We start from the raw sequence: 116,241 nt of genomic DNA, 5'->3' as shown, positions 1-116,241 counted from the left end.
TTTCCTACATTTAGATAGGTGGGCAAATGCATTTTTGTCTCAGTGCATGCATTGTTTTAGTTTGACAGGGTCGGCGTGAGCTTAGCTTAGCATAATGAATCCTTTGTTGCCAGCTAGCATGTCCTGAGTTAAAGTGATATAAAAAATAAAAAACTCCACCTAATTACTTCTTGTGGCCTGCGTATTCACAACGAGTACAAATAGCGATGCAGATTAACACTAGGCAATTTCCTAGGCAGATATTGACTTATATATTAAGGACTATATTAGGGGGAAGCACAGGCGAAGCACTGCTACATGGGTGTGATATCTCTGCGCCCAAGTAGCAGTGCTTCGCCTGTGCTTCCCCCTAATATAGTCCCAAGTCAATATCTGCCTAGGAAATCGCCTAGTGTTAATCTGCATCACTATTTGTACTTGTTCTCAATATGCAGGCCACAAGAAGTAATTAGGTGTTTTTTTGTTTTTTTTTATGTCACTTTTACTCAGGGCATGCTAGCTGGCAACAAAGGATTCCATTCATTATGCTAAGCTAAGCTAGCGCCGACCCTGTCAAACTAAAACAATGCATGCACTGAGACAAAAATGCATTTGCCCACCTATCTAAATGTAGGAAAGAAGGTGAATAAGCCCTATTTCAAAAAACGGTGGAGTGTTCCTTTAAATCGACCTGCAACGCAATTATATATTCACTATACACCAAAACCACCAGCAGAAAGTAACAGTTTCCTTCCCTGTAATCACAATGAACAGTTGTGGCACCTACAAATAATATATATTTATTTTAGGCTTAAAAAGGTAAAAAAAATTTGCTGGGTAAAAAGTTTCACTCTTGTAGTAATTCCTGGCATACATTTCTGAAGTGACTGTTGTGTTATTGAGAGTAAGCACTAAATTGGAGTCAAATTCAGTTACTGTACCTTGAGTATTTTGCATGCTGAACTTCCATGTGGCCAATCAAATACTCATTGGTTTACCTTGTTGCAGGATCCTTGCGTACACTATTTCACAATCTTTAGTTGAAGCATCTGTGTCACCAATGCCATTGATTATGAATGAGAGATTAGAGGTTTCCTTATTCTTTTCATGAGTCTTCTGTTTGAGTGAATCTGCAATAGCGCCAATGATCTGCGCACATGCTGTGTCGTTGCTGTGTGTAGGATAACATTTTACGCCGTTTTTTTTTAACAATTCAATTTGACCCTTGAATTTGGTGAATAGTTCCTCCTTAGCTATGAAATATGCTGTGTTAAATTTCACTGTCATTTCAGCCTCATCTGCTGACTGAATGTTAGATTCCTGCCTGTGAAATGCTGTTGGAAGTGGCAATGCAATTTAATTAATGTATCTGTCTCTGCATTTTGATGCTTCAAGCTGCTGTTGTACTTCACTAGTGTGTCATATTTAAACTGTGCAGTGCTGGTTGCCTCAGCAGACTTGTTTTCCCCACATGTTTTAGATTACATCGAGAGCGGAAGATACAGTTTTACCAGAAAGACTCGGGAGGCAAAATACCGAAAACAATTATACAGCCCAGCAAGCAAATATTATGATATAAAGTTCTTTGGCGTAGGCCCCGTCCGTAGCTCGTTATCCGAGGGTACGGAATCTGCATTTCCTGCCTGAAAACGAAGGCTGGGGCGCAGTCGACCCCCTGTGAGGTATGGAAAGGGACCATCCTGGTGGTGGTGGGGAGGATGGAGGGGAAGGGACCATCCTGGTGGTGGTGGGGAGGATGGAGGGGAAGGAACCATCCTGGTGGTGGTGGTGGGGAGGATGGAGGTGAATGAAAGCCTCAGCATCTGCGAATTCAGACATGTGTAAGTACGGATCTTTTATACTACAAGTATTAGAACACGAATGGATAGCCTAGATGAGAAGGTAATAAGTGACGTAACAATTGAGTCTTCCCGGCAGAACTTCCGCTAAAGTTTTTATTTTTTATGGTGTAAGTGTTTTTGCAATATCTAAGCCAACTCCCTCAGCCTATTCCTAAGTATCTAAGCCTAGTAATCTCTAACTATTTTCCTGTTGATAATATTGTTGTCTTGCCTTTTTTGCCACTCCTGCTTCTTCTGACTCGTCATCTGATTTTTCCTTCTCTGCAATTTGTTGCTGTAGAGGGTCTAGCTCTGGTGATAAAAATGCATCAATGGTTCGTTTCGGCATTTTTGACTGAGCTGTGATGTTAGAAGTGACAACTGCATGACACACACAACTCATGACCCACGCAGTTGACTAATCACTCCCAGAATCTCCCCCTCTCACACACATAGGCCTACAATGGTGGACTCGCTCCTTACTAATTTTTTTAACATGAAATAAAATATACTCAAATTTGCAGGTCGCATACCCATGAGTAGTTGTAAAAACAATACTTAGCCCTCGTCCCTCTAGCTTCGCCTTGGTCAGTCGTCGTTATGCCTACGCCATGAACTTCTGGGTCTCTGGCAGCGCCTTGTCCTTCGGCTCCATCAGGCTCCTCCTTCTGTCCTGCTCCAGCTTGGTCCTCGGTCTCACAGGCTCTGCCTCCGTCCTCCAGCACCCTCACTCCACCTAGGCCACTAGGCCCTAGGTAACTCCCATTCTCCTGCAGTCTTCAGCTCTCCTCCAGAGCACCTACCCTCCCTCCTCTGTTGGACTTTATTGTTTGTTGCAGCGCGAGGACGTGCCTTCCGTGAGGTGGTGTAATGTCAGGTTGTTAAGTTTAATTGTGTTTTGGTTTCGTTTTCCCTGTTTCTGTTTGCCTGAGATGTCATTCATTGTTAGTTGCAATAGTTTCTGATTTGAGTTTCGCACCTGTTCCACCTGTTTAAGGCTGGCCACACACACAAGAAGATTTTAAAGCTGATTTTGAACCCGATTAGCCCCCAACAATCTGGGGGGTGTGGCTACGTAGCAACTGAATTTTTGTCCAAAAAATCCTCAAATGGTTGGTGTCATTACTATTATTTTACTGCTCCTGATCGCATCAGAGCCTTCACGATCCAAAATCGTAAATATCAAACTTGTGAACCTGCCGTTATGATGATGACTGCATGTGTGTGCTTTTCCGGACAAGTGGAGATGAGAGCGTGGTTGCCCAAAAATTAGCCTCTAGGGACTTTCATGGAGTACGTGGAGTGGGTACTCCTCCACAACAGTCTGCGAGACCGAGGAAGAGATCAGCGTACCAGCCTCTGACAGCAGCACAGCGCAGATGTGGAGCCAGAGCCCGCCATGATACCAGCGGTGTCATAGAGTCAGCGGTGCAGGCGGCGCCGAAGAGATGTAGAGATTCAGCAGTGCAGGTGGAGCAGAAGAGATGGAGAGAGTCAGCGGTGCAGGTGGAGCTGAAGAGTTGGAGAGAGTCAGTGGTGCAGGCGGAGCAGAAGAGCTGGAGAGAGTCAGCGGTGCAGGTGGAGCAGAAGAGATGGAGAGAGTCAGCGGTGCAGGTGGAGCTGAAGAGTTGGAGAGAGTCAGCGGTGCAGGTGGAGCTGAAGAGTTGGAGAGAGTCAGTGGTGCAGGTGGAGCAGAAGAGCTGGAGAGTGTCAGTGGTGCAGGTGGAGCAGAAGAGCTGAAGAGAGTCAGTGGTGCAGGCGGAGCAGAAGAGCTGGAGAGAGTCAGCGGTGCAGGTGGAGCTGAAGAGCTGGAGAGAGTCAGTGGTGCAGGCGGAGCAGAAGAGCTGGAGAGAGTCAGCGGTGCAGGTGGAGCAGAAGAGCTGGAGAGAGTCAGCGGTGCAGGTGGAGCTGAAGAGCTGGAGAGAGTCAACGGTGCAGGTGGAGCTGGAGAGAGTCAGTGGTGCAGGTGGAGCTGAAGAGCTGGAGAGATTCAGCGGTGCAGGTGGAGCAGAAGAGATGGAGAGAGTCAGTGGTGCAGGTGGAGCTGAAGAGCTGGAGAGAGTCAGTGGTGCAGGTGGAGCTGAAGAGCTGGAGAGATTCAGCGGTGCAGGTGGAGCTGAAGAGATGGAGAGAGTCAGTGGTGCATATGGAGCTGAAGAGCTGGAGAGATTCAGCGGTGCAGGTGGAGCTGAAGAGCTGGAGAGATTCAGCGGTGCAGGTGGAGCTGAAGAGCTGGAGAGATTCAGCGGTGCAGGTGGAGCAGAAGAGCTGGAGAGAGTCAGCGGTGCATGTGGAGCTGAAGAGCTGGAGAGAGTCAGTGGTGCAGGTGGAGCTGAAGAGCTGGAGAGAGTCAGTGGTGAAGGTGGAGCCGAAGAGCTGGAGAGAGTCAGTGGTGCAGGCGGAGCAGAAGAGCTGGAGAGATTCAGTGGTGCAGGTGGAGCTGAAGAGATGGAGAGAGTCAGCAGTGCAGGTGGAGCAGAAGAGCTGGAGAGAGTCAGCGGTGCATGTGGAGCTGAAGAGAGTCAGCGGTGCAGGTGGAGCGGAAGAGATGGAGAGAGTCAGCGGTGCATGTGGAGCTGAAGAGCTGGAGAGATTCAGTGGTGCAGGTGGAGCTGAAGAGATGGAGAGAGTCAGCGGTGCAGGTGGAGCTGAAGAGATGGAGAGAGTCAGCGGTGCATGTGGAGCTGAAGAGCTGGAGAGATTCAGCGGTGCAGGTGGAGCTGAAGAGATGGAGAGAGTCAGCGGTGCAGGTGGAGCTGAAGAGATGGAGAGAGTCAGCGGTGCAGGTGGAGCAGAAGAGCTGGAGAGAGTCAGCGGTGCATGTGGAGCTGAAGAGCTGGAGAGAGTCAGCGGTGCAGGTGGAGCAGAAGAGCTGGAGAGAGTCAGCGGTGCATGTGGAGCTGAAGAGCTGGAGAGAGTCAGCGGTGCAGGTGGAGCCAAAGAGCTGGAGAGATTCAGCGGTGCATGTGGAGCTGAAGAGCTGGAGAGAGTCAGCGGTGCAGGCGGAGCAGAAGAGATGGAGAGAGTCAGCGGTGCAGGCGGAGCCGAAGAGATGGAGAGAGTCAGCGGTGCAGGCGGAGCAGAAGAGATGGAGAGAGTCAGCGGTGCAGGCGGAGCAGAAGAGATGGAGAGAGTCAGCGGTGCAGGCGGAGCCGAAGAGATGGAGAGAGTCAGCGGTGCAGGCGGAGCAGAAGAGATGGAGAGAGTCAGCGGTGCAGGTGGAGCCGAAGAGATGGAGAGAGTCAGCGGTGCAGGCGGAGCAGAAGAGATGGAGAGAGTCAGCGGTGCATGTGGAGCTGAAGAGCTGGAGAGAGTCAGCGGTACAGGCGGAGCAGAAGAGATGGAGAGAGTCAGCGGTGCAGGTGGAGCAGAAGAGATGGAGAGAGTCAGCGGTGCAGGCGGAGCAGAAGAGATGGAGAGAGTCAGCGGTGCAGGCGGAGCCGAAGAGATGGAGAGAGTCAGCGGTGCAGGCGGAGCAGAAGAGATGGAGAGAGTCAGCGGTGCAGGTGGAGCCGAAGAGATGGAGAGAGTCAGCGGTGCAGGCGGAGCAGAAGAGATGGAGAGAGTCAGCGGTGCATGTGGAGCTGAAGAGCTGGAGAGATTCAGCAGTGCAGGTGGAGCTGAAGAGATGGAGAGAGTCAGTGGTGCAGGCGGAGCAGAAGAGATGGAGAGAGTTAGTGGTGCAGGTGGAGCCGAAGAGCTGGAGAGATTCAGCGGTGCAGGTGGAGCCGAAGAGATGGAGAGAGTCAGCGGTGCAGGTGGAGCTGAAGAGCTGGAGAGAGTCAGTGGTGCAGGCGGAGCAGAAGAGCTGGAGAGAGTCAGCGGTGCAGGTGGAGCTGAAGAACTGGAGAGAGTCAGCGGTGCAGGTGGAGCCGAAGAGATGGAGAGATTCAGCGGTGCAGGTGGAGCAGAAGAGATGGAGAGAGTCAGCGGTGCAGGCGGAGCAGAAGAGCTGGAGAGAGTCAGTGGTGCAGGTGGAGCTGAAGAGCTGGAGAGAGTCAGTGGTGCAGGTGGAGCTGAAGAGCTGGAGAGAATCAGCGGTGCAGGCGGAGCAGAAGAGCTAGAGAGAGTCAGTGGTGCAGGTGGAGCCGAAGAGATGGAGATATTCAGCGGTGCATGTGGAGCTGAAGAGATGGAGAGAGTCAGCGGTGCAGGTGGAGCCGAAGAGATGGAGAGAGTCAGTGGTGCAGGTGGAGCTGAGGAGCTGGAGAGAGTCAGCGGTGCAGGTGGAGCCGAAGAGATGGAGAGATTCAGCGGTGCAGGTGGAGCTGAGGAGAGGCACCAGAGGAACAGGTGAGTCCAGGGGACTGGGTGAAGCCGGACGTGAGTGTGGAGACAATGGGGTGGGCAGGACATTGGGCGGGACAGGGTTATCAATGACATTGACTGGACCGGACTGAGAAGGGAAGAGTTTGGGGGTTTGGAGATGGACGGGAGCTGCTCCATGTTGAAGTTGATGATCCAGCACTCATTGACTGGATCATGGAGTGACTGTCCTAATTTTCTAACTGTATGGCAGATCTTGCTGAAAAATTCCTCAGCCCTTCTTTTTCATCTGGCTGCAGAATGCTGTAATTATCATAATAAGGTTTCACACTATTTCACACTAAGGTTTTGCAGCAATTATTTTGACCAGATTTTAGTAATGAGTGTTGCACTTTAAAGTGATTCGTCAAGTTACAAATTGTTATTTTTAATAAAAGAATTTGTCAAAAGATGCAGATGTCTCAAGAACAGTTTTAAGAAAAAATATTAGATTAAGCTTAAGACAAATAACGTTTTAAGAAGTATTTTCTATAAATATATGTAAAAAAATATATATATATTAAGTAAAAAATTGTAAGATTAGCAGTTAAGATTGATTTTATTCTTAAGAATGTTTTTTGGATATGGCCCCAGATTTTTGTTGTGTGTTCGGAACTTTAAAAACCAGCTACAATCATAGTGTAATAATGTGTGCAGTGTGTGTCTAAATCAGCAGTTCCTCTTTCACTGAATGGGTTTTTGTACGGCTCTGTATCACTGTGTTAATGGCCATTCAGCATGTTGCTGACAGTAATAATCTCCTGCATCTTCAGGCTGGACATTTCTAATATTGAGCATGAAGTTTGTTCCTGATCTCCCATCAGTGAATCTCTCAGAAACTCCAGACACTTTGCTACCAACACTAGAGAACAGGAGTTTGGGTGTTTGCCCGGCTCTCTGGTGATACCAGGCTAAACTGGATGTTAAACCAGTACTGCTGGACCCGCAGTTGAGAGTGACGCTGCTTCCCTCAGACACCAGATTCACGGATGGACTCTGAGTCAGAATGATCTCAGCAAAACAACCTGCCATCACAGCACATCAGTCAGTGTTACAGTCAAACACACAATACATGAGAAGAATGATACAACATTTATAAAGCACTTCTGAAAAAGCTCTGAATACTCAACACTAATCTCACCAGCAAGAGAAAGCAGTAGAGAGCAGATGATCAGAGCGTTTGCAGTCATCTTTGCTGAGAATGAGTGAGAAGAGACGAGACCTGCTGTTTACAGTCCTGACCGGCGGACAGTCCGTCTTAAACAAAGAGGTGGTGCACATATTCAAAGCGGCTTCCTTTCAGGAGAAAGTGTGTCACACTGATTTAAATAAATAAATTAAATTGTAAAATATTTAATTCACTTTCTCTACTTATTAAGAATTTGTCAGTATCATCTGATATTTCCTCAATAGTTTCCAATATGCTGATGATTTCTAATAAACATTCAGTAGTTGAACATCAGTGAATCAACTGGAGTTTAGATTGTTGCAATGTTTAAATGTAGAATCATATATTATGAAAAATTTCCTTTTTAAAAAATTAAATGTGTATTATTATTATTTTAATTGAACTGTAATCGACCACAACACTAAATCAATGAAAGATGTTGTTTTGGAGATGCAGTGAACAGTGCAGTTACTGAAGCGTTCAGGAGGTTTTTGTACATCTGCTCTATTAGTTTGTATCACTGTGAAGAACTTTCGGTAGCGGCACCAGACTGGATGTTGGCAGTAAGTGAATAATTAAATTATTTTAATTCAGTACAGTGTTATCATATTAAGTCATATATTTTATAACATTATTAATTGAATGTTTTACTTTGTCTTGTGGAACAAAAAAAATATTTGATATGCTTACAGTAAATATAGTGTAGGTTTATATGTGAGAGATGATAATAGAGACACATACTACAAAAGTCTTAACTAAAAAAAAAAGAAGTTGTGAACATTTTCACCTGTATTGCCAGGAAAAGAGATGCATTGGACAAATATTGTCATGCTATCTTATTCATGAGAAGAATATGTTTTGAAATGTGAAATACTACTTAGTATAAAAAAAGAAAAACATAAGACACATACATAAATACCCAACATACCTGTATTTAAAATGTACTATAGGCTATTAAAGATTTTCAACCTACTTTGAACAAAACTCTTGTAAAACTCATTCATGATATCAATTTGTTGTTTTGAAAAACAGATATTGTAATACTTTATATAATTTCACATTTAAACTTTAAAATTTAAAATTATTTTACACCTCCTTTGTGAAAAAAGTACAATTAATATACTTTTAAGAGTACTTATTACAAAATAATAATATGCTTTAATAAAAAGTGTGAACCAACATTTATTTTCAGACACTGAACTGCATGTTATTAAAAAGAACATTACAGCTTAAGTTAACATGAAATGCAATTTTAAACTTTAGAGTGCTTTTAAACCCACTTAAGCAGGGCTTAATTACATCTTTATATGTAAATTTCATTACTTCTATTGTCTTTGAAATATGGTTAAAATGTACTGACAACCTTTTTTTTGTAAACTAAAAGATACTTTAATGTAATTTCAATTGAAATGTGCCCATCATGTATTGAAATATACTTGTGATTACACATTTGTAAAGATGAAGCTGCAATTTAGTACATTTAAAATATAGTAACTTGTAACGTAATATCGAAGTTAAAATTATAATGAAGTTATTTACATGTTCTTTAGTACATATTTCAATACATCAAAATAACTGTACTTCTTTAAAGCGTACTTAAGAAACATAGTCATAATTGTGTCTCTCTTTAATTGCACTTAAGTGGCCTTTTATTATATTAGTTTGTCTGTTTAAACTGATGGTAATAATGTTGTCTGTCACTGTAATCTCTAATAATATTGAAGATGTTTGTTAAGCGAGTTGTCTGTCGTCCCGCTGCTCTTCTTCTCTCAGGCAACACTCCTCCTAAAGTGATCATCCTGCCCCCGTCCAGTGCAGAGATCTCCTCTTTGAACACAGCGACACTGCTGTGTGTGGCCAGCGAGGGCTTTCCGTCAGACTGGAGCCTGAGCTGGAAGGTGGACGGGAGCAGCAGGGCTCAGGAGAGCAGCGCTGGGCTCCTGCAGAAGGACGCTCTGTACAGCTGGAGCAGCAGCCTGACTCTCTCTGAGCAGGAGTGGATGAAGAGCGTCTCAGTGAGCTGTGAGGTCACACGGAGCGGCCAGCCTGCAGTCACTGCACAACTGAGGAGAGATCAGTGTTCAGATCAGTAGATGCGCTCAGTCTCTCCTCTGGCTTCTGCTTCATCTTTCTGGCTGATGTCTCTCTTCTGCTTCTCGGAGTTCATTCACACAAGAGCATGCTATAGTGTTCTGTTGTACTTGAAATAAAATAAATAATGTTGTGTCTTTCTTTGAGTCCTTTTGTATAATTTCAGAAAAAAAAATCATTTGTTTTTAACCATTTACTGTTTTATATCCTGCCATTACAAATCAGTGTTTAGAAGTACAAATATTCCAATAAATGTTCTTATAATAAAATGTAGCCTCTCAAATCTTACTGGGTTGTCTGCATCAAAAAATAAATAAATAAATATTAGATGAAGTTACATTGTAAGACATGTTGACTTCCCTATAAAGTACTTCACCTCAAAAACCCAAATAATTTTCACTCAGTGAAGCATGACAACACCTGCACAGTAAATTATGAAACAAGAAAGTCATTTTGAAACAGCATTTGCAAGTATTGCTATTGTTAACAAAAACTATAACTTCTCAGTAATTAAAATTAATCTAAAAGAAAAGAAAAAAAATATTACAAAACAAAGGTCCAAAAGTTTTTTTTTTTTTTTTTTTTTTTTTTTTCAGTGATTCCACAAAATAACTATTTTTTTGGTTTCCCAAAGAACCTGTCAGTGAACAGTTCTAGAAAGAACCATTTTTTTCTCAGTGTGAAGAACATTGTGAAAATCTAAAGAACCTTTTGTGGAATGGAAATTTGTCACGTGTGTTGTGCAGAAATTCAAACACAAATGACTCAGGGCCCTATCTTGCACCCAGCGCAATTGACTTTGTACACCGACGCATGTATCATTCCTATTTTGCACCCGCGCAAAGCGCGCTTTTCCCTCCACAGAAGCACGTCGCTAAACTAGGGAATGAACTTGCGCTCCCTGGGCGGTTCAGCGCAAAAAAGGAGGCGTGTCCCGGCGCAAACGTTCCTTCATGCTATTTTGCAGGTTTAGAAAACAATTGCGCCACTAACCAGGAAAAAATAGTTTAAAGTCAGTGGCGCGTTGCGCATGTTATTCATATGCTATTGTAAGGGTGCATGCTTGGCCATAATCAATGTAGCGTGTGCACAACGCGCATACACTTTGATTCTCTCATCTACACAGAAGCAGCAGTTTTCATTTTTGCAAATCATACATTATTACGATAGATAGATAGATAGATAGATAGATAGATAGATAGATAGATAGATAGATAGATAGATAGATAGATAGATAGATAGATAGACAATTTATTATAAAAGCATACATCTAGCTTACACATTTACCCAAATTATCATACGCCTTTTTAACCGAAGTTAATTTGGGTGGGTTTCTCCATCCCCAACGTCCCTGACGAGAGCGTCGCTCTCCTCGGCTGTGAACCGCTCCTGGCGCGCGTCTGGCAAATCCGCCGTTATGATAGGAATCCGCTTTAGATCAAGCGCGCCTGCTCTTAAAGGGAATGTGAGATGACGCTCTGATTGGTTTATTTCACGTTACGCCCAAACCACACCTATGAATAATGAAGCTCTTCAGACCAACCCATTTTAGATTTGCGCCTGGCGCAAGAGTCATTTATTCCGCCGGGAAAATAGCAACAGCGCCAAGACCCGCCCACAAAGTTACTTGCGCTTTGCGCTTTGACACTTGCGTTTCAGATCGTTAAAATAGGGCCCTCAGAGTGACAATATCAAAATATTGATCCACAAAACCAAAACACACAGGAGATTCTTCAGGAACGGCAGACTCACCTTATGTATCTGTTATTTAGCTGTCATAAGTTTCAGAGTTCATATTTTTACTGAATTACAATAGTTGATCATCACCATGTTGGAGATTTGTGTTGATCTATATGCTCTACTCAGGGCAACTTTTGCAACTTATTTGAAAAGGGTAAACTGTGTGCCTCTAGTTTTAAGAGGTGAATTATGTTCATGTTGTGTAGCTAACTTTGGAAATAAAACATGGAAATTAAAAAACAATGATTGTAGCTGCTTGCATTGCTAAATGCTTAACATTGTTTAGTAGCCTTTACAATAAGTAAAGCAATTTGCCGGGATCATCGCGCTGTGTGAAAGGGGCCATAAGTGTAATATGTGTACAGTGTGTGTCTAAATCAGCAGTTCCTCTTTCACTGAAGGGGTTTTTGTACGGCTCTGTATCACTGTGTTAATGGCCATTCAGCATGTTGCTGACAGTAATAATCTCCTGCATCTTCAGGCTGGACATTTCTAATATTGAGCATGAAGTTTGTTCCTGATCCCCCATCAGTGAATCTCTCAGAAACTCCAGACACTTTGCTACCAACACTATAAAACAGGAGTTTGTGTGTTTGTCCGGGTTTCTGGTGATACCAGGCTAAATAGGTTGATACACTAGAACTGGACCCGCAGTTGAGAGTGACGCTGCTTCCCACAGACACCAGATTCACGGATGGACTCTGAGTCAGAATGATCTCAGCAAAACAACCTGCCATCACAACACATCAGTCAGTGTTACAGTCAAACACACAATACATGAGAAGAATGATACAACATTTATAAAGCACTTCTGAAAAAGCTCTGAATACTCAACACTAATCTCACCAGCAAGAGAAAGCAGTAGAGAGCAGATGATCAGAGCGTTTGCAGTCATCTTTGCTGAGAATGAGTGAGAAGAGACGAGACCTGCTGTTTACAGTCCTGACCGGCGGACAGTCCGTCTTAAACAAAGAGGTGGTGCACATATTCAAAGTGGTTTCCTTTCAGGAGAAAGTGTGTCACACTGATTCAAATAAATACATTCAGTTTTAAAATATTTAATTCAATTTCTCTACTTATTAAGAATTTGTATCAGTATCATCTGATATTTCTCAATAGTTTCCTATATGCTGATGATTTCTAATAAACATTCAGTAGTTGAACATCAGTGAATCAGCTGGAGTTTAGATTGCAATGTTTAAATGTAGAATCATATATTATGAAAAATTTCCTTTTTAAAAAATTAAATGTGTATTATTATTATTTTAATTGAACTGTAATCGACCACAACACTAAATCAATGAAAGATGTTGTTTTGGAGATGCAGTGAACAGTGCAGTTACTGAAGCGTTCAGGAGGTTTTTGTACATCTGCTCTATTAGTTTGTATCACTGTGAAGAACTTTCGGCAGCGGCACCAGACTGGATGTTGGCAGTAAGTGAATAATTAAATCATTTTAATGCAGTACAGTGTTATCATATTTAGTCATATATTTTATAACATTATAAATTGAATGTTTTACTTTGTCTTGTGGAACAAAAAAAAATCTATTTCATATGCTTACAGTAAATACAGGTTTATATGTGAGTTGATAATACAGACAAAAACATTTTGAACATTTTCACCAAGAAAAGAGATACATTTGACAAATATTGACATGCTATAAGAGCATGAGAAGAATATATATATTTTTTTAAATGTGACATACTACTTAGAATAAATATATAAATTAATAAATCAAAACATACATAAATACATACATACATACTGTACACACAAACAAAAATACCCATAACATACCTGTATTCAAAATATACTATATTATAGATTTTCAACCTACTTTGAAATAAAATAATTGTAAAACTCATTTATGAAATATAAATTTGTTGTTTTGAAAAACAGATATTGTAATACAGTATATAGAATTTCTCATTTAAACTTTAACATTTATTTGAAATGCTTTAACATATACTTCAGTGTGAACCAAAATGTATGTTTTTAGACACTTAATTGCATGTTATTTAAAAAAAAAAAAAATCTTATGGCTTAAGTTCATATGAAATGCAATTAGCTAAACTTTAGAGTGTTTTTTAATCTACTTAAGCTAGGCTTAATTACATGTTTATATGTCAATTTCATAATTACTTCTATTGTCTTTGAAATATAGTTAAAATATACTTTAATGTCATTTCTATTGAAACATGCCCGTCATGTATTTAAATATACTTGTGATTACACATTTGTAAAGATGAATCTGCAATTTAGTACATTTATATTAACAAATATATTAACTTGTAATATAGAATAACACACTAGAGTTAAAATTATAATGAAGTTCTTTACACTTTAGTACATTTTTCAATACATCAAAATAACAGTACTTCTTTAAAGCATACTTAAGTGTGTTAAGAAACATAGTCATAAAAGTCTCTCTCTTTAAGTGCACTTAAGTGGCCTTTTATTATATTAGTTTGTCTGTTTAAACTGATGGTAAGAATGTTGTCTGTCACTTTAATCTCTAATAATATTGAAGATGTCTGTTAAGCGAGTTGTTTGTTGTCCCGCTGCTCTTCTTCTCTCAGGCAACACTCCTCCTAAAGTGATCATCCTGCCCCCGTCCAGTGCAGAGATCTCCTCTTTGAACACAGCGACACTGCTGTGTGTGGCCAGCGAGGGCTTTCCGTCAGACTGGAGCCTGAGCTGGAAGGTGGACGGGAGCAGCAGGGCTCAGGAGAGCAGCGCTGGGCTCCTGCAGAAGGACGCTCTGTACAGCTGGAGCAGCAGCCTGACTCTCTCTGAGCAGGAGTGGATGAAGAGCGTCTCAGTGAGCTGTGAGGTCACACGGAGCGGCCAGCCTGCAGTCACTGCACAACTGAGGAGAGATCAGTGTTCAGATCAGTAGATCCGCTCAGTCTCTCCTCTGGCTTCTGCTTCATCCTTCTGGCTGATGTCTCTCTTCTGCTTCTCGGAGTTCATTCACACAAGAGCATGCTATGATGTTGTGTTGTACTCGAAATAAAATTAATAATACTGTGTCTGTCTTTGAGTCCATTTGTATGATTTAAGAACAAAAATCTTTTTAATGATTTATTATATTACATAGTCCTAGTATTACAAACCAGTGTTTAGAAGTAAATATTTCATTAAATAGTCCAAATTACTATTATATTATATAGTAATATAATGTAGCCTCTCAAATCTTAAACGGTGGTCTGCATAAGAACTTGACTTCGCTTATTCGTACGAATTCATACGACCTGACTCGTACGAATTAGTACGATTTTTGCAAAATCGTACATATTTTACGAATTGGCCAATTCGTATGAATTCATACGAATGACCTACCCCTGACCCCGCCCCTAAACCTACCCATCACGTGGGTTTAGACAAATCGTACAAATTCGTACGAGTTAGGTCGTACGAATTAGTACGAATTAGCCAACTTTTTATCATTCGTACGAATTCGTACGAATTGGTCGTGAGATAGCGTTGCTATAAACTATTTCATCTCAAATACCAAAATATATTTCACTCAATGAAGCATGACAACACCTGCACAGTAAATTATGAAACAAGAAAGTCATCTTGAAACCGCATTTACAAGTGTTGCTATTGTTAACAAAAACTATAACTTCTCAGTAATTAAAATCAATCTAAAAGAAAATAATATATATATATAAAAAATAAAGGTTCCAAAAGGGTTTTTTTTCGCAGTGATTCCACAGAAGAACCATTTTTTGATTCCCTGAATAACCTTTCAGTGAACAGTTCTAAAAAGAAACAAGTTTTTTCTCAGTGTGAAGAAAATCTAAAGAACGTCTCAGATTACGAGTGTAACCCGACGATGCATCGATGACGCTTTGGGAACACCCCTGCATGATTGCGTCTGAAGCACTTGTGTCAACTAGTTCAATGGCAAGAGTGAGCGTCACGGGCGGGTGACGTCACGACCAGGATAAGAGGACATCCGGTCTGATCGGTATTAGCTTCGATTTAGCCAAAGCAAGTCGATCACAGGAATGCAGGGAGTATGGCAAAATGAAGTAGTGTCTCGTTTCCTTCTCAGGGAGCTAGGGTTACATTCGTAACCTGAGACGTTCCCTTTCGAGGGAACTCGCGCTGTGTCGATGACGGTTTGGGAACGAGAATGCTTGAACGCCATACAAACCAGAGCCTGTCTGTGTGAATACAGAGAGCACAACTAAGACAAGAGCACCTGTGAACTTGGGGCATCGCCCAAGTCGAAGTTTTAAAACCTTACGAATGTGAGTGGAGAGGACCAGCCTGCTGCATACCACATCCTGCAGGGATATTATTATATAATAAGGCTTTCTAAGCCACCATACTCCTGTCCTGGCCTACAAGCACCACAGCGGAAACGTGCACCAACGGGTTTCACCCCAGGGATACACCACCAAAAGGGACTTGGTAGGCAGCTAAGGCCGCCATGCACACGTTCAGTGTGGAAGGGGAAAACCCTGTGGAAAACAAGCCCGCAGTAACTCCAGCACCAATCGGGCAGTTAACTGGGCCCCACTGTCCGAGATCCGCACTATGAAGTGAAAACCCATCACTTCAATACATACAGTTTCCTCGTGGAGGGAGCTTTGGAGTGAAGTATGGTCCCCCCAAACATGAGCAATACCCCGTTGTAACGTGGCGGACGAGAACCAAACTGGATTATGTAGCCTTTCTCTATGATCTGCAGGACCCACTGAGATATATTTGGCAGATTCTTCCATTCTGTCAGATAGTCTACTAAGGGTACCATCCTCTCGAGATTGGCCTCTGGTGTAATTGGACCAGCCACTTCGGTGACCTGAAGCATACTGACAGGAAACAACTGACTGTTTTTGAACCCCCCTCAAAGGGTGCAAGTTTGATGCAGCATCGTGGTGACGCTGAGCCATGGACTCGCTGGAGACCGCTGCGCCCTGAGGCACCAAGGGTGGAGGGGTTGGCAGAACGGCCCCTTGAGGGCACCGAGGTGGAGTGGGCACCGTATACTGAGATGTACACTGCTCCACTCCGGTCGGGGCCTAGTGGCATCAGGACCTTTCTTTGGCCGAAGCCTTTTTCGCAGGAACAATGGTCCTCAGATCCATCTTCTGCTTCAAAGGCTTTGGTTGAAAATGCCATCCCGGTCCCCAATCTTTCTGAGGGGAGCACGGGAAACAACACTCTATCCTGTACAAGGAGTTTGTTAATGGCTGTGGCTGGTCCGCCCAGCAGCCCCCCATTTACTCCTTACTCACCAGCGCCAAAGTAGTTCTAACCAGCCTGGAGGGTAATGCTGAGCCTTAAAGGGAGCCTTAAGGCGTGACAGGACTGATAGCTCGCAAGCGTCTGTTCTGTCTTTGGCATCAGCCCATACACAAGCTCTTTCAGCCCCCTTTATAAAATATATATTTTGAAAACTGAAAAACCGAGCTGAAAGGGTTTGATCCGCAATCTCGAATTTTATTAGTGGAGATCTGGAAGACTGTAAGGCCCTGACATGGAAGTTATAGACTCCAAAAACTCCTTGTACACAGGTGATTGAGATGGCGAATTTTCAATTTCCCTTAACTCGATGCCCAGAACATCCATCTTCTCAGAGGTGGACAGCTGCAGCACCGTATTATACCATCTAATTCCTCAAAATTGTAGCCAACTTATTTAATTACTCAAAATTAAATACAGTAAAAGATCAACCAGACAAGTCAACACGGTCTGGATGAAAGGCTGAACTTATACATGAATCTAACTACTGAAAGTCAGATAAGCATTTATCATTTAATTCATCAATTAATCAATTTAATCCTCAATTTAATTCCTCAAAATTAAACATAGTAAAAGATCAACCAGACAAGTCAACATAGTCTGGATGAAAGGCTGAACTATATTAAAATAGTTTCAACATACAATAAAATAATCATAAATTCATAGCTTGCAATAAACTATGTACTCTTAATCTATGCATTGCCTCAGCCACTCGATTCTTATTGCATTTTCTTTTTTTCTTTTTTTTTTTTTGCGAGAGAGAGAGAGAGAGTAAACAACAGCAGGGGAAAACTCCCAATAGTGCACATACACCTCGGAAAATTGTATGAATGAACACAGCCCGCCCCCTTGTTTTCATTTTTATATAGAGCTACATGACCGTGCATGCTCTTCATAGATGAGGGTGGTGAGTTCTTATTCCCCTGCATCGATGCTCAGCACCTTTACCTCCTCAGAGATAGACTGCTGAAACACTGACTAGAGAGCTCAGCGAACGACGTCGTTACGTCACTGTGTACGTTGCCATATGTCTTAGCTTTCCCAGAAACGCTTGCGCCAACTTCAAGCATAACAATTACAACGGCGGACTACATCGTCTTTCTGCAAATGTTGCTCCTGGCTTTGCGATCCTATATTGGGGTCAGAAGAAGAGTTTTAGAACACATTTTTGCTGCTCGTTTGGATGACTATAGACGGAGGTTATGTTCAAGAAGAAGTTCGACAATAACCCTGCCCCCAGACGTAAGCATGACGTGGTAAAAGAACGGTTATAGTCCAGCAAAGAGTTGGTGCCGCTTTGGAACCAATTTTCCTGGCCGAGAACCGGTTCTTTGCCTGTCGAAACACAAAGAACTGTTTCGCGAGTAGGCACCAGCTCCGAACCGGCACCAGCACTGCCTTGGTGGAAAAGGGGTAAGAGAGAGAGCGCTGGATCCCTGGGTGAAGGCAGAGAAAAGGCAGAGCCTGTCTCTAACCCGTCCGCGAGATCCATTTGCGAACCCCACAATACCAGCTAACGTGCTGCCTCGGCAACAACAGGGCTGGTCCTGCAAGGAACGTGAGCCTGAACACCCTTGAGTGACAGACGGGAACGGAGCGAATAAAGCGAAAGTAACTCGCAATGCTATAGCCAGCGCCCTCGAGCGCTGACAAAGCATGCTCCGTTCCAAACAAACAACACATAAAAAGTTTTTTTTTTTTTTATTATAGAACATTTTGTTTTATAAACACGATCTAACATTTTGTTTGCTCGCTATAATATCTATGCTTGTGACTGATATTATAACGGTCACCAGCTGGAGTGCCCTTGAGAGCCACCAGAGGGCAATCCACATCAGGCTATTGTCATTCCCTCACAAACTACATTACTCACTGCCCTGACTCATCATCCCTGATTGCATCCACCTATGTCTCATTACCTTGTTTAACTCACCCTATAGTAGCCTGGTTTTCACATTCATTCACTGCATAGACTTGTTTGTGTAAGACTGCATTTCTGAGCGTTCCAATGTTTGTCCATTTCGATCATCTCCTTGTGCTGGTTTTCTCCCTGTTCGCCTGTCTCTGGGATTACCCTGTTCGTCTGTATTCCTGTGCCCTGTCATTGTTTGGACTGATTACCCTGTGCTTTTGACCACTGCTTGTTATATACGGTTTATGATCTTGGATTTTCCCAGTAAAAACTGCATTTGGATTCTCAACCTTCGTGTCTCAGAGCAGTTTGTTAAAGATATAGTGACAGACAACAATAAATAAGACAGACAGTATGAACACAGCGCGCTTGCTGAGGCACAGAAGCTAACGCCGGTCAGACTGGATGTGCTTTTATACGTTCCTGGGCTGGGTTTCCCGATAACGTTGTCTCTTAGCGCGCTACGAAGACTTTAAAGGTATAACTTAACTAAAGGTATACCATTACTAGGCATGTTCCTCGAACCATACCTTAGAAAGCTGCTTAAGATATACCTTCTTACATGCGATGTTACCGGGTGCTGTCTGTGGCGATGGTGCTGAATTGGTTGATATCAATGGCTCGAGAATCAATTATTCTCTCGTGCAGGGGCTGTTTCACTGCGTTATGTGAGAAAGCGGTGTTCTTTATAAAAGAAGTACTTTAGAAATATTGAAATTGCATTTATTAGGACTCATGGGATATTATAAAAAATAATCCAAAGCCAAAGCCTATAATAATAGCCTAGCCTACATATTTTAAAATTGTATCATATATTGCTGCCATGATAACCATTTAAAAAACTGTGTGTGCTTTCTTCTCTTTCCTATTTTTGTTTGCTGAGGTGGAGCTGCGATAAAATATTGTTCTTGTAAATACTTTCCAGCATTTCAGTAATAAAAGTGTACATCTTACATACGATGCTCGGTAGTGATCAAAAAGGATTTAAACAGTGAATTTTGAATCTCTTCTTGTAAACTCAGAGATGTGGATTCAGAAGGCAATTAAATTACCACACGACCTGTTTGTCAAAAAACAATTTGGCCAGAGATTTTTATACGGGTTGGGTGAGAAAAAACACTGACATTATGGATTTGGACGCCAATAAATTCACTTACCCCTGTAAATGTTTAAAATACCGTATGAGCCCATGATAAACAATTAACGTCTGGATAGGACTTAACTGACAGTATGCTTTCACTGGCCTTTGAAAGCGCTCCGCGGACGGCGCCGTCTTTTAGAACAACTATTCGCTGTATCGCTGCCATAGTTTGAGCAAACTCCCCACCACAATCATTACCTTTAAATAGACTCCTAAGCCTTTAATGGTTCAGCAGCTGATGTACCTTTGGATAATATATTTAAAAATCTAACAACAATCCGTATAATGACAATTTTATTCTTTGCATGAAAACACTTGAATTAGCCTAATTGAACATTGTCTGGGTATATTAAAACTTCAGAATTATATTCGTATAGACCTGCAACAGTGATAAGATAAAGCTAAGAGTGGTCCAGACCAACCTTCCGAACGTATAACTTACAGAAGGTATACTTAACTAAGAACGTTTCGGGAAACACATATTAACGATAAGGTACAGCTGAAGGTGTAACTTAAGAACGACGTAGCGTTAAGAAGGTTTCGGGAAACCCAGCCCTAGTCGTGACGTCACCCGCCCATGACGCTCACTCTCGCCATAGGACTAGTTGACACAAGTGCTTCAGACACAATCCGTCATTGACGCAGGGTGAGTTCCCTCGAAAGGGAACCTTTTTTTTTCAACCAGAAAGAACCTTTTGTGGAATGGAAAGTTGTCACGTGTGTTGTGCAGCAATTCAAACACGAATGACAATATCAATATTCTTTAAACCTTAAAACCAAAACACACAGGAGATTCTTCAGTAACAGCAAACTCACACAAAATGGGACTAATCAGTAATTAAGGTAACAAACAAGGAGGAATTGGTAACAAACAGGAACTAAACTGGAAACACAGGATGTCAGAATGCCAGCTCAATGCGTCGTGGTGCTCGTGAACGTGTGTCAGAGACTGATACGGAAGAGAAGAAAGATTGTTGAATAAAAATGATATTTTGTTTGTTTTTTTGGCGCACAAAAAGTATTCTCATCACTTCATAAAATGAAGGTTGAACCACTGTAGTCACATGGACTATTTTAACGATGTTTTCCCTGCCTTTCTGGGCCTTCAAAATGTTAATTAAATAGCTGTCAATGGAGCCCCCTGCCCGAGACATCGGATTTCATCAAAAATATCTTGATTTGTGAAGATGAACAAAGGTCTTACGCATTTGGAACAACATGAGGGTGAGTAATTAATGACTTGGGTGAACTATCCCTTTAAATTTTTAAGTTAACTCAACTAATTCGCTCCAGTTAATGTCAAATTAAAAACTTTAGCTTTTCACTGTTATTTAACCGTCATATGTTTCAGAGTTCATATTTTTACTGAATTACAATGGTTGATCATCATTGTTTGAGATTTGTGTTGAGATATGCTCTACTCATTGCAACTTTTGCTACTTATTTGCCCTGGTGAAATGGGTAAACTCTAGTTTTAAGAGGTTAGTTATGTTCATGTCGTGTAGCTAACTTTGAAAATAAAACATAAAAATGAAAAAACATGAAATTTGTAGATGCTTGCATTGCTAAATGCTAAACATTGTTTAGTAGCCTTGACAAGAAGTTTTAAGTTGAAAAGACTACATCATCAGACTGCTACTCATTAGATAAACAAAAAGTTTTTAAGTGGAGATTAGTTGAGTTAACTTAAAAAGTTGAATGCAATAGGTTGCCTTATTTATTTATTTATTTTTAAATTTAGCTCAACTACTGTTTTTTACAGTGAATGTTTTGTGAATCCGGCCCCAGATATTACTTTTGTGTGTTCAGAACTTAAAAAATTGTCTCCAGTCATAGTGTATTATGTGTGCAGTGTGTGTCTAAATCAGCAGTTCCTCTTTCACTGAAGGGGTTTTTGTATGGCTCTGTATCACTGTGTTAATGGAGATTGAGCATGTTGCTGACAGTAATAATCTCCTGCATCTTCAGGCTGGACATTTCTAATATTGAGCATGAAGTTTGTTCCTGATCCCCCATCAGTGAATCTCTCAGAAACTCCAGACACTTTGCTACCAACACTAGAGAACAGGAGTTTGTGTGTTTGTCCGGGTTTCTGGTGATACCAAGCTAAATAAGTTGATACACTAGAACTGGACCCGCAGTTGAGAGTGACGCTGCTTCCCACAGACACCAGATTCACGGATGGACTCTGAGTCAGAATGATCTCAGCAAAACAACCTGCCATCACAGCACATCAGTCAGTGATACAGTCAAACACACAATACATGAGAAGAATGATACAACATTTATAAAGCACTTCTGAAAAAGCTCTGAATACTCAACACTAATCTCACCAGCAAGAGAAAGCAGTAGAGAGCAGATGATCAGAGCGTTTGCAGTCATCTTTGCTGAGAATGAGTGAGAAGAGACGAGACCTGCTGTTTACAGTCCTGACCGGCGGACAGTCCGTCTTAAACTAAGAGGTGGTGCACATATTCAAAGCGGCTTCCTTTCAGGAGAAAGTGTGTCACACTGATTTAAATAAATTAATTAAGTTGTAAAAGATATTTAATTCAGTTTCTCTACTTATTAAGAATTTGTCAGTATCATCTGATATTTCTCATTAGTTTCCAATATGCTGATGATTTCTAATAAACATTCAGTAGTTGAACATCAGTGAATCAGCTGGAGTTTAGATTGCAATGTTTAAATGTAGAATCATATATTATGAAGAATTTCCTTTTTTAAAAATTAAATGTGTATTATTATTATTTTAATTGAACTGTAATCGATACAACACTAAATCAAATGAAAGATGTTGTTTTGGAGATGCAGTGAACAGTGCAGTTACTGAAGCGTTCAGGAGGTTTTTGTACATCTGCTCTATTAGTTTGTATCACTGTGATGGACTTTCGGCGGCGGCACCAGACTGGATGTTGGCAGTAAGTAATTCATTAAATCATTTTAATGCAGTACAGTGTTGTCATATTTAGTCATATATTTTATAACATTATAAATTGAATGTTTTACTTTGTCTTGTGGAACAAAAAAAAAAAATCTATTTCATATGCTTACAGTAAATAGGTTTATATGTGAGAGATGAGACATACTAAAAAAGTCTTACCTACAAAATAAAGTTTTGAACATTTTCACCTGTAATGACCAGGAAAAGAGATTAATTTGATAAATATTGACATGCTATAAGAGCATGAGAAGAAAATTTTTCTCATGCTCTTATAGCATGTCAATATTTATCAAATTAATCTTTTTTCCTGGTCATTACAGGTGAAAATGTTCAAAACTTTATTTTGTAGGTAAGACTTTTTTATATATATATTTAAATGTGACATACTACTTAGAATAAAATATAAATTAATAAATAAATGAATACATACACACACACATACTGTACATACACAAATACCCATAACATACCTGTATTCAAAATGTACTATATAAGATTTTATAGATTTATATAGTTCTTTAACCTACTTTGAAATAAAATAATTGTAAAATTAATTAATGAAATAATGTGTTGTTTTGAAAAACATATATTGTAATACATTATAGAATTTCTCATTTAAACTTTAAAATGTATTTTAAAATAATTTAAAATGTATAATTATAATATATTATACAATTTAAAATATATTTTACAGCTCCCTTCTGGAAAGAAATGTGCAATTTATGATACTTTAAAGAGTACTTATTACAAAATAATATTATGCTTTAACATATACTTCAGTGTGAACCAAAATGTATGTTTTCAGACACTTAATTGCATGTTATTTAAAAAGGTTCATAAAAATTTATTATGGCTTCAGTTCATATGAAATGCAATTAGCTAAACTTTAGAGTGCTTTTTAACCTACTTAAGCTAGGCTTAATTACATCTTTATATGTAATTTCATAATTACTTCTATTGCCTTTAAAATATGGTTAAAAAATACTTTAATGTAATTTCTATTGAAATGTGTCCATCATTTAAATATACTTGTGATTACACATTTGAAAAGATGAAGCTGCAATTTAGTACATTTGAAATATATTAACTTGTAATGTAATATAGAATTAAACACTAGAGTTATTATAATGAAGTACTCTACATGTGCTTTAGTACATTTTTCAATACATCAAAATAACTGTACTTCTTTAAAGCGTACTTAAGTGTGTTAAGAAACATAGTCATGAAAGTGTCTCTCTTTAATTGCACTTAAGTGGCCTTTTATTATACTAGTTTGTCTATTTAAACTGATGGTAAGAATGTTGTCTGTCACTTTAATCTCTAATAATATTGAAGATGTTTGTTAAGCGAGTTGTCTGTCGTCCCGCTGCTCTTCTTCTCTCAGGCAACACTCCTCCTAAAGTGATCATCCTGCCCCCGTCCAGTGCAGAGATCTCCTCTTTGAACACAGCGACACTGCTGTGTGTGGCCAGCGAGGGCTTTCCGTCAGACTGGAGCCTGAGCTGGAAGGTGGACGGGAGCAGCAGGGCTCAGGAGAGCAGCGCTGGGCTCCTGCAGAAGGACGCTCTGTACAGCTGGAGCAGCAGCCTGACTCTCTCTGAGCAGGAGTGGATGAAGAGCGTCTCAGTGAGCTGTGAGGTCACACGGAGCGGCCAGCCTGCAGTCACTGCACATCTGAGGAGAGATCAGTGTTCAGATCAGTAGATCCGCTCAGTCTCTCCTCTGGCTTCTGCTTCATCCTTCTGGCTGATGTCTCTCTTCTGCTTCTCGGAGTTCATTCACACAAGAGCATGCTATGATGTTCTGTTGTACTTGAAATAAAATGAATTATACTGTGTCTGTCTTTGAGTCCTTTTGTGTTATTTGAGAAAAAAATAATTTGTTTTAACTATTTACTGTTGTATATCCTGCCGTTACAAATCAGTGTTTAGAAGTACAAATATTCCAATAAATGTTCGTATAATAAAATGTAGCCTCTCAAATCTTATGGGGTTGTCTGCATCAAAAGATAAATAAATAAATATTAGATGAAGTTACATTGTAAGACATGTTGACTTCCCTATAAAGTATTTCATCTCAAAAACCCAAATAAATTTCACTCAGTGAAGCATGACAACACCTGCACAGTAAATTATGAAACAAGAAAGTCATCTTGAAACAGCATTTGCAAGTGTTGCTATTGTTAACAAAAACTATAACTTCTCAGTAATTAAAATTAATCTAAAATAAAAGAAAAAAAATATTACAAACAAAGGTCCAAAAGTTTTTTTTTTTTTTTTTTTTCAGTGATTCCACAAAATAACTATTTGTTGGTTTCCCAAAGAACCTTTCAGTGAACAGTTCTAGAAAGAACCAATTTTTTTCTCAGTGTGAAGAACATTGTGAAAATCTAAAGAACCTTTTGTGGAATGGAAAGTTGTCGTGTGTGTTGTGCAGAAATTCAAACATGAATGACTCAGAGTGACAATATCAAAATATTAATCCACAAAACTAAAACACACAGGAGATTCTTCAGGAACGGCAGACTCATATTATGTATCTGTTATTTAGCTGTCATAAGTTTCAGAGTTCATATTTTTGAATTACAATGGTTGATCATCACCATGTTGGAGATTTGTGTTGAGCTATATGCTCTACTCATTGCAACTTATTTGAAAAGAGTAAACTGTGTGCCTCTAGTTTTAAGAGGTGAATTATGTTCATGTCGTGTAGCTAACTTTGGAAATAAAACATGAAAATTAAAAAAACAATGATTGTAGATTGCTAAATGCTAAATATTGTTTAGTAGCCTTTACAATGAGTTTTACGTTTAAAAGACTACCTGCTACTCAATAGATTAACAATTATGTTAAGTAGATTTTAACTGGGTATTAGTTGAGTTAACTTAAAAAGTTGAGTGCAATTGCCTTATTTTTTTTTAAGTTAGCTCAACTTATTTATTTTTTAACAGTGAATGTTTTGTGAATCCGGCCCCAGATATTGTTTTTCTGTTCAGAACTTTAAAAACCGGCTCCAGTCATAAGCCCCTTTCACACAGAGATTCCAGTAAATACACGGATAAAGTGACCCAGGATTTGACCCAGGTTCGTTTGATTTTGGTTCATTCACACTGACATAGATTTTCCAGAATCAGAGAGTGTGTTCACACACAACCCGTAAAAATCCCGTAAAGACACGTGACATTGATGTGACTTGTAATGTCTCAGCAGCGTCTTAAGTTTGCTTATGAGCTGCGATTTCACTCTTGAGAAACCACGCTTGTGCATTTTTTTCTCTGATTCGATCATAAACTTGCGCATTACGTACCATTTCATAGCTGGCGAACGATCCCAGCTTCAGCGTCATCACTATGACACGGCATTATTACGGCTTTTGTTCACACAGCGCGCTTTCCAGGACTGAACACGGCAATGTTACTAGGTCCCCAACCCGGCATCAATCCCGGGTCGTGTTTGCGTTCACACAGAAGGCGTTCTGGCAATTTCCCAGCTATTTGCCGGGATCATTGCGCTGTGTGAAAGGGGCCTAGTGTAATGTGTGTGCAGTGTGTGTCTAAATCAGCAGTTCCTCTTTTACTGAAGAGGTTTTTGTACGGCTCTGTATCACTGTGTTAATGGCCATTCAGCATGTTGCTGACAGTAATAATCTCCTGCATCTTCAGGCTGGACATTTCTAATATTGAGCATGAAGTTTGTTCCTGATCTCCCATCAGTGAATCTCTCAGAAACTCCAGACACTTTGCTACCAACACTATAGAACAGGAGTTTGGGTGTTTGTCCGGGTTTCTGGTGATACCAAGCTAAACTGGATGTAAAACTAGAACTGCTGGACCCGCAGTTGAGAGTGACGCTGCTTCCCACAGACACCAGATTCACGGATGGACTCTGAGTCAGAATGATCTCAGCAAAACAACCTGCCATCACAACACATCAGTCAGTGTTACAGTCAAACACACAATACATGAGAAGAATGATACAACATTTATAAAGCACTTCTGAAAAAGCTCTGAATACTCAACACTAATCTCACCAGCAAGAGAAAGCAGTAGAGAGCAGATGATCAGAGCGTTTGCAGTCATCTTTGCTGAGAATGAGTGAGAAGAGACGAGACCTGCTGTTCACAGTCCTGACCGGCGGACAGTCCGTCTTAAACAAAGAGGTGGTGCACATATTCAAAGCGGCTTCCTTTCAGGAGAAAGTGTGTCACACTGATTTAAATAAATAAATTAAGTTGTAAAAGATATTTAATTCAGTTTCTCTACTTATTAAGATTTTGTCAGTATCATCTGATATTTCTCAATAGTTTCCAATATGCTGATGATTTCTAATAAACATTCAGTAGTTGAACATCAGTAAATCAGCTGGAGTTTAGATTGCAGTGTTTAAATGTAGAATCATATATTATGAAAAATTTCCTTTTCAAAAAATTAAATGTGTATTATTATTATTTTAATTGAACTGTAATCGACCACAACACTAAATCAAATGAAATATGTTGTTTTGGAGATGCAGTGAACAGTGCAGTTACTGAAGCGTTCAGGAGGTTTTTGTACATCTGCTCTATTAGTTTGTATCACTGTGAAGAACTTTCGGCGGCGGCACCAGACTGGATGTTGGCAGTAAGTAAATAATTAAATCATTTTAATGCAATGCAGTGTTGTCATATTTAGTCATATATTTTATGACATTAAGAATGTTTAACTTTTTCTTGTGGAACAAAAAAAATAATCTATTTGATATACTTACAGTAAATATAGTGTAGGTTTACATGTGTTGATACATGAGAGTTGATAATACAGACATACAAAAAAAAACTTTTAAATACAAAAAAAAAAAAAAAAAAGTTTTGAACATTTTCACCTGTATTGACCAGGAAAAGAGATACATTTGATAAATATTGACATGCTATAAGAGCATGAGAAGAAATGTTTTTGAAATGTGACATAATACTTAGAATAAATATATAAATTATTAATTAAATTAATACATACATACATACTGTACATACATACATACATAAATACCCATAACATACCTCTATACAAAATGTACTGTATTACATTTTATAGATTTTCAAACTACTTTGAAAAAAAAAAAAACAATTTTAAAACTCATTCATGTAATATAAATTTCATAAATTGTTTTGAAAAACAGATATTGTAATACATTATATAGAATTTCTCATTTAAACTTTAAATTGTATTTTAAAATAATTTAAAATGTATAATTATAATATAATATTTTGTACACCTCCCTTGTAAAAAAAAGCTTAATTACATCTTTGTATGTAATTTCATGATTATTTCTATTGTCTTTGAAAATGGTTAAAAGATAATTTAATGTAATTTCTAATGAAACGTGGCCATCAACTATTTACAAACATTTAAAATAAAGTAACTTGTAATTGTAATATCGAATAACACACTAGAGTTAAAATTATAATGAAGTTCTTTACATGTACTTTAGTACGTTTTTCAATACATGAAAATAAGTGTTCTTTTCTAAATCATCACAAACCATTGTTACAAGGTGCACTTTTTTAAAAGCATACTTACAGTAAGTGTGTTAAGAAACATAGTCATGTAAGTGTCTCTCTTTAAGTGCACTTAAGTGGCCTTTTATTATATTAGTTTGTCTGTTTAAACTGATGGTAATAATGTTGTCTGTCACTTTAATCTCTAATAATATTGAAGATGTTTGTTAAGCGAGTTGTTTGTCGCCCCGCTGCTCTTCTTCTCTCAGGCAACACTCCTCCTAAAGTGATCATCCTGCCCCCGTCCAGTGCAGAGATCTCCTCTCTGAACACAGCGACACTGCTGTGTGTGGCCAGCGAGGGCTTTCCGTCAGACTGGAGCCTGAGCTGGAAGGTGGACGGGAGCAGCAGGGCTCAGGAGAGCAGCGCTGGGCTCCTGCAGAAGGACGCTCTGTACAGCTGGAGCAGCAGCCTGACTCTCTCTGAGCAGGAATGGATGAAGAGCGTCTCAGTGAGCTGTGAGGTCACACGGAGCGGCCAGCCTGCAGTCACTGCACATCTGAGGAGAGATCAGTGTTCAGATCAGTAGATCCGCTCAGTCTCTCCTCTGGCTTCTGCTTCATCCTTCTGGCTGATGTCTCTCTTCTGCTTCTCGGAGTTCATTCACACAAGAGCATGCTATGATGTTGTGTTGTACTTGAAATAAAATAAATAATTTTGTGCCTGTCTTTGAGTCATTTTGTATGATGTGAGAATTTTTTGTATGAAAAAAAATTGTTTTTGACCATTTACTGTTTTATATCCTGCCATTACAAATCAGTGTTTAGAAGTAAAAATATTCCAATAAATGTTCTTATAATAAAATGTAGCCTCTCAAATCTTATTGGGTTGTCTGCATCAAAAAATAAATAAATAAATATTAGATGGAGTTACATTGTAAGACATGTTGACTTCCCTATAAAGTATTTCATCTCAAAAACCCAAATAAATTTCTCTCAGTGAAGCATGACAACACCTGCACAGTAAATTATGAAAAAAGAAAGTCATTTTGAAACAGCATTTGCAAGTGTTGCTATTATTAACAAAAACTATAACTTCTCAGTAATTGAAATTAATCTAAAATAAAAGAAAGAATATTAAAAAATAAAGGTTCCAAAAGGAGTTTTTCACAGTGATTCCACAGAAGAACTATTTTTTGGTTCCCTGAATAACTTTTCAGGGAACAGTTATAAAAAGAACTTAAAGCTGCAAGCAGTGATGAAAAGGACCCTCGCACCCGTGCCAGCGCTATTACTATAACTGAATATTGGCATGTTGATGTCTTCAGGACAGGACTCTTATCAAACATGTGATGTTTGGGGCATATTGGACATTGTATGCCTGAGTTACAACAACTTCCTGTTTCATGGCGTTAATTGCATAAATTAGCACTCAGCCAAGTGTTGCATGATTTAACATGTTTCTAGTATGTTTGGTACTTCATGGCATATTTAAAAATATTTCTGAGAGTGAATTGCAGTGTAAAGCATGTAATTTCCTGTTTCCAGTAGGTGGCGCTATGACTAGCTAAATATTGTCATGTAGATGCATTCAGGACAGGACTCTTATCAAACATGTGAAGTTTGGGGCAGATCGGACATCGTATGCCTGAGTTACAACAGCTTCCTCTTTCATGGCGAAACATCAGAATTTGTCAGGCCGCCGCGGACACACCCTTCAGTGAAAACTCAAGATCTTCACAATTTACCATCCCTAAGGCCTTAAGATTAGACTGGCCATATATGATGCTGAACCCGGTTAAATCTCTATAAGGAGTTAATCACAGTGTAAAACGTGTCATTTCCTGTTGTCTTCAGGCCAGGACTTTAATAAAACATGTAAAGTTTGGGGCAGATCGGACACTGTATGTCCCAGTTACAACAAATTCCTGTTTCATAGCGAAACATCAAATTTATGACGCGTGTGCAAAGTTTCGTGAGTTGGCAGTATGTAAATATAGGAGGACTATGTTAAAGTCATTTGTATTTGCCACACTTCCTGCTACCAGCAGGTGGCACTATTACTATAACCAAATATGAGCATGGTCATGTGTCCAGGACAGGACTCTTATCAAACATGTGAAGTTTGGGGCAGATTGGACATAGTATGATTGAGTTACTGCAGGCTGTTTGTGGTTGCCTAGCAACATCGGAACTGCAAGCAACATTAATGTAGAACTTATCTGATGATGCATATATCACCCAAAGGCTGAAATTGGGTTTGCACATCTCCATTTGTCAGGCCGCCAAGGGCACACCCTTTGACGGAAACTCAAGATCTTCGCAATTTAACGACACAAAGTTAAAGTACAACATCTGGAAATGGCAAAAACTGCACAAAATCTGAAAGGAAATTAAAAAATGCTGACTTCCTGTTGTGTTTAGGGCTACGCTCCAAGAGACGTTTTTGTAGGTATTGGGTCATTACATGTATGCACATGTATGTACCGAATTTCATACCTGTACGTGAAACGTAGAGCCGGGGTAATAATGAAAGGGGGCAATTGAGCCATTTTGCCCCACCCAATTCTGAAACCCATATCAGATGTAAATTTTCATCACTTCTGAAGCATGTGCAAAGTTTTCGAGCATTTTTGAGTAGGCCCTCAAAAAAGCGATTCACTTTGGAGAAGAAGAATTATAATAATAAACGGAGCAGATCCAATAGGGTCCTCTCACCATCAGTACTCGGGCCCTAACAAGTTTTTTTCTCAGTGTGAAGAACATTGTAAAAATCTAAAGAAATGTTTTGCACCAGAAAGAACCTTTTGTGGAATGGAAAGTTCAGAATGACAATATCAACATTCTTTAATCCACAAAACTGAAACACACAGGAAATTCTTCAGGAACTGCAGACTCACACAAGCTGGGACTAATCAGTAACCAAGGTAACAAATCAGGAGGAATTAGTTACTAAGGAGAAAGGAACTAGACTGAAAGGAAACAGGAAACATAGAAACATGAACGCAAACACATTGATACATAACCTGAACCTGACATTACTCCCCCTCCCACTAGACGAGTCCTTGTGCCATAAACAACAGTCCCAGAGTGGGGGGAGGAGGGACGGGGTCTTGGAGGTGGACGAGGAGCTGGTGAAGGGCAGAGAACTGGGGAGACTTGCTGAGGGGAACAGTAAGACGGAGATGACGGAGGGAGGAGCTGAGATTGAGCCCTGACAGATTTCCTGGATGAAGCCTGAGGGATGACCAACTGAGGCAGAGCCAGACGAAGTGGAGACCCCAGTGAAACCACCAGGACGACGGCCTAGGGCGACATCATAGGAGGGACCTGGTGGAGCCGAAGTGCTGGAGGGTTGAGGTGCAGCTGGAGGTTTTAAAATCTGTAGCGAAACCAGGATGATGAGAGACCAAGGCAAAGATGGAGGAACGAGGGATCCTGTGTGATGGAGGACTATGGTGTAGCTGAGGGAGCGCAGAGCCAAAGAAGAGCCAAAGTGCTGACAGGCCGAGGTGGAGAAATGGGCCTGGAGGCTGGAAAAGTAACATCACAGGTTACGCCTGGAACCTTTGAAGACACTGCGTTGATGGCGTTTTTGGGGAACACCTCCACCAGAACCGGTGTCTGAAAAGCTTTATCCAATCACGGGAATCATATTGACCGGCAACAGCCTATGATGTCACTACTAGTGCGACCCGGAAGAATATAAGGGGCGGCTAGAGAACGTCATCCACTTATCATCTGAAGGGACTGTTCAGCAGGCATTCCCGAGGCATGGCGAAAGACGCAGGGTCTCATTCCCTATTCTCAGGGAACAAAGGTTACAGTCATAACCTGAGACATTCCCTTTCGAAAGAGAACTCGCACTGCGTCGATGACAATTTTGGGGAACGATATATCAGCGCCGCCATACTGAGGGGAGTGCATGCCAATTATAGCTGTGTAAAAACATCAGAAATGGCAGTTTCACTGAAATGCCAAAACACTGTCCCTTCTGGTCACATATAGGCAGTGTCAATGTCAGTCACAGTATTTTCTACGGCCACTGCCCAAGCTATAAGCCTCAAAGAGGCATCAGAAACAATGAAGGCCTACCAATGCCACTCAAGGGCTTGAAACCAACAGCTTCCATGGAAAGGCTTCCTTTAAGGGAATATAGTCAGGGGGTCCGAAAGGAGCTCGTCTAGTCACTTTCTGAGGGGAACATGAAGTCAACACCACATGCCACCAGGGAGGCTGACTTGGTCTAATTTATTGACCTAGTCTTGCCAACAACCCGTCTGTTTCCTACACAGAGTCTCTAACATTATTTGCCTCAACTTGTAGAGGCATCCGATAGGGAGGACTGCAGATGATGGCAGTAGTCGCTCACAGACCGGTGGGCCTGGAGAGTAGAACTCAGCATAGCACTTTATAACCCTTGTGAACGAGGGGAGTAACTCGATCCTGGATCTACACAGTGCTTCAAAGCCCTGTGGAGGCTGCACACTCTACAGGGACCCTAATAAGGGGAGCGCCTCCAGCTCTAGGGCTGATCTATCAGGGAGGCCTCGTGAGAGTCCTCTGACCTTCCGATCAGACTTAGGGAGTTAAGTGTTCAAACAGAGCAATCCTCGGACACATTCTGAAACACTGTGCTCAACCTTATAAAACACCTCAGTCCATCTTTTTCAGCTGCCTGCAGATTGCTGTAATTATCATCATAAGGTTGCACACTGTTTTTGCAGCAACTGCTTTGATCAGAGTTTAATAATGAGTGTTGCATTTTTAATCTTAAAGTTACACATTTATATGTTTTAATCTAAGATCTTGTCAAAAGATGCAGATGTCGCAAGAACAGTCTTAAGAAAAAAAAAAAAGAACATTCTTAAGAAGTATCTTTGGGAATACTAAATATGAAAAAAATATTAAGTTAAAAAATTATAAGATAGCAGGTAATATTAAAGGGATAGTTCGCCCAAAAATGATATTTAAGCCATGATTTACATGATTTAGCCAGTTATTTTAGTTTATAAAGTTTTAAATATGTATATTTTTACGACAAAACCGCACGGATTACCCTCAGAAGGCCTTCGTTTATCCCCCTGGAGCCGGATGGATTATTTTTGAGAAGGATGCATGTACATTTTCGAACGTGAATCAGCTGGACCCCATTGCTTCACATTATAACCACTAAAAGATCTAAGACATTTTCTAAAATAACTGAAAATGTGTTCGTCTGAAAAAAGATTGACATATGCATCTCGAACGGCTTTAGGGTGAGTAAATCATGGCTTAAATATCATTTTTGGGCGAACTATCCCTTTAATTTTATCCTTAAGAATAATTCGTGAATCTGGCCCCAGGTTTTTTTTGTGTGCGTGTTCACAAATTTAAAAACCTGCTCCAATAGTGTAATATGTGTGCAGTGTGTGTATAAATCAGGAGTTCCTCTTTCACTGAAGGGGTTTTTGTACGGCTCTGTATCACTGTGTTAATGGCCATTCAGCATGTTGCTGACAGTAATAATCTCCTGCATCTTCAGGCTGGACATTTCTAATATTGAGCATGAAGTTTGTTCCTGATCTCCCATCAGTGAATCTCTCAGAAACTCCAGACACTTTGCTACCAACACTATAAAACAGGAGTTTGGGTGTTTGTCCAGGTTTCTGGTGATACCAGGCTAAACTGGATGTTAAACCAGTACTGCTGGACCCGCAGTTGAGAGTGACGCTGCTTCCCACAGACACCAGATTCACGGATGGACTCTGAGTCAGAATGATCTCAGCAAAACAACCTGCCATCACAGCACATCAGTCAGTGTTACAGTCAAACACACAAGTCATGAGAAGAATGATACAACATTTATAAAGCACATCTGAAAAAGCTCTGAATACTCAACACTAATCTCACCAGCAAGAGAAAGCAGTAGAGAGCAGATGATCAGAGCGTTTGCAGTCATCTTTGCTGAGAATGAGTGAGAAGAGACGAGACCTGCTGTTCACAGTCCTGACCGGCGGACAGTCCGTCTTAAACAAAGAGGTGGTGCACATATTCAAAGCGGCTTCCTTTCAGGAGAAAGTGTGTCACACTGATTTAAATAAATTAATTAAGTTTTAAAATATATTTAATTCAATTTCTCTACTTATTAAGAATTTGTCAGTATCATCTGATATTTCTCATTAGTTTCCTATATGCTGATGATTTCTAATAAACATTCAGTAGTTGAACATCAGTAAATCAGCTGGAGTTTAGATTGCAATGATTAAATGTAGAATCATATATTATGAAATATTTCCTTTTTAAAAAAATTAATTATTATTATTATTATTTTAATTGAACTGTAATCGACCACAACACTAAATCAAATGAAAGATGTTGTTTTGGAGATGCAGTGAACAGTGCAGTTACTGAAGCGTTCAGGAGGTTTTTGTACATCTGCTCTATTAGTTTGTATCACTGTGATATACTTTCGGCGGCGGCACCAGACTGGATGTTGGCAGTAAGTAATTAATTAAATCATTTTAATGCAGTACAGTGTTGTCATATTTAGTCATATATTTTGTGGCATTATGAATGTTTTACTTTTTCTTGTGGAAAAAAAATGTATTTGATATGCTTACAGTAAATATAGTGTAGGTTTACATGTGTTGATACATGAGAGTTGATAATACAGACATACTAAAAAACTCTTAAATACAAAAAAAAAAGAAAAAGGTTTTGAAAATTTTCACCTGAATTGACCAGGAAAAGAGATACATTTGATGCATATTGACATGCTATAAGAGAGCATGAGAAGAAACGCTTTTGAAATGTGACATAATACTTAGAATAAATATATAAATTAATACATACATACATACTGTACATAAATACATAAATACCCATAACATACCTGTATTCAAAATGTACTGTATTACATTTTATAGATTTTCAACCTACTTTGAAAAAAAATAAAAATAATTAAAAATAATAATATGCTTTAAATATACTTCAGTGTGAACCAAAATGTATGTTTTCAGACACTTAATTACATGTTGTTTAAAAAAGGTTTAGGTTCATATGAAATGCAATTAGCTAAAATTTAGAGTGCTTTTTTTAACTTAAACAAGGCTTAATTACATCTTTGAAAGTAATTTCATGATTATTTATATTGTCTTTGAAATATGGTTAAAAGATACTTTAATGTAATTTCTATTGAAACATGCCCATCATGTATTTAAATTGTGATTGATATCACATTTGTAAAGATGAAGCTGCAATTTAGTACATTTAAAATATAATAACTTGTAATTGTAATATTGAATAACACACTAGAGTTACAATTATAATGAGGTACTCTACATCAAAATAACTGTACTTCTTTAAAGCATACTTAAGTATGTTAAAAAAACATAGTAATAAAAGTTTCTCTCTTTAAGTGCACTTAAGTGGCCTTTTATTATATTAGTTTGTCTGTTTAAACTGATGGTAATAATGTTGTCTGTCACTGTAATCTCTAATAATATTGAAGATGTCTGTTAAGCGAGTTGTCTGTCGTCCCGCTGCTCTTCTTCTCTCAGGCAACACTCCTCCTAAAGTGATCATCCTGCCCCCGTCCAGTGCAGAGATCTCCTCTTTGAACACAGCGACACTGCTGTGTGTGGCCAGCGAGGGCTTTCCGTCAGACTGGAGCCTGAGCTGGAAGGTGGACGGGAGCAGCAGGGCTCAGGAGAGCAGCGCTGGGCTCCTGCAGAAGGACGCTCTGTACAGCTGGAGCAGCAGCCTGACTCTCTCTGAGCAGGAGTGGATGAAGAGCGTCTCAGTGAGCTGTGAGGTCACACGGAGCGGCCAGCCTGCAGTCACTGCACAACTGAGGAGAGATCAGTGTTCAGATCAGTAGATCCGCTCAGTCTCTCCTCTGGCTTCTGCTTCATCCTTCTGGCTGATGTCTCTCTTCTGCTTCTCGGAGTTCATTCACACAAGAGCATGCTATAGTGTTGTGTTGTACTTGAAATAAAAGAAATAATATTGTGCCTGTCTTTGAGTCCTTTTGTGTTATTTCAGAAAAAAATAATTTGTTTTTAACCATTTACTGTTTTATATCCTGCCGTTACAAATCAGTGTTTAGAAGTACAAATATTCCAATAAATGTTCTTGCAATAAAATGTAGCCTCTCAAATCTTATGGGGTTGTCTGCATCAAAAAATAAATAAATAAATATTAGATGGTGTTACATTGTGAGACATGTTGACTTCCCTATAAAGTATTTCATCTCAAATACCCACATAAAATTTCACTCAGTGAAGCATGACAACACCTGCACAGTAAATTATGAAACTATAAAGTTATCTTGAAACAGCATTTGCAAGTGTTGCTATTGTTGACAAAAACTAAACCTTCTCAGTAATTAAAATTAATCTAAAATAAAAAAATATATATATGTTACAAAACAAAGGTCCAAAAGTTTTTTTTTTTTTTGCAGTGATTCCACAGAATAACTATTTTTTGGTTTCCCAAAGAACCTTTAAGTGAACAGTTCTAGAAAGAACCATTTTTTTCTCAGTGTGAAGAACATTGTGAAAATCTAAAGAACCTTTTGTGGATGTGCAGGACTGAATTTATTTAGATTTTTCAGTGGATTTATCATTTTGTAAATTTGTATTCTAGTGAGGACTTTAATTTTGAAAAGCACAGACAACCTCTTAGTTCAGGAAGCAGGAAGTACTAGTAGTACTGCAATAGTTCAGCAAAATGTGGTAGCTGTGTGTCATCTCTAAACATCACCTTTCTTTTCATCTGTTAGACGCAATGTCTGTAAGTATACAGTGTTAAATTTATTGTGTGATACATTTGAGAAGGTTATTTGATATTAAGATGTATATTTTCTTAGTTTAATTATCCTTGCGTTATTGTCAATCTGTAATTTTCCAATTTCATATTTAGTGATTGTATCTTTTGTATATTTTTACAGTTTCACAGTTGAATCATAAACTTCAGAAACGACTTGAGGTGTCCAGCGAGGTTTTTGAGTCACTGTTTAACTTACTGGATAGTTAGATGCCAGAGAAATCTAATAAGGCCAGTACAGTGAAAAGACAACAATACAACAGACTGAGAAAGACGCTCAAGAACCGTAGGGAATCAAGATTTAAACATTCCAAAGTCTCCATCACATCAATGTGATTTTTCTGCATATGATTAAGTCTCATATAAGCATGGCAGAAGGTCAGACAGAGTCAGCAGATCTTAAAGGCACAGTTGAAGATGTGCACTCTGTCAGCGCACATTCCTCAAAAGCATCCAGTCGTTCTTCAAGGGCATCCAGTCGCCACTCAAGTGCCAGCATAGCGGTTTTCAAAGCAAGAGCAAAAGCGGAAGCCGCGCAAGCCAGAGCAGCATATGCTAAAAGAGAAATAGAATTGAAAGTTGAACAGGCACGACTTCAAGCAACTCTGGAGGCTTTGCAAGAGGAAAAAGAAAAGGATGCTGCTTTGGTAGAAGCTCAGGTACTGGAGGAAGCATTGTTAGAAACAGAACGTAGCGCAGCCAGCAGAGTATCAGTTCCTGTTCCCATCGAGGACAGTCGAATCAGAACAGCAGATTATGTGAAATCACAATCTAAAGTCAGTAGTGGTATACTGCCATCTAGTGGAGGACAAGAAACGCAACCACCACTTCAAGCTTCTCACTTAATAAGTCCAATTAAAAGTGAGTCAGATTTCAAAAATTTACCAATTAGTTCACAAACCTTGGACTTTGGAGCAGACATGAGTCAAAATGCCACTAAAATGCAGTACCCTCCTTATCACTACCAAATGCAGAGTAGACCTCCTGATAAAGGAGACATTACATATGACCTCGCAAAGTATCTAGCTCGTACGCAACTTGTGACAGCAGGGCTTACTTACTTTGATGACAAGCCCATTAATTACTGGGCATGGAAATCATCTTTCCAAGGAGCTATTTCTGGTCTGGGTCTTTCCCCAGCAGAAGAGCTTGATCTCTTAATCAAATACCTGGGTAGAGAATCTTCTGAACATGCACGGAGACTGAAAGCGGTTTACATCAGGAATCCATCAGGTGCGCTGATAATGACATGGCAAAGGCTTGAAGAAATATATGGTTCTCCAGAAGCAATTGAACATGCTCTTTTCGCCAAACTAGAAGACTTCCCCAGAGTGACAAACAAAGATCCACAAAAGCTTCGAGATTTAGGAGACATTCTCTCAGAACTAGAAGCTGCTAAACTTGAAGGATACTTACCAGGTCTGGCATACTTGGACACTTCTAAGGGGGTGAATCCTATTGTGGAAAAACTTCCATATAACATTCAAGAAAAGTGGATGTCATTTGGATCCAAATACAAGCAAGAACATCATGTTGCTTTTCCACCTTTCTCAGTGTTTGCAAATTTTGTTCGTTCAGAAGCAAAAGCACGTACAGATCCTAGTTTCAGTACATTTCCTCATGTGAAATACGAGAAAGGAGAAAGGTTTGAGAGACAAAGACAAATGCCAATATCTGTTCACAAGACTCAAATTAATCCATCAACTAAAATACAATCTGAACAGGAAAAGAGATCAGTTAGCCCGAACAAAAGCTGTCCAATACATGGGAAACCTCATCCTTTGAGAAGATGCAGAGGGTTCAGAGAGAAATCTCTACAAGATAGAATGCAGTTCCTGAAAGAGCGGTCTGTCTGTTTCCGTTGCTGTTCTTCTACAGACCATCTTGCCAAAAACTGCACTGTAGAAGTTCAGTGCAAAGAGTGCGGTAGTGATCGCCATCCTTCAGCCCTTCATCCAGGTCCTGCCCCCTGGAAATCTCAGTCATCTACCCCTACCTCAGAGCATGGCGGGGAGAAATACAAATCAGATAGTCATGAGGTTACATCTGAGTGCACGGAAGTCTGCGGAGAAGGTCTGAGTGCACGGTCTTGTTCGAAAATGTGTCTAGTTTCCGTCTATCCAGCTGGACACAAAGAGAAAGCAAAAAGGATGTATGCTATCTTAGATGAGCAAAGCAACCGCTCTTTGGTGAGAAAAGATTTCTTTGACATCTTTAACATCAAAACAACTCCATTGCCCTACACACTGAAAACATGTGCAGGCCTTTTAGAGACAGCGGGGAGAAGAATTTCTGATTTCATTGTGGAGTCCATTGATGGAAAGATAAGTCTACCTCTCCCTACTCTTCTAGAATGTAATCAGATTCCAAACAATCGTACAGAAATTCCAACTCCTGGTGCAGCGTTCCATCACAGCCACTTGAGACACATAGCACAAGAAATACCACCTCTCGACTCTGATGCTGAGATTCTTCTTTTACTGGGCAGAGACATCCTGCAAGTACACAAAGTACGCAAACAAATTAATGGTCCAAATAACGCCCCTTTCGCTCAAAAACTGGATTTGGGCTGGGTTGTCGTTGGGGATGTGTGTCTCAGAGGAGCTCATAGGCCATCTTCAGTTCATACTTTCAAGACTTTCATCTTGGATAATGGCCGTCACAGCTTTCTGAGTCCATGCTATAGTCAAATCAAGGTAAAAGAGAAATTGGATGTTAATCCACAATGGCAACAACCTCTAGAAACCACATCTGTGGACTCCATTCTGTTAGTGCCGGATGGTGAAAGTGTTGGCTATTCAGTTTTCTCCTACACTGCAAATGATCATAAGATTGCTCCATCTGTGGAAGACACTAGGTTTCTTCAGATCATGGACAAAGAGTTTTTTCAAGACAGCTGCAACAGTTGGGTTGCTCCGCTTCCCTTTCGTGAGCCCAGACAAAGTCTACCCAACAACAGAGACTATGCATTCAAACGTCTTCTCGCGCTGCGTCACACTCTGAACAAACGATCACAGATGAAAGCACACTTCCTGGATTTTATGGATAACTTGCTGAAAAATGAGCATGCAGAAATTGCTCCACCTCTTCAGGAAGGCCAGGAAGTGTGGTACTTGCCGCTGTTTGGGGTGTACCACCCTAAGAAACCTGACAAAATTCGAGTTGTCTTTGATTCAAGTGCGCCATATGAGGGAGTTTCACTGAACAATGTACTTCTCACAGGCCCTGATTTGAATAACAGCCTGCTAGGGGTCCTGATGAGATTCCGTAAAGAGCCTGTGGCTATTACTGCTGACATACAGCACATGTTCCATTGTTTTCTGGTTAGGGAGGATCATAGGGATTATCTTAGGTTCCTGTGGTACAGAAACAATGACCTTGACAACGAAATTGTGGATCACAGAATGCGTGTGCATGTTTTTGGGAATAGCCCATCACCAGCAGTGGCTATTTATGGCCTACGGAGAGCAGCCAAAGAACATGAAGAGAGGTTTGGCAGTGACACCAGGAAGTTGGTGGAGAAGGAGTTCTATGTTGATGACATGCTGAAATCATGTGCTACACAGGCAGAGGCGATCGACCTTCTCAAACGTACACAAGAAATGCTTGCAGTGTCTAACCTTAGACTGCACAAGATTATCTCTAACTGTCCGAATGTGATTGAAGCCTTTCCTTTGGAAGATCGTGCTGAGGGCATTAAAGATCTGCAACTTTTCTCAAATGGCCTTCCCATCTTACGTAGTCTTGGTGTGTCCTGGAATGTTGCAACAGACTCTTTCATGTTTCATGTTTCAGACGATGACAAGCCTTTCACTCGGAGAGGTGTCCTATCTACCGTGAATGGCTTGTATGACCCTCTTGGATTCCTTGCTCCTGTCACTATACAAGGAAGGTTACTGTTGAGGGAACTTACCAAACAAGGTGAAGGCTGGGATTCCCCTTTGCCTGAGAACATGGAGGCAGAGTGGAAAAAATGGAAAAAATCTCTTCAAGATTTGAAAGAGCTGCAAATACCACGTGTTTGTATACCCATTCCTCTGTACGATATTCAGAGTAAAGAACTTTGTGTTTTCGCTGATGCCTCAGTCAAAGCCATTGCTGCTGTAGGATACCTGAAGGTGACAGATCATCATGGTCACACAAATGTTAACTTCTTATTTGGGAAATCCAAATTAGCACCACAGCCAGACATAACTGTCCCAAGACTGGAGTTGTGTGCTGCTGTATTAGCAGTGGAGATTGCAGAATTGATTGTGGAAGAGATGGACATGACTTTTGATCGTATCTGGTACTATACTGACAGCAAGGTAGTACTAGGCTACATTTATAATCAAACACGGAGGTTCTATGTCTACGTGAACAACAGGATTCAACATATACATAAATCCAGTTCGCCTGCACAATGGCGATATGTTCCCACAGAGCTTAACCCAGCAGACCACGGATCCAGATCTGTACCTGCAGCATCGCTAGGTGCCAGTTCATGGCTCACAGGCCCACACTTCTTGCATAATTCTCAGCTTCGGTCTGAATCACAAAAGTCATTTGTGCTTGTGGATCCAACCTCAGATTCTGAAATACGCCCACATGTGGTTTCAAACCTTACTGAAGTTCCCAAGGTCACATGGAATTCTGAGAGATTGAGCAGATTCTCTAACTTTAACACTCTCATCAGAGCAATAGCGCATCTGATTCACATTGCCAGATCTTTCTCCAAATGCTCGCAAGATGATAGTTGCAGAGGATGGCATATCTGCTGCAAAGGTCCTTCTGAAGAAGAGCTGTACAAAGCAAAAATCCTTGTGTTGAAGAATGCTCAATATGAGAGTTATTCAACAGAGATTGAAAGCATCACTGCAACTCACAACCTTCCTCATAAGAGTGTGTTGAGGAAACTATCTCCTGTCCTTGACAGCGATGGCTTACTTCGAGTAGGGGGTCGTATTGTGAGGTCAGGTTTGGAAACTTGTGAAGTTAACCCTATTATCATCCCGGGTACTCATCATGTGGCAAAACTGATTGTACGACATTATCATGAGTCCGTGGAACATCAGGGCAGACACTTTACAGAAGGTGCTGTCAGAGCTGCCGGATTTTGGCTTGTAGGAGGTAAGAAGTGCATACGCAGTTTGCTTTTCAAGTGTGTAATCTGCAAGAAGCTGCGAGGGAAGACAGAGCATCAGCAGATGTCTGATTTGCCAGTGGAACGGTTGACAGTAGCTCCACCCTTTACCTATGTGGGTGTTGATGTTTTCGGACCATGGGAAGTGACTGCCCGTAAGACCAGAGGAGGTCAAGCTAATTCCAAGAGATGGGCAGTTATGTTTTCATGTATGTGCTCAAGAGCTGTCCACATTGAAGTAATCGAGGCAATGAGCTCTAGTAGTTTCATCAATGCCTTAAGGAGATTTTTTGCAATCAGAGGGCCAGTTAAACAACTGCATTCAGATCGAGGTACGAATTTCGTTGGAGCTTCCCGTGAACTCAAAATGGATGAATCTTGTGTCAGCTCAGAGAATGTGCAGAAATATCTGAAAGAACACAATTGCACCTGGATATTCAATCCACCTCATGCCTCTCATATGGGTGGTCACTGGGAGAGAATGATCGGGATTGCACGTCGCATTCTTGATTGCATGCTACTTAAAGAGAAGTCTTCCCGTCTCACACATGAGGTCTTGACGACGTTCATGGCGGAAGTTACTGCAGTGATGAATTCACGGCCTTTAATCCCAGTGTCCTCTGACCCAGAATTTCCCTTTATTCTCACCCCTGCAACTCTTTTGACACAAAAGACAGGTGCAACACTTCCCCCACCTGGAGACTTCGGGAATAATGAGTTGCTTAAGGAAGAATGGAAACAAGTGCAAAGGTTAGCAGATGTCTTCTGGACAAGATGGAAAAAAGAATACCTTAGTACTTTGCAACACCGACGAAAGTGGCAAGACAAAAAAACGAATTTGAAAAGAAGGGGATATTGTCTTGGTAAAGAACATTCAAGTGAACAGAAATGAGTGGCCAATGGCAATCATTGTGAAAACATCACCAAGCAAAGATGGATTGGTGAGGAAAGCTGATGTTAAAGTGACTAAGGATGGCATTCAGAAGATCCTGCCACGTCCTGTCTCTGAACTTGTCCTTCTTCTGTCACCCAATGATAAGCTATAAGTTGATTTGGGATTCTAAAAAAACCCCAGGCGGGGAGTGTGCAGGACTGAATTTATTTAGATTTTTCAGTGGATTTATCATTTTGTAAATTTGTATTCTAGTGAGGACTTTAATTTTGAAAAGCACAGACAACCTCTTAGTTCAGGAAGCAGGAAGTACTAGTAGTACTGCAATAGTTCAGCAAAATGTGGTAGCTGTGTGTCATCTCTAAACATCACCTTTCTTTTCATCTGTTAGACGCAATGTCTGTAAGTATACAGTGTTAAATTTATTGTGTGATACATTTGAGAAGGTTATTTGATATTAAGATGTATATTTTCTTAGTTTAATTATCCTTGCGTTATTGTCAATCTGTAATTTTCCAATTTCATATTTAGTGATTGTATCTTTTGTATATTTTTACAGTTTCACAGTTGAATCATAAACTTCAGAAACGACTTGAGGTGTCCAGCGAGGTTTTTGAGTCACTGTTTAACTTACTGGATAGTTAGATGCCAGAGAAATCTAATAAGGCCAGTACAGTGGAATGGAAAGTCGTCACGTGTGTTGTGCAGAAATTCAAACACAAATGACTCAGAATGACGATATCAATATTCTTTAATCAACAAAACTGAAACACACAGGAGATTCTTCAGGAACGGCAGACTCACGTTATGTATCTGTTATTTAGCTGTCATAAGTTTCAGAGTTCATATTTTTACTGAATTACAATGGTTGATCATCACCATGTTGGAGATTTGTGTTGAGCTATATGCTCTACTCATTGCAACTTTTGCAACTTATTTGAAAAGGGTAAACTGTGTGCCTCTAGTTTTAAGAGGCAGATTATGTTCATGTCATGTAGCTAACTTTTAAAATAAAACATGGAAATTAAAAAACAAGGATTGTAGCTGCTTGCATTGCTAAATGGTAAACATTGTTTTGTAGCCTTGACAATAAGTTTTACGTTAAAAAGACTACCTGCTACTCATTAGATTAACAATTATTTTAAAGCTACACCAAGTAACTTTTGCTCTCGGGGTCCCCCTACAGTTGGGAAACAGTATTGTCTTCTACTATTGTCGTAAAATCTGTCATGGTTACAACAGGGGATACACATGCATTTGTGGACAAGCTGATACCCCTGAACTCTGCAGAAGGAGTTCTCACGTCTTGGGCAGACTGCCTGTGTTGTGTGTGAAATGTCTTCATCCCAGGTACAGTGGCATATATTTCAGCATGTCATATGAATATAATTTCATGGGTTTTATTTTTTCATCGAAAACTAGCATGTTAGCGTTGACTAGCTACCAGATTGATAATTCGCTCCTCTACTAGCATTACTTGATTCATGAAGATGGAGGACCAGAGAGCTTCCGTAACATAGCCAGGCAGACAACAAATTCGAAAAACTAGAGATAGTATGCAAGCAATATACTTACTAGTCCAACAGCATGACGGCCAAGTCAGCATCGGTTGGGTACCTCCCCCTCCTCCTTTAGTTCACGCCAGCGAGCGAACGCTGGACCAATATTGATCCTCGTCCGGTGAAGCAGTCGATTCTGTTCCCTGTTGGAATTCCTATTCCCTTTACGCAATCATACTACAAATCATGCGTAGTTGCCGAGTTACCATACGTACCATCAGAACTGAATACGAACAAGAAGCACAACTGGATGTACGGGAAGCCAAAAGGTTAAAAAAGTATTGTATTTTTTCCCAAAATTTAAGCGTTTTTATTTTGATTGTTTTTTTGTTTTTGTTTTATTAGAAGCAAGTTTTTCCCCATGTCAATTCAATCCAGATTATTTATTTTAAAATTTAAAACGTTATTAACGATTTCAATGTAATGTTTATTAAGGCTTTGATTTATTAAGGTTTATTAAGGCTTTGACGCATGCGCTGTCAGCAGACACGGCTCGTTGAGGGGGAATAGGAATTCCGGTAGGGAACAGAATCGACTGCTTCATCAGCCTTTGATTTTGTCACTCTCCCTTTTTCTATTCCTAGTCTCCTCCGACAAAACCTTTGCCTTCTTCGGTTTCGTTGCTGCTTCGGCCATGACAACAACATACACACGCTATACCACACGCTATACGTCCGAATTTGAGAAAATGGGGGGTGGGGGAAGTGAGTTACAAAGCAGTCAAATTTTGTAGTTCTTTTTGTGCTCGGGTTACTACCCAAACCCCAAAGTTCCGTAGTGCCAGTAAAAGCGATACAGACACCGTCAGGCTATGGCAGACGTGTCATTCAACCTATTGTTAGTCGATGTACCATCACAAGGGTCTTGGAAATATATTATGAAGGTTGAAAAACTACATGGTGTTGCTTTAAGTAGATTTTAACTGGGTATTAGTTGAGTTAACTTAAAAAGTTGAATGCGATTGGTTGACTTATTTTTTTTTTAATAAGTTTACTCAACTTATTTATTTTTTAACAGTGAATGTTTTGTGAATCCGGCCCCAGAAATTGTTTTTCTGTTCAGAAATTTAAAAACCGGCTCCAATAGTGTATTATGTGTGCAGTGTGTGTCTAAATCAGGAGTTCCTCTTTCACTGAAGGGGTTTTTGTACGGCTCTGTATCACTGTGTTAATGGCCATTCAGCATGTTGCTGACAGTAATAATCTCCTGCATCTTCAGGCTGGACATTTCTAATATTGAGCATGAAGTTTGTTCCTGATCTCCCATCAGTGAATCTCTCAGAAACTCCAGACACTTTGCTACCAACACTATAGAACAGGAGTTTGGGTGTTTGCCCGGCTCTCTGGTGATACCAGGCTAAACTGGATGTTAAACCAGTACTGCTGGACCCGCAGTTGAGAGTGACGCTGCTTCCCTCAGACACCAGATTCACGGATGGACTCTGAGTCAGAATGATCTCAGCAAAACAACCTGCCATCACAGCACATCAGTCAGTGTTACAGTCAAACACACAATACATGAGAAGAATGATACAACATTTATAAAGCACTTCTGAAAAAGCTCTGAATACTCAACACTAATCTCACCAGCAAGAGAAAGCAGTAGAGAGCAGATGATCAGAGCGTTTGCAGTCATCTTTGCTGAGAATGAGTGAGAAGAGACGAGACCTGCTGTTCACAGTCCTGACCGGCGGACAGTCCGTCTTAAACAAAGAGGTGGTGCACATATTCAAAGCGGCTTCCTTTCAGGAGAAAGTGTGTCACGCTGATTTAAATAAATTAATTCAGTTTTAAAAGATATTTAATTTAGTTTCTCTACTTATTAAGAATTTGTCAGTATCATCTGATATTTCTCAATAGTTTCCTATATACTGATGATTTCTAATAAACATTCAGTAGTTGAACATCAGTGAATCAACTGGAGTTTAGATTGCAGTGTTTAAATGTGGAATCATAAATTATGAAAAATTTCTTTTTAAAAAATGAAATGTGTATTATTATTATTTTAATTGAACTGTAATCGACCACAACACTAAATCAATGAAAGATGTTGTTTTGGAGATGCAGTGAACAGTGCAGTTACTGAAGCGTTCAGGAGGTTTTTGTACATCTGCTCTATTAGTTTGTATCACTGTGATGGACTTTCGGCGGCGGCACCAGACTGGATGTTGGCAGTAAGTGAATAAATAAATCATTTTTAATTCAGTACAGTGTTGTCATATTTAGTCATAGATTTTATAACATTATAAATTGAATGTTTTACTTTGTCTTGTGGAACAAAAAAAAATCTATTTCATATGCAAATACAGGTTTAAATGTGAGAGTTGATAATACAGACACATACTACAAAACTCTTAACTACAAAAACGTTTTGAACATTTTCACCAAGAAAAGAGATTCATTTGATAAATATTGACATGCTATAAGAGCATGAGAAGAATGTATATATTTTTTTAATGTGACATACTAGAATAAATATATAAATTAATAAATCAATACGTACATACATACTGTACATATATACATAAATACCCATAACATACCTGTATTCAAAATGTACTATGTTATAGATTTTCAACTTTGAAATAAAATAATTGTAAAACTCATTTATGAAATATAAATTAGTTGGTTTGAAAAACATATTGTAATACATTATGTAGAATTTCTCATTTAAACTTTAAAATGTATTTTAAAATAATTTAAAATGTATAATTATAACAATACAATTTAAAATATATTTTACACCAGCTCCCTTCTGGAAAAAAAAGTGCAATTTAGGATACTTTTAAGAGTACTTATTACAAAATAATAATCTGCTTTAACATATACTTACAAAATAACAAAATTTACGTTTTCAGACACTTAATAGCATGTTATTTAAAAAAAATATTATGGCTTAAGTTCATATGAAATGCAATTAGCTAAACTTTAGAGTGCTTTTTAACCTACTTAAGCTAGGCTTAATTACATCTTTATATGTAATTTCATAATTACTTCTATTGTCTTTGAAATATGGTTAAAATATATTATAATGTAATTTCTATTGAAACATGTCCATCATATATTTAAATATACTTGTGATTACACATTTGTAAAGATGAAGCTGCAATTTAGTACATTTAAAATATATTAACTTGTAATGTAATATAGAATAACACACTAGAGTTATTATAATGAAGTACTCTAAATGTTCTTTAGTACATTATTCAATACATCAAAATAACTGTACTTCTTTAAAGCATACTTAAAGGAGAAGTTCACTTTCAAAAAAACTTTTGCTGATAATTTACTCACCCCCATGTCATCCAAGATGTCCATGTCTTTCTTTCTTTAGTCGCAAAGAAATTAAGGTTTTTGATGAAAACATTCCAGGATTTCCCCCCATGTAATGGATTCTATTGGGACCCAAACGGTAGAAGGTCCAAATGACAGTTTAAGTGCAGCTTCAAAGGGCTTTAAACGATACCAGACGATGAATAAGGGTCTTATTTAGCGAAACGATCGGTCATTTCCAAAATAAATAAAAAAGTTTAAGTTTTATAAGCACAAACGCTCGCCTTGCTCTGTTCTGTGATGCGCGTTCGTGACGTCACGTAATACGCAATTACGTTGAAAAGGTCACGCTTGACGCGTTTACAAATGTGCGGAAGGAGGACCATATACACATTTTCAAATGTATTTGTGTCAGTTTATCGTTTAAAATGCCCATTTCGTGTGCGTATCCTGGGTGTTTTAATATTAAAAAGCCAAAAAGAACATTTTCTTCAGGACAGAAATTTTTCAAGCGTGACCTTTTCAACGTAATTGCGTATTACGTGACGTCACGAACGCGCATCACAGAACAGAGCAAGGCGAGCGTTTGTGCTTATAAAACTTAAACTTTTTTATTTATTTTGGAAATGACCGATCGCTTCGCTAGATAAGACCCTTATTCATCGTCTGGTATCGTTTAAAGCCCTTTGAAGCTGCACTTAAACTGTCATTTGGACCTTCTACCGTTTGGGTCCCAATAGAATCCATTACATGGGGGGAAATCCTGGAATGTTTTCATCAAAAACCTTAATTTCTTTGCGACTGAAGAAAGAAAGACATGGACATCTTGGATGACATGGGGGTGAGTAAATTATCAGCAAAAGTTTTTTTGAAAGTGAACTTCTCCTTTAAGTGTGTTTAGAAACATAGTCATGAAAGTGTCTCTCTTTAAGTGCACTTAAGTGGCCTTTTATTATATTACTTTGTCTGTTTAAACTGATGGTAAGAATGTTGTCTGTCACTTTAATCTCTAATAATATTGAAGATGTCTGTTAAGCGAGTTGTTTGTCGTCCCGCTGCTCTTCTTCTCTCAGGCAACACTCCTCCTAAAGTGATCATCCTGCCCCCGTCCAGTGCAGAGATCTCCTCTTTGAACACAGCGACACTGCTGTGTGTGGCCAGCGAGGGCTTTCCGTCAGACTGGAGCCTGAGCTGGAAGGTGGACGGGAGCAGCAGGGCTCAGGAGAGCAGCGCTGGGCTCCTGCAGAAGGACGCTCTGTACAGCTGGAGCAGCAGCCTGACTCTCTCTGAGCAGGAGTGGATGAAGAGCGTCTCAGTGAGCTGTGAGGTCACACGGAGCGGCCAGCCTGCAGTCACTGCACAACTGAGGAGAGATCAGTGTTCAGATCAGTAGATCCGCTCAGTCTCTCCTCTGGCTTCTGCTTCATCCTTCTGGCTGATGGCTCTCTTCTGAGTTCATTCACACAAGAGCATGCTATGATGTTCTGTTGTGCTTGAAATAAAATAAATAATACTGTGTTTGTCTTTGAGTCATTTTGTGTTATTTCAGAAAAAAACAAAAACAATTGTTAGTTAAAGACACTTAATGTTAAAAGGGGGTCCAAAATAGTAATTGAAATAAATCTAAAATAAAGTCATGGTTATACAGACAGGGCTTAGAATAAGCCAGGATAAGGCCTCAGTTCAATTAGGACATTTAAATAGCTTTTTTTTTTTTTAAACGTGCCTTAGAAAAAACATTACTTATGTGCATCTTGAGACAAAACAATGGCACTGATATATTTACAAGCAAGTTGCTTTCAGTTAAAACAGCTCAAACATGCATTTTAGTCTGGGGCTTCAGCCTTGTCTGTGAAACTGGGCGAAATATAAATATTAGTTGTTCACATGACAATTAGTAATGTTGCCTTCGCTGCTAACTGAAATAAGTAGAAGTATTAAACAAGAAGTTTTAAAGAAGAAGGATTATTATTTATTAAAACTAAAACTGAAATAAAAATAAAGCTCTCTAGAAATATTTTAATAAAAAAATAGAAGATGACTAAAGCACACAATAAAAATGACTAAACCTTCAACTAAAATGTAAAAATGTATATACATTTATAATAAGAAATATGAAAATAAAAGCTAATTCAAAATATTAACAAATACTATAATAGAATATAAATGAAACTAAAGTCTTCTTGTTTTTTTCCCTTTATACTTGTGCAAAAAATGGTTTGCAAACTTATTTTAAATAAAGAGTGCTTTTTGAGCCACTTAAATCAGACTTAAGTACATCATATACATTCTCAGAAAAAAAAGGTACAAAAGCTGTCACTGGGACAGTACCCTTCAAAAGGGTTCTAATATGTACCATTTAGGTACTAATATGTACACTTTTGGAACTAATATGTACACTTTTGGTACCAGTACCTTTGAGGGACTAATATGCACTCTTTATAGGTACACCTTTTAAAAAGGTACCGCCACAGTGACAGCTTTTGTACCTTTTTTTCTGAGAGTATATGTAATTTCGTAATTCTGTTGCCTTTGAAGAGATCAAACTGCTCTTTTATTGGGTAGGTGAATGTCTAGTTTTGCTGCATGTGTGTGATGTGCGCATCTGCAGAGTCTCTCAGCTGTATCCGTTCAGTGTGACGGAGGTTTTTGTACAGCTCTTTATCACTGTGTGATTATTGCACCAGTGTGGTCGCTCTGACAGAAGTAATGTCCTGCGTCTTCAGTCCGGACTCCACTGATGGTCAGAGTGAAGTCTGCTCCGTGTCCACTCCCTGTGAATCTAGATGGAGCTCCAGGGAAGCGATTTATGGCTCTGTTTACGAGTAGCTTAGGAGCTTCTCCAAATCTCCTGAAGTACCAAGCCATGTGGTCATTAAGATGCACCGGCCTGTTGGCTTTGCAGTTTATTCTTACGTCTTGTCCTGGTTGGGCCGCTGTTATTGGCGGTGTCTGAGTGATGGTGACCTGTCCTCTGCACTCTAAAAGAGTCAGATATACCATGAGAGACCAAAGTATGACACATGCTAGTTTATGCAATAAACATCTAGACTAGTTATACAAACCCTGATAAAATACTGCAAGCATCGAGATAAAAATGATGATGAGAGTCATTGTTGTTCTGTGATGGTGAAGATATTGCTCTGTGTTAAACTCGTTTCAAAGCACTCTTTAAAAGCACTGAAGCTTGATCTGCCAATGCAAAGTGCTGCTATATATGTAAATCTACATGGCAATTAGAGCAGCATTTACTCCATTTACTTCAACCATCAACCATACTGTCATAACTAAACGTTTTCTAAGAAGTATTTCAAACTAAAGCAAGGTCCCATAGAGAGCTGCAGTGATGACGTATTTTTGTAGGCTAACCCAGAATTTAACTGGTTTCTTTGACAAAAACCCAATTTCTCATTTGGCTTTTTGGATTATTGCAGAAAATAATCTCTGTGACCAACAAAAGTTTATAATTCTTGCATGCAATAATCCGAAATCCTATTGGTTTTTTGTCGAGGGAACCATTATTTCTTTTAAAATGCGTCAGTGATGTAAAATACTTAATCAGTTAATTGTAAATACATAATTGTACATACTGATTCATATACATTGAGATCCTATGTGATAACTGTACACTGCAAAAAAATGATTAGTTGAAATTAATCAATTTTTTATCGTAAGTGGTTGCATTCAATTGATTTTTATCTACATTTAAACAAATGCATTAAGTTGAACTTAATCAATTTTAGTTCAACTTAATACATTTGTTTAAATGTAGATAAAATCAATTGAATGCAACCACTTTCGATAAAAAATTGATTAATTTCAATGAATCATTTTTTTCAGTGTATAAATGTTTATCAATGAAATTAAAAAGTGAGGCAAAACTATTTGCAAAAGTCCAAATACGCTAAAATAGAAACACAACATCTAAATGTATTAAACGAAAAGAAGCAGCTCCAATATATATAGCAATACCAACACAAAGAGCCTCTGCTAGTGCATGACAATATTGTACTCATGTGTGCTTGCTGTAACACTGAATAAAGCTGAAGAACATATTGGATTTGTCAAAAACAGCATCCAAAGGCCTTAATCCCAACAGAGGTCAAATGTTTGATAAAGTTTTGAACAGTTACAGTGGTTTCAGTTGTAAATCTTTATTTCCTGTAAACAAAGCTCTTGGGGTTTGATCATGGTCACTGGAGACACTGCTCTGAGACTCTCGCACATGCAAATGTGAGTTTCAGGACACACTTCTAGTTTCACTGAGGCTTATTTGATTCAGTGCTTATAAATAATTCAGCTTTGTGAAAAAACTTTTGAGCAAGTTATGAACTGAAGTTTTTAATATTTTGGGGTTTCATCTTTAAGAAAGTTCAGTAAGGTTCAAAAAGGTTAAATAAACATCCTTCAATGTCTTTGGGGAAATGAAAATATAAGATAATAAAAATAACTTGTTACATTTATATAGTGCTTTTCAGCACTCAAAGCACTTTACATAGAAGTGGGGAATCTCCTCGACCTCCACCAAATGTACAGCACCTCCTGGATGATGCAACGGCAGCCATATTGCCCCAGAACACCCACCAAACACCAGCTTACTGGTGGAGAGGAGACAGTGATGAAGCCAATCAGTATATGGGGATGATTAGGAGGCCATGATGGACAGTAGCAAATTTGGGCAAATTTGGCCAGGATGCCGGGGTTACACCCCTACTCTTTCCGAAGGACATCCTGGGATTTTTAAGGACCACAGAGAGTCAGGACCTCGGTTTAACATCTCACCCGAAGGACGGTGCTCTTTTGGCAGTATAGTGTCCCCGTCACTACACTGGGGCATTAGGACCCACACAGACCACAGGGTGAGCGCCCTCTGCTGGCCTCACTAACACCTCTTCCAGCAGAAACCTGTTTTCTCAGGAGTCTCCCATCCAAGTACTGACCCGGCTCAACCCTGCTTAGCTTCAGTGGGCGACCAGGGTGATATGGCTGCTAGATTGATTATGATTATGCTGCAAGTGTGATTATTTCACTATTATCTCAGTAAAACGGATGTCACTGATGTTCATCAGATGGTGCAGAAGTTTCTGAGTTTGCAGTGAGCCGTGAAGATTTTCTTCCACACACACACACACGCACATACACACGCACACACGCACGCACGCACGCACGCACACACGCACACACACACACACACACAGGATGCAGCTGCAGGTCCACACTATACAAATATATCTATGTAAATGATGAGCTTTTTCTGTGCTCTCTCTTATATACATATATAATTTCTGTATAAATATATTTCTAAATTGAAGGGAATATTCTAAATTTGGTGAATCTCGCAAAAGATTTTCATCCCAAAATCAAAGTGAAAAATAAGAAATAATACAATTTCTGCTAGTAATATTGTGAAATATTATTTCAATTTTAAATAACTGTTTTCTATTGAAAAATGTTTTAAAATGTAATTTATTCCTTTGATGCAAAGCTGAATTTTCAGCATCATTTCTCCAGTCTTCAGTGTCACATGATCCTTCAGAAATCATTATAATGTGACGATTTGCTGCTAAAGAAACTTTTCTGATTATTAAAACTGCTGCTTCATATTTTTGTGGAAACTGTGTAAAATATTAAATATTTTGTAACATTATAAATGTCTTTGCTGTCAGTTTGTGATAAATTTATTTTATTACGAGCTCTGTAGTTCTCTTTTTGCCAGTAGACTCTCTGTTCTGCGATTCATTTAAAAACAGGTGATTCCCCAAAAAACAGGTGCTGCTCCGTACGCAAGTCTAGTTCTGGCAGAAGAGTGACCTCTGACCCAACACATGACGTAGGATGTAGGAGTTCAAACAAACTCAAGCTCCTCCAACATTTCTCTTTAAAAATTCTCTTTTTAGACTTTGAATTCGTGACCAGTGTTTTGTTTTGCTCTATCCTCTTCTCTTCCGCATTCATCAACACGTCATGCATCGGGTCAGAGGTCACTCTTCCACCAGAACTAGACTCGCATAAAGCCGTTACCGGATGACAGTGATCATAGTTTATAAAGTTATAAATATGGATATTTTCTTGCTTCGCTTCAGAGGGCTTTTATTAACCCCCTGGAGCCAGGTGGAATACTTTTATGATGGATGGATGCGCTTTTATGATGGATGGATGGATGGATGGATGCGCTTTTTTGGGCTTAAAAATGTTGAGCCCCATTCACTCCCATTATAAAATTTGGAAGAGCCAGGATATTTTTTTTATATAACTCTGATTGTGTTTTGCTGAGAGAGGAAACTCATATACACCTATGGCTTGAGTGTGAGTAAATTATGGGATCATTTTAAGTTTTGGGTGAACAATTCCTTTAAGAAAAAGTTAAGAAAGTTATTTAAGATAATGTTCTGTTTGTATTTGGCAAATCTTGCTGGAAAAAAATAAAACCCACCTCAGCCCATGTCACGTATTACAAGTTGTGGTGTAGGTAAGCCAGCAAGGCAAAGAAGATAGATGCAATAGAATTTATCAACAATTAAACTAACTCAAAATACAGGAATAAACAGAGGATAAACCATAACCATACTAAGCACAAATGTTAACGAGAACTGAAACACAGGCATATAAATACTAAGAGCAAACAAAGCTAGTTGGATAAACACAGGTGAAGCAAACAAGGGAACTACTGAGTAACCATAGTAACAAACAAGATGGTAATGAGTAACCTAGGAGACAAATGAGAACAAAGGCAAACAGGAACTAAGCAGACAGAGAGAATGAAATCGGCCATTGCATTACCATGGAAACAGTCATTTTAATCCATTTAGCACTCCTCTCCCTAGTGGGTGGTGTCATGTTTCATATTACAGCATTTATTTCAAATATTTTATTAAAAAAAAAAAAATCTAATCTTGACAAAGCACATATTGTTGGAAAGGTCTGAGCTCAATGTTCCATATTTGGTGACTGTTCTGTGATAGAAGTGATATTATGACAGAAATGTATTAATTTGTAACAGAAGAACGCATCAGTGGAATATGAGTGCCACCTGGTGACTATTTTAGGTACAGCGCCTAAACAAAATCTCGTAGGAACTTTAATTTTTGAGATATCATCTTCAATTTTTGAACACAACATATGGCTTTGATTTTATAGTAATTTTAGAGTAACATACATTTGTTTTACAGTAAACTTATCTAACTTTATTACACTTTCATTTTTGAAGTGCTTCTAATAGTCTTCTTTAAAAAGAGACCAAGCTTATAGGTCTGAATTCCAATGATTACAACTATTTAAGTTTAGATACATTTTCATCTATGCTCAAAATGGGGAGTGACCGTTAAGGGGTTAATCTGAAGCTATATACATTAAAGTGGTGTTGAATGGTATGTCAATAATAAAGTTGTTCTAAAGTTTGAAACTTTGAAAGAGAGGCAATGATTGTTTTGTAGGCCTTTAATTTCAGCAGTAAAACCATGAATGAAGCAGAGGTTTATTTAGTTACAGCTGCTCATACATGGGGCATAATGATTTTGGAATCATTCAATCTGCTACATTGTTGCTTTTGTTTTATAGTCCGGGATTAAGCTACTTAATAATGTTGGTCTATAGGATCAATATACCAAAACCAAATCTGAATCTTAACTAGTAGTGAAATTCAATAGGAAGACACCAGATCAGGTTTCTTGCTGCACTTCATGTATTAATTAAAGAAATGTATTTGTTAAACTTTATATATCATTCATGGATTAAATTAAAGCATTTATCGTACTATGACAGAATGACTTTCTTCTGTGAAAAATATTTTGAATCAATATTTCATGTTTATGTATTTATTGTGTCCCACATGTGGTGTACATACTTACTCTTATTCTGTAAGAAACACTGTTAACCTCTGATGTTCAGGGTCTGGATTTACAAAAGACTTCTTATGCCAATATGAAACCATGGTTATTTTGTTCATCTTTTAACACATGATTGTGTTCCAAGTCATGATGTCCTATTTATTGAAAATGATTTATAAAGTAGCCCTGAACATTTTTTTGATAAATAAATTAAATAATCAGTCCACATTTTATTGTATGAATAGGCTAGGCTATATCACAAACATCAACAGAACACTATGTTTTGTATTTGTTTGTTTATTTATTTTACTTGGAATTCCTGCAATTTGGCATCTATCCCACTCAGTGACATCAGGGTCATGAACTCAAGTGATTGAGAACACTTTACAATCCAGCTGTAATAGGCTTTTAGGCAAACTTGCTTGAGAGGCTGTGTAGTAAGAAGACTTTTAGAGCTTAGTTGTCCCACACTGCCCCAATGTCAATTCATCTTTCAGTTTGAAAACTAATTTATTAATTTAGATTTTTGCTTGGACCTTAATAAATACCGATTTTATTATTCCACTTTTAAGTGGCATCCCTAGACACTAGTCCAGTGCAGTGACCTGTGCAGCAGAGAGAACCACAGAGAGCGCGCAGCTCAACGTCATCACGTTCAGTCTGAGAGGAACTCACGCAGCGGAACTCTCCTGTCAACAGTGAAACCGAAAGCGTTCCGGATGACTAAACACCATTTTGGGCAAATCAAAATCTAACAATGTCTTCACGTGTGACGGTAAGTTCATTAAAAGTTTCACAGTTATAATATCAATGAGGACCTTTTACGTCTAAACTATTTAAAAAGTTCTCTCCTGACTATCACGGTAGAAACTATAATGGCGGATCCCGGGAGTTTAGGACAAACTCACTCACAGCTCCAGCACACCGACTGCGACTCTACTCGTGTGTTCAGTCCAAAACAGTAGGTAAATATAATAATACAGGCAAAAAGTTCACTTCAAAAATGAACAAAGAGGGGTAAAAGAGTTTTAGCGAAAAAGCGAAAGCAAATAAACTTAAGTTTACTTTTAAGTTTATTTTAATTAGGCCTAACGTTATAAGTCTACTGGAAATGTACATCATCCGGCTTATAGTGACGTTGGTTTAAATTAATAACGATTTGGGACAAATTATGTTATTTAATTGAAGATAAATGGCGAGTCAAGATTTTGAGCACATGAGCTCAGCATCTCTGTGCCAAAACTTTTTTGTAAGCTTATTTAGTGTTTGCCAATGAAGGACTGTTTATAGATAGGCTAATATTATTACCTTAATGTTTATTGTTACAAACAGTATGTACCGTATGGGCATTTAATGTAAAATATACTTTATTTAATTATAAATAAACAAATAATTATAAATTATATATTTTATTCAAAATAAATATTATTCTAAATATTTTATTATAAAAACAACTCATAACTGTAACAAAAACACAAACTTTACATAACCAAAAAATCACAGTAAAATGTATTACAAGAATGGTTGATTCTTAAGCCCATTTAATCATGGATTTCCTGTAGGCCTACTGTTGAGTTATATGTTCTCATTAATGATATAATTTATGTTTTGTTATGTAGCTTACTATTATTTTATTTATTTATTTTTTAGATTATACTACTGACTGTTGTATGGCAAAAATGTGCAAGAGTTCATTGTGCGCATGTGTGAACAAACAGGACTTTTATTTTGACTTAAGTTGTGAATGTTAAACTTAGTACTCAGTACTCAGTACTTAGTACGTGTTGCTGCTCCCTCGGGCACTGATGTTATACCAGTGCGTTGAGATGTGAACGAACAAATAAATAATACCAAGAAGTTATATCTGGATTATTCTTTAATGGATGGATGACAACAACATATTACACATAGACATGACGGATAGAAATGAAACCTTAACACCTACTCAATGTCATCCCTGAAAATGAAATTAATATGATTAATATGATTAATATCTGTTCATATCAATTGAGCTGACCACGGAAAAAAAATCTAACATTAATAATAAAATGAGAAAGACATGATGCAGAGATAGAGATTCAGTCATTTTAGCAGATAAACGTTTAATAAATCACATCATGACAGAAATCTTACTTATTATATTCCTCATTATGTTTGTTCTGTTGTCAATGAGCTTTCATCAGACAATGTATGAGGATGTATGATGTCATTTGCAACATCTTATTTTTCCCTATTTCTTTAAAAACTAAAATGTATGTTTCTTTTTGGGATGTCCCACAAAAAAATTTAATAAAGGATTAGCAATTCTAATAACTCTTAACTCAGATCTCCCGAAGCACAACTGCGCTACATACCGGCGCACTAGCCCACGAGGCTATATTGGCCCCTGAATCTGAGAAAATAATAATTGTATCGTGGCATGTTTTGAGTTATCAGCAACTATCTTGTCGACGTCAGATTGTATCATGATGACATGTCCTGATTTACACCCCTAATTTTGGCTGTTTGTCTCACACAACACATGGGAACACATTCCAACACTGACCCAAAAGTCTCTTGTCCGATGTAAATCACCCATTACAGAAAGAGACCTAATGCAGCATCCTTGAACTGGACCTTAACTGTGTCAAAATCTGCAGATATACTGTAAATAGGGTGGGATGATATGGACATTATTATTATTTTTTTGCTGAATGGCAATAGATGGTGTAAGCGCGCACTCGATCGGCCCAAAGTCCGGCATCCGACCAGCGCAGAAGGTCTTTACATGTTACTGTCTTTTCTCGTGGCAAAGTATTTTTTGATTAAATACAATACATTTGAATATGTATTCTCTCATTATTTCATCTGACTTCATAAATGAAAAGCTTGTAATGATATCTGTGCATCATTAAATGTGAGTGAATGTTTGACTATTCTTTTTAACTCTTTAATGAAAATAATGTCAAAGACGGTTAGAATAATCAAATATAACGATTTATTATGTCAGGTAAATGTATCATGCCAATTTCATAATCAATTCAAAGATAATCGATACAAAACATCAAATGCTCTGGAATAAAGAGAAGAGAGGCAAACCCAACATTAAAATACATGATGCTGAATTCTTTGAGGTCCTTCAACATCATGGGCTCATCCGAGTAACAGAAGGCCGAGAGCCCTTTGCTGCATTCCATTATATAGACAGACCTCTTTCACATGGAAACATGTGCTAACAATGGAAATTTGCACTCAGAGTTGACACCTTTTGGGGGTATGAGACCATTTGCCAGGAGACCACCTTCCTTTGTGTGCCAGTTCTCTATAAACTCTTAAAAACCTTATTACCTTTTGTTTTACTTATTTGGAAATGAGACATTTGTACCAGTCGCCCTGAGACATTTCAAATGATACCAAACATTCTTCTTTTTATCTGCAAAACAAATTTACCTGCGGGTATGAAATAAAGATACCATGACCTTGACCTTGACATGTATAATACTCTGTGATAATCATTCACACTAAACTATATATTTTCTTGGGTGAATTCAGGTGATCTGAGTATGAGAGAGAGGGGGGTGAGGGATGAGGGAAAGAGATGTAGATTAGGATGACTCGGAGGTGAGACTTTCGTCTCGATAGTGCACAAGGGTGAGTTCAAATGTTAATTTCCAGAGAGGTCCTTTGTCCTCTCAGGGCCTCAAGTAGACTGCCTGGCATTTATCTAATTTCTCAAGTATTACAACGGTATATCTTGGTATTTACTGCATCAATTTGGATTAAAAAAAACTTCTTTATTTATTAAAAACTAATGTTCATATCGAAGGCAATGGAAACAAATATAGTGTAACTAATATGTAGTCTATTCTACATATTATGTGCAAAAAAGGGTCAAATCACATTACATTCTAACTAGGGATGCAACGATACCATTTTTTCAGAATCAATCCGATCCGATACCAAAAATTCTGAGTATCGGCCGATACCGATCCGTACCGATACCAGCGCGTTTTTTTTTAATCAAGTAGAATTTCTATAACTCTATGTTGAACTGATAATAAGAACTGAAAAAAAGAAAAACAACAACAACAAAAAATATATGATCATAATCTGACATAAATGCTTTTATAAACTAGGTTAGTGGATAATTCAGCAGTAAAATTTAGTCTAGAAAAATCACGAGTGCACAATAATTGTATAAAATCTGAACATTTTGTGAAAAAAAATGTTTAGTGGGGAACAAATTAGAGACAATAAGTGTAACACTAAATCTGGTAAAACTTTACACATTGCTCTTTGTATTGTTGTAAAATACATTCATGAAAAACAAGATAAAAATAAAAAATATAAATTGTTATATATAGCCTACTATAAAATTGAGACATTTTTTAAACGTATAGCACAGCTGTTTAATGAGGTAGCAACATATGATAGATAGGACAGAACAAGAACGGCTATTAATAATCTTTCTATTGCGTCACTGTATTATGATATGAAAGGCTCCAATACAGTGCGGCACAGAGCGCTTATGCGCATCCCGAGCGCAGAATGATGCTATCTATGTAATAATCTATCTATGAAATAGTCTATTCAGCATTTTCTTTTAACAGTTTTAAATTTCAGTTACTGTGCGCGTGAAGAACAAACACTGCTCTGACTTTACTCCAGTGTTGTGATCTAACTGAGACACCCGGTAGAAAGTAACATGATTAAGGTACAGCAATAAAGTCCAGCAAGATAAAGTTGTTTTATGCGAAACCATAGACCTTTATCTGCAGATCAAGTATAATAATAGTAACATTGAATCATCTTGGAGAGAGTTTCATCGTGTTAACTGTCGTAACCGAACGCGACGCACTGTTTGAATGCTGAATGAAGAATGACAGCCGCAGCTGACGGAAACGTTTACATGATCTTGAATTTAACGACTTAAATATTAATTTATATCTCACATTATACTATATAATGGCTTCAGAACACGTATAATATTGTGCACAAAAACTTATGGTGCTTTATAATGTTTGTGTGCCTTTTGTGGGGCTTAACAATAACACAGAATAGTATAAGCAAAATATCGGATTTGGATCGGCCTTGTCTGACCGATACCCGATCCGGAAAAAATGGCAGTATCGGAGCCGATACCGATACTGAGTATCGGATCGGTGCATCCCTAATTCTAAATTGTAACAATACAATCTAAAAATAAAAAAAGTATGCTTTTTGAAACAGAATTTAAATTCACTAAACAAAAAATGAAAATAAATAAAAACAAAAGCACAAACTAATTAGCCTATATTAGGCTATTTTGATTACCCCATTACAATAGTCACTTTACAGTAGGGCTGTCCTCGACTAAAGATTTTTCTAGTCGACAAGTAGTCGTTCATTTAAGCCATTAGTCATCTAATCGCGCGCTTATATTAATAAGCCATAAATCATAATAATGCGTTTAGCCTTTAGTTGACAATTTAAAATACATAGCCTAATCAGCGCTCACATGCACACATTGCCACAGCGGGGCTATTATGAGAAAATGGATCCCGGCAAACCCTCTCCAGAACTCCCGGGAGCAGAGTGATCGGGGGAAATGTGTACAGACGTAGCCTCAGCCACATCTGTACCATAGCATCCAGTCCCAGAGGAGCTGGATGCATGAGGGAGTACCAGAGTGGACTGTGAGACGTCTCTCGATATGCAAACAGATCCACTTCTGCCTGGCCGAACACCCTCCATATCTGCTCCATCATCTTGGGGTGGACCCTCCATTCCTCAGGCCTTAGCCCCTGTCTCGACAGGATGTCTTTTCCCTGGTTTTGGCACCCAGGGATGTTAGCTGCCCTGAATGAAAGCAGCTTACCCTGGGACCACAGAAGGATTTGATGCGCCAGTTTGCAAAGTGGGCGTGAACCCCCCTGGTGATTTATTTAGATGACCACTGGAGATAGACATGCTTGCATCGAAACCGAATCCCATACCACACCTAAAAAGTGGTCCTCTGAGCTTGAGAAAGCACACTCTTCTTGGCGTGTAATCTTAAAGGGATAGTTCACTTTGAAATTAAATTTTGGTATGTTTTAGCTTACCTCAAGGGCATCCAAGATGTAGGTGTCTTTGTTTCCGCAGTAGTTTAAATTTTGATATTTTTAGGTCAAACCGTTCTTGTCTGTCAGTCATATAATGCAGGTCTATGGTCACGGTCTCAAAGAGCATGCACAGAGTCCAAATTAAAACAATTCCCCATCGTCCAAATTAAACAATTCCCCATTGTAAGTACACATTGATGGCCTAAGACACGAAACGAGCGGTTTGTGTGAGAAAACGAACAGTATTTATAATTTCAAAGTTAACTATCCCTTTAACTCCATCATTTTCATCCTGATGAGAACGACATCTCATTGCTGAACTGCCAGCTGATGCGACTGAGCTAGAATCAATCAATCGTCAGTGTAGTTGAGAATGCAGATGGGTACACGTTCTATGGCCTCCTTCTCCAACAAAGTTTTTAGCTCATGTTTCATGATCAGAGCCTGCTCGGGGCCCACCACTGTGGGCAGGAACCCCTATAAATCGGTGTTCTCGAATCGGGTGAGACCCGAACTGTATTGTGTAACCCTTTTTAAATTTCCGAACCAGTCTTTTAAGACCACATTTGTCTCACTCGGGTGGAAGAAACCGCAGTGCATGCTTCCAAACCTTGAGAAAAGGCACTGGATCTAGCAGGTGAGGGCAGAGATAAGGCATGGCCTATCTCTAACCCCTCTGATAAATCCATTTGCGATTCCCATGACCTGAATCGCCACTGTGCCTTGGCAGCAATGAGGAACGTGAGCCTGAGCACCCTCCTCAGAGAGCACCAGGCGAAAGCAGAGTGTCCATACTAGAATCTGTTCACAATGCTAATATATGCTTATGAGAGACAGACAACACCAAATAAGACACACATTTTCACATATAGCGCTTACTGAAGACATAGAAGCTAGCGCTGCACTGTTTGGACATGCTTTATAGTTTCCTGGTTGTGACGTCACCCGCCTCTGATGTCCCGTCACACCATTGAACTGATTTCACACATGCTTCACGACGCAATCACGCAGAGTGTTCCCACAGCACCAATCAATGCAGTGTGAGTTTCCTTGAAAGGGAACTATTCGATGTTTGTAGCTGGTTGTTCTGTTAACTAAAATGAAAAATAAACTACATAAATCAATGCATATATATCAATACAGAAACAAGCAAGAGCAACGTCTGCAAAAAATGTATTTGAATAATCATTCAACTTCATAATAATTACATTTTTTTTGAAAGAGCAACACAAGATTTATGACAGATCTGTGTTAAACATAAACCCACAAACTAGGTAAAGCACAAATGAGATCATTCACGACACTAGTCAAATATCCTAAAGGAATGCACTAAGAAATCAGCAGGTAAGGTCCTAGGTAATTATTGGCTGAGCTGTGTTCAAAGCCATTGTAAAATATTATATAAACACACACCTGTGAGCTCATTATCCAAGTATTCCTACGCCAACAGTGGGTGTTGCTGTATCTGAGTTTTGAGTCATCTTAAAAACGGCCCTTAACCCTCTGGGGACCAAGCTGTTTTTGGGGTCCTTGAGATGTTCTGACATGCCTTGACATTTGTGCTTTTTTCAGTTATTTATAAACATGTTAATGGCAAAGGTGTAAATTCACTCTATATAGCACAAACAGGGCTACCATAATATGCGAGCAACGTGTATGTAGATGTTTGTATTTTTAAGAGAATAATGTTTATGCGTGGTTATTGAAAAAAATTAAAATGAAAGTTGCTGAATTAAGACCACAAAACACATATTAAATATGTGTCCACAAGAATTTTGACTAATTGATGTTGTCCCTTTGAGTTCTAGCTTCAAAATGATGTAAAAATAGTCTTGCTTTATCGTTCACAAAAAAAAATACATTGATTTAAATGGTGTAAAACAGGTTTTGCTTGGAAAGCCAATATGCGAGGGGGAGGAGTAGTTTACACCTTAGATTATGAATGTCCCACCCACTCTGTATAATGAGCCATTCACTCAGGTGTGAAACTGACTGAGCCACAATGCAAGGACAAAAGATGTATTTAGAAGAAGACTTATATTGACCATTTAAGATTTCGCTTACATCTCTCTTGTAAATATGTTTTGCTATTTTATTCAAAATGTTACAATTACAACAATAATTACAATTTCAACCATATTTCAAGTGTACTCTTTCTTTGTAAAAAAAAAAAAAAAAAAAGATTATAGGCCTACATTTTATCATATGTATTCATTAGTTTGAATATAGCCAACATTGGAACATCTAACATCTTAGTCTATGAATTTATTTTTGACAAAAATAGTATTTTTTTTGCAGTTTAATACGTTGCTTATACAAATACATTTTATTTCAACATATACTAGTCGATTTTTACTCATCTCAGTAGGCTATAGCAAAGCAGTTTATTCTTTCACACACAGACGCGCGATTCATATTTAGGCTAAACAGTCTTTACAAATATGTCCCCTTCATTCATCTCACAGAAAGGCGAGTCATATTATAGAAATGCGATTCATCTTTTTGCGGTTTACATAGGCCTACACTAACGTTATTCCATAACGTTATTCCACACGTGAGAAAAGAAAACAGCCTACCTCACTCCTCAGCGGAATCTGCTCCTCATTTCAGGAGATATTGCTCCTCATCAGCACTGTTCTGAGGAATATTTTCTCCATAAGGTAGGCTATAATGTCTCACTCGCGAGGAGTCGCAACGCGCTTTGTTTACAGCTGATGTGGGCATTTCACAGCTCTGAAATAGTTCTCAGAATTTGCGTTTGAATAGCATGCGCTCTCCGGGGAGTGGTCACATTACTGTGAATGAGCTCCTAATGAGCTCGACAGGAGTCGCTCTCTTTTTATACAGATTACAGAAGCTGAGAATATTTGTTTTTTATATAAATGACTTCATTTAAAAGATGCGATCTCAAGCTTTATGCCCGTGGGTCTGTTTGCCTGTTTGACTGAATTTTCGCGGAGTTATAGATCATTTTCGAACGCGTTTCAAATGGGAGTTTACTGACAGAGAGAAGGCAGAAATCGCATCATGTTTATTTTTTCTTTATTTGTCAAAAAGCAAAACACTTTATTTTTATTGTGAGTATACAGAAAAAAAATAGAAACTGAACAGGATCGATTGATGTATTACACGAAAATGAAAGATCAAAATTAACAGAGCATTTAGTGTTTATTTTGATTGCTAAAAAAAAAAACGAGCAAAACGCGCGGGCGCGTTTGTGGTCCCCAGAGGGTTAACTGGCCTAAAATCCCTGGCCTAAAATCCCTGTGACCACAACTTATTGGTCACTTTGGTCACTGTGCACCCTCAGTTCTGGTCACCAGCTAGTACTGAAACTTAATTGTGTCAAAATTCAGTGTATGTTCTGTATTTCCACATACAGGCCTGAAATGAAGTCTCTTATCTTGGAAGAAGAGAAGTAGAAGTCTGCCTGTAAAATGAGTGTGTGTGAGGAGAGAGAGGAGGAGGCTTCTGTTCACACTCAGAGAGCAGCTTCTCCGGGATTAAGCTATGTGTCCATGAAGAGTAACAACTCCATGCATCAGCCCCCTATGTTCAGTGATGGACCATCTTCAGGATTCAGCTGTGTGTCCATGAAGAGTAACAACTCCATGCATCAGCCCCCTATGTTCAGTGATGGACCATCTCCAGGATTCAGCTGTGTGTCCATGAAGAGTAACAACTCCATGCATCAGCCCCCTTATCTCAGTGATGGAACATCTTCAGGATACAGCCATGTGTCCATGAAGAGTAACAACTCCATGGTTCTGCCCCCTTTTCTCAGTGATGGACCATCTTCAGGATATAGCCATGTGTCCATGAAAAGTAACAACTCCATGCATCAGCCCCCTTATCTCAGTGATGGAACATCTTCAGGATACAGCCATGTGTCCATGAAGGGTAACAACTCCATGGTTTTGCCCCCTTATCTCAGTGATGGACCATCTTCAGGATACAGCCATGTGTCCATGAAGAGTAACAACTCCATGGTTCTGCCCCCTTATCTCAGTGATGGACCATCTTCAGGATACAGCCATGTGTCCATGAAGAGTAACAACTCCATGGTTCTGCCCCCTTATCTCAGTGATGGACCATCTTCAGGATACAGCCATGTGTCCATGAAGAGTAACAACTCCATGGTTCTGCCCCCTTATCTCAGTGATGGACCATCTTCAGGATACAGCCATGTGTCCATGAAGAGTAACAACTCCATGGTTCTGCCCCCTTATCTCAGTGATGGACCATCTTCAGGATACAGCCATGTGTCCATGAAGATTAACAACTCCATGGTTCTGCCCCCTTATCTCAGTGATGGACCATCTTCAGGATACAGCCATGTGTCCATGAAGAGTAACAACTCCATGGTTCTGCCCCCTTATCTCAGTGATGGACCATCTTCAGGATACAGCCATGTGTCCATGAAGAGTAACAACTCCATGGTTCTGCCCCCTTATCTCAGTGATGGACCATCTTCAGGATACAGCCATGTGTCCATGAAGATTAACAACTCCATGGTTCTGCCCCCTTATCTCAGTGATGGACCATCTTCAGGATACAGCCATGTGTCCATGAAGAGTAACAACTCCATGGTTCTGCCCCCTTATCTCAGTGATGGACCATCTTCAGGATACAGCCATGTGTCCATGAAGAGTAACAACTCCATGGTTCTGCCCCCTCATCTCAGTGATGGACCTGCTGTGAACTCTGGCACTGTGTGAGTATCATAAAGTGGGATGTGAAGTTTTTTTAACATGATGATTCATGATATTAACATGTTAATAATAGGGCTGTCAAGCGATTCAAATGTTGAATCCAATTAATTACATAATTTGACTGAGAAACTACCTCCAAAAGATAATTTAATTTGAAGTCTTTGTTAAATAAGAAAGGCATCAAATAGACATTACAAAAAATATCTTTAGAAGGAAAATTTTATTTGATTTAACATAGAATTTATTACAAACCAGGGATGTGATGTTTATTTTTTTTCCTGTATTTTCCGACCTGAAAAGTATGACCCATATGAATTACGTAAGTCCAAGTCCTCACTTTTGGGGGTTAATGATGATTGAAAGCACAAAATGGCCTTTAAATAAACTGCGAAATAGGGCTGGGTGGTATGATGGTATATATCGTAACCACGGTTTAAAATATAAACTGTAACAGACTTTTTTTAATTCCATGTATACTGCAACATGTCAATAAGTGGGCGTGGTTAACTCACATGCAGCGTGCTCGAGAATGAGACACTGATATTTGTTAAAGAAACATGAAGAAAGACGAACGAGCAGATCAGGAGGATCAACAAAGGAAATACATTTTATAAAGAATTGTTAATAACGTAATATTGTCAGGACAAAGGCAGCAGCAGTTTAGAGGAGTGTACATGCTCGCTATGGGGAAAAGTATTATGAATTTAAGGGATGGTTTGGTGTAAAATTAACCTAGGGTCCTTTGCACCATGACCTCGAGCCAAACACCCCCCCCCCCCCCCCCAGAAGCCTTTTTTCCCTTGGTCGAACATTAGTAAAGTTAGAGCTTATTTAGAGATATCAGCCGAATGTGCAGGCGCTAATGTATCCAAGGTTGTTTCTCGTAAATTACCCCACTAATAATGCCCAGAATGGTACCAAACTTCTACAGTAGTACAAATAGGTTCTGTACTCATAAAACGAGGCATTGGAATGTTTGTAAGTACATCAGGAGTACACTACATCCTTTTGCATCGCTTTCTGCCAGGACTTTTACGGGCTTTTCCCAAATCACGGAAGTGACCTCGACGACAGGGTTAGCAGTAGTATAAGCCATCAGGCAAGTGTTATTTAAATAAAGTCCCGATGTACTTACAAACTTTCCAATGCCTCGTTTTATGAGTAAAGAGCGCTGTGTAACAGTGTCGCTTGATCAAGATTGTCTCGCGCTGCATTGGTCCAAACTGATATTAAATGCCTGCAGTCATTCAGTCATTGATGAATGCACAAAACGTGCAAATTAATAAAAAACATTATAAACTCTACGAAACGATACACAATTGTAGTTTAAGTTCGCGCTGAAACTATATTTACCTTTTTTGAAATAATCCATTAAACCTGCTGAGAAACGAGGAGCGTGAACTAAAATGATCAGATCCGCGCGCATACCCGGGAAACTCATGAATATTCATGTAGGCTCTGCCAACTGCCTCTACATTTACATTTAGTCATTTAGCAGACGCTTTTGTCCAAAGCGACTTATAAATTAGGACTAAAACAGATGCACTACTCACTTTTGCACCACATTTCACATTTACCAATGGTGCAAAATGGAGAGTGTGCAAAACGTGTCACTGTAAGCGAAAAACAGTGTTTGAGATTTGTCGCAGCAGATTCAAGCAGTTGTAGTTATGTACTTGTGTTTGTGCTAGAAAAATATACAAGACATTTGTGAGAAAATATTCTACATGTGTGCAACTCTCATCGGATGAATTCACATACTGATTTGCGGATGAGCAAAACTTCTCCGTGACTTCACATTTTTTGATGCGGGTGTGTAAATGCGTTTTGCACCATATTCACTGCAGCAACTGTAGCAAAAATGTGAGCGTACGAGTTTCTTAATTTGTGATTTGTAGAATAGGATTTGTCCATTTGCAATGAAGAATTTGAGAAGGTTTATGCTAACTGTTGTGTTGTGTTGTGGAAGAGGAAAAAAAGTCTACAAATTTGCAACTCTTAAAACATTTCTCTCTGTGACTTCAAATTTAAATGATTGACTTCAAATGATACACATGTGTGGCTATTCTCTACAACTATAAATTTCACTGTCAGAGGCGTTCAGTTGATTTGCACCAAAAATACCTTCATATTTCACAGACAGGACTTAGATTAAGCCAGGATTAGGCATTTAGTTAAAGATTAAAAGTAATGAAGAAATGATCGGAAATGTGCAGAGGTTTCACCAAAATGTTGTCTGGGATGCAGTTGCGTGTGTAAATAAGATCAAGTTGGTTGCCTGATTTGTAAGTACCTGAGGTGATGACCGTTTGAGATCGAATGAGGCTAGGAGAGATGAAGTCTGTTTTATAAGTCTTCTCTACATGAATGTTGAAACTGCCAAAGACTACAAGTGGGGTGTCATCCTCAGGGAAAGAGTACAGCAGCACATCCAGCTCCTCTACAAAGGTTCCCAGTTAGCCTAGGGGGTAGTAAATACTACAGTATCAATCTTAATGGGAGTTGTAAGTGTAATAGCATGATATTCAAATGAATTGTTAGTGCATAGGGAGGGGTGAGTTAAATATTTCCAATTGTTAGAAATGATAAGCCCTGTACCCCCACCCCTCCCAGACTGGTGAGGGGAGTGAGAGAAAGAGAAGTTGTTGAGAGCAGCAGGGGTTGCTGAGTCTTCTGGACGAATCCAGATCTCAGTCAAGCTCAAAATATTGAGAGTAGATTGAGTTGCAAAGGCTGGAATGAAGTCAGCTTTATTGACTTCTGTCTGACAATTCCAGAGACCCACAGAGAAAGAGAGAGAGGTGTGTGAGAGGAGGAGCAAATAGGACGCAGATTAGCAGTATTGCGCTGCCTTCTGTCTGTGAAGAAAGAGCGTTGTTTAGACACAACAGGAATGTACTGAAAGCACATGTTGAGTAAGAGAAAAAGGAAGTGGGAAAGGGAAAGGGGAAAAGAAGATAATTAAGTGCAGGTACAGGTGTCCTTGCTCTGTGGAGTCGCGCAGGTAGAGTCGCAGGTCTTTACCCGAGTCAGTCTTTACACGAGGAGGCTGAACACAAGAGATGAACGCTTCTGCGGCAGCGCACACACTACATACATATAATATACTGCTTTCCAACGCTTGAGTGAGAACAGCTGTGCCCCAGTTAGCTCAGCAAAAGCAAATAGCCCGTAAATGGGAGAAATCGAAATTAAAGTGTTGGACAGCACGACAGTAACATTGCAGTGAAAAATAGCAACACTTAGCAAACGTGGCTGTTATTCAAAATAGCAATGTGTCTAATAAAATACAGATTACTATAATAGTAAAAAATAAAAATAAGCAGATAATCGAAAATAGTCCTTCCTAGTAGCGAATAATAATCTAAGCACTAACAGAACTGGGTATTAAGCAAAAACCACTTATGCACTCTCACCGTGTTCACTGACTGACCGCTTGTCCTGGCTTTCTCCTAAATCTCTCCAGTTTATATTTGCTTGTACAGTCGCTGTGCCCGCCCTTACAATTAGCACATCAAAAGCCCGTAAATGGGAGAAATCGTAACTAAATTGTTGGACAGCACGACACTTAAAGGAACACTCCACCGTTTTTTGAAATAGGGCTTATTCACCTTCTTTCCTACATTTAGATAGGTGGGCAAATGCATTTTTGTCTCAGTGCATGCATTGTTTTAGTTTGACAGGGTCGGCGCTAGCTTAGCTTAGCATAATGAATGGAATCCTTTGTTGCCAGCTAGCATGTCCTGAGTAAAAGTGATATAAAAAATAAATAAAAAACACCTAATTACTTCTTGCGGCCTGCGTATTCACAACATATGATTGATATATGATATGTATCATTTGATACTTTGTATACATTTGGTTAGTTTTGGTTTGGTTTCACATTGCAATTATGCGAGCGCACTAAAGAACTTTTCATGACGTACTTGCGTCCTGTCGTCATCATCTGTGTGGGCTGCATATTGACATTGATTGGTTTGTAAACGGACGTGCGTCTGACGTCAGCGTGTTGTCAATTCGGCGGGTAACTTTGACAAGAATGAATGAACAGACGCATATCGTTGCCACTATACTGTTATTATTACGGCATTACTCCCTGCAGCAACAGCTATACTCGACGCTAGTTCACATTCGCCAAATGAACGTCCTCGTTGTGCGAACATTTTATCATCGCCGGCAGGACGCTGGACAAATGTGTGTTTGTGTGTGTGCGCGCACGCACGCACGCACGCAAACACGCACGCGAATCAGCTGGAAGAAACGCTGTGGGCAGGACTGACAGATCTGCACATAAATATTCTTCTTCAGTGGTTTAGGCTACGCGGGAACCACCGGGACTTCCTGTAAATAGTCCGAAAGTCCGAACCATACAGAAAATGCTTTCACACTAGAAACGAACCAAACCTTTGAACAGTTTGATCCGGACCGAGACCACCTCTTTTCGTCGGACCAAATTTCGTCTGTTTGGTCCGGACCGTGGTCCGGGGGAGGTTTCACACCTGTAATTTTGATTCGGACCAAACTGAAAAGTCCGAAAGTCCGGACCAAACAAGGTAGGTGTGAAAGGGCCCTTAATCTCAGTTCGAAAGACTCTTTTTCAACTTTTTTTCAGGTTTTTAACGGTATCGTCCAAATTATTATGGTTTAATAACTGTGACTCTTTTAATCGTGGTTAATTGTGAAATCAGGTAATCGCAACGTCCTTACTCTTGTCTACTGATTGGTCAGTTTAAACTTAAAATGTTTTGTCACATTGTTCAGAAAAAAAAATCAAGGAAAACAGTGATCTGTGTCAGCTTCATTAAATTAACATTGATTAGTTTATACATAATATATAATATTTTAAAGATAAAACAGAGGTTTCATTAACAGTATTGCATTAAAAACAATTAGGATAACTTGAGCAACTGGGAATTTTTTCTGCCTGCTGTAACTCTTTCATTCGGTTTGTATTGAACATGCATACCGGCTCAGTTTAGCTTTCTTACATTTCATGTGTATTTGTTTGAAGTGTGTCTTACTGTTGACAAAACCTCTGTTTTCTTTACATGTAATACAAGTACTGCTCTATAAACCAGTATTGGTGTTATTTTATTGGAGTAGACAGATAATCTGCAAAGAAAGAGTCTGAAATATTCTCTCTTTCTCCCAGTTTCTTCAGCAGGAAGAGAAAGAGAGCAGCATCTCCTCTACAGCCCCCTGATCTCAGTGATGAAGCAGCGCCCAGCGACCGTCTGTGAGTGTATTCATGTAGAGTGAGACATTCAACACAACAACACAGTGTACACAAACAACAAGAGGGACATTATTACATTTTTATTTTATTTCTGCAATAAAATTCTTTAAACAGAAAAAGAAAATCATAAACTGAAATCATGTTCTCTTTTTTAACAACAAATACAACAGAAACTGAAATTGTGATCTAAAGAAAGAGTTGGTAGGGCCTTTGTTAAATATTGTTTATGCTTCTCTGTCATTTCTCTTTTATATGTCTATATGACACTGTATTTTTGTCACATGGGTTTTCTTCATCAGTGTTATATGGACAGTAATCATATTATAGTCTATTAATCAAACACTTCTTTCTAAATGTGTTTGTGGTATGATTTCAAATAGGATAATTTAATATTAGAGACATTTAAAAAAATTCTCTTTTGTTTTTGTCTTTCTGTTCATCATGTTTTTTTTTCAGTGGTGTGAGAGCTGACCAGATCAGAGATGTGTCCTGTCAGACCAGCTCATCCTCCTCCTGTCAGAAACACATCAGTCATCATGACACAGAAGCAGCCCTGCAGCTCGATTCTCACCAACCAGTGCATGATGATCTTCAGAGAGTCAAAGACCAGCACAAAACCAGCATGAAGAACAGATATGAGAGGGTTTTTGAGGGAATCAAACTACAAGAGAATCAGACCCTCCTGAACAGGATTTACACACAGCTGTACATCATAGAGGGAGAGAGTGAAGGAGTGAATGAAGAACATGAGGTGCTACAGATGGAGAAAAGTTACAAGACACTCCAAGACACTCCAATCCACTGCAATGACATCTTTGATCCTTCACCTGAACCAGGATATGAGGAGAAGAGAAGAGAGAAGAAAGACAAAATCAAGACTGTTCTTACTAAAGGCATCGCTGGAATTGGAAAAACCGTCTCTGTGCAGAAGTTCATTCTGGACTGGGCCGAGGGAAAAGCCAATCAGGATGTAGATTTCATGTTTGTGCTTCCATTTAGAGAGCTGAACTTGATTCGAGATCATCAGTACAGTCTTCACAGACTTCTGCTGGACTTTCATCCTGAACTTCGAGATCTGGACTCAGAGATGTATGATGAATGTACAGTTGTGTTGATCTTTGATGGTCTGGATGAAAGCAGATTGACACTGAAGTTTTCAGACAGTGAGAAAGTTTCTGATGTGACTGAGTCTTCATCAGTGGGTGTGTTGATGTCAAACCTCATGAAAGGAGATCTGCTTCCCTCTGCTCTCATCTGGATCACCACCAGACCAGCAGCAGCCAATCAGATCCCCTCAAACTACATCAACCGTGTGACAGAAATTCAGGGATTCAATGACCCTCAGAAGGAGGAATATTTCAGCAAGAGAATCAGTGATGAGCATCAAGCCAGCAGAATCATCTCACACATCAGAAAAGCAAGAAGCCTCCACATCATGTGCCACATACCCGTCTTCTGCTGGATCTCAGCCACTGTGCTTCAAAACATCCTGAAACAAGATCTCAGTGCAGAAATCCCTCAAACTCTGACTGAAATGTACATCCACTTCCTCCTCATTCAAACTCATATGAGGAACCAGAAGTATGAAGAGAGAGATCCAGAGAAACTCCTGCAGTCCAACAGAGAAGTGATTGTGAAACTTGCTGAACTGGCTTTCAATCAGTTGATGAAGGGCAATGTGATGTTCTATGAGGAGGACCTGATTGAGAGCGGCATAGACGTCACAGACGCCTCAGTGTATTCTGGGATTTGCACTGAGATCTTTAGAGAGGAATCTGTGATTTATCACAGGAAGGTTTACAGCTTTGTTCATCTGAGCTTTCAGGAGTTTTTTGCAGCACTGTATGTGTTTTTCTGCTATTTACACACGAACAGTGAAGTTCTGAAAATGTTCCTCACAGGAATGTCAAGAACTCGGTGTGAACATGTTCCTCTGGATGTGTTTCTGAAGGAAGCAATGAATAAAGCCTTGAAGAGTAAAAATGGACACCTGGATCTTTTCCTTCGATTCCTTCATGGCATCTCACTGGAGTCCAACCAGAGACTCTTACAGGATCTGCTGATTCACACAGAGAACAACCCAGAGAGCATCAAGAAAATAATCCAAAACCTCAAACGAGGTCAAAAAAACAATGTCAGTCCTGAAAGATGGATGAATCTGTCACACTGCTTGATTGAGATGAAGGATCATTCTCTTGTTAAAGAAATGCAGGCATTTTTAAACTCTAAAACAAAAGGAAAAAATCTTTCTCTTGCACAATGCTCAACATTGGCAAACATGATCCTGATGTCAGAGGAGGTGATGGATGAGTTAGACCCTAATAGGTACAACATCAAATCTAAAGAGGGTAAATTGAGACTGGTCCCTGCTGTGAGGAACTGCAGAAAAGCTCTGTGAGTGTGAAATATAAGCATAATTATATTTGACAGAAGTTTGTGGGGGTTTGTGTTAAAAAAAAAAAATTGTGTAGTTTTATACGTTGTGAACATAACCAAGCTACCAGTAAAACTAGTCCAACTCTAAGGCAGGTGTTGATGCCATTTTAGTCAATATAATTGGTTTAGTCAATATAATTGGCCATTTTAGTCAATATAATAAAGTACTTCATCATATATATATATATATATAGCTCTAGTCCTGGAGGACAAGTGTCCTGCTGAGTTTAGGACACTGGCCCTCCAAATTTCCTCACACAAGTGAATCTCATTCAAATTTACTTGCAAATTACAGACTGGTGTGTTTAACTAGAGTTGGAACTTAAGTCTGCAGGACATCAGCCCTCCAGGACTGGAGTTGAAGATCCCTGATGTACATAATGTACTTTTAATTAAGTAAAATCTTTGTTTTAATTTTGACCAGAGAGTGAATGTTAAAGTAACATGATCTTTTATGGTGAATTTGGTTAACTAAGTCAGTGCTTCTCAAACCTGTCCTGGGTCCCCCAACACTGGACATTTTTGATGTCTCCCTCATCAAACACACCCGATTTAACTCAGTAGTTCATTAGTAGAGACTGCAATATCTGAATTGGGTGTGACTGATGTGAGAGACATCCAAAATGTGCGATGATGGGGAATAATATATTGCATTAAAATTAGGGGTGTGACGAGACGCTTACTCCACGAGACGAGAGGAGACACGAGATTGGGTTCACGAGAACGAGACAAGACGAGATTTTTAAACAATTTTTAAGAAATCCTCAATGATGAAATATATGAATGGAAAATAGTCTTTTATTCAACTGAAAATCACAAAATGCAAAACAATTTAGGTGCATTTTGAAATCAACTTGTAATGAATGTTATTTTACTTCTATTTTAAAGAATTCTATGCAGTAAAGGACATGCAAACACTGCAAAATGTTTTGCTATAAACTCTACCGTCTGGCTTCTCCCCTGTACGATTTCACATGAGAAATCTAACTCCTTTCCACAAATCGAACATAAAAAAAAAACAGTATAAATAAAATAAATTTTAATAACTGAAATAACACTTTAAATGCAAACAGTAGTGTGTATCCATAATCAAAGTACTGCTCTCTCAAAACTACAAGTTCAAACAGAAACAATTTTTTTTCTTCAAGCATGAAAAAGAGATAAATTAACTACACAGAACAGACTAAGATTATGGTCATGTTCTTTTTCAAGAATATAAGCATGTCGACGATTTCTGGCAGCAGTTGAGACCTTTGGGCAGTAACTAGGGCTGCACGATATGAGGAAAAGCTGCGATGTGCGATAACATTGTTTAATATTGCGATGTCGATATGACTTGTGATATGTGAATGTTAGCTATACTGTTCCCATGTCTTAGTGCTTTAATAGGTTCTTTGCGCGATAGGTCAAATGTTTATTACCTGCCTGTTTCAGATTACACTATTTTAGCGCGATTTTGGCACGATCCGTTTCGTGGAGATTCGTGAAGGACAACGGGCGTCGGGACACAAGATTCGATCGTTTCATTTCTTGTGTCATAGTGGGCGACAACCTAAGCTTCTGCGATGCTTCAGGACATCACGACAGAAAAACTAGCATGTTTAATTTTAACGGTCCTCCACGACGGGTTGAGTGTGAGCGAGAGTGAGTGAGAGTGCGAGCAACAGTGAGTGTGCGTGTGTTTGCGCGCGTGAGTGAGCGAGGGACAGTGTGTGTGTGTGTGTGTGTGTGTGTGTGTGCGTGGAGTGTGTGTGTGATTGGCCCGGCACACAAATGATTTAAAAGTGGCAGGGGCATCTTCAATACTAATTTCACCCTCACGCTCCATCACACTGACATCACAACAACTCACGAGACAAAGTTTCACCTCGACGAGAAATCTCGTCGCGTTTTAATCTCGCGAGATCTCGTCATACGAGATCTCCTCACACCCCTAATTAAAATATATTACGATATATTGAATAATGCTGAATAATGTAATGTACACGTTGAAAACACGTAATCCAAATAGTAGCCTCAATTTTTTTAGTTGAACCAAGGCAGTATTTTTTAGTTTGGAAACCTGTTGCCTTAAAGAGCATCTTGCAGGTAAAAAAATAAATAAATGAATATATAACCGTGTACAAGGGTGTAACTTTGGTTTGAGAAGTGGGGGGGACACAAAATGGGGGAACATTTTTTCGATTTGAATCCCATTTCCTGCATTTACATGCATTTTGGGACTATGGTGATACAAAATAATTAATAATAATAATTTTGAAAATAATTAAGTTGATTATAATGATAAATTCTGCCAAAAAGAATAGTAGGCTACTAAACTTTGTATAACAAAAATATGTCTTAATTTTTTATTGTTTAATAGGGGCCGATTGCCAAGACATGAGAGAATCATTTTATAAAGTCAAATATGTTCACTATTAATGTTTTGTGTGTAAATAAAATTGAAATAAAGTGAGACTCAATTTCCACTGTAATGTAGAAACAACATAAAGACAGCACATTTTAAATAATTGTTTAATAGCATCTTTTTATGAATGAAGGCCTGTATCACTGATATTAATATAGCTACCGATGTCTCGATGAAAATTATTTTTTCCTCCAAATTTTAAACATTTATTAGGCTTCAAAAATATAGGCTAACAACTTAATTTAAGTGAACTTTAAACAATCCTCACTTAAACCCATAATAAATGTCATATTTACCTAGGGCTGGATTAACAATTTCCTGTGCCCTGGGCATCAAGACTCAAGGCCCCCCATAGTTAGGGGGGTTCGGGGGCATGCTCCCCCGAGAAAATTTGGATTTCTTTGACCTACATATGTGTAATTTAGGACTTTTGAAGGCCAAAAAATTATAAGAAATAGGCTATTTAAAACCTTGTCATTAGATTATTTGTCAATACCTGCTCTCTCATCATCTTCTTATTCTCTCAGTATTCTTATCCTGGCCTATTTCTTCCCCTCCTAAAGCTGAACTTTGACTGATAGTCTTTTCATTTCCGTCTGTGTCAGTGACGAAAGTAAACATAGGCTCAACTGATATTTATACGTTTTATGAATCATTTTCTTAGTTAATTTACTCAAGGCTACCTGTAGCCTAAGTCAGTATTGCCATTAGGAACCTTCTGCAAGCTTTGGAATTTGAAAACGTCTGTTTTTAAATGTTAAAAGTAATTTTAAATAATAGAAATTATAGGCTACGTTTACCGCAGTTGGTGGAATTGGCAGACGTTCCCTTAAGCATTGTGCACTGTGGAAACGCGTCAAAGCATTCTCAGGTATAATTATGCAGCATTAATGCACAAATGATTTTGAATGAATATTTTCATCATGTCGATATACAATGGTCACATAATGTTAAAACTAATCTTGCTATTGATATCTTTGTTAGACTACCGACCCTGTAGAACAAACGTCCTGCTAATATCGAACCTAAAAACAAACTTTTTCCGCACTCAACCAGCGGGAGTGCATTTCACGAATTAGTAATCGCTGGCGTTCAGCGGGGAGGGAGGAAAGACTTTGTCTGCGTGAACCCGTGTAGATGCACCTTATGCAGACTGTAAAGTGTTTCATAACTTTATTAAATTTCTGTGTATTTCCTACCTGTCAGGGCCCCTTAGATGTCATGTGCCCCTGGGCAAGTGACCAGTTGCCCTAATGGTTAATCCGGCCCTGTATTTACCTGTGCCTTTCCAGGTACGAACTATACAGAAATTCAATAAGGTTATCAAATAGTCCGCACTGCATAAATTATAAATTACATAGATTAATCCTTAATGATTTTCTCTGTTCCCTTTGTTCTTTGGTTAACTTTACTGACAGAGAGAATTAGTGGCTGCTGTCCCTTTAAGATCTGCCGCTGACAGGATTTCACGCATTTAATTTTCTCATTTACTCTTGACTTTCATTTAAGATTTTATTTAACTTATTTAAGACTGTTCTTGTGAGGATACTCGACAAAATGGGCATTTTGGCATAAATGTGTGTGTTATTGTTCGATTCTGGCGCGCTGTCTGTGCGTCGTGTGCGTGTGTGTGCGTCAGGAGCGCTCCCTGCTCGTTAGAACTTTCATTGAGCTATTTTTAGAGTGTGGACGCGACGTTCCTGGACGCAGCAGCTAACATCGCCACAAGCTTTCTTTGTCCTGCTCCTCCGTGGCGATGAAGGTGTGCAATTTTTTTTTTTTTTTAAATCATAACGAATTGGAAAGTGGGGGGGACACAAACGGGATTTTGAAAAGTGGGGGGGACATGTCCCCCCTGTCCCCATAGGAAATTACGCCCGTGACCGTGTATGAAAATACCATATGAAAAGATAATGCAGGATTTAAAATGTTTTAAAACGACATAAGAACACCAATTTAGTAGATAAAGTTGACTGCTCGTACAAACCGCTTTTTTTCAACATCGCGTCATTTTACGTCACACGAGGGAGACGTGTGCTGTGCTCTGCCGCAGCTCAGTGCAGAGTAGGTTGGTATTCAGTAAGAGCGGTCGTGAGTCAGTGTGTTTTCGATGAGAAACCGCTAAGTTATATCACGTAACGTTAGTCTGGGCGGATATTAATGAGCATGACAAACGTATGGCTGTGGTCCGTCAACAATTTCCTCAGCGTCCGAAATGTCATTGCGATCCACTTTTCCCTGTTGTTTGAATCGACCGCTCTCCCTCGTGCTACGTCACGCCCGTCACGCCCATTTTCAGATGCGGAAGTAAAATTTTCTCACAAAAACGACTCCAGAAGCCACTGTAGCGCATTTATAATTTTTTTAAAAAGAAAATCTAGTTCCTACATTATTTTTCTATACATTGACTTGTTGGGTCTTCTAACCTGCAAGATGCTCTTTAAATTTCTCAATTATTTTTTAACACATTATCAAGCAAAATATTGCCTTGGTTTATCTCAAAAATAATTGGGGCGACTATTTGAATGAGTATTTTGTTTATATTATATTTTTATTATGTATATTTTGTTTGACCAGTTAGACTTAAGTAATACCAACAGAACTTTCCTCGTAAACTCAACCCAAATATTTTGTGTGGCAGAAACATAACTCAAGTGAAAGTAACACATGAATACACAGTGCAATAATAAATATATTGTCACATATTTTTCAATTTATGAAAAGTGACAATTCCTTGTTCATCATATTTTAATATATTAACGCAATATATTCTGTATATTTCCAGTATATTTAAACCATTTAATATATTGATCATAAATATGTGTATGGAAATATATTTTCTTTGCATAAGGGGACATCAGCACAACAGCATGCATTTTAACCAGAGTCCTTGCTGTTTTCAGGTTGGCAGGCTGTCATCTCACAGATCAGCACTGTGAAATTTTGGCCTCAGCTCTACAATCATCAAACTCCCCCCTGAGAGAGCTGGACCTGAGTAACAATCACCTGCAGGATCCGGGAGCAAAGCTGCTCTTTGCTGGAGTAAAGAGTCCAAACTGTCAACTTAACATACTGAGGTTTGTGTTTCACACTGACGATAATAATTAGTACAGACCCCCGTCAAGCATGTTTAAGAAGAAAACATTTTGGAAAATAGAAAATTGTTCTGTTTTTTCCTTCATAAGCCTACCACAAATTTAACTGCCCTCTTGGGGATGTGTATACAGTGGGGTCCAAAAGTTTGAGGCAAAAAGTAAAAATGTTTAAATTCTGCACTCTTTTATCATTTATAAACATATTTTCATGACAAATGACCCTTTTGTAAGCAGTCTTTAAAATTTTACTGACCAGTCCTACATTAACCACTGTTGCTGTTTTTTTCCCCCTACGTTTTGCTTTTTTTTAAACTATATTTATGAATCGTCTTTGTGTTTGGATAATTTTAAATACAAACACAAATAATCCCAAAATATGCTAATTTGTTTTTGTTGGGTCATCCAAAATAGTGACACAAGGTTTCTAGAAATACAAGTTTTTTCCCTTTAAGACGTTCATGCTGTAGATTTTTCACCTTCATTTCTGTGACATCCACCAGCTAGAGTTCTCCATGATCTCCACCAGAGGACATTCTTTCTGAGTCTTTAGCTTCTCCACCATGAACTACATCTCCCATAACCCATTGCCCAGACTCATTATGGTTTGATTACTTCTACCTGTCTATCATTTGCTTGCATAAGTTTGTCTATTTAAGCTCTGTGCTTCTACCCACTCTTTGCGAACTGTTAGTGTAAATACTGCAGTTCTTGAGTACTTGTATCTTCGGCCAATGCATATTGGCGTGCAAGATGTGCATCTCGCGGTCTGCCCCACAGTGTGGGTATAAATATACGGAAGCAGATGCAATGCACATTCAGCTTTTTTTATTTTTTTTTTTAAAATTGTGTAGTTTTATACGTTGTGAACATAACCAAGCTACCAGTAAAACTAGTCCAACTCTAAAGCTCCGTTCACACCGCCAGCGACTTTGTCGCTGTATGTCGCTAGTCTCTGTACTGTGAAGTCGCTTGTGGGCGTTCATAGTGCTGTCGCTCTAATGTGACTGGTAGACTGCACGTCTGGCCATATCTATACAAAATACCATCACAAGTGATACATATCATTTTAATTTGACTAGGATTTAGGCTCAAAAGAAACAGTATGCTGTTGGGAGAGTGTTTTTATATTACCACAGCAGTGTTCAGTGGATTAAATCATTTAGCCTACTGGATTAACGATCGATCAATCAACAGATTAACTCATACTGTCATAAATTACTAAAACGTCATTCGAATTTGACAAATAATCAATTTTCTTGTCCCTAATAGTCAACATAATGCAGGGGAAACTGTAAAATGAACTGCAGCAGTGCTAAATTTGCATCATAATTACAACACTCAAACTAAATGTGTGAATTAAACTCACTGAGACTGTCGACAGTTTCTTTTCCATGCATCATTTTATTATATCCATGTATGTGGTTACAGTCAAATAATATAAAGCAGTGAAATCGCCCTCGAACTCTTCTGTCTTGCCTGCACTCGAGACGGTGACGTGAGCTGAGCTCCTCTGAAAGTCTTCTTTCCTATTGGTTGTCGCTCGCAAAAATCGCTTCTCATTTGCATAAAGTTGAAATTTCTGAACTTTTGTCGCGCGTCTCGTGTCGCTTGACACGCCCACATTCTGTCGACAACGGTCACTGTCGCTCGTGTCGCCGGAAGTCGCCAGCGCTCCATTGAAATGAATGGGATCATGTCGCTTTGTCGCTGCGTGTCGCTGGCGGTGTGAACGGGGCTTTAGGCAGGTGTTGATGCCATTTTAGTCAATATAATTGGTTTAGTCAATATAATTGCCCATTTTAGTCAATATAATAAAGTACTTCATCATATATATATATATATATATATATATATATATATATATAGCTCTAGTCCTGGAGGACAAGTGTCCTGCTGAGTTTAGGACACTGGCCCTCCAAATTTCCTCACACAAGTGAATCTCATTCAAATTTACTTGCCAATTATAGACAGGTGTGTTTTATTAGAGTTAGAACTTAAGTCTGCAGGACATCAGCCCTCCAGGACTGGAGTTGAAGATCCCTGATGTACAAAATGTACTTTTAATTAAGTAAAATCTTTGTTTTAATTTTGACCAGAGAGTGAATGTTAAAGTAACATGATCTTTTATGGTGAATTTGGTTAACTAAGTCAGTGCTTCTCAAACCTGTCCTGGGTCCCCCAACACTGGACATTTTTGATGTCTCCCTCATCTAACACACCCGATTTAACTCAGTAGTTCATTAGTAGAGACTGCAATATCTGAATTGGGTGTGACTGATGTGAGAGACATCCAAAATGTGCGATGATGGGGAATAATATATTGCATTAAAATATATTACGATATATTGAATAATGCTGAATAATGTAATGTACACGTTGAAAACACGTAATCCAAATAGTTGCCTCAATTTTTTTAGTTGAACCAAGGCAGTATTTTTTAGTTTGGAAACCTGTTGCCTTAAGTTTCTCAATTATTTTTTAACACATTATCAAGCAAAATATTGCCTTGGTTTATCTCAAAAATAATTGGGGCGACTATTTGAATGAGTATTTTGTTTATATTATATTTTTATTATGTATATTTTGTTTGACCAGTTAGACTTAAGTAATACCAACAGAACTTTCCTCGTAAACTCAACCCAAATATTTTGTGTGGCAGAAACATAACTCAAGTGAAAGTAACACATGAATACACAGTGCAATAATAAATATATTGTCACATATTTTTCAATTTATGAAAAGTGACAATTCCTTGTTCATCATATTTTAATATATTAACGCAATATATTCTGTATATTTCCAGTATATTTAAACCATTTAATATATTGATCATAAATATGTGTATGGAAATATATTTCCTTTGCATAAGGGGACATCAGCACAACAGCATGCATTTTAACCAGAGTCCTTGCTGTTTTCAGGTTGGCATACTGTAATCTCACAGATCAGCACTGTGAAATTTTGGCCTCAGCTCTACAATCATCAAACTCCCCCCTGAGAGAGCTGGACCTGAGTAACAATCACCTGCAGGATCCGGGAGCAAAGCTGCTCTTTGCTGGAGTAAAGAGTCCAAACTGTCAACTTAACATACTGAGGTTTGTGTTTCACACTGACGATAATTAGTACAGACCCCCGTCAAGCATGTTTAAGAAGAAAACATTTTGGGAAATAGAAAATTGTTCTGTTTTTTCCTTCATAAGCCTACCACAAATTGAACTGCCCTCTTGGGGATGTGTATATAGTGGGGTCCAAAAGTTTGAGGCAAAAAGTAAAAATGTTTAAATTCTGCACTCTTTTATCATTTATAAACATATTTTCATGACAAATGACCCTTTTGTAAGCAGTCTTTAAAATTTTACTGACCAGTCCTACATTAACCACTGTTGCTGTTTTTTTCCCCCTACGTTTTGCTTTTTTTTTAAACTATATTTATGAATCGTCTTTGTGTTTGGATAATTTTAAATACAAACACAAATAATCCCAAAATATGCTAATTTGTTTTTGTTGGGTCATCCAAAATAGTGACACAAGGTTTCTAGAAATACAAGTTTTTTCCCTTTAAGATATTCATGCTGTAGATTTTTCACCTTCATTTCTGTGACATCCACCAGCTAGAGTTCTCCATGATCTCCACCAGAGGACATTCTTTCTGAGTCTTTAGCTTCTCCACCATGAACTACATCTCCCATAACCCATTGCCCAGACTCATTATGGTTTGATTACTTCTACCTGTCTATCATTTGCTTGCATAAGTTTGTCTATTTAAGCTCTGTGCTTCTACCCACTCTTTGCGAACTGTTAGTGTAAATGCTGCAGTTCTTGAGTACTTGTATCTTCGGCCAATGCATATTGGCGTGCAAGATGTGCATCTCGCGGTCTGCCCCACAGTGTGGGTATAAATATACGGAAGCAGATGCAATGCACATTCAGCTTTTTTTATTTTTTTTTAAAAATTGTGTAGTTTTATACGTTGTGAACATAACCAAGCTACCAGTAAAACTAGTCCAACTCTAAGGCAGGTGTTGATGCCATTTTAGTCAATATAATTGGCCATTTTAGTCAATATAATGAAGTACTTCATCATATATATATATATATATATATATATATATATATATATATTTTATATATATATATATATATATATATATATATATATATTATATATATATATATATATATAGCTCTAGTCCTGGAGGACAAGTGTCCTGCTGAGTTTAGGACACTGGCCCTCCAAATTTCCTCACACAAGTGAATCTCATTCAAATTTACTTGCAAATTATAGACAGGTGTGTTTAACTAGAGTTAGAACTTAAGTCTGCAGGACATCAGCCCTCCAGGACTGGAGTTGAAGATCCCTGATGTACATAATGTACTTTTAATTAAGTAAAATCTTTGTTTTAATTTTGACCAGAGAGTGAATGTTAAAGTAACATGATCTTTTATGGTGAATTTGGTTAACTAAGTCAGTGCTTCTCAAACCTGTCCTGGGTCCCCCAACACTGGTCATTTTTGATGTCTCCCTCATCTAACACACCCGATTTAACTCAGTAGTTCATTAGTAGAGACTGCAATATCTGAATTGGGTGTGACTGATGTGAGAGACATCCAAAATGTGCGATGATGGGGAATAATATATTGCATTAAAATATATTACGATATATTGAATAATGCTGAATAATGTAATGTACACATTGAAAACACGTAATCCAAATAGTTGCCTCAATTTTTTTAGTTGAACCAAGGCAGTATTTTTTAGTTTGGAAACCTGTTGCCTTAAATTTCTCAATTATTTTTTAACACATTATCAAGCAAAATATTGCCTTGGTTTATCTCAAAAATAATTGGGGCGACTATTTGAATGAGAATTTTGTTTATATTATATTTTTATTATGTATATTTTGTTTGACCAGTTAGACTTAAGTAATACCAACAGAACTTTCCTCGTAAACTCATCCCAAATATTTTGTGTGGCAGAAACATAACTCAAGTGAAAGTAACACATGAATACACAGTGCAATAATAAATATATTGTCACATATTTTTCAATTTATGAAAAGTGACAATTCCTTGTTCATCATATTTTAATATATTAACGCAATATATTCTGTATATTTCCAGTATATTTAAACCATTTAATATATTGATCATAAATATGTGTATGGAAATATATTTTCTTTGCATAAGGGGACATCAGCACAACAGCATGCATTTTAACCAGAGTCCTTGCTGTTTTCAGGTTGGCAGGCTGTCATCTCACAGATCAGCACTGTGAAATTTTGGCCTCAGCTCTACAATCATCAAACTCCCCCCTGAGAGAGCTGGACCTGAGTAACAATCACCTGCAGGATTCGGGAGCAAAGCTGCTCTTTGCTGGACTAAAGAGTCCAAACTGTCAACTTAACATACTGAGGTTTGTGTTTCACACTGATGATAATTAGTACAGACCCCCGTCAAGCATGTCTAAGAAGAAATCATTTTCTGGGAAATAGAAAATTGTTCTGTTTTTCCCTTCATAAGCCTACCACAAATCTAACTGCCCTCTTGGAGATGTGTATACAGTGGGGTCCAAAAGTTGGAGGCAAAAAGTAAAAATGTTTATATTCTGCACTGTTTTATCATTTTATTAACATATTTTCATGACAAATGACCCTTTTCTAAGCCCTGTCTTTTAAATTGTACTGACCAATCCTACATTAACATTACATTACATTACATCCTAATTTTTTTCCGGACGTTTTGCTTTTTTGCTTTGTGTTTGGGTAATTTTAAATACAAACAAAAATACTCCCAAAATATGCTAATTTATTTTTGTTGGGTCACCCAAAATAGTGACACAAGGTTTCTAGAAATACAAGTTTTTTCCCCCTTTTCCAAATCTTTGAACCATTCATGCTGTAGATGTTTCTGTGACATCCACCAGCTCAATCTCCACCAGAGGACATTCTTTCAGACTCTTTCACCTCTGTGCGGGAAGAGGGGCTCCTGTCTTGCGGGCGGAGATCGTAGTCCTACTGGCGAAGGACTCTATAGAGCCCGTCCCTCCAGCAGAAATGAAGACAGGGTTTTACAGCCCCTACTTTATCCTTTGGCATATGGCATCCACAGCCGCTTCTATATGCTTTTGAGTTTGATGTAAACTTTTTTTATTATTTTAGAACCTCCAGACCGAAATCTAAAATCATCTCCATTTCTGACATGCTCACAGAATAATTTTGTCTTGTTGGGAATGTTTGTCCCTGTTTTTGTTTCAGTTCTGTTTTTATTTAAAATCTTGTTTATTCTGAATATTTGTGTTTGGTGTGAAAGAACTTTAATGTTCAACAGCAGAGATTGTGTCGATCACTACTGCTTTTGTGTGTGAGACTGTCAATGATTTTGGACACTAACATGAACACTATTGTTATAGATCATCTGGATGTTTTATGACTGAGGAAGGTTGTGCGGCTCTGGCGTCAGCTCTGAGTTCAAACCTTTCACACCTGAGAGAGCTGGACCTGAGTTACAATGACCTGCAGGATTCAGGAGTGAAGCTGCTCTGTGTTGGACTGAATAGCCCAAACTGTCAACTCATCATACTTAGGTTTGTGCTTCATAGAAAATAAATAAAAAATTAGAAAATTTAAAAAGTCTAAAAATGACAGAAACATTTTAACTGATTTGTGGTAGTGTAATTAATACACGGTTTGATTCTATTATGCCAATTATATAATACCGTATTTTCCGGACTATAAGTCGCATCAGTCAAAAAATGCGTCATGAAGAGGAAAAAAACATATATAAGTCGCACTGGACTATAAGTCGCATTTATTTAGAATTTTTTTTCAGAAAATCCAAGACCAAGAAAAGACATTTAATCTGGAAAGGCAAGTTATTCAACTACACAGTAGCACACAGAACAACAGGCTGAATAGGTGTCCGGTATGTTAACGCAACACATTAACAGTTCTTCAGCTACACAATAGCATAAAGAACATATACCTGGGAGGCTGAATAGGCTAAATTAACATAAGCCAGCGAGTCTAACAAGCAAGTTACCAGTAAACAAGTTCACCAAGCTCCCGCGATCTCATTCCATATCATTTTCTTCATCCTTGGTGTCGCTTCTGAACAACTCCGCCAACTAGAGCGCCCTCTCGCGGCTGTAGACGGTAATGTTTTCTCTTGGTTCATCTCAGTCTGAATTAATTTTGATATATAAGTCGCACCTGACTATAAGTCGCAGGACCAGCCAAACTATGAAAAAAAGTGTGACTTATAGTCTGGAAAATACGGTAATCTTCTGTCAATTAAGGCTAAAGTCTGTCATGATCTGACATGTCATGATATTAACCCTTAAAGACCTATAATATTTTTGGGGCACCTGACTCTGTACTTTTCTTTGTTTTTCTAACCCATTATAGCAGTCAGCATAAAGTGCCATATATCATTTTAACCTTTTCACACGTAAGTTTTAAATATTCTGGCTGACCCCCAAGCGTGAGTTATTCAAGGAAATTATTTCTGTTATTTAGAATGTATCACTTTATTGTTTCCATGGTTTCCATGGTGACACAAAGCAGCTACAATAGCGCTGAATGACTGATGATCTTTTTTATTCAAAATAGTCACAAATTTATTATTATTATTGATATTCCGATTGTCAAATAAGTTCAAGTGGATGTTTTGTTGTTTAAACACTTTTATAACGAGCGCAAAAAAAATGACTTGTAAAAATCATATTATGATAATTACTGTCAGTAAATGGCTGAAGTGTTGTATGAATCCATATACATTTGGATATTTATTTAGACATTATCCAACTAATATATCTAAGTTTGGTACAGGGATAGGAATCAACAAAAATGCCCCTGAAATTTAAGACAAGGATGCAAAAATGTAACCCTGCATTATTAAACAAATTGTATTATGGCTGTGGCGATTTAAAGTGGAATGTGAAAATAAATGAAAAGAGTCAATTGCGGCAATACATTTAAATCATACTTGAATAAATTGAAATCTGAGGCCTGTTACCATTGGTGGACAAAGTACACATATTAAGTATCTGTACTTTACCTATCATACTTGAATAAAAGTACAGATACTAAAATAAAATATTACTCCAGTAAAAGTATTAAGTATTCCTTTTCAATTTTGCTTGTGTAAAAGTACAAAAGTTCTTGATTTTTAGTATATTGAAGTATTAAAAGTTAAAAAAATAATTATTATTAATTAAATTATTAGTTATTTAATGTTTATTTTTAAATTTTGTATACTTTTATACTTTATATTTTATACTTCATATTAATTTGATGATAACACTACAATAAGGTTTCTCCTCTGTTTTTAACCATTCATATTTAAAGAACCTACACATAAAATGTAAACCACAAACCCCAAATAAAGGTCACAATCTGCTGCTGGGTCATTTAGTAAAATGAAATAAATGAAATCCATGTGATGTTTTTCTTTCACTCTGATAATCAGTTTAAATGAGTGCAATGAATGAGTGCTATCTGTCACTGCTAATGTCTTTAAAGTCCACATGAACTGAAATTTGTGACCGTTTTCTTACTCGAACGGAATATTAAATGAGATAAAAGTAGAGGTCCGGTTCTTGATTTTAGCACCCCTTCTCTCCATCTCTAGCTCACAGTATACTGATGGTTGGAGGAGGTTTAAGGATGTTCAGCCCAAGCCATCAAACTGACGTCATCAGAAAAAACACATTCAAAATTGGAAACAAATTTTCATATTTTGATTAAAGATTACAAAGACTGTCTTGCATCGGGAAACTGTTTTGTATTGCTCCTGCATCACATTATAAAAACTGCATTAATGACAAAGAACTGATTAAGATATTACAACAATCTATCAGTAAAGGCAAACAGCTTGTCTTCTACTTTGGTGTCATAATTTATGATTTTATTTATTCTGCTTTTAGCACTGTCAATTGGAGAACGCTGAACAACGCTGAATTAGAGGGGGATGAGTCAAAGTGAAATATCCCAATATAGTGTTACCCCTGGTTACACAGACAATGCTAATGCTAGTCCCAGACTAAAATGCATGTTTGAGCTGGTTAAACTGCTTCCTTGTTTTGTCACAAGATGCACACCAGTAATGTTTTTTTCTAAGGCACATTTATAAAAGCTTCTTAAATTTCTTAATTGAACTAAGGCCTAATCCTGGCTTAATCTAAGACCTGTGAAACCAGGCCTTAGTGAATAAATAGTTTGTAAATAGTGACTGCCGACAAATTAGTGTACAGAGTTTATTAAAAGAAAATTAAGGGGATTGGGCACTTTGTATTCACAATTATTTTTTCTGAATAATTGTTCAGGGTTCGTACGTTTTGAAAAAACCTGGAAAAGTTATGGAATTTGAAAAATGCAAATTCCAGGCCTGGAAAGGTTTTGAAACAATAAAAAGACCCAGAAAGTTTTGGAAAAGTCATGGAATTTTTTTTAACACAGCATAATATGTGATTAATACAAAAACTGTTTAATAAAAAAAATATTTCGCGTTGTCTTAACGTCCTTATATTCTGGCGGCATAACGTTCAGTTCACTTCCGATTCACTCACTTGTTGCGATGTTGCCTGAGGCGAAGTCGGTGCTGACAGAAATTTAATTGAAATGCCAGGAAAGTGGCACGAGCATGCTAAAGTTTTGCAAGCACCGGTGGGTCGAGAATGTAGCGGAAAGAGGATTGCAGCTCTGGCCGCATGTGAAACGATACGCAGCATATTAGCCTACGTCTGTCTCCTGAGAGGAGAGAAGAAAACGAGTAAATGTCAGTTCAATTGTAAGTTCATTCATTATGTGCTTAGGAGTGTGCGATATTGTCTATGAACTATGATGATATTGTAATCATTGTTTTAACTATGTACGAGGCACTGCGAGTGCGAGCTGACATCGCGTTTGTCTCTCATGCTTGCTTTCACTGCGTGATGTGTGCAGATATAGATGTCCCCAAATGAGTTTTTGTCTTATATTTATATCATATTATGTTGTTATATTAGAATATCACATGAGCAAGAGTGCCGTTTTCCTGTGCATAATTGCAAATGTGCTATTTATTTTATACAACAGTTAAATTAACAATAAAGTTAACATTGTGAGTTACTTTTTGGACGCAATATTGTCAATTTTCACTTTATATCGCCGACGAGAATTTCATAATGAAGCCGTGGTCCAACAGACATCGTTGATTTTGTTTATTCATTCAATGAAATGCGTTTTGAACGAATCATTTTAACGATTCAATGAACAATCACTTGTTTTTCTGAATGAATCAGCCGTTTGAACGAATCGGTTGAAATTACTCCAACAACTCGCTTATTAAGACAGTGACTTGCCGCCACCTACTGGTGGTTTTAGTTTCATATTTAAAGTATCTTTTAATTAAAACATTAAAATGATAAATCATTTCATTTAAATATTGAATAGCTTTATTTATGCAATTGTAAATGAAGTGTAAATATAGTAGGCTAATGCCAGTTTTGATGCCGCTTCTGTGTCAGCTCTAATGTCGACTGACATTTTCAGGAATACATAGTCATGGTAATGTGCCATAAAGTCATGGAAAAGTCATGGAAAAGTCATGGAAAAGTCATGGAAAAGTCATGGAAAAGTCATGGAATAGTATTGGTTAAAATGTGTATGAACCCTGATTGTTCAGTTCTTTGACAAAGACAAGATAATAAAACATTCGGGACTTTATTGAAAACATTCAAGGCTTCAACCCTGTTTGTCCACCCCTAGCGCAGCCCCTGCCTCAGGCTATATTTTAACTGTACATCTCTAAAAATGAAGCACACTAACATGAACACTTGTTGTTGTAGATTATCTTACTGTATGGTGACAGAGGAAGGTTGTGCTGCTCTGGCATCAGCTCTGAGTTCAAACCCTTCACACCTGAGAGAGCTGGATCTGAGCTACAATCACCCAGGAGATACAGGAGTGAAGCTGCTCTCTGATACACTCAAACATCTGGACAAACTCAAGTATGTAGAGCAGTAACAGTCATCATGTATGATGTGTATTTGAGTGTTAAATTTGAGAAAGACTGAGTTTTCCTTTTAGAGTCTCTTTATTTTGTGGTTGTCATGAGATGATACTTTTGTTCTCAAAAAGACTTAGACTGTACATTAATGTATTGCTCTATCCTATTATTGCATACCGCAAATAATGTTCAGAAATATTACAACACATAATTATCTTTCATAATAAATTAACAGACATAGAGATTTAACATGATGACATAATAATAATAATAATAATAATAATAATAATAATATGATTATATGCCTTCAGTCATAGATAATTTTTTTTATTCCACCTGCTCCATTAAAAAAAAAGTCATAATTTATTAGGGCACTGATATGACAGAAGTTATCATCACTGAGTGAACCTAATTTAAACATATTTGTCACAATGAGCAAATTTTCACAAATGTGTTACTGTTATTTTCATATTCTCTATTCAAAAAGCTTCAAAATGATGTATGATTTGTTGGAATCAGACAAAAAAATGACACACCTGTTTGAAGTCAATAGAGTCAGCAAAGTCAATTTTGAGAAAAATCGAGTTAGTTTTCTGAAAGTTCCAAAACAAAATCACCTTAAAACCTTAAAATCCCTGGTAATACCACCAAACTTGGCACACACCAAGTCAAAACCAAATATCTGTAGGAAAAATATAGATTTTTTTTTTCAGGATAACACAATTGTTTGATTATCATTGAGACAGACAGCCTATATATTAAGACCTACTGTAATGCACAGATGTAATATAATGTTACACATCAGATGTTTTTCCCCAACAGTTAACCGAACATTCACTTAAGACATAACAGATAATGTTTGAGTGAATACTCGCCAAGACAGACATTTTGAAATACTGTAATTCTGGGTGTATGTGTATATCGGGATCGCGCGCTGTCTGAGGCGTCTTTCTGCGCACACTTTAGATCTGTCAGTCAGCGAGAATACGATCGTTCTGTTTACATCAGCATGAGTTTGAAAATCACATGTCATTGGTTCAGACTCATGCCACTGAGAATTCGCTATGAATATTCACAAAGTTGAAATGCTGTGCTTTAAAACGATACCAAACTTGTGCTGAGAGGAAGCGCCAGTCATCGAAAAGTGAGCAGAGAAAACTGCATTTTGTCACGGATTGAAGGAAAGGTAGGCCACTCCTCTCAGAAAACGTACAAATAAAGATAGTTTTAGATGTTTAATTGCTATTTGGAGCATTGGGATCGCTAGAGAGGGCTTAATGAACTCATTTTTTGTGAAAACCTCAAAAGTGAACCTTTTTTCACTTATTTTGCCTGTAGTTCATAATAGGGTTGTGCCGATAGACGATAGTATCGTGTATCGACGATAGACAGAGATATCGCCGATGGCAGATGCCTTTGACGATATCAATACGATAATTGGCTCGTTTTCCCATTAATGTATTAAATTATTATTATTATTATTATTATTATTATTATTATTATTATTATTATTATTATTTTTATTATGAAGCTAGTATAGTTATTAAATTAATTAGGAACTACAATTATATTTGCCTTGCCTAAATTCATAACGACATCACCACATAACCACACTTGCGACATCACGGACGCGCGCATATGAGGACTCCTCAAAGAAAATGTTTTTAAAACAGACTAAAAAAACTACACCCCACAACGAAATTTAATTGCAAGGTGATCCATTCACAAATTGTCAAGAGTGTTTTAACAGACGCATCATTCTTATACAGAGCCAAGATGAAGACGCGGCATCGTTGTTTGTCAGTATTTTGTTTCCATAGCACATTAACAAAATATTTAATGACACTAAAAACAATACAATTACAAAATATTAATTATAGCCTAATAATATCAATAAAATTATACAGGCCGCCTAGGCCTAATAAAAGTCTTTAGTTCACGAAGCATATCTGTGAAACTCTGCCATCTGTAAAAATAACAAGCAACTTCAAACTTGTTTAACAAGAAATATTCTTCAAATTTTTTCACTGTCAATAATGTAAGTCCACAAGAGAAATATTAAGCCAGTAAATTGATAGTTGCTGTACCGTTATATCCACCGTCGTCTTTGAGAGAACGCGCCGTTAATGCAGTGAAAGCTCAGTTCGTTTCTGCTTTCATTTTCAGGGAATGAGCGCGTTTACATGCACGTTATTAACTCGATTATGCTGAATAAACAGACAATGCATGTGGTCATGTAAACGCATTAGCCCGTTTTCCTTTATCAGAGTCAAGTCATAGGTTTAAGTATAACCGATCGACTTTTAGATTTTTGCCTCTGATTTCTCCCGGCATTTAAAACCCGCGTTATTTGGGCTTATTGAAGTGCGGTGCGCATAAGTGAAGTGCATCCAGACAGAGAGAGCACTGGTAGGAGGACATATCGCAGACTGCAACACTTTTTTTTGACCCAAGAAATTAAAAGGTGTTCTCATCTCGTGCAGAAGTAGCCTACAGGCAAAATGTTGCATCAGTAACGGCATGAGAGGATAATGTGTGTCCGTAAATTTCCCGCTGACATGTTTAAATACTCTGAGTCAGATACAAGAATGATTAGGATCTTTTTTTACCTCACTATTCTGGGAAATAACCTGATTTAGCCTATTAATAAACATTCCACCTTTGCTAGCAAAATAGAAAAAAATTCTCATATTTAAAACGAAGTAATAAAACAAGCAAATTGAGTAAATAAGCAAGTTAATAATCAAATAAGTAAGCCCCGCCCCCCTCACGATAATATCGTGTATCGCCGATCTCACAGGCTGACGATAAGACGATATGAAAATGGAGCATATCGCCCAAGCCTAGTTCATAATTAGTCTGTGCACATTTTGACTTAATTTGCCAGCAGGGGTCACATTTGTTTACGTCTAAGTCTTTAATGATAGAAAATTACTGTGTGCAGCTGTAACACTCTTTTTATATCCATGTGTATGTTTGTACCCAAAAGACATGATACAAACAAAACAAACAAACAAATATGTTAAATGAATATTAAAGGTACAATATGCAATAATTTTTTGCCGCTAGAGGGCGCTACATTCCAAACAACAACGGCGTAGCTTGATGACGATGTGAAGGAGCGTGGAATGATGGGAACTGTCGTTTTTAACTCCACCGTGGATGTAAATCAGTCAGACGGGAATCGAAAAATCATGTTCATGGATGAGGTTAAGTTCTATTTTTATAATGACATGCTTTTTGTGGCGAGGGGGGCGTGGTTCAGCGCGGTCTGTAATGGGAGAGAGAAGAGACGAGCAGGACGCAAGTAGGTCAAGTGCAAATGACGAACACCTGTGTCTTATTGCCGTGATCCGCGTGGAGAGACCGCTTATAAGCCGCGCTGGAACAAGAGAGAGACTGAAGAGAAAATTGGATGCAGAGAAATAAAACCGGTGGATCCGAGCTCTCATTTTCGGTTGTCACGGTGAATGCGCGTTGTGCACGACTTTTGTTTGTTTTGTTTTGCTTTATTTTAATAAAGTACGAGTCCCAGTCACGCCGACCCCTGTCTTCTTCCTTCCTGACTCTTGAACCTCATCACACTTTTATTTCATTAAAATGAATTAACCGGAAGAAAAGTAAGGTTTAATACTACATTGGTTGTCATAGATGCTAATGTATGTCGAATTCATTGTTGTGATAACGCTGCGCAGTTTTACGTGTTCTAAACAATTGTTGTAAAAGTACATTTGAACATACCCACATCATTTGCCAAAATACTGATTAAAAGGATAGTTCACTTTGAAATTAAATTTTGGTATGTTTTAGCTTACCTCAAGGGCATCCAAGATGTAGGTGTCTTTTTTTCCGCAGTAGTTTCAATTTTGATATTTTTAGGTCAAACCGTTCTTGTCTGTCAGTCATATAATGCAGGTCTATGGTCCCTGTCTCAAAGAGCATGCACAGAAAACGAACAGTATTTATATCGTTTTTACCTTTTGTACACAGCCACGTCCAAGTGATCTGATCTGACGTGTACGCAGACTGGTGCATAGATATATACACTAGATGTCGCCTTGGCTACGGACTTCGTTCAATGAACTGCCGTCGCCAAGGCAACATCTAGTGTATATATCCATGCACCAGTCTGCGTACACGTCAGATCAGATCACTTGGACGTGGCTGTGTACAAAAGGTAAAAACGATATAAATACTGTCTGGGTTGATTTAAAGCGGTTTACAAACGACCTGCAAACGACCTGCGTTTGGTTGGTTTACCGCTATACCGCGGGAATTTCTTGCTTTTCAACCGCGGTAAGAAAAAATCCATACCGTCCCAGCCCTAATGCTAACAGCAGGTGGGGGTCCGCTAATCAATGGCGGCGCCCGGGGAAGCTTCAATATTTTATGAAACCCTGCCCCCCTGGGGGGAACGCGCGTGCACGCAGATAGTTTTACCTGGATTTCCAGCAGATGTTAGACAGCTACAGATTCGTCACAGCCATTTTTCACGGATCCATGATTAAAAACGTATGTTTCACCAGTTGTACACTAGTATGCATAATAAAGCGATGTTCGTGCATGTTCCTGCGTATTTGATGCAATTTCAAAGAAGTTTAACATACTTTAGTGTCAAGCTCAGAAACCACGCCTATGTTAACATGGGGCATTCGGTTTCATTGGATGAACAGACTTGTCAGTGCACTTCAGAAGACGAATCTTCTTCTCAACATTAATGCATCATATTTTCTGTATTTTTTTTGTGTTGTCATGAGTTCTAATCACAAATAACAACAGATGTAGATTAAATTAAAGTAGCTAGGCTACCTAAAAGAAACATAAATTACAAAGTCATTTACATTTTTTTCAACAAGTTGCATTTATTGATCTGCATATAGCCTAATTTTATAATGGATCTATTATTTTTATATAAAAACACTTATCAGCTTATTTTACGCTGCTGATTATATTAAGATCTCTTTTCTGTACAACCAGCTCTGACGCCTCTGGATCCTTTTCCCTGGACATAAAGCAGCTATGCTTATAGGGTCATGAAGTTAATTATCTCACGAACTTGTAACATTTTCAACAGATTTATAAAATAAAATAAAATAAATAAATAAATAAAAAATAAATAAATAAATAATTAAATGAATGAATATGTCTGTTGAACATTCCCCTGAATAAATGCTGTGGGTAATTCACTGGATCCATAAGCTATGGCTTCTCAATTTTCACCACTCTTTAGGAACATTTATGGAGTGTAGCCTACTGTATGCTTTATGCTTTAACTCATTCCTCAGTAACATTAAAATAAATAATAAATAAATGCTTGACATCCCTTTAACCACAGCAGTATTGCTGCTCAATTTAAATTAAGCCACAAATTGGCATCATAACAATAATCTGCGAATACACACGCACTGCAAAGACACAATGCCAATAGCATAATTTATTTAATCTACTAACTGTTGTCATCAGATATTCAATTTAATTGAAACGAATGTAACAAAATAATGTGGGCGTGGTCTGTGTGTGTCGTGAAATTAAAACACATTAAAACTTCCCTTAAATGCGTCTGAAACATTCAGCGGAGCAGCGACAGAGTAAACAACAGTGTCCTAATATGATACAAACATTTTCCAATAATGTGGAAAGCTTTTAAATCTGCTCAGTGAAAAATTCGCTGTGACGAATCTGTAGCCGTCTAACATCTGCTGGAAATCCAGGTAAAACTATCTGCATGCACGCGCGCGTCCCCACTCCACCGTTACAACGGCACAGATGCGCGAGATGGTCGAGCACATCCCTTTAAACAGACATCAGTGGAAAGTTTGTAGTCCAGTCGGATGTCAATGGCAATGAAAATAAAACGAGGCATGTTGCTTATTATTAACGTTAACTGACGAGAGAGAGAGAGCGCGAGAGAAGGAGAGCGCGAGAGCGCGCACTTCTGTTGAATGCTCTTGATTGCTGATCGTTCACTCAGCACGTGTCATTTGGATTAAAACGAAATCATATATGTAAGTAAAGTAAAACATGAACTGTTACCTGATTTATGTATAACGAGTGGTTCCCTACATTATTACAGGACGTTTGAAGACGTCAAGAAGTTTAATGAATGCAAACTTCCGAAGCGCGCGCCCGCAAACCAACGTCTTGATAGACAGCGCGCGAATACTGAATTGAATTGTCTTTTTTTACGTCTTGCGCTTAAACGGACGAATTCCGTACGAAGTTCATGTAAAAACGCCCGTCTTGGTGAGTATCCTAGTAAACAAAGTCGGTTATATCTCAAGTAAACAACATAGCCATGTTCAAATGCGGTCCGTGCGTTCGGTCTTAAAGGGGCAGCAGTCTAATAATCCTGCTACTGTGTTTTAATGTTAATCAAAGGACAAATAAATTACTCACTGCTCTTGACTAAATAGGCTACCCTTTTCAACTTTACAAAAATATCCATCTATATTTAACTTAGACAGTAATGAATATGATTTTTTTTTTCACATTTGATGACTTTATTCAAATTTCTGTATGTTAGATCTACCCGAAAAACTCTAAAACACTATTTCATTTGTAGCCTTTCTTTGTTCTATTGTATTTATTTGTCCTATTTGTAATTCGATTATTTGTTCTCATTTTGTTACTGACTGCTTACTTGTCTTTAATAATGTTTTAAATTCACATAAATTAGGCTGGCAGTTTTTGTTGCATCAAAATTGGATTAAATAATTGATATTTCACTGGTGTCTAAACATTTGTACCGCTGACCCGATCCTCAGCACTGAGCCCTGCTGAAGCTGCTCTAAATATGTGCTGTGCTATTAAATGAAAGATAAAATATGATAGAGCAATAGAATGAACAGTGACAGTAACAGAAGCTCATACAAATGCATTTTAGCAGGCTTAAAGGGTTAGTTCACCCAAAAATGAAAATTCTGTCAGTAATTACTCACCCTCATGTTGTTCCAACCCTGTCAGACCTTCGTTCATCTTCGCAACACAAATTAAGATATTTTTTATCAAATCTGAGAGCTGGATCACTCCTCCATAGGCTTCTAAGACATTATAACTTGCTGGCCCAGAAAAGTTATTAAAGAGATCGTTAATATAGTGTTTTAGCGCAGCGCGTCTGTGTTGTACGTCACACGTAGGCTCACTATTGGCCGACGCTGGTCATGTGTGTGATGCGTGTGACGTACAACACAGACGCGCTGCGCAGTTATACTACTATTATAATGAAGACAAAAGTATAATTAGTGCCATAACCGGGCCGGAGAGATGTGAATGTGTGCAGGAGAGACTGAGACTGAGACTGAATGGGGCTCGTTTACACCACAAAACAATAGAGACAATACACTAAATGGATGCTTAGAAAATGACAATAAACATTAGTTAGTGTTTTAGAGTCTTCTCAAAATAAGATCTTGAAAAACATTTAATAAAAGTGTCAATAAATATAAATATAACATGGTCAGAAAAATACATTTCTAATAACTTTACAAAACTTTGAAGCTATTTAAAACTATTGTAATTTCATTATGACTATTTAATTCTGACTTTACAATAAACTGCCAAGTGTCTGCTTTCAAATGAGTCCATACTTGTGCTTTTAGTGCAAAGGCTTCATGAACTGTTAATTAAACTGTTTTAGTTTGAGTTTGGCATTTCTGGGGATTTTATCAAAAGCAGCCGACAGGTTTTAAATGAAGATTAAATAAGTGCTAATGAAGCTTTGGCTCGTCTCCTGAGGCCACAAGAGGGCGCAATGAGCAAAATATTAATGTACTGCATTCAATTGTTTATTCAAAGCTATAAAATAAAATAAAAAATAAAATAAAGTCCATAATGTTTAAACTTACATTTATAAATTAAATATAATTTCATAAATTGCATAAACAATTATGAACCAAACAGCATCATGTATTTATGCATATTTAAGAGAAAGAGCTGAAGCGCCGATCACACAGATTACATTAAAAACACATGAGATGCAGTGGAATAAAAAAATCCCCATAATGTCTCGAGTCACATGTGACCCTGGACCACAAAACCAGTCACATGGGTCAATTTTTTTAAATTGAGATTTATACATCATCTGAAAGCTGAATAAATGAGCTTTCCATCAGGACAATATTTGGCCGAGACACAACTATTGAAAATCTGGAATCTGAGGGTGCAAAAAAATCGAAACATTGAGAAAATCTCCTTTAAAGTTGTGCATTAATGTTCGTGATTGTGTTGCATTCACTCACAAAAATAAATGTTTTATATATTTACGGTTGGAAATTTACAAAATATCTTCATGGAACATGATCTTAATATCCTCATGATTTCTGGCATAAAAGAAAAATGGATAATTTTGACCCGTACAGTGATTGTCGGCGATTGCCACAAATATACCCGTGCGACTCGTGACTGGGTTTGTGATCCAGAGTCAAATAAAGTTGATCCTCTTTTAACTTTACATGGTTTTCTGAACTCTTGTGAGAGACTCGAGTGCAACAGTCAAAGTTTTCTGTCTAGAAAATGCTCAAAATATGTGTTCTGTGTGAATGGTTTGGTTTCGGTTTTGACGTAATCAAGATTTTGTCCGCTTTGAGCTTCTCTATTTCTCTAATATGTTGAATGAACAGCAGCTGCGAACAAAACATTAATACGCAACAATGACACTTACATAAACATCATCCTCATCTTGTGCACCACTGAGAGTCTCCTAAAACTCTAATGCACCGTTTCTGCATTCGAATGTGGATTTGTATTTTAAATTCGACGAATATTCGTGTCCTTTTTATTCGCTCTCATCTCATCGCAGAACAACAGCGGCCCTCAGTTCAGCGTGTGTCCGTGTGTCTGATGTCACTAAACCTCGTGTGAACATGAATTACTCATGAAGAAATAACTCTAGACTTTATGGGCTTTGAGAAGAACTTCAGATAGTCCAGAGCAGTTTGTGGAAATAAATCTGTAATTTATCAGTATTTTATTTGATCTTCTGCTTATTCTGTCTTATTTTGGACTGAGATATTTTCTCTTCATCTTTATTCACTCGAGTTCAGTTTTAAAAAAGCGAGATATATTAGAGATTAGATCGACCCGGACGCCGAATCCCTGCCAGAAGAAACGAGTCTTCATTCAGCCGAGAGTTTGACTGAGAGAGACAGAAGCCGGAGACGAAGAGATGACGATAAAAAGAGCCGTTTATACAATAATCTCAGTAGCGCATGTTTCAATATTCACACTTCGTCCGACTAGAACAAATGATCAAATGTTATTATAATAAAGCAGAATCAGTGTGAGATCAGCGTTTCTCAACATCGTCCTGTGACGCTCAACACTGAAACATGAAGACAAACATCCCTTCAAACACTCAATCATGAGATTAAACTACAGAAGGAAAATTATTATAATATAAATATAAATGCATAAAATGGCATAAATGAATAATAATAATAATAATAATATGATTAAATGATAAATGATGTAAATCTGTGTTCTAGTGTGGATCACGGAGGAGAGTTCATGATGACAGCAGGACCCCGAAAATGTAAGTCCAGAAACACAGATTTAGTGTGTGTTGTTGTAAATGTTGCTGTTGTAATGTGTGTGTTCTTGTGTTCAGATGCCGTTGATCTCACACTGGATCCAAACACAGCACACACTCGTCTCGCTCTGTCTGAGGAGAACAGAAAGGTGACGCATGTGAGAGAGTGGCAGTCGTATCCTGATCATCCAGAGAGATTTGATGTGTGGCCTCCTCAGGTTCTGTGTGGAGAGAGTCTGACTGGACGCTGTTACTGGGAGGCTGAATGGAGTGGAGCTTATCCTGGAATATCAGTGTCATATAAAGGAATCAAGAGGAAAGGATGGAGTTTTGACTGTGTGTTTGGATATAATCAGAAGTCCTGGAGTCTTGAATGCTCTGATCACGGATTCACTGTCTGGCACAATAATAACCCCACTGCTGTTTCTGCTGGTTCAGGATCCTGTAAGAGAGTAGGAGTGTGTGTGGACGTGTCGGCCGGCACTCTGTCCTTCTACAGCGTCTCTGACACACACACACTCACACACTTACACACATTCACACACACATTCACTGAACCCCTCTGTGCTGGATTTAGACTTAATAATTATAACTCTTCAGTGTCTCTGTGTCACATTAAACACACACACAAACTAATGTAACTAACTAACTGACTTACACACACACACGCACAACTAACTGACACGCACACACACAACTGACTGACACTCACACACACAGAGAGACACACACAGACACACACAACTGACTGACACTCACTCACACACACATAGACACACTCAACTGACTGACACACTCACACACACACACAACTAACTGACACACACAACTGACTGACACACTCACACACACACAACTAACTGACACATACACACACACACAACTGACTGACACACACATTCACTGAACCCCTCTGTGCTGGATTTAGACTTAATTATAACTCTTCAGTGTCTGTGTCACATTAAACACACACACACACAACTGACTGACACACACACACACACACACATTGATTGACACACACACACACACAACTGACTGACACACACATCTGACTGACACTCACACACACAACTGACTGACACACACACAACTAACTGACTGACACTCACACACACAACTAACTGACACACACACACAACTGACTGACACACACACACACACATTGATTGACACACACACAACTGACTGACACACACAACTAACTGACTTACACACCAACACACGCACAACTGACTGACACTCACACACACACAGACACACTCACACAACTAACTGACACACACACACACAACTGACTGAAACACACACACACACACAACTGACTGACACACACACAACTGACTGACACACACACACATTGATTGACACACACACAACTGACTGACACACACACAACTAACTGACTGACACTCACACACACAACTAACTGACACACACACACAGACACACACAACTGACTGACACACTCACACACACTCAACTGACTGACTCACTCACTCACACACACAACTAACTGACACACACACACAACTGACTGACACACACACACACATTGATTGACACACAACTGACTGACACACACAACTAACTGACTTACACACTCACACACGCACAACTGACTGACACTCACACACAGACACACTCACACACACAACTAACTGACACACACACACAACTGACTGAAACACACACACACAGACACACAACTGACTGACACACACACAACTAACTGACACATACACACGCACAACTGACTGACACTCACAACTGACTGACACACACGCAACTGACTGACACACACACGCACACACAACTAACTGACACATATACACATACAACTGACTGACACTCACACACAGACACACAACTGACTGACACACACAACTAACTGACACATACATACACAACTAACTGACTGATACACAAACACACACACAACTGACCGACACACAACTGACTGACACACACACACACACAACTAACTGACACATACACACACAACTAACTGACACATACACACACTCACACACACAACTAACTCACTGACACACACACACACACACACAACTGACCGACACACAAACACAACTGTCTGGCGCACACACACACACACACACACACACACACACACACACACACACAGAGAATTCTTAAACCCCCTTTAAGAATATCAGAGATTTGTAGAGAGTTAGGAATTAGTTTCCTCTAAACCACAGTGGTTACATATATAGCTGTCCTCATAAACCACATATATGTGTGTGTGTGTGAATGTGTTTTCTGGGCTTTTGTTGTTTCTTTGTGTAAATATGTTATTATATATTTGACTCTGTTGATTCTGTGAGGAAGACGAGCAGAGCTGATGTTCATGAAACTGTTGAACTTGTTTTAATGCATATAATTATTGTTTAATACATAAATATAAGTTCAATTCAAGGCAAATTCTGAATTGGGTGAATCTCACAAAATATTTTCACCCCAAAACGAAAGTGATTAAATAAGAAATTATATTTTGCTAATATATATATTGTGAATGAATATATTGTAAAGTGTAATTTATTCCTGTGATCAAAGCTGAATATTCAGCATCATTACTCCAGTCTTCAGATGATCCTTCAGAAATCATTATAATATGAAGATTTGATGATCAAGAAACACAACAGTCATGTTACTTCATATTTTTGTGGAAATGGCGATACTTTTTTTGTAACATTGTAAAAGACTTTGCTCTGTTTAGATCAATTTAATGCATCCATTCTGAAAAAAAAAAAAAACTTTTTAAAAAGAAAAGTTATAAATGCACTTTGCGATTAATGCACTTTTCTTGACCAAAACTTTTGAACTGTACTGTATACTATGACAATCAAAGAATAAAATCACTATAGAAATCAGTGTGTTCTTTTTTTTTTCTGGCCAGGATATTTTATTTGTTCTTTGCATCACTTTGTCTTTTTTGCTCCTGTATTGATTTGAAAAGTCTCGTCATCCCGAACGCTAGATGGCGGTCGCGATTCATTAATTACACGCACAACTCGGTAGGGCACTAGTGTGTGTGTGTGTGTTAGTTTGTATATAAACCGATCTGAGCGATGGCTGGTTCGCTAGTTTGTCTCGGGTGTTTGGGTCAGTTAGCAGCGCGCGAGGCTCGTGTCTCATTGTTGAACACATGCGCGCGCAGCGTCCCGCCTTCATCTGCAGTGTTTGCCAAGACAAATCACTGTTATTAACGCGCAAACAACAGCAAAGTATCAAACTTTTACGTGTAACCAGAGAATGTCTGCTTACTTCCGGTTTCTGGACTGGCTGCAGTAACACGTCTCTGTCCATGCGGGGGCGCTCGCAGGCGAGTGCAGAATGAATGAAGGTCTATGGCGAAATACCCCTCAAAATCCACTTTTCTCAGGATATAATTTTTTGTCTAGTAATTTGAATGTTGTATTCGAAAGGAGATGCAAAGAAATTTTACATTGCTGGGTGTTAGATTTTTTAGAGTCACTTAGAGTAAAAAGTCTTTTAAAATGTCAATGACGTCATACACATCGTACGACCAGACATACAGCTTTACGGCAATCCTTCAGTCACTTTTGTGCTTTCGCGCTCTGCACTTTCTTTTCACTCGAGGCATCGACAACACAGCTGACACAGGTAAATACACGTGCTAGAAGAGTTTTTGTTTTGTTTGTTTCTGGTCCCGCTTCGGATGCCACGATGCCATCAAGCGGTATCTCTGGTCGTAATCAGTCCTTCACTGACCAATCAGCGTTCATTAGCAGAATGCTAGCGTGTTATGGGCAACAACAACTCAACCTGTAAGAAATCGAAAGGACATAAATACTCGTTCATTCAACTTTCGACCTATAACCCATGTTGAACTTGCAAAACCTACAATAAAATCTGAGATTTCTCAACGGCAATCGGGTGAAAGATACACATTTAGCCGTATAGCCCCATAGACTCCCATTCAATCTGCACTCGCCCGCGATCACCTCCAGTGGAATTCTAATGGAACTGCAACCAAGATCGATACAATGGGGCTAATAGGAAGTGCCAAGGCTCTCCGTAGACGGGCTCTGGTGTAATTATTAGTAGTGCTGGGTATTATTGACACACATCTCACGATTCGTTTCGATTTAGATTCACAAGCTTGCAATTCGATTCAGTTTCAGTTATCAAGGAAAAAAGTCTCTCAGTTAATGCTGTTCACTATTTAGGGAACCCTGTCAGTTGTTCACTTTAACCTTTAATAGTTACTCGAGCAACTGATGTGTATACAAACATTTGGAGGCCGAGTTTTGCTCCACTCGCTTAAAATATACTGCAGTTATTGTTGCTACTGTGAAATCATATAAAACTGGATTATTTTTGATGTTTTAACTTTGAGTCTGTTTGGAAAAGTACACTTTAGCATACTTTTAAAACCACTTAAGTAATAAAAATACTTTAAAAGTGCGAACTGAATGTAACTTAATGTCAACTTTGCATGTTATGTGCAATCAAGTTAAAATGTCTTAGATTAAATTGATATTAAATGCAATTAGATGAACTTAAGCGTATCACATTTAAATATATTTGTAAATACACATTTTTAACGTTGATGTTGTTGCAATCTAATACATTTAACATATATTACTTTAAATAGCCTATATCAAATTATACACTACATTTAAAATTAAAAAGTACTTTGCATGTGCTTTAGTAAATTACTCGACACATCAAAATAAGTGTACTATAAAACATGAACGGTTTCTAAACAGAATGATTTGAAATATCCTTAAACTTTTAATTTCACATTATTGAAAGAGTACTTAAGTGTGTTAGACGGTGGGCCGAGGGGAGATTTCGTGTTTTCAGGCGATCTGTGGTGATGGATATCCCAGTTTTTTATATGTAACCGCTACGCTTTTCAACAAAGCAAATAAAAATTCTTGCCACTCACATACTTTGTCCATTACTATAATATCGGTAACTTTCTCCAGGTTATTTTCCCGGCGAATAGAGCAGGCAGCTACGTGTGGGGTCCGACATGCATGACGTATTTGTTGCCTTCATCCAATCGCGTGCGTGGAAAGTGTCGCTGTTGGTGACGCGTTTGTCAACACATTGGAAAGATTTAACTTGTTAACTCATTTACCCACTTATGCTACATATTCAGTTTGATACAAAAGAGGTAACGTTATCCATTCTTACTGTTTTTATTTTATGTAACCATCTTTTGTCATACGACGTCCTGTCATTTAGTTGTAATCTGTAATAAATACACCGTTCTGATTTCACACATTTTTTATTATTATAATTTTTTTATTATGCCTTAAACAACATATACAGAACAATACAACAAACAATATAAAGCCAGGGAAATAAAGGAAAGAAAGAAAATAATAATAATAATAATAAAAATAAATAAATAAATAAAATACACTCAAAAACATGCAAGACCTTTACATTACTCAAATATTTTGAAGACAGAACATAAACGGACAGTTTTAATAGCCTTTCTATTAGTGCTACTTTGAATAGTACAAAAGTAACTTTCCAATTCTTTAAAAAACACTGTAAAACAGGGTTTTCTGTTAGAAAATTTACACTTATGGATGTGAAACTTAACTAAAAGAATAAACAGATTAATAACAAAAGCTTCGTTATTCACATTATCCTGAGTAAAATATCCAAAAACTACATTTTCAAAAAGCAAAATAAAATTAGAGAGCAACTTTTCAGTGATAAACACAGAGACGTCATACCACAACTTTTTAACAAAACTACAGTGCCAAAAGACGTGAGATACAGTTTCCAATTGCAAAGAGCAAAAAGAGCAGATAACATCAATATCCTTCTTAAATTTACTAAGAAAAATGTTTAACAGGATAGAATTTATGAATAATTTTGAAAGAAATTTCTTTTACCTTGTTTGTAACAAAAAACTTATGAGGCAATAACCAAACACTTTCCCACTTAGAGTTTCTAACAAATTTAGCCCAATAAGCAATAGAGCAAGGCTTGGTAGTAACCTCCTTTAAAAACAGATCGCGAATAGATGTGTTATTTTTAGTCTGTGAAAAACAAATTTTACCACATATTGTATCAGTTAGATTGACTATGGGCACGTCAACCAATACCACATCTCTAAATAAGGAAGTAATACCAGAGTTAATCGCAGAGAAAACAAGAGAGAATTCCTTGGGAGTCACAGGACAATGAAAGTGTACAAGAAACTCATCATAAGTCATAAGATACCCTTGAGTATATTAAAAAACAACAATTTTTCAGGCAACTTTTATGATTAACAACCAATAATTGGTTGTTGATCATAAAAGTTGCCTGACAAATGATGCCGTTTACATTTATGTAAGTATTAAGTTGAATTGCAGTTCTGGGCAGCCAAGAAGAGCTTGATTATAAAATCATGTTTTTTTATTCACTGTAAAAAGAGGTAACCTGCAATTATTATCTCTACACGGTACCTATGCTTCAATTTCTTCTACTGTCAAATTAATCCTCTTTTTATTTATTTTAAAGGCATATTGACTCTAACCACAAACTGATTTCATGGAGATTTGTTCTTCACGGCTGCATCGATGGATTCAGCAGAACGATTATTTATTCGAGATGTGCCACAAACAATCGTGCCAACACAGTACTGTCATTTTTTCAAAACGGTGTCTCTCAGTTTGGTTTACCTTTAAGAGTAAGGGGAGACAGAGGTATGGAAAATGTACATGTTGCACAGTACATGATAGAAAGAAGAGGCGCAGACCGAGGAAGTTTTATTGTGGGAAGAAGTGTGCACAACCAAAGAATTGAGCGTCTCTGGGGGGATGTAAACAGGGTTGTGTCGGACTTTTATAGGCAGCTGTTTCAATACATGGAGCATGTGGACATTCTACAGCCAGAAAATGAGATGCACTTATGGACCTTGCACTGTGTCTTTCTTGGGAGAATTCAGCGGTCCTGTGATGAGTTTGTCAGACAGTGGAATTATCACAATCTAAGAACGGAGGGTGCCATGAGTGTCATCTGGTATGATTATTGAGCCAAACCTTGTCCTTAATGCATCTGACATAGAAGACTATGGCATTGACTTTGTAGGGGAATATGAGACTGACACACGGGCCATCACAGTTCCAGAAAGCACTTTAAGAGTTAGTGTTGCAGATACTGATAACCTTCAAACATTGCTGGATCCCTTATCAGATGATGGAAACTACTTATTTGTATTCAACTATATATCATCACGCTACACATAATACAAATTTACACACGACACAAGAATTCAGATACAAACTTTAATTTTATACAAATTTTATTCAAAATCCATTAGATATATTTTGAACCTTTTAGGTTAGTAAAATGAATCCATAAAACAGTCAATTTAGTCCAAGTATTTTATAGACAAATACAGTTGTGTTCTCAGTATGTCCTCTGTAAATTGTGTAACAATAAACTATTGAAATGTTTTTGTACTTTCAGGCAAATGTAGTCTTTTTTTGATCAGAACAGTCACTACAACTCATTTTTAAAGTTAAAACTGAATTGAAAAATGTAAATTTTCGTTAGAGGTGAACTATAGCCTTTGGACAAACATGTCTATATTTGTAAAGAATAGTTAACCCCAGAATGAAAATTATCCCATAATTTTCTCACCCTCAAGTCATCCTAGTTGTATAGGACTTTCTTATTTTTATTAAGAATTTGATTTAATATTAATAGAATTGTGTTCGACAGAAAGAAGAAAGTCATATACAACTAGGATGACTTGAGGGTGAATAAATTATGGGATAATTTTCATTTTGAGGTCAACTATTACTCTAATATATTGAACATTTGGAAAACCATGGCAGCATGATCAAGAACATGATCAAGAGCAAGATTCAGAATATTATACCAGATCTAACTTTTTCCAAACCCAACTGAGCCTTTTACTGCATCTATCAGCAGGTTTTCTAACTCTGATTCATCAAGTAGGAAGGAAAAGCACCATTGAGCAAGTTGATGCATAAGGCAGTCTCCGGCATCTTCTTGAGTGTAAAAGTCAATTTCAGCTTTTTTGGGAAAGCCAAGAGGAGGGACAGCATCAGCACCGGTCATGAATGTCAGAAGATCCTCAAACATCAGAGAGGTCTCTTTTTCTGTTAATCACATGATAAAACATCAATTCCCGGTTTCACAAGGTTTAAGCCTAGTCCCGGACTGAATGTTTGAGCTGTTTTAATTGAAAGCAACTCAAACTTACATCTCTTAAAATATGTCAGTGTCATTGTTTTGTCTGAAGATGCACAACAGTATTTTTTTTTTTTTCTAAGGCACATTTATTAAATCTACTTAAATGCCCTAAAGGAACAAAGGCCTAATCCTGGCTTTATCTAAACCAGGGGTGGGGAACGTTGATCCTGGAGGGCCATTGTCCTGCAGAGTTTAGCTCCAATCCTAATTAAACACACCTGAAGCTAATCAAGGTCTTCAGGATTGCTAAAGTTACAGGCAGGTGAGTGTTTTTTTCAGGGTTGGAGCTAAACTCTGCAGGACAATAACCATCCAGGATCAACGTTCCCCACCCCTGGGGCCTGTACCATGAAGGTAGCTGAACAAACTCGGGGTTACAGGATTAGTTTTGAGTTGACAAAACCAAACCGATGCAATCAGGCTTTATTGGTACCATGATGCAGCTCATCAACTTTCTTTGTCAACTCAGGCTTTGATCCTTAAGCTATGATTACTCCACGCGCGCGTGCACATGAAAGAGTGACGTCGACACTGAACAACCAATCGCGGGTAGAGCGAGAGCGATATATTTTTCCGCGGAGGAGCAAGAGATAATCATTCATAATTACGATTAATTCAAATATGTATTTCAAGCTCGAAACAATACGGTCTCTGCTGCCAAAGCAAGAGAAGACTGTTGGAGAAAGATTGCTGATGGTTAATGTGTAAGTTAAACAAATACGTTCTATATTTATGTAAAATTATGTATGTATGTATATATGTATGCCTATATGTGTAATATAGCCTATAGATTATTTTTATAATATATAAAAAATGTGCATGTATGTACTAAGAAAGATTAATATTCATTGATTTTTAGATGCAACCCCAACTCCAAATGTTCTTGGCAGCAGATAAAGACAAAATATAAAAATATAATTCAAAGGTTATTTCAAGGAGTTAATTCAAAGAGTATTTACCACAACCTTTTATTACTTTTGTGAACATTTTATCACATTTGTTTGCAGCAAACAGAAATAAAGAATTAAATTCAGAAAACCAGAATACACTGTGGCGGAGGAGTTGGCTCTGAGTAGGCAATAAGGGACGGCCAATTATGGATGGGATTACAGGTGCTGTACAATCTGACCCTGGTGCTGGCTCCTCTAAGCAAGTAACACTGGGTACGTGTGCAATACATTACTACTTTTAAGTTTTAAATATGGCTGACTGTATGTTCTGCAGGGAAAACAGTGTCCCTGTTGAAGCTAGCACACATTCACACACACACACACACACACACACACACACACACACACACACACACACACACACACACACACACACACACACACAGTCTCCCACACAGAGGTCAGTATGCAGCAGAACACCAAACATAACCTGCTTTACAACAGTTATGCTTTACATTGGCCTACTTTTATTTATTAGGGTGGAGGAAATGAAGACACTCTGTCTGTGTGTTCTCAGACAGTTGCTGATGTGAATGCACTGGGCTTTTTATTATGGCAAACATTTGAATGTGTGGCATAAAAAAGGGCCTGGCCCTTACACATCTCTTTTGTAGGATTTTTCACAACCTGACCCAGAAACTGAGGCCTCTACCTCAATGGCCTTCAGAAGAAATGTGTAAGGATTTAAAACCCTTGACATAAATTACAGTCAGTCCTGTGTTTGTAGGAAGTCAAGGAACTTTTTGTGATTTTGATGAGCCTCCAGAAAACTTGTAATGATCATGTTTGTGGTGGAATTATGTTTCAGGTGGAAACAGACTCAGTCAGGGCCCTGTACAAAAGGAGTCTTGAACTAGACTGTTCACTAAAGGAGCTGACTGTGAGAGGAGGCTCCAAACAAAATCAAACAGCTGGATAAAACTGATCTCAGTATGTATATAGTTATATAGTATATATAGTATATATATATATATATATATATATATATATATATATATATATATATATATATATATATATATATATATATAGTATAACTTATTTAACCAAGTAACACTTTAGTATGAATATTTATTAATGCAACTTTCTCTTGCTCTCTTTCTCCCTCCCATCCCACAAAACCAATAAAACAGTTTGAGACATATCTGCCGTTTCAATGTGCTTTTATTAAGTGTAATATTGTATGGTGATTGCATCTACATCTGCACCAGCTGGGTGGTCAAGTGTGATCGGGTCAGTTTCATCGGGGAGAAGCTGGTTTTGTGTTGTTTCTCACTCCTTTCTACTGGTGGCTATATTGTGCAGAATGGCACATACAGCCACTATCTGTGATGCCCGCTCTGGTGACTCTGAAGCGCCGAACACAGTTGAAATGTGCCTTTAGGATGCCAAAGGTCATCTCTATCTTCACTCTGGTTTTACTGAGGGCCACACTGAAGTGGTGCTGTGTCCCTGTCTGAGGGTCATGATAGGGGGTCATTGTGTAGGTTTTTCTATCTCAGTTTAAATGAACAGTGTTTTGTACTGTACCAAATTTAACTTGCTTTCCTCAAAGCGCTGACACAACACAGACTCATGGGAAATTTGTGAGACAAGCACTGGAGCCAGGCCATTTGACATCCAAACTTGATCATATGTTCATGACCACAAGTCGTCTGCAGATGAAATGTTTAGTAGATCATTGTTATATCTGTTAATGTTACTATTAATTTAAAGATTCATCTCACAGAAAATAATCATCTCACATATTCACATCATCTCTACCTGAACATTAAGGCTGTGATAGGACTTCCTATTAACATAATCTGCTTCATGTTCCCCAAGAGCAGTGGAGATTGGAGCAATAGACTGCATACATGTTGCAATGACTTGGGAATCCTATCATAAGATTATCAGAAGAATAATAAAAAAGATGTGATAAAATAAAATGATGATTATATAATAAAAACATATGTTTTCCCCTAGCTTCTGTGCGTCACCCACCGTGCAAGAATGTACCACTTGCAAAAAAAAAAAAAAAAAAAAAAAATGCAACGCAATACAATTTGCGGTACAGTAAGTGCATGAATTCGACGTGTTAAATTCTTTAAGTGCGGCTCAAGAAGTTCGCAAAGATAAGACATTCCTTCCGCGGAAAATCTGTATCTTTCATACAAGTAACTATCAGTTAAGGCAAGGGGATTTTGTCTGGCTAAAAACTCTTTCTCTACGAAGTGCTCGTCAAACAATTTGCGCTGAGATGTCCACCGGATTTAGAAGAAAAGGTGAAGTCATTGCAACAGACACTTGGAATAAGTTACGTCACCTATATGTTTCTTTGCTCTCAGCTGATTGGTCAAACTTCAGTCTGAGATCTTGAATCCAGAACATAACCTGCCCCGGAGCAGGTTAGCCGTGCAGCGTAAGATACCATGGCAACGAACACCGATTAAAGCCGAGCTACTTTCATAGTACCTAAAACCCAGGGTTGGCGGAAACTAAGCTGAAACATAGCTGGCTAGCCACCTAATCCGGCTTCATGGTACAGGCCCCTGATCTGAACCCTGTTTATGTATCCAGGCCCAAGTGAAATAACCAAGCTCTTAAACCAACATTATAAGTGAAAATACATTAATTATATTACAACCTACCCTGAATGCTGTTGAGTAAACATTCCCAAGCAAAGATGGTGTCCTCTTCAGTCTGTCTGTGGTTGCTGCCTTCATCACTCCAATTCACAACAAGAAGGTCTTTGAACTCACTTCTCGTCAGTGGCTTCTGAGTGTTAGTGAACAGAGGCTTGAATGCCATCCAGTTGTTTTCCACTGTCTGCCAAATTGATCCACACGAATTCATTCCTGCCTTAAACTGTGAAATCACGCTAGCAGGCCTGGGGCCTGTACCATGAAGGTAGCTGAACAAACTCGGGGTTACAGGATTAGTTTTGAGTTGACAAAACCAAACCGATGCAATCAGGCTTTATTGGTACCATGATGCAGCTCATCAACTTTCTCTGTCAACTCAGGCTTTGATCCTCAAGCTATGATTACTCCATGCGCGCGTGCACATAAAAGAGTGACGTCGACACTGAACAACCAATCGCGGGTCGCGATTTTTCCGCAGAGGAGCAAGAGATAATCATTCATAATTACGATGAATTTAATTGTATTTGTATTACAATTAAAATGTATTTCAAGCTCGAAACAATACTGTCTCTGCTGCCAAAGCAAGAGAAGACTGTTGGAGAAAGATTGCTGATTGTTAATGTGTAAGTTAAACAAATACATTCTATATTTATGCAAAATTATGTATGTATGTGTTGCCTATACGTGTAATATAGCCTATAGCCTATTTTTATAATATATAAAAATGTGCATGTACTAAGAAAGATTAATATTCATTGATTTTTAGATGCAACCCCAACTCCAAATGTTCTTGGCAGCAGATTAAGACAAAATATAAAAATATAATTCAAAGTGAGTGAGTATTTACCACAACCTTTTATTACTTTTGTGAACATTTTATTACAAACACTTGTTTGCAGCAAACAGAAATAAAGAGTTAAATTCAGAAAACCAGAATACACTGGCAGAGTAGTTGGCTCTCAGATTATGGATGATTACAGGTGCTGTACAGTCTGACCCTGGTGCTGGCTCCTCTAAGCAAGTAACACTGGGTACGTGTGCAATACATTACTACTTTTTTAAGTTTTAAATATGGCTGACTGTATGTTCTGCAGTAGAGGGAAATACAGTGTCCCTGTTGAAGCCAGCACACATGCACACAGTCTCCCACACAGAGGTCAGTATGCAGCAGACAGATCACCAAACATAACCTGCTTTACAACAGTTATGCTTTACATTGACCTATTTTTATTTATTAGGGTGGAGGAAATGAAGACACTCTGTCTGTGTGTTTTCAGACAGTTGCTGATGTGAATGCACTGGGCTTTTTATTATGGCAAACATTTGAATGTGTGGCATAAAAAAGGGACTGGCCCAAGTTACACATCTCTTTTATTGTAGGATTTTTCACAACCTGCCCCAGAAACTGAGGCCTCTACCTCAATGGGCTTCAGAAGAAATGTGTAAGGATTTAAAACCCTTGACATAAATTAGTCAGTCCTGTGTTTGTAGGAAGTCAAGGAACTTTTTGTGATTTTGATGAGCCTCCAGAAAACTTGTAATGATCATGTTTGTGGTGGAATTATGTTTCAGGTGGAAACAGACTCAGTCAGGGCCCTGTACAAAATGAGTCTTGAACTAGACTGCACACTAAAGGAGACTTGAACTAGACTGCACACTAAAGGAGTCTTGAACTAGACTGCACACTAAAGGAGACTTGAACTAGACTGCACACTAAAGGAGTCTTGAACTAGACTAGACTGCACACTAAAGGAGCAGACTGTGAGCTGAGGAGGCTCCAAACAAAATCAAACAGCTGGATAAAACTGATCTCTGTATGTATATAGTTATATAGTATAACTTATTTAACCAAGTAACACTTTAGTATGAATATTTATATTGTGCAGAATGGCACATGCAGCCACTATCTGTGATGCCCGCTCTGGTGAAGGGCCGAACACAGTTGAAACGTGCCTTTATGAGGCCAAAGCTCATCTCTATCTTCACTCTGGTTTTACTGAGGGCCACACTGAAGCGGTGCTGTGGCCCTGTCTGAGGGTCATGATAGGGGGTTATTGTGTAGGTTTTTCTAGCTCAGTTCAAATTAACAGTGTTTTGTACTGTACCAAATTTAACTTGCTTTCCTCAAAGTGCTGACACAACACAGACTCATGGAAAATTCATGAGTCAAGCACTGGAGCCAGGCCATTTGGCATCTAAACTTGATAATATGTTCATGACCACAAGTCGTCTGCAGATGAAATGTTTAGTAGATCATTGTTATATCTGTTAATGTTACTATTAATTTAAAGATTCATCTCACAGAAAATAATCATCTCACATATTCACATCATCTCTACCTGAACATTAAGGCTGTGATAGGACTTCCTATTAACATAATCTGCCTCATGTTCCCCTAGAGCAGTGGAGATTGGAGCAATAGACTGCATACATGATGCAATGACTTGGGAATCCTATCATAAGATTAACAGAAGAATAATAAAAAAGATTCAAAATAATTCTTAACATGTATTATATTGTATAGTACATATGTGAATAAAAGAAAAAGAAAAAAAGTGTTCATGTGATGTCACCCTATCAATATATCTTACTGGCAATTTTATAAAAGCCCTCTTTTATGGACATGGTCGATAAATGTCCGGGGAACACTATTAATGAAACTTTTCATGTACTCCTGCAGAGCGAGGACCACCTTGCGAATGGTTCGACAAACCGTGTTTTCCCCTATAGCTTCTGTGCGTCACCTACCGTGCAAGAATGTACCACTTGCAAAAAAAAAAAAAAAAAAACGCAACGCAATACAATTTGCGGTACAGTAAGTGCATGAATTTGACGTGTTAAATTCTTTATGTGCGGCTCAAGAAGTTCGCAAAGATAAGACATTCCTTCCGCGGAAAATCTGTATCTTTCATACAAGTAAGTTAACTATCAGTTAAGGCAAGGGGATTTTGTCTGGCTAAAAACTCTTTCTCTACGAAGTGCTCGTCAAACAATTTGCGCTGAGATGTCCACCGGATTTGGAAGAAAAGGTGAAGTCATTGCAACAGACACTTGGAATAAGTTACGTCACCTATATGTTTCTTTGCTCTCAGCTGATTGGTCAAACTTCAGTCTGAGATCTTGAATCCAGAACATAACCTGCCCCGGAGCAGGTTAGCCGTGCAGCGTAAGATACCATGGCAACGAACACCGATTAAAGCCGAGCTACTTTCATAGTACCTAAAACCCAGGGTTGGCGGAAACTAAGCTGAAACATAGCTGGCTAGCCACCTAATCCGGCTTCATGGTACAGGCCCCTGGGGTAACAAACAGATAACAATCAAAATAAAGGTGTTTATTTACGTTTAACTGCACTGTTATACAATTGTTTTAGGTTTGATTACTAAATTGCAGTTTGATATTGACTTAAGATATGTTGGCTTCTTTTACCTAAGATAAATAAAGTGTTTAATGACCAGGCTGTAAACTCTGGGCATTTCAGGAAGGCCAGCACTGTAGATCGAGGGTACCTCACATTCTGCAATCCAGTCTCCAAGAGAGGCCTTCAGTGAAATTAGGTCTCCCACACTTTTGCACTGCTTGATCTAAAAAGACCAGTTTTAGACAATATTAGATTACCATTTAATTGTTCATCAGGTTAAACATATAGGTGATAATAGGCTACCTGTTGCAACTTTAACTGCACTTCATCATCTGGCAAGTCATGAAAATCAAACCTATCCAACTGCCCTTCCTGTCCACACATCAACAAATACAAAGCCGGATGAAGGGCTTTAATGCCTGGGCCTCCATGAATCAGTGACCAAGCAATGAGTTTTCCACACGTGTAAAACCGGTTCTGTTCTCAGGCTGACTGGTTGTAGGCAAAAAAAACCTGGCCTTGCTTTCCTTCAAAAATTCCAAGTGCTGACTGTGCCTCGATCATTAAGAGCCTGATGGAAGGAAAATTATATTTGTTTTAACATTATATACATTTTCAACTCAAAGTAGTCTATTACTAGTTGTTTCAGTTTATTACTTCAAATAAAGTTAGAATTAGTTTAAAATGTATACACCAAGTAAAAATGTTTGTGGACGAACTGTAGTACACAGAATAAGTACATTTATTTTAGTTTGGGCATTTCTGAATATTAGAAAGGGAATTCAATATTTCTGGATCTTTGAGATAAAAGTTAATTGTACTATAAAAATGTACTGTAACTTTCAGAACAGAAAACTTCCCCCCAAGCTGATTATCCCTAGTATCATACCTCACAATATCAAGTCTGACTTGTACCCATGAGTTTAGCCCTTAATATTTTGTTTCAGTTTTTCAAGATGCAACATTTGTACCCCCAGTCTAGCAGAACAAGTGTTTATACCAACCTAAAGAACTCTCTTTGTGGCCCACCATGATCTTCAGCAGACTCTCCAACAAACTCAATTCGTGGAGTTCTGTTCCAAGCAAAGTAGGACTTTGACAGAGCTTGACAGGCACTGTGAAGAGTTTTTGACCGTCTTGCAACAACAATGGCACAATTTTGAGTGTCAAGGTGGTCTTTCTGGAATGATCTCAGAATGTCAGCCAAATCTGCTTCTTCCTAAATAAAGGTTGAGAAATTTAACAGAATATTATTATTAGCTATACATTTCATGCAAAGTGTCTGGTTAGTGT

General features: G+C 38.4%; 2 protein-coding genes, 5 long non-coding RNA genes and 1 gene segment (V, D, J or C); 7 read left to right on the top strand and 1 right to left on the bottom strand.

The window, feature by feature from the left end:
- The first annotated feature begins 6,296 nt into the window (after positions 1 to 6,296).
- Positions 6,297 to 9,530, top strand: LOC311086417. The gene is made up of 2 exons (XR_014607063.1): positions 6,297 to 7,856; positions 9,067 to 9,530. It is a non-coding gene; the product is annotated as an uncharacterized lncRNA (long non-coding RNA).
- Positions 9,531 to 21,249: 11,719 nt separating this feature from the next.
- LOC311086424 lies at positions 21,250 to 47,740 on the bottom strand. Its single transcript, XR_014607065.1, has 3 exons — positions 47,529 to 47,740; positions 21,773 to 21,888; positions 21,250 to 21,656 (listed from the first exon to the last, which is right to left on the bottom strand). It is a non-coding gene; the product is annotated as an uncharacterized lncRNA (long non-coding RNA).
- Positions 21,884 to 24,218, top strand: LOC311086411. Its single transcript, XR_014607062.1, has 2 exons — positions 21,884 to 22,360; positions 23,768 to 24,218. It is a non-coding gene; the product is annotated as an uncharacterized lncRNA (long non-coding RNA).
- On the top strand, positions 26,648 to 28,575 carry LOC311086399. Its single transcript, XR_014607060.1, has 2 exons — positions 26,648 to 27,001; positions 28,125 to 28,575. It is a non-coding gene; the product is annotated as an uncharacterized lncRNA (long non-coding RNA).
- LOC311086404 lies at positions 34,180 to 36,801 on the top strand. The gene is made up of 3 exons (XR_014607061.1): positions 34,180 to 34,335; positions 35,396 to 36,629; positions 36,787 to 36,801. It is a non-coding gene; the product is annotated as an uncharacterized lncRNA (long non-coding RNA).
- On the top strand, positions 37,015 to 49,036 carry LOC311085922 (uncharacterized protein). Its single transcript, XM_084118540.1, has 3 exons — positions 37,015 to 43,078; positions 43,236 to 46,408; positions 48,581 to 49,036. Exon 1 carries the CDS (start codon positions 37,031 to 37,033, stop codon positions 42,674 to 42,676), a length of 5,646 nt encoding a protein of 1,881 aa, XP_083974666.1. The 5' UTR covers positions 37,015 to 37,030; the 3' UTR covers positions 42,677 to 43,078; positions 43,236 to 46,408; positions 48,581 to 49,036.
- LOC311080913 (Ig lambda chain C region-like) lies at positions 48,532 to 48,900 on the top strand. The segment is given in 1 exon: positions 48,532 to 48,900.
- Positions 49,037 to 56,011: 6,975 nt separating the features above from the next.
- On the top strand, positions 56,012 to 101,770 carry LOC311085955 (uncharacterized protein). Of its 2 annotated transcripts, XM_084118574.1 has the most exons (11): positions 56,012 to 56,108; positions 64,778 to 66,109; positions 71,260 to 71,343; positions 71,800 to 73,737; positions 79,090 to 79,263; positions 82,203 to 82,376; positions 84,521 to 84,694; positions 85,691 to 85,864; positions 90,107 to 90,268; positions 99,750 to 99,796; positions 99,872 to 101,770. In XM_084118574.1, exons 2-11 carry the CDS (start codon positions 64,833 to 64,835, stop codon positions 100,432 to 100,434), a joined length of 4,767 nt encoding a protein of 1,588 aa, XP_083974700.1. In that variant the 5' UTR covers positions 56,012 to 56,108; positions 64,778 to 64,832; the 3' UTR covers positions 100,435 to 101,770. The 2 variants fall into 2 exon arrangements, with proteins under 2 accessions (XP_083974700.1, XP_083974701.1); XM_084118575.1 differs by lacking the exon at positions 85,691 to 85,864.
- Positions 101,771 to 116,241: the final 14,471 nt, after the last annotated feature.

The sequence above is a fragment of the Abramis brama genome (genome assembly GCF_963993115.1).
Source record: "Abramis brama genome assembly, chromosome: 1".
Classification (NCBI taxonomy): domain Eukaryota; kingdom Metazoa; phylum Chordata; class Actinopteri; order Cypriniformes; family Leuciscidae; genus Abramis; species Abramis brama.
This window is presented reverse-complemented; position numbering and strand designations above follow the sequence as displayed.

Coding starts and splice junctions, on each gene's coding strand:
- LOC311085922 (XM_084118540.1), top strand. CDS start 37,031: ATGGCAGAAGGTCAGACAGAGTCAGCAGATCTTAAAGGCACAGTTGAA.
- LOC311085955 (XM_084118574.1), top strand. CDS start 64,833: ATGAGTGTGTGTGAGGAGAGAGAGGAGGAGGCTTCTGTTCACACTCAG. Junction 66,110..71,259: donor GCTGTGAACTCTGGCACTGT/GTGAGTATCATA, acceptor TCTTTCTCCCAG/TTTCTTCAGCAGGAAGAGAA. Junction 82,377..84,520: donor TGTCAACTTAACATACTGAG/GTTTGTGTTTCA, acceptor TGCTGTTTTCAG/GTTGGCAGGCTGTCATCTCA.